Source organism: Eubalaena glacialis, chromosome X (assembly GCF_028564815.1).
Source record: "Eubalaena glacialis isolate mEubGla1 chromosome X, mEubGla1.1.hap2.+ XY, whole genome shotgun sequence".
Lineage (NCBI taxonomy): Eukaryota > Metazoa > Chordata > Mammalia > Artiodactyla > Balaenidae > Eubalaena > Eubalaena glacialis.
Genome location: NC_083736.1, coordinates 40,166,146 through 40,303,115, shown reverse-complemented (window position 1 = coordinate 40,303,115; position 136,970 = coordinate 40,166,146). Strand labels below are relative to the sequence as shown.

The following is a 136,970-nucleotide window of genomic DNA, read 5'->3' as shown; positions in this document are numbered from 1 at the left end:
TCACAGAGGGAGCTCTAGGCATTGCTGGTCATTCCCCAATGGCCGTCTCTTTTTGAGCCACAAGTTAGGACAGAAGGTTGGGTATTCTGGAGTTATGTGGGAGCAGTGAGAAGGAGACCACCAGCTGTTACAGAAAAGACTTAGAGCTAGCCTGGACCCTAAGCCCCTAAGTACTTACTCAATCTTCATCCTTCCACTTCCTTCCTAATAGAATCTTGATTTTGTTTAGCTATTCACCCACCACTATGCCTCAGGGTAAGCAGGCTGGCCACATCCTCAGTCCTAAAAGATGGGCACTGGTTAGTCTAAGCTGATCGTGGTGGGCCTGTTTCCTTTGTCAATGGTTACCTTAAGCCTGGGTATGTTATGTAATTCTGGCTAAGGGCAAAAAAGAATTCTTCTTGGGGGGTGTGGGGGGGGGTGGGCTGGAGCTTCTGGAAAAGAGTCCGTCACTCTTAAAAACAGACCCATGAAAGAAAAAGTCCCATCCCATCCTTTCTCTGGACATCATAAGTGTCTGGATGTGACACTTGTAATGGCTGCAGCCATCTAACTTTCAAGCTAAGGATGAGGCCCATACACAGAAAAGGTCAGGGCCAAAAGAGTCACAAAAAACCGAGTTGTAGCCCTGATGCACCCTGCTTACAGCCTACCCTGTCTCGGGAGTGCTGGTCATATGAGAAATAAATTCAACAAGTCTGCATACAGATTTTCTGGTATTTACAGTCCGAAGCATCCTAAAAGATACACCTGACTTGACAAAAATTAATACCTTCTTCTAAGGCTATCTTTGGATAATAATCATGCTTATTGTTAATTATAATAACAGCTCCTTTCATTAAACATGTATTATATAGAAGACACTGTACATTATCTCATTTTATCATGAAATCACCCCCACCTACATTTGACAGATGAGGAGTCTGAGTCTGAGAGATGCTGTGAGGCTAAGGTCTCATAATCAGTAAGTAGTGGACGTGGCTTCAAACCTACCTGGGAATTGTTCTTAACCTATGAGTGTTTTCTTCCCTGTCTACACTCCCTGAGCCAGCCTTATAAGATCACTTATCCAGAATACTTAGGACCTGAGCTTCTTTTTCTTTTTTTGCATATACCTTTTTTAAAAAATATCTTTATTGGAGTATAATTGCTTTACAATGGTGTGTCAGTTTCTGCTGTACAACAAAGTGAATCAGCTATACGTGTACATATATCCCCATATCTCCTCCCTCTTGCGTCTCCCTCCCACCCTCCCTATCCCACCCCTCTAGGTGGTGACAAAGCACCGAGCTGATCTCCCTGTGCTATGCGACTGCTTCCCACTAGCTACCTATTTTATGTTTGGTAATGTATATATGTCCATGCCACTCTCTCACTCGTCCCAACTTACCCTTCCCCCTCCCCGTGTCCTCAAGTCCATTCTCTACATCTGCGTCTTTATGCCTGTCCTGCCCCTAGGTTCTTCAGAACCTTTTTTTTTTTTTAGATTCCATATATATGTGCTAGAAGACCTGACCTTTTTGAATCACTAGTATTTCCAAAGCTTAGACATTTTTATTTTCGAAAGAGCTTTTTCTTGCTCTCTTACCACACAATCTAGTCCCAACATCTTCTTGATAATGTTCTTTTGCCTTTTCCACGATGTGGATCAAAGAATGAAAATCATTCAACAATAACTCAACAAATATATATTGAATACTCTCTCTATTCCAGGTCTTTTTCTAGGTGCTGGGAATAGAGTCGTGAACCAAAGTGGGAAAGACTCTTCCCTCATGGAATGTAAAATCTAATAGGTAGACAGTAAATAAGTAAGTAAGTAAATAAATAAATGCTGTCATATATTCTGTCAGTGGAGAGACGTGTTATCAAGAAAATGTAAGCAAGGTGAGGGGGTGGGCAGAGAGTGATGTGGCAGTGAGGGATGGCTATAGGAAATTTGGTGGTCAGGTTAGGCTTCGCTGAGAAAGTGACTTTTAAACAGTGGTCTAAATGAAGGGAATGAAGCATGGTGCTGTTTGGAAGAAGAGCATTCCAGGCAAGAGAAACAGGAAGCACAAGGCCCAGAAGGGAGAGGGGATGGTTGGAGTAATAAAGGAAGAGAAAAGGGGCCAGGGTGACAGGAGGAACAGTAGCAGAAAACTAGTGGCAGGAAGTGAGGTTGGAGAGTTAGATAGGGGCCAGATCAGGTAGGGAGTCTTAGGCTATACATAGTAAAGGCTTTGGCTTTTATTCTAAATGTGAAGACAATCCACTGGGGGATTTCTAGTAGGGGAGTAGGTCTGACAGATGTTTACTAGAATCACTCTGTGGTGGATACTGTGGTGCTCTGCCCACATCCTAGCTTCAGGACTGCTGCCGCCCTCATTCTCCCAGCTGCTGGAAGCTGGGAGGCTGACAACTCATGGCTGTGTCCCTTTCTGTGGGCTGAAGAAAGCCCCCAGGCCCAAAGATATGCCCCTTCCTAGGGGGAGCCCACATCCAATGACTGGGCAATGAGGGCGTACAAAGGACCATCCCAGCTTCACAGCTTCCATGGGATCAGCTGATGCCTCTGTTGCAATTGCATCAGAGTTCAACTTCACTTTCTGCCCCGTTTTGCTTCCTTCACTCCCTCCCAGGTGTTGATCCCAAGGGCACCCTCCAATAAACTTCGTGCATGCAAATCTCCATCTCAGTTTTGGCTTCTTGGGGAATCCGGTCTGTGACACACTTTGCAATGTGGAGTAATGTACAGGAAGAGGGGAAGCAGGAGGCTAGTTCAGAGGCCAGGGCAGTTGTCCAAGCCAGAGACTCTGGTGGCTTGGTCTAGTGTAGTAGACTGAAGTTATCTATTAGATATCCGTGGACATCCAAGTGGCAATGTTGGGTAGTCTGTTCACTATATCTGTTACAGTTTAGGGGAGAGGTTGGGGCTGGTGATATAATTTGGGGAGCCATGGGATTGAGTATAGAGAAATGTCTCCTTTCAGCATTTCTGTTATATATTTCTGGAGTTCACACACCTGGTTAAACAATCTGCTGCTATATTTAGGTATTTATTGTCTGCTGCCTCCCAAAGAATTTGAGACAACATCCAGTACATGTAAATATAAAGTTAATAAAACAAAAACAGTAAATCAAGACTCATGCCAAAAGGAGATGGTAGGTGAGCAGTAAATGGGTGAGGAGAATGTGGATGAACAGCTGGACACGGGGAAGGCCAACTGCTACGTAGGTGGGGAATCTGAGGAACTTAGCAGGGACACATTGACCCAGGCCTGAAATGTAACTATTTCATGTTGTCGCACTGGTGAAATATTACATCAGAAATCCTCTTGGATTGGGGTTTCTCAAAATGCACATTCAACTCACCAAGTGGATTCCTGGCACATCTCACCCTAGTGTGAATAAGCTTCATCAAATTGTAGTCAACCAGGAATAAAATCTACTCTGAAAATGAATTTCTGGGCAGCGTCAGCCTAAGGTGACTGCAGGATGTTGGGAGACCCAATGATTCCTCCTTCCCCATGACTTCCTGGGCTCCTCTTTCTGCCCTTCTCCTCCATGTCAGCTTTTCCTCGTGTCTCTCCTTGGCCTCCTCCTGGAGCCCTTTCAGTTGGTGACTTCCTCCTTTCCCAAGATCCTGCTGATGCCCAGAAAATAAGCCCACGCACCCATGGTCAACTAATCTACAGCAAGATTGGCAAGAATATACGATGGAGAAAAGACCGTCTCTTCAGTAAGTGGTGCTGGGAAAACTGGACAGCTCCATGTAAAAGAATGAAATTAGAACATTCTCTAACGCCATACACAAAAATAAACTCAAATGTGGATTAAAGACCTAGATGTAAGACCGGATACTATAAAACTCTTAGAGGAAAACATAGGAAGGACACGCTTTGACATAAATTGCACCAAGATCCTGCTGATGGAGGGAAGAGGGTCCCGTGTGCGTCCAGTGCTTCCCAGGGGCCAGCAGGGGGATGCTAAAAGATACTTCATGGCTCGGCCTCAGAAAGATGGGTTCCCTATTTGAAAGAGTTACATGAAAAAGTGGATGGGTAAGAGAACTAAAATAAAGATAGGTGAGGGGGGGGGAAGGCTGCAATGAGTTTGCTTGGCTTTTTGTCTACCCAGCTGACTGTGACCTGAGAACCTTCCTCTGGGACTTGTACCTGTGGGCAGTACTATCTCCTCTCCCTTGGGCATCCTTCCCTATTGTCAGCCTGGAGAATGTCTACATTTTGTCTTCAGCCACTCAGCTCCAGAATATCTTTCTTCAGGAAACCAAGGAGAGGAGAGTCATCTGGGTCCAGTGAGGGTTTTCCCCCCAGGGGCAACCCATCAAGGCTCTCAGTGCCAATCACACTAGAACACCTGGCTTGGTAGGGTGACCCAGACAGGTGAGCAGGGCAGAGCGCAGGATCCCAGGTCGGGCAGGCAGGTGATTTAGTCGAGGTTCCATGGAGACTAGTGCAGGTGGATTCAGGGGCCCAGACCTCAGCAGGGGTATGAAAAGTCATATTCAGCAGGGGGGTGGGGAGGGTAGGAGATGGGCGGTACCTGGGTTCCAGCTTTATCCCTGCTTCCTAGGGAGACATGGTGAGGACATGGTAGTTAAGGTGCACAGTGCAGACCACTGGCCTAGGACTGGCTCTCAGGTCCCATATTCTCACAAAGGGTCTGCCTGAGGGGACAAGACAGAGGCTCCATGCCCAGTAGCCATCAGCAGTCCCCTAGGAATTCTGTGGGAGGCCCAGCCTTTGCTTCTTGTGTGTGTGTGTGTGTGTGTGTGGGTCCTCCTGCCTGAACTTGAAAGTGTGCCCTGCCCTGGATTAAGATTTGCTGCTGTTATTCTCTGCCAACCTCCCGAGAAACCTAGACTGAGGATGGCTGGACACTTGCATGGCAAGCCCATCTTTTCCCCTGAACAGTCCCTGACCACCAAGACTGTCGTTTCCCTTTGCTTACCCTGGCCATGCCCCTATGTTGCCTCTGCCTCAGGAGATGGAATTGTGCCAGGCACAGGCTCCTTCTTTCTGTCTCAGGGGGACTGGCCATGCAGATGCAGTTTTCTTAGACATTGATCCATGAAGGATGTTATCTGCCAAGCGCTTGAAAGCACCCACCTGATGCTAAACAACCCTCATAGTGTCCCAATACTGTCTTCTCTCTTTACCTAACTAGGAATATCTACTTCGGACAGATTCATGTGTGTGCCTGGGTCTGGGGGTGCAGAGGGTGGAAAAGAAGGTTGGCCTGACTTTGAGAAGCCAGGGGCTGCCCTTCCCGGGTGTGCCCTGTGTCAGTCCTGGCCCTTGAAGTGAGCTGAGGTGAGACTGGATTTGTTCCTTTCTGTGCTTGTTAATTTTAATTTGTTAATTTTGTATTTCAGCCAGATCCCCAGCTTCCCCTCAAGACTGGGCATGTCATAAATGATTGAGTGAAATAAATAATGAATAAATGCTTCTCTCTTGGATTCCAATTTAAATCCAGGGAGCCCTGGTGAGATCTGAGGACTGGTCTTGTCAATTATTTCTTCCAGACTAACCTCCGGTTACTAATTGGCTCATTTAAATTCCTTCTTTTGAGGACATGTTACAATGGAAGTAAAATAATTAAAGACCAGCAAACTTGAATTTGTGGTTGGATACGTTTGAAGCTCTGTCATTACCATTCTGATACTGGGCACCATATGAAATTGTGGTCCAGGGAAACAACAGTCAGTTTTAATTTTTCTCCTGCAAATGATGTTTCATAGTAAAATCTGAATATTAGCGGTGATCCTTGATTCTTACTTGCTTATATCTCTATGTGTACCCAAAATACTAGCTTTAAGGCAGTGCTTTCCAAACTTTTTCACATCAAATCACATAGGAAAAAAAAATGACTGTATTTGGATGGCATATTTTGTAAATGGATAAGGTTACTCCATGCCTGGAAGTGAGGAGCTTGAGGGCTCCAGGCACGCGAGACAACATCCCTGTGCCCAGAGGGCTGATGGCCTCCAGATCTCTGCACACGTATAACCCATTTGGGGTGGGACTTATCATCTGGGGAGACATCAAACATCATTTAAACAAATATGTAATTTTAAATCTTTATGGAGGGAAAGTAAAGATAAGGAATTATGATGGTAAATTAATTGTGAGGAAGGGATTGTCAGGAAAGGCATCTCTGAGGAAGTGATATGTCATCGGTGACCTGAAGGATTTAGCCAAGTAAAGAATGGAGAAAAGAACCTTCCAGAGAAAGGCAACTGAGACAGAAAAGGACTGGCTATGTCTGAGGATTTATAAGCAGAACTAGATGGCTAGAAGGTTCTGAGGGAGAGAGGAAGGATAGGCGAGGATAGGGAAGCAGGCAGGGGATAGAGCAGGCGAGGCCTTGGGAACCATGATCCGTCACATCCAAAGTGCAACAACAGCTATTGAAGGGATATCGTCTCTGACTGAGGATCAGATTTGCACTTTTAAAGAGATCACTCAGGCCACTGAGTGGTGTGGTTTAAAAAAAAAAAAAAGAAAAGAAAGAAACCAGGGCATTTTGATAGAAGACTAACGAGAGACATGATAGTAGAGGAGAGAAGTACTTCAAGATGTATTTTTAGAAGTAGTAGTAATAACAGACCACAAACTGCTATTGCATCTTCATTTTTTTAAATTAGTTTTTATTTTATATTGGAGAATAGTTGATTTACGATGTTGTGTTAGTTTCATGTGTACAGCTAAGTGATTCAGTTATACATATACATATATCCATTCTTTTTCAGATTCTTTTCCCATATAGGTTATTACAGAATATTGAGTAGGGTTCCCTGTGCTATACAGTAGGTCCTTGTTGGTTATCTATTTTATATATAGTGGTGTGTATATGTTCATCCCAAACTCCTAATTTATCCCTCCCACCCATTCATTTTTGGTTTTGAGGCTATCATTTACTGTTACTAACAGCGTCACCTGCCTTATCCTATTCAATGCTCAGAACAAGAGAAGAGCTCCACTTAACAGGTGAGAAAATCTACACTCAATACCAAGATTCAAACCGAGGCCTAGCTGGCTCCAGAAATCTGAGCTCTTCACACTTATGCTCTCCTACCAAGGATTTAACCAAGAATCTGTTTCCAAAGAAAATTCTTAGGGCCAACAAATCAAAATGTACATGTAAGAATAATAAGTATTCTCAGTTCTGTGTCAAATCTAAGAACTGAAACCAACATACTTTCCTGTCCCTGAGCTAAACAATATGAGAACTAATCAAAAATAACTTGGCTACTTGTCCCAGGAAGTACTTGCTCCTTGTATACAAAACTTTGAACCAACAAAAATAGACTATTTATTGAGATGAACAGCTTGCTCATCAAGACTCACTTCAAGACCCCCGCTTCAGTATGCCTACTAATCCTAAGCTATTATGTCATAGACTCTGCCAATCCAAACCAGTTTTCTGCCTTTCAAGACTGGCCTTAAAAATCACCCACCCCCAAACTGACACTTATAAACCCTATAAACCTATAAACTCTGTAAACCTATAAACCCTGCCCTAATTTCTCCACTTTGAGACACTGCTAAGACCCTGTCAATGTGATATTCGCCCTTACAGCAGTGAGTCTAATAAACTTGGCTTTGCTTGATCGATATGTTTCCTGGTGGTCTTTTGGGAGGTCAACGGTTGACAAGTGTCAGGTAGGAAGCTCTGTTACCTAAAGGGAGACCTGAGAAGAAGGTTCTCATAAGAGCACAGTATTCGGTTGTGTGCAGAATCTGAAAGAATTTGGATTAGAGAATAGAAATTTATTTGGATTGGAGAATAGAAATTTCTGTTCTCTAGTTTATTAAAGGTGCAAAATTGGAGTCTAGTTTTGTGCTTATGTAAGACAAATACACTTCTCAGGACCACAGATTCCGATCTTTTTGTATCTAAAAAGCAAAACTGGGAAATGGCTATATTCAGGTGTGTGGTGGGGCAGGGGATGGGGCATTGGTGGGAGCAGAGGACAGCCCATGTGGTTTTAAATCATTCAAAGTTCTACTTAATGCTCCAAATTCAGGTGCCTGAAATAGCAGGAATTTGACGACAGGCCAATACTGGCATTTAACTCTCCGTTTTCAAGAACATCAAGGCCCACGTGGTAGGCTGAATAATGGCCCTGACAAAGATGTTCACACCCTAACCCCAGAACCTTATGTGGGAAAAGGGATTTTGCAGATGTGGTAAGTTAAGGATAGTAAAATAGGGAGATTATCCTGGGTTATCCAAGTGGGCCCAGTGTAGTCATAAGTGTCCCATAAGAGGGAGGCAGGAGGGTCAAAGTGAAGAGGAGGTGATGCATTCATGGTAGCAAGAGATTGGGGTGATGTGGCCATGAGCTAAGGAATGCTGGCAACCTCTAGAAGCTGGAAGAGGCAAGGAATGGATTCTCCTCTGGAGCCTCCAGAAGGAACCAGCTTTGTTGACACCTTGATTTTAGCCCTGTAAGACCCATTTCAAACGTTTGACCTCTAGAACTGTAAGATAATACATTTGTGTTGTTTTAAGCCACTAAGTTTGTGGTAATTTGCTACAAGAGCAATAGGAAACTAATGCAGCCCATAAAATTGAATGGCTGACATAGCAAAGGTATTCATGATGATTGTGAGAGAAGCTGATCTGCTCTCACTCCCTTTGGCCCACTTCCCAGTGAACTTGACTTCAGGATGCACATTATGGCCTGCTCTGCACAGTTCAACACCAGCAGATGGGCCCCCATCTGCATGCATCTCCTGTGTTCCCTGGTTGATGCTGATACATTGACCCACGGGAGCTGGCTGAAGACACTTACAGGGCAAGCAGAACTCCTTTACTCATTTTCTTAATAAAATCGAATTCACTGCTAGACCTATTTGATGTCTATTTAGTCTGGGGTGCACGGTTTACCAGCTTAGATGTCAGTCTTTTCAGGGTAGAGTGGCTGAGGTGCTTTATGTTTAGCTCCACTGAGATCCCATAAATGGAACCTACAGGACTCTTAGGCATCGTTCAACATGTCAGGCACTATTGACCATATATTTTTTGAATTCATATAGCCCAGAATAATATAGGCTGTTTGGGGGACCTCCAAGTTAATCCCAGTACAATATAATGTGTAATCACAATTTTGACTCCCAGTGCTTAAAGAGTAGTTGCAGAAGTTTATTGCACCAAACGACTCCAAGTCAAACTTCCTGAAAACCCTCCTTACATTCTGTCTCACTAGGCTGTCAAGGCAGCTTTTGAAAACCCCTCCTTCTCTCCACCTGCACTCCATAGCCCCAAGTTGATTTTCTGAAATTTTCTCTTCTTCTCCCCACTTCCCTTCTCTTGCTTTTTCCAGATTAGTTCCCTACCCGATTTAAGGTAAAAGCCATTCCACCTCTCTCAGCTCACACCAATGTTCTTCCTTACCCATTACCGAGATGGACACAACAGAGGCTGAAGAACCAAGCAGTTCTAACAAAAAAATCTTACTGGGAGATTAGGGCAGTGGAAAGGCTGTAGATACTAGACATTAATATTTTTGATCCATGTCGCAACCGGAAAGTAAGAGAACCACAGGTAGATGTGTTTGGAGGAAATTCTGGAGGTGACGCCTCTTTAGTTTAGCGAAGGATGAAATTGTCTTGAACACTTTAGGTTTTCCGTTGGAAGGAAACAGCAGTGTTTGGCCAGAAGATGGCACTCTTTTAAAACAAATTTAGGCAGCCCTTTAGCACAGGGGGTTGGGAGACAGTGAGTCTTAGTTGATAAAGATCTCAGAGTGCAGAGAAGGGCCAGGTAGAAGGGAACAGATGACTGTAGGGGTGAAAAATAGTCAGTGGAGCAAAAGGGATTTAACATTCAGCACTTACTGATGCTTGTTGTGGTTTTCTTTAACATTTAGCCATGCCATCTGCTATGGTCTGAATGTTTGTATCCTCCCAAAATTCATGTTGAAATTCTAACCCCGAAGTCGATGGTATTCGGAGCTGGGGCCTTTGGGAGGTGATTAGGTCATGAGGGTGGAACCTTCATGAACGGGATTAGTGCTCTTACAAAGAGGCCCAGCAGAGATCCTTTGCCCCTTCCACCATGTGAGGACACAGCTAGAAGTCTATGAACCAGAAAGCAGGCCCTTCTCAGACGTCGAATCTGCCAGTGCCTTGATCTTGGACTTCCCAGCCTCCAGAACTGTGAGAAATAAATTATTGCTGTTTAAAAGCCACCCAGTTTATGACGTTTTTGTTATAGCAGCCCGAACAGACTAAGATACCATCTCATTGTTTTTTATTTCCTTTCTCTGCCCTATGTAGTGTTCTTACTGACTTGCTCCACAGTGATGCTTACAGAGGTTTGAGGACAGATCCTCAAAACCTTCCCTGAAATCTCATGTCCTTCTGGAAACTCCCCCTGCATTCATAGTATCTCAGGCTTTCCTGCCATAGCCACAGTGAATGTGTTGGTGTCTACAGTAGGCTATGTTCTCCACGAGGTAGGCTCTATCTGTCTTGTTCACTGCTGAATCAGGGAACAGAGCCCTAAGTTCTGATAGAGGAGAAGAAATTCTTACTGTTACCCAACACCTTCCTTTGTTTCCATCCTGGTCCTCCAATGTCTCAGCCAGCTTCTCCTGGCTAAGGGCTATGTCTTGCATTTTTACCACAATCTCGGTGTAAAGCGGACAGTGTGGTTTTAAAAAGTTAATCCATTCAATATTGATGTGCTGCTTACTAGAATGATATCATAGTCAGCAGACATTAAATGCTGACAAAAGAGCTACGATTTCTATCTTATATAGTGAGGGTGCAGTTTTTCTAATAAACTTTGGCACTGCTCTTATCATCATGGCATTGACACAGCAGAAGATAAGAATTGTCTTGGGATGGGCTGCTGGAAGGGTTATTTCTTGAGGGGAATTTCTGGTCTAAGAGGGCTTTTTTCTAACTTTTTCGCCCCTATCTTTTTGCCCTTAACCAGGTCTTTCTTACCCATTCCCGGTAGTTTTACAAAATGGTTGCTGGTCTTGGTACTCATTTTTCAGAAAATCAAAGGCATCCAAAAAAGAATTTGTCATTCACATGATGTAAAAACCAAACCTTGCATTTATTTATTAGAGACCTGAGAACAATTTGGACCTGTGAGTAAAGCCTTCATATGTTTTGCTCGGTTAGGAATCTTTTAAAGGAATTTGAATATAAACATTCTTCTGAGGGGCAGATACTTCCCAGGTCAACCACAGTCCCTACTACTCCCTAATGTCTCATGCCTGCTGCTGTTCATTTTTAGCTGCCAGACTCCTGAAGACATTGGATTTTGGACTCCTGCTTATAAATGCACATTCCCCACACCTCCACCTTTAATCTTTCTATTAGTAACCTGTAGAGGGGGCTCCTTCGTTGAGACAGAGTTTGAATCATTTCCAGAGTACCTTCCAATTTTGATTTTTGATTTTTCTTCCACATAAATAGTGCAGAATACAATCTCCTATAATACAAAAATAGTGCAGAAATACAATCTTCTAAATGCAACTCTCTTACCTAATAGGGATAGGTTCACAGAGAGAGCTCCATTCTATCTGTAAAATCAAAGCTCAAGTCCACAATATCTTTTACCTGACAAAGGGCAACTCTCTCTATTTTTGGAGGGTGTAAAGTGGATACTGTGGGTGCCCCTCTCTGGATTCCCCAGCTGCAGGGATTCCAGGCGGAGCTCAGTTCACAGCTGCAGTTCCTCACCCAAGGTAACACCCCTTCCTAGAGGGTGGCTAATGAAGGGATACAGAGGCCAGACCCCTTTGCCTCAATGGGAGATGATTCTGAAGGGCCACCCCAGCTCCCCTTTAGGATCTGCTGAGGCCCCGGCTGCAACTGCTTTGTAGGTCAACTCCTGCCCAATCCTGCCTTCCTCACCCCCTTATGTGTATTTCCTGAGAGCCATCCCCAATAAACTTTCTAACCTGACTCTGCATGTCAGAGTCTGTTTCTAGAAAACCCAACCTAAGACAAGCAGTGCACCGAGATACAGAAAGGCTGAGTGACTTGCCCCTGCCATACTGATAGGCAAACATAGATAGAATTCTGGCAACAAATGCATAAATCACATAATGTTGCCGTGAAAAGAATCCTTGGAAGCTATCAAAGGCAACCCACCCTTTTCCAGACGGGAAGACTGAGGCAGAGAACCAAAGCATTTGTTCAAGGAATCATAAGCTAATTAGGTGAGAAAGCTCTGATCAAACTCCACATTTTCCGTGGCCCAGTCGGGCAGAAAATATTCTAGCATTTAATCAGCTCCCAGGAAACCTTGAAAAAAATACAAGTCAAACTGAACTTTGAGAATTTGGAGTCACTACCAGGTGGCTTTTTAAGCCCATCCTCCATGGACGTCTCACTGTGACCTCCTGCTATATGAAGCCATTTAACCTTCAAACCATCACCTAAATAGAGGAGCCAGGTCTGAATCAGAGGTGATAGTGCACTTTATTAACAAACAAAACAGTACCACACAGGCAAAATCGTACTTCAGTGGCAACACATACACACATGTGTACTCCCACGTGTAGCACTGGGGCACGTTTCAGACAGAACATTAGGCGCCAAGTTCACAAACTAAACACAGTTCACAATCCTTCGATATTTTGTCTTCAGGCTAATATAAGTCCTTATTTAACAGCTGTGACAAAAAGGTTAACTTTTCAAATCTCATTCTCAACCTTACTATGGAGTGAGGCTGACTCAGCCTTCAGAACTGTGAAGCAGCTGACTTAACAGGGCCAGGCTCGATCAGCTGCCTAAACTGACTTGAGTATCTCTGGGTGGAAGAGAAGACCTATGGCATCTTGGTGCTGGACCACCTCATGTATGTTGGGAGTTCTCAGCTCCAATTTCATGCCTAGGCACGCCTGGGCTGGCATTTATTTTTGATAATCTGTAGCTTAATGGTGCTGATCTAATTAGGAGGAATTAATTGGTTTGCTAAAAAGTTTGAGAAGAGGGTAAATCACATACTCTGGAGTCCTTCAACATTCGAGACTTAGATATGTTAACAAGCTGATGACTGTTAAAACCATTGCCAGTTAAGCTGAAGTCAGCATTTCCCAAAAGGTGTGTCAGAACCGAGTTAATCAGTAAGCAAACAGAAACAACTGAAATAGATCAGGGATGTGATTTCTCAAAGCAGTTTGGTATAAAATGCAGCAAGTCCTTATGTATTGGAGCATATCCAAGACAATACCATAACTCCCAAGTTAGCTAAAACACTTTTCAATTGCAAGGTAAAGAGTGGCAGAAAAATCCTCCACTTTGCTTTGAGGACATAATTTTGGATTTACAATAAGGTTAATTATGTAATAAACTTGGGTTGGTTCCTCTGGCAATGTTTAATTCCCAGTCAATAAAAAATAGCCAGCGGATTAGATTGCATTATGGGGAGATAATGGAGATAAAAAGGATATGAAACAAAATACTGAATATGGGAGAAGATAGAAGCAGTAGACTCACCAGCTATAAAACAACTGTGTGACATTTAGTACAGGGGCAAAGACAAGGGTATCACTATTAAAAATGGTATCATTCTACTATAAACTGTATACTCTATTATAAAAGTATAAAATAATCCAGATGCAGAATGATTGACCTGATTAATTTTTAAAAAGGAATTTGAATCTAGCTTATATAATAAATGTGTGGAAGCAGGTCCATCAAAATTTTAATTGATTTAAAAATTTTGGCACATAAAGAATAAGCTTCAGCTAGCTAGAAACTTCATTTAAAATGAAAGCCCTCATTCATCAATGATGCAGGATAAGGTATTACTGGGTATCTACCACCTGGGTAGCTGAGTCCACAGAATCTTCTCAACGGCTTTATTTGATCACATCTGTGTTGATTTTTCTCAGATATTTATATTAAAAAAAAGATACTTTATGGCTGAAACCTTTGGAAGGGGTTTTTAAAAATCTGACAGTCTTTTTTTTTTTGGCTGCACCTCAGGGCTTGCGGGATCTTAGTTCCCCGACCAGGGATCGAACCCAGGGTCCCCGGCAGTGAAAGCACCGAGTCCTAAGCACGGGACTGCCAGGGAACTCCCCTGACAGTTTTTAAAATGCGAAAGATAAGAGGTGAGCACTGTTCTGAGCCCACATTTCTCCTAAGACAGAGAACTTAGCCTTCATATATAAAATCACTCAATTTCATGTCTTTTATAAATCTTAATAACTAAGGCAAGTGGGGTTATAGTAAGAGCCCTCATTTCCTTTCTGTATTTGATAGTCTCGAGAAACAACAATCACTCTCGGCGCCCCCTTGATGCTCTTAGCTGAGTGTCCCGCGGAGCCCAAAGCATTTACTTTGAAAAAATTAGAGTGTTCAAAGCAGGCCCGAAAAAAAAAAAAAGAAATAACAATCAGAAATTTGTATTTCAGTACTAATTTGAGAGAAATTGGCATGATGGTATTTACTCAAAGGTGACCATGTCAAAGATATATTTAAGTTAACAGATCTGCCTAATTTTACTATGGCTGTAGGAAAAAAGAAAAGATATATGCCACTAGGGGCCTTCAGAAGGCCAGGGTGTACCCGAAAAAAGGAAACTACTGCTTCCCTGGAATTGGCAGAGAATGTTATCGACAACAAGCCAAGTGACGTCTAGCCACCTTCCAGGAGGACGAGAAGAAGCCTATTGCAGTCGGTTTCACGCAGAGCGAATCAGGGAGGCCTCCTGGGGGACACTTGCCACTATTTGACTCTGCTCACCTGGGGAGCTACAGACAAGTCACAGCAAGTCAGTTTATGCATTCTACCTTGGTAAACACTGTCCTTTTTAAGAAGAAAAAGAGGAAAAATACAAACAAACCAGCACGAAGGCTAGATGTCTAGAAACTTCACAGCACGAAGGCTAGATGTCTAGAAACTTCACAGAAATTAGAAGATTCCTGAGGCAGCCGCCCACAAGATGTTGTCCCCTCACTGGTCTGAGGGCCTGAATCCTACTTCCACTGCTTTCCCTCATCCAAAGTGGGAGCTGCTCACCCCAGGAAGCTGTGAGTCTCTGGGCTTTAGGCCTACACTTCACCTTTGCTAAGGACTTCAAAGGACAGTCACAGGCTGGGCCTTAACCTACTCGGCCTCTACAGAGAGAAAGTTAAATGCTTCATTTCTGCGTTCATCAGACGTTTTGTGTTAAAGGGGAGAAAAACAGGACACAGAAACTGTTTCTTATGAGCATGTCAACTTTAACTTCTTGAAATTAAGAAATTGATCACAAGGTTATTTTCTACCAATCAATACGAGCTGGTCTACAGACAAATCACAAGATGGAGTTTGATCTTACGGAAATTAAGGAGGTGATACACTGAGATTAAACTGAGGGGTTAAATCAGTGTACTTAAAGATGATCCGATGACACAGCCTTTCAATTTGTCAACATTTTGCTTTTGATGATGCTGGGAAAGAGTAAGCAGAAAGCATGAAGCTGAAACTTCAGCATCGGGTCAGCAGCCTGAATTTGCACACCGCAAACCACAGGGCAGTTATCGATGTGGAAAATCCGATGATCTTCAGCAGGCCTGTCACGGAAGGCAGGTTCCTCTCCCAGAAGGTGTGGGTGATTTCTACAGCTGGAACATCCTAGATGAACGAACATAGATCTTTAGCAGAAAACTCTTACACGGACAAGGAGGGGCAAAACATATCAGTAAAATCAGTGTGTGGATCTGCCCTGGAGAGTGGCATCTACAATGACATCAGAGGCTAGAAGATGAGAGATTTTTACATGCAATTCCTGGTCTATGGAGACGGAGCTGCCAAACTTACCTCTGATTCAGGTTCTTGGATCCATATGTCTTTCTTTGCCACCTTCCCCAAAGCATTCAAGACCTGAAAGAAAGTGGCCATGGTATTATGAAATGAGGTTCTGTAGCTTCGACAGATTCAAGGCCCTGCTGGCCACAGATGAGCCTCGTGCGTGGAGTGAGGGGCAGAGAAGTGGACATATAGACCATCAGTGGTAAGATCTGGAAAGACCAGATGCCAGCTATGTTGCTGGACTCAGGAGGGAGAGCGACTCGGCTTCCTGTCTTACCTCTCTAGCTGCCCGTTCTCCGGCCTCTACTGCTCCTTCCATGTAACCGCTCCACTGTGTGGCCGTCTCCGTGCCAGCAAAGTAAATCCTGCCCACGGGCTGGCGGATCACCCTTCAAGGGAACAGAGAGGTCACACAGAGTTACCTGCGAAGGTGCTGAGGATCAATGAGCCAATCACTGCCCTCATCTACCCCGCAGAAGACAAGGAAACTCAGATTGTTTCCAAAACTCCCATGCAACTCAGCCAAAGGTGAAAGGTTCCTCCTTGTTTCCTGGGCCTGCACCAAAGGATCTGAGCTTTCAAGCCAGAGAGAATCAGGCCATCAGTTCATCAATCACTAAAGGTGATGATGACCTTTTTCTAGCCAGCCAGAATTAGAAATATAAGAATGTGCATTAAGACCACACTCAGATCTATGTGCTGCATGTTTCCTGTTTGCAGTCCATTCTGCTACCTACAGTAAGGGGTGAGTTCTTCATGAGATCACATCTGACTGCAGACCCCAGCCATGCAGATACTCCCAGGGTGCCGGGAGGAACCATGGTGGCGAGTGGGAAGACAGGGAGAGAAACTGATTTCTAGCAAAGGAGAGACCCGAAGGATTATATGTCCGAAGGATTATATGTCTATCTCCTTAAAAAACAACCTCTGGGAGTTTGGGGTTAGTAGACGCAAACTATTACATATAGAATGGATGGACGACAAGGTCCTACTGTAGAGCACAGGGAACTACAGTATATTCAATGTCCTGGGACAAACCATAATGGAAAAGAATATAAAAAAGAATGTGTATAAGTGCATAACTGAGTCACTTTGCTGTACAGCAGAAATTAACACAACATTGTAAATCAATTATACTTCAATTAAAAAAAACCTTCTGTACAGTTAGTTTCTATGGATTTATCTAGAGACTGCCTGAGGGTAGCAAAATGGGCCTTCTCTTATGAAGAGGTCCTAGTGAAGAGACCCACGGAAAGGTTGGGCTGAATGAGCAACTGTCCCCTCCTACCTTGTCAGCTTTGACTCCTGCCACGTCTGCAGCCACTTTCATGAAATCTCCTAAACCGCTACCTCCACCCCAAAGGCCTTCACCTCAACCCACTGGCACGCCTTTTTCCAACTCAGGAATCCCTAGCTTCATCTATTCCTGATCCTAATCCCATCTTCTAGACTCCAGAGGCACTCCAGTTCATCAATACAGTTATCACTAACAAAGGCTATTCATTCTCAGCTTGAGATTTGACACAAATAGCCAACATTAACTGCCCTTTGGAAAAGGAATTGTAAAAAGCACCCAAGACCTAAGTAGATTTTTCCATGAATCATTTAATCTTTCATCAGATATTGATGACTTTCACTGAAATACTGCACAAGTCTAAAATGATTGATTCTGGCACAAACCTAAAATTGAACTAAAATCATTGCTTATTTAATAATTCAATCAAGAAAAAACAAACAAAAAGCTCATGTAAGGTAAGGGTTAACAAACCCTTCTTCCTCCTCTGTGGACACACGTGACCTTGAGTTAACTTTCTAGTTCTGTTCCTCTAGAAACCTGATGAAGGTATAATGCCATGTATGTTGCCAGGCAGCACTGCTTGTGGTAAAAATGGCTCTCTTGCATCCCCACATTGGTAAATTGTATCTGGGATGGGAAAACTGTCATGAATTGTAAATATCTGGGAAGAGTCTATAACTTTGGGCTTTCTTGAGTGTGGTACATCTTGTAACTGGGCATGTCCCTTGCGGGGACCCTGGATACTGACTACGAGGCTGTTATAAGAGACCATGGCTCCTGTGATGCGTGGGGCTTCTAAGCTAAGGTGAACTCTCCCATCTTGCACACATGTCAACTCCCCGTGAGTGAGGATGCTTCCCCGTGAAGAGGAATGTCTGATGCTGCTCTGCCGGCAAGACACGTTTAGCCCATGTCCTTCTATGTAGACTGGTGTCCAGGAGCCTAGAGTAGTTGTGCACGACTAAATGTTTAGTTGAGCTCAAGAAGGCCCCTTGGAGGACACTGCAGCTTGCAGAATTCTCACACGTAGTGCTGACATCTGAAATCCTCACCAGTGTCCTGTGATTATTTTATGTGCTGTCGGCTACTGTCCTATGTACGGACATACTTCTTTTCCTATGGACATCCAGAAATACACAAACTATCTGGGACATTAGAAATAAGAATGCTGATTCCTATTTTTTAAATTCCCATTGAGCTTTGCTTCTCTATTTTTACGTTTGGCTCACGCCTTGTATCAACTGGTATAGGGTCTGGGTAGTACCTTCCGTACTGAGTCATGATCCCAGGGGGGAAGTAGGCCGTGTAGCAGCCCCCGGAGTACTGCTCCTCGCACCAGTTCTTCTCTTCATAGTGCACCGGCTGCAGTCAAATGGGGAGAAAATTTCAAAGGGAAGACAAAGCTGAAAGGCCACCAGTCAACAATAAAGGCTCTCATGTGCTTTACTTTAACAAAAAGTTTACATGAAAAAAAAAAAAAGCAGCACTGTTCCTGCTCCTGGGCTCTGCGACCACGTGTGCTAGAATATTTAGTCCCCTTCTCACAGCCACCTCTTCCTGTCTCTCATTTACAGATTCAAGGCATGTGTATGTCTCCTTGTTAGAATCTGCACTGCTTAGGAATCTTGAGAGATGAATCTTCTCTACCTCAAGAAAGAGGGACTTTAAATATGGGAAGTTAATAAAATATAAGGAAAGTATTCAGATGTTGGATAGCTACAGATGATTAAAATCCATGAGGATGAAGATTTTAAGTGTTCTGTGAGAAATAAAATTATAGTCTGTACCAAAAAAAAAAAAAAAGCAGCGCTGTTTTTCTAACTTAAGGGGAAACACGACAGTACCAAGTAATGGCCTTTTGTGAGGTACCAACTGACAAAACGTGTATACTTTGACTTTCTCAACCTCTTGCCCAGGAGGGACGTGAAGTATTCCAATATCTGGAAGACAGGGCATCTCCATGCAGTTTCTGAAGTCTTTAGGACCCCATCAACAATCAGGTTCTGGAAAGGTCTGCTCCAATCTCCGCATTCTCTAAATAACAGACTTTACTTCCCCATCTACCAAGGCATTACTGCCGAAAAAAAAGGGTGGGAGGGAGAAGGTAGAAGAAAAGCACAGTGTCTAAGAAAAAGGCTTTTTTCAGAACCCCTTCTCTCAGCTGGAAACGTGAATGATGGGAATCCTGCTAAAAAGGGAACAATTAAAGATGAAAAATGTTTCCCAAGGGACATGAGAGAACCTTCTCTGATTTCCCTAACACATTCTGCAAGTTTATTCTTTGAACAGTTCAGAGATAATCCCCTGAAAGAGCCCCCAGCTATCTGGTAGGGCCTTTAAAAAGAATTCCATTCTCATAATTGCTTTCAATGGTGGATTGAAAGCACTGAAATTTCTAAATGAAGTGTGAATTGAGTCTGCAGATAGAAAAACAAATTAGTATGACTTTGACCTGGGCAGAGAGTCCAGATTCAGTCTATCTCATCAAGTATATACTACTGTGTCTTCACCAACAAATGACGATACAGCTGGGATTTTATTTTGCAGCTGTCATTTGACATTGACAAGAGGGCAGGACCTCTGTTCTGGGAACTGATCTCAATCACCCTGGAGATAATACCTGTAGCTCCTGCCTCTCATTACAACTGGCTGCCAGTTATCCAGTGAACATTTAAACAGCCCAGGAAACTGCTGCATCAGAAATTGCATACACTGACAGCAGCTTTTAATGGTGTTTTGTGATTGCTGAAGTTAAACCTCCAGTAAGCATATTCCTTCTCTTCATAAGACTGTCAGGAAACCAGAATCTGCTTTGCTTTACCACTTAGAGCAAACAGAGCAGAACCTGCTAGGGATTAAAGCTGGGGATTTCTTACTTGTAAAGCTTCTTGGGATCCTAGCACTTTGGCGTACAGCTCACAGATTTTCCTCTTCCTATAAAAAAGAACCAAAAAATGTTAAGGAAGTAATGACTGATGAGTATAGAATAAACACAATGAGTTCCAGGGCTCTTGCCAATGAACTAGATTTATTAAGGGAAAATTTAAAATCAATGGCCTTCTGTATGAACAGTTCCATGAATCTCTGCACTCAGATTAACTCTTTTCCTGAATACAGTCATGTGCTTTGAAGATGCAACAGAATTTTTCTTCTCTTTTACATTTTTGCCTCTTTCACTACCTAATACCATATCTATTCAGTTAAAATGGGGAAAATGAGATTAAATTCAGTTTTAGGAATTGATTCTAAGTCACTTTTCTGGAATATGTAAAATTCTAAAATAATCTCTTTTACAAGTCTATAGTAAGTATGATGGTGTCTTTTAACTATCCTATATTTATGTTTTAAAGATCTATGAACATATAAAGCTCATTTAATCTTTTTTTTTTTTTTTTGCGGCACCGCATGGCACGTGGGATCTTAGTTCCCCAACCAGGGATCGAACCGCACCCCCTGCAGTGGAAGCGCAGAGCCTTAACCACTGGACGGCCAGGGAAGTCCCCATTTAATCTTTTAAACATAACATAAAATATGCTATATCAGGAGAGGCCTACGGTTATTCCAAGCTAATAACCTGTCACTTGACAGAATGGTCTGTGGACACAGTACTGGGTCCAAAGGGCATCTGGGGCGGGGGTTGGGCATGATGCGCTATGTGATGTTACCTCAAACAGTCTTTGGTCACCCGCATAATTCATTATGTAAATGACCAGCACAGAACAAGGCACATCTTATATATTAAAAATCAGTAGCTTAATTTATCTAAGCACTTCTTGAAACAGATACATTTTAAACTCACAACCACTCTTGGTGAAATTAAAAAGTTCTAATTTACTAAAATCACCCATTTTAGAAATGAATGGTTCTATTTCGGGAATTGTTTGAACAGGTTCCCACTGATCCAGTTATATACTTTAGGTGTTTACCTTCTTTAGTCTTTATATAGTTTAAATACTGAAAATGCTCCAATATAATAAGGAGCTACTGTATAGCACAGGGAACTCTACCCAAAAGTCTGTAATGACCTATATGGGAAAAGAATCTAAAAAAGAGTGGATATACACCTGAAACTAACACAACATTGTAAATCAACTATACCCCAATAAAACTTTTTTAAAAAGTGCTCCAAAATATTTTTTACAGGCTAATAAGCAACTGTAAAAAAATATGGCAAAGGGTTTAATTCAAATCTGTAAGACAAGCATTATAAGCTAAAGAGACAAACGGTAAAACAATGTTGAGCTGGGAAGAAAGGGGGGAAGGGAAGGTTATAGTTATTAGTAATAAACAGATTTTAAAAGACGCCAATTTCGGAATTCCCTGGCGGTCCAGTGGTTAGGACTCTGCACTTTCACTGCAGGTGGCCCGGGTTTGATCCCTGGTCGGGGAACTAAGATCCCACAAGCCATGCAGCACAGCCAAAAAAAAAAAAAAGACGCCAATTTAATGTTGCCAAGTTACATTAGAAAATATTTTTTAAATGTGTCCCCAATCTCTCTGAATAATGTGGGACAAAATGTAACTTTATAGATTTATCCAAATGCTCACACTTACACCAGTTATACAGCTCCTTCAAGGAGCTGTTCATACTACAGATCAATAATGATAAAGGAAAGGCAGAACTGGAAGAAGTCTCAAGACTACTGTCCACCTGACTGTCTCTCTCTGTCTAATCCAAGCCCCTCATTTCGGACGTGAGGAGGCTGAGGCTCAGTGCACTGAAGAGACTGGCTCAACATCACTCAGCTAATTAATGGCAGGGTCGAGGGTCTACTCTCCTGAGCATCCCTCCTGTAGTAAGTGCTCAATAAAAATTTACTGAATCAAAATCCATCCTCAGCCAAGTATGGTACCCTCTTTCCTATGCTATGATAAGATAGGTGACTGATTCTTACCTACTTCACATGAGTGTTACAAGAAATAATTCTGACATTTTGAGTCAATTAGAAAACAAAAGTATTGACAATCATTATTCTGAAAAACTTAATAATGCTTAACTTATTTTCAGTATATAAAAAATAATAAAATCTTTGTTACAACAGAGTGAACCTTAAAATCTAATCAACCTACTTCGTAGGCAATTTTTCATTCATGAATAATAAACTAGTAATAATAGAAATATAAGTCATTATTTACTATACTTCACATTATTAAATGAGTCAAGGATTAGTTCATACAAACACATCAGGAAATTATCTTCTCCATCCCTTCCTCTCATTAATATAAAAATTTTTTAGAAAAGTTATATAAGATAAGGATGTTGGAGCAATGCATTGATTGATTAGCTGGACTCTAAAAATAACACAACATACTTTACTATTTTTTTAAAATTAATTAATTAATTAATTTTTGGCTGCGTTGGGTCTTCGTTGCTGCGCGTGGGCTTTCTCTAGTTGCAGCGAGCAGGGGCTACTCTTCGTTGCAGTGCACGGGCTTCTCATTGCAGTGGCTTCTCTTGTTGTAGAGCACAGGCTCCAGGCGCACGGGCTTCAGTAGTTGCAGCACGCAGGCTCAGTAGTTGTGACTTGTGGGCTCTAGAGCGCAGGCTCAGTAGTTGTGGCGCACGGGCTTAGTTGCTCCGCGGCATGTGGGAACTTCCCAGACCAGGGCTTGAACCCGTGTCCCCTGCATTGGCAGGCAGATTCTTAACCACTGCGCCACTAGGGAAGTCCCAACAGAATGTACTTTAAATGATGGCCAAAAGAGGTCACTGTGCAAGTTGAATTTACCCACTGGTTTCTAAATCTGGCTGCTCTTCATAATCACTCAAAAGGCTTGTTAAAAAATACAAGTACTCGGGCCCCATCCCTAACCTACCAAATCATAATCTATCAGCCTCAGAAAAATTTTCCAAACATTCTTTGGGAAATGTTGATGCAGTTGGTCCTGAGAACCATTACTTCAGTCAATGACACTCGGAGTTCTAAGGGTTTTTGCCTTATAAAAATTTTGAGAAGTTTAGCCACTATGTGGAATCATAACCAAATGTCTACATCCAGGCTGGTATTTATTTTACTATTAATAAGGAGGGAAAGCAGGAAATCCAAAAGAAAATGTCAAGCTTAGTGTGACGTAATGAAAAAAAGTACATATTAGATGCTATTTCTGACTTTGTCAGAAACTAGCTGTGGAGCCTAGAACAAATCATTCCCCATCACTGGACCCCCAAATTCTTCTTCTATTGAGTGAGTAGGTGAACAATAAAATAGTTCCCTTCCTGACATCAAATCTCATGGCTGCTCAAATAAACAAATCCGTGTGCAAACACGGGAACTTCTGCGGCCTTTCCCTGACTTGCAAAGTCATCAAAGTAACTCTCAAAGCAAGGGCTGCTAGTGGATTTGCTGCTTAATTTTTAAATCAAATGCAGAGAGAAGTATACATTTGCATGCGTATTGGCCCTCTTCAAAAGCTAACAAAGGATTTAGGGTTACCCTAAAGAAGGGAAGCCCAGAAATGTCCAGAGGCAGCCCCCCAACAGCCTAATGAGTGTTTCCAGGTAAGAGTTCCAGGTAAGATTTTACTTGAACAAAGGATTCCAGTGTAAAACAAAGCAAAACAAATACAACAAAACAGAAAGAGAGAAAGGGAGAAAAAAAGAAAAAAGCCATTGTCCTAAAATAATTGTTTTCTACTAGGAAGCTCTTGGGAGAAGGGAACATCAGAGCTGTATCCCAGATAATCAAAGGAGCATACTTTTATGTATACAAGTTGGAATAGGTTGGAAGACCTATGTATGGATTTGCTTTTCAGAAAAAGTACCTGTCAGAGAAACTTGGAGAAGGGCTAATGGTCTGGCAAGGTGATTGGGACTTGGCCTCTTAAGCTTTATTCACAGCTAACTTTTTTATGATTTTTCTCCATCCACTTACTGGGAAAGCCTACCTCTCAACCACTGTAAAACGAACACAAAGATGTGAAACTAAATTGATATACACATATGGACAAGGACTGAGTCAAGGGGGCATAGCGAAATACAAAAAGGTTGATTTGTTGGGATTTTGAGATTAATGAATTATTGCGTTTTTCATAATGCTGTTATCCTGTTGTTAGTGCAACAAGCACAATATAAAGCTAACCTTTTATACGTTTCAGGTGTAAATTCTTACCTTAGTTCTTTATGGACTTTAGCAAGGCGGTCAGCTTTTCGAGCAAGGATGAAGCTGGAGAGAGAGGTTACATTTGAACGATTAGGCGACAGTGGTTTATCTTAAGAGTTGTCTCTTTAAAGTGTTCTTGCCTCCACCTACTCAGCATTAATAAACTCTCCCACACCCTCCCATTATTTCCCTCTACTAGAGCAAATGCCAGACTGTCTTCATCTGCCTCTCTGTCCAAAACCCCTGCTAGGCTGTGGGATCCTAAACGACAGGTCGCCTCCTACTCAATATTTTACCCCCAAAGTTTAGCACAGTCCTTGGCATACAGTAGGAAATCGACTGTTAGATGAATTAATGTTGCGTTAAATGATTATCCTGGCAATGACTGTTGCTGTCTGCCAAGTACTTGATAAAAGCTGGAAAAACAAATATCAATAAGTGCTTGTTGGGAATTCCCTGGCGGTCCAGTGGTTAGGACTCTGGGCCTCCACTGCAGGGGGCATGGGTTCGATCCTTGGTCGGGGAGCAATAAGATCCCGTATGCCGCGAGGTGTGGCCCCCCCAAAAAAAGTGCCTGTAGTGGCTGCCATGGTGGGCCACCCAGATCCCTCTTCAGGGCCAAATGCTCATTACCCTCAGCTCACAACCAAACCCCTCCCTAGCAATTGCATTCTGTAGCAGAGAACTGCCTGGCGCAAGGTCCCATCCCTTCCCAGAATGACTGGCTCCGGAGTGTGGTGGGTACCAAAGCCCAGCCCCTCGCCTCAGTGCAGACACCTCTGAAGGGCCATCCCTGCTCCAGAGCTTCCCAAGGGATGGCTTTGGCCTCTGTTGGGGCAACACTGGAGCCCAGCCTCTCCCTCTGCGCAATCCCGATTCCTTCCCTTCCCCCCAGGTAGCGCTCCCCATAGCAGTTCCTGAAGAACCTCCTGCACCCAAATCTCCATCTCCGAGTTGGTTTCCTGGAAAACTGGCCTAGCACAGTCCTCAAATTCAGTGACTCAGTAAAACTCAGTTATAATCTCTCTGCTTCCCTTTAATCAAATAGATTCTATTTATTATACTGATATTACTAATTGCATGTACATTTTAAAGAATTGAATTGTGACAAGAAATCCTTAGTTATACTATTATTAGAAAGCTTTCAAAAAATCCAAATGAGCTAAAGGACAATGAAATTATTTCTCCATTTAAAAAAAGTTTTAAAATTGTATTTTTTTGTTCTAGACCGAAAAGACAAGTAGATCAAGACTGAAAATGCGAGGGCTGAAAACAGGTATTTCATCCTCTCCCTCAAGCCCCCCTCCCAATTAAACTGTTCCTCAATTTGATTGGCAATTCCTTTAGAGTTGTTATCGAGATCATTCTAGGACGCAAAGATACAAAGCTGTGGACTGTTTAAGGAATTTGAACCTTTGAACTTCTGGGGACATAGTCATGATTTTGGTTGATTTAACTAACACTTTATGTTGTGGCTTGCTGGTAATGATTCTAGTTAAATTTTAGGTTTCTGCAAGAATCAATCATTTTAGACTTATGCAGTATTTCAATGAAAATCACCAACATCTGATAAAAGATTAAATGATTTATCTGAAAACCCTTTTAGATCTTGGGTGCTTTTTACAGTTTCTTTTCTAAAGAGCAGTTAGGGTTGGCTATATCTGTCAAATCTCAAGTCATGAATGAAATAACCTCTTTGATCTAATTGTAACAATGGACAGCTATCATTGAACTTTCTTTGGTGTTTTATTGGGGAAATTAAACATCCTGGCTTTGGGCTGGGAACATTTCACAGCTCTAAAGTACAAGGTCCTTTCTAGTTTCCAAAAGGCACTAGTTATCACAAACAGTGCTGGGCAATTATACCACCCCTGTCTTCAAGGCTTTCATTGCCTAGAGCAAAGAGCAGGGTAGAGGCAATATAGCTTCAAGGCAAGAACAGGGTGGAAGCAATTGTCCAGACAAAACAGATCAGAGTATCACTTTCTAGGAACTGCCTAAATAAGCCCATTACCATCTAGAAGGCTTCTGCAATACATGTCCTTGTTAATAAACGTAAAGAAACCCCAGAAGAGCAGATGCCGCAATATTTAATACCCAGGGCAAGAAGAACATCAATATTCTTTCATCTACAGTTGGATTGATCTTGACTGACAAGTCTCCTGAAACCTCTACCTCAACCTCCTGCATTTCTTTGGCACATAGAAGGCTACGGCAAACTGCCCAAACAACCTATGTATTTTCTTGACCAGGGGGGTCAGAGACGAACAGGGTGCAATGTTCCTATAGTCTTTACATTGTGAGCACCTGCGTTTACCAGGGAGGCTGGTGCTATTTCTTATATTTTACAGCCAGAGAAGTGGTTATAAAATGTCTTGTTGGCAGTCCAGTAGCATAGCCTTTTTCTAAGTCCCTAGGGTCATGGGTCTGCTCCTTTTGATTTTGTAATTTCCCTTCAGTGATGCAATGCACATGAGCTCAACTCTCCTCGAGGTGAAGGGGAAAACCACTGGTTTCTAAAAGTCACTGACTGCTATAGAAGCTGTGCTCTTTTATTGCAATGTGGTAGAATAAATAGCCCTTTTGTTTGTATTGCTTTGAGGAGGACTAAAAGACATGGCAACTGGGAGGCTACGGCACTCCTTAGAAATTTCTCTGTGGGAGCTCTGATTCCCTCTCTGGACCCGTAGTCTCCAGAGGGCAGAGCAGCTGTGTGAGGGGTTGGTAGGAGAGAAAAAGAGCTCTCCTCTTCCAGACACAGAACCTTGCCCTGGACCATCCCTGGTGAAGTAGCCATGGAGTGACCTACTGGATAAAGTGCCCTACACTCAAGGCCTGGCTCTCCTTTGAACTGCACTTCCTCATTAGTCATCCATCTTATCTCCCAGGGTAACAATTAACATATTTTTCTTCACTTTCTTTTTTTTTTTTTTTTTGGCTGTGCCACACAGCTTGTGGGATCTTAGTTCCTCGACCAGGGATCAAATCCGGGCCCTCAGCGGTGAAAAAGCGGAGTCCTAACCACTGGATTACCAGGGAATTCCAGCAATTAACATATTGACATTTGCTATGTAGTGATGTCTAGAATGGAGAAAGGAATAAAGCCCAGAAAACATAGCTTTGGAAGGTTTTACAGGATAAAACAGTTCTCATTCCAGAATGGTTGTCAACATCCTGTAGGCAAGGTGGTTTACCATCCCGCCTGTCTAGCTGCATTTTTCACTCTGTCCTCCACATGTAAGTTTACGGGGGAAAGAAACATATGGGCACAAGTTCAAAGTGGTGTTAATTTTAGTAAAGTTTCTCAGTGTTCTTGTGCCACATACTCTATTACTCTAATATTTTCATACATGGAAACATGACATAAATTGTCTGTAGGGTTATTTAGCATTGCTTGAGCTCTGGTCCAAAACAACATGTTCTGCCAGCACACACACCAATACACCAACAGAGTTTGAAAAATGCAGAACACCCAGCTCTAACTTACCCCATGATGGCGGGCAGCGATCCATCTGGCTTGGTGTCATCCAGGGTTATTGAAATGGGAGCTTCCTCATCTTCGATGATCATACAGCCACAGTAATCTTAACCAGAAGAAAATCGATAGGAGATTGAGTAACCTCACCAGAGATTTAAGAGGGATATATATATATATAAAACTCTTTTGCTAAGAGGAAGGCAAATCTTAAACTATTGGTCTTTGCCCCAACTCTGGAAGTTATTTCCTATTAAATACGCACACTGACTATACAAGGATGTTTGGTCGGTCACCCAGACACATTAGAAAATGACCCATCTCGATGACCTTTACCTAAAGGTCAGGTATGATCAGTGCATGAGTAAAATGGAGATGGCCCTGGAGTCCTGGAACACATGGGAAAGAGGGGCGTGTGTTAGAGGGAATCATCCCTGTGAAACCATGGAAGAAGTGGCAGGAAGGAATCCTTTGAGTATGAGCTGAAGGCTTAGCAACAACAGGCACCATATCTGCCCAGACTCTGCCTCATTTTATCCTCACAACACCCCAACAGCAGGTCTCATTGTTACCATTTTACACAGAGGCTGAGGCTGAGAGAGGCGAAGTGTCACTTGAGGCCACACAGCTAGTAAGCAAGTGGAGCCCAGGGATGTGGAACTTCAAAGGAGTGCTCTTTCCATGGTGCTCCTTTGTCTCTGCTCATGAAGGGTAAGTGGCGAGACATATGCCAGGGGTCTGGGCAATGTGGTCCCGCGACCAGAGGGACCTCTTCCTTGCCCCTCACTGCCAGCAAGCGCTCTTGGGGTCATTTTGTGTTGCCCGGGGCTATGAGGAGTGGACAGACTGAGATTTCTGATCCTTTCTCTACCAACTGGAAACACTTATCATTTTTTCTGTTCAGTGTGTAGTATAAAATGTTCCTAAAAGAGCATGGTCTTCGCCTAATACAATTTAAACATGAATAAGTGCAACCTACCCTTTTTCTTCCAAAAGGCCTCCTTGTAATACATCATGCACTTAATGATAGCCCCCATTGGAAGACGCTGAATTAACTGGTTTCTCTCTGAAGGAAGCTCTGGTCTGAAGTGTATCTTGGCAGTCAAAGTTGGAGGGACGGCACTAATTACGTATCGGCACTGAAACACACAGACACAAAATACCATCTCAAACGTGAGTCGCGATCTTTGCAGGGAGCGTGAAACATCACATTTACCATTTTGAATGACAGTGAGCGGTAACAGTGTACAGTATGAGGCCACTGTGAGGCAACAAAACAGAATAAGGCAGTCAACTAAGGCTGGTAATTTGGAAGACTGAGTCAGAAATATGCCAGCGTTAATTACGCCATTGCTTGGATTATATTTGGTTAGAAGCTGCAGAAGACAGGAGACCTATTTAATATAAGCTTCTCTTTTTTTTTTCGGCCTTGATGTGTGGCATGCAGGATCTTAGTTCCCCCACCAGGGATCGAACCTGTGCCTCCTGCTGTGCAAGCGGGAAGTCCTAACCAATGGACCACCAGGGAAGTCCCATAATATACGCTTTTTTTTTTTTTTTTTAATATGAGGGCTCAACTTTGTTGACTCAGAAAATGTTGAGTTTCTTTAGGAGTTTTTTTTGTTTAAATTCCTCTACTTTTTTTTTTAAATTTTTTTATTTATTATTTATGGGTGTGTGTTGGGTCTTCGTTTCTGTGCGAGGGCTTTCTCTAGTTGTGGCAAGCGGGGGCCACTCTTCATCGCGGTGCACGGGCCTCTCACTATCGCGGCCTCTCTTGTTGCGGAGCACAGGCTCCAGACGCGCAGGCTCAGTAATTGTGGCTCACGGGCCCAGCTGCTCCGCGGCATGTGGGATCTTCCCAGACCGGGGCTCGAACCCGTGTCCCCTAGCATTGGCAGGCAGATTCTCAACCACTGTGCCACCAGGGAAGCCCAGTATACGCTCTTTTTGACGAAACTAAATTACCTCATAAAGTTGATGATTCAACGTCTCTATCATGATGTTGTCACCTGACTGGTCAACATAGGTGACAGGACACCTCAGCTTCACTCTGTCCCCGAGGACGTGCATTATCCGCTCGCTTACTTGACCAGATCCACCTACAAACTTCCGTTCCTACAGGAGAAGGCAGGCAGGAAAGGAAATGTTATAAAAGCCCAAGGAAGGAAGATCATATTTACCACTGATCAGAAACCTCCAGAAAGTCACAGGCCATACCCCCACCCTCTGCACCCTTAACTATTGGAAGAACTCATTAGGACAGAGGCAGTCTACCAAGATATCTCAATCATCATGCTCTACACAGCATCTGGTGACGAAAAGCTGTTACCAGCTTATAAAATCACAGAATGGCGGGGGAGGGATAAATTGGGAGATTGGGATTGACACATACACACTACTATATATAAAATAGATAACTAATAAGGACCTACTGTGTAGCACAGGGAACTCTACTCAATACTCTGCAATGGCCTATGTGGGGAAAGAACCTAAAAAAGAGTGGACATATGCATATGTATAACTGATTCACTTTGCTGTACACCGGAAACTAACACAACATTGCAAGTCAACTATACCCCAATAAAAATTTAAAATAAAATCACAGAATCAGAAGGAAGGTTCCCCTATACCACTGGCACCTTGACCGAATGCAAATAACAGCAAGTCCGTGGGCTTCAAGTGCCCAAGAGTGCAGTGCATGGAGGGAACCCTGGGACGGGCAGGATGCTGCGCTTCTCCCAGGGGATGCGGTTTCTTTCTTTCTTTCTTTCTTTTTTTGATATTTTTAATAATTTAATAGTGAAAAAGTAAAATATATAAACCACTTATATGGTATAATCTTAATGAGGAAATACATTAAAATGTTAACAGTAGACGGGGTGAGATTATGTGTGAAGCTTTTGTCTTTATTCTTTATGTTCCAAGTATAAACACAAACGATAATGACCTTCTCTTTGCTAAAAACTGTTCAACTCAAGACAACAACCCTTGATTGATCTCCTTCAATGGGCAAGGCCCTGGCATTAGGCTCATTAGAAGACACAAACAATACAGCAGACATGAAGTTGCGTGATTTTGGAACCAAAAAGGCCCACATGTGACCCAGCAGCCGATGGGTAGGGGGGCCTTGGCTTCATAGTCTGTATGGGAATCTAAACTTTCAGAAGGTTTCTTTTTTTTTTTTTTAATTTATTTTATTTATTTACTTTTGGCTGCGTTGGGTCTTTGTTGCTGCGAGCGGGTTTTTCTCTAGTTGTGGCGAGCGGGGGCTACTCTTCGTTGCGCACGGGCTTCTCATTGCGGTGGCTTCTCTTGTTGCAGAGCACGGGCTCTAGGCGCGCGGGCTTCAGTAGTTGTGGCATGCAGGCTCAGTAGTTGTGGCTCGTGGGCTCTAGAGCGCAGGCTCAGTAGTTGTGGCGCACGGGCTTAGTTGCTCCGCGGCATGTGGGATCTTCTCGGACCAGGGCTCGAACCCGTGTTCCCTGCATTGGCAGGTGGATTCTTAACCACTGTGCCACCAGGGAAGTCCCAGCTTTCTTTTTTTTTTAATTAATTATTTTTTTCTAGTTTCACTGAGATGGGGATGCGGTTTCTAACTCCCCTCGGTTTCTTAAAGTCCCAGCCCAGGGTTGTCTAGGCAGAACAGGCTCTGGTGCTCACAAGGATCACCTGGTCATCACCAAATGATGTTCTAAGAATCCAAACCTCAGCTCTTGAGAACTTTTTGCCAAAATGCCTGGAAGTTTCACTGCGGGGGCCGAAGGGTGAAGGCTAAGCATCTGCCTATTCCTCCAGACACTGTGAAACAGTTCCCCTGAGCAGCTCTGTAAGACCACAGGTGCTCTGCCCTACCGCCATCTGCTACACTCACCATGGTCACGCTTCCAGCTTAATCTAAGGTCAGCCCTTAATACAGTGCATTTTGTAAGAACCAGGGGGAATGTTTTTAGCCTGCTGTAGAAGATTCTTTGAATGGTTAGAAATACATGTAGGTAGACCGAAGAACAGCCCAACATTTGACAATCATCTTCTTCCAGAAAGCCTGTGTCAATCACAGAATGATTCTTACACTTGAATAACTGGCTATTGTTCTAATGACACAACCACAGTTCTTTATAAAAATATTCCCACAGCAGTTTAGCCCTAAATTCATGATCCATCCTTCCTCACAAAACTGGGACCATTTAATTTATAATTTGACTTCTGTTTTCCAAGAGTTACTTTGAATGTTAGTATAGTGGAAAGACCATGAACTATTTCCATTTGTGTTCACTACCCACTCCTTCACGTCTAGTATTTCTTGAACTAAACTATTAAAGGATAAGTCTAAGTTCTTTGTAAAGATACTGGGATAATGGTCTGAGATTCATAATGTGAACTGTGCCCTCCAAAAGGTCATGTGGAGTTTGCCTAGAAGTATCTTGGCTCCTCTGAATGAGGGATATAAATATAAAATACGAGTCACGATATCTCAGAAAGTAAAATATAGGTTAAAAAGAGTAATGTGGGATTTCTAAGTGTAAAAACACTTAAAAAATGCAACTGCCTTAAGTTTGCTAAAGCTAAGGGTCAAATGGGCAATAACTCTTGGGACCACAAGAACAACTTGGGGACTTCTGGAGATCTCCCAAGGAGAGGAACATTTCACTCAGTTGACAAGGACTCTACACCTCACACTATGAAACAGAACATAAGTTAGAAGTAAACTGATCCTAATTAAACCTTATCCCATCGAGGCATAACATTCCTAGAAAAGAGATATCCGTTTTCTTCCGATAAAGGATAGTCTTGAAACAAAGAATCTCAGAATCTGGAAAATCAGGGAATTAAGATTCTGGTTTCACCACTGGTTTGCTGTGTGTCCAGCCAGTGAGTCAAATGAGTTCATTCATCAGTAATGGAAGTAGTATGGAAGCTGGGCAAATGCTAGTGGGCAGCAAAAATTTAGAAGCCAAAATGTAGAATCTACTATTGAAAGAGTGACCAATAAATCACTTCCATTCTATAACAGTTAACATAAAATAATAACTCCGAGACACAGAATGGGACAAAAAAGCCTCATGTCTGGAACAGAGATGACTTTAAGTACAATTTTACAAGTACTAGAAATTTTTGTTAATTAGTTGATTTTAGTAATTTAGCTCCTCCTACATAAATAGTCTAATTTTACCTACTTCCAAAAGGAAGAAACTGAATTCCTCAAACCTAATTAATTCAAAATGAAACATTCTTTAGTTGTGAACTTATTTTCAGGAACGAGAAAAGGAAATGAGAAATTTTGTTTTCAGAAAAGTTTTTTGGAGATCGTTTCAAAAATCCATGTTTCAAATTCACTCATGTTTCAAAATATAGAAGCAAGTATTAAGCTACTGCACTCGATGAGGGCAAAATCACAAATGAAGTTTAGTGTGAGAATGGACACTCCATACCTGGCCCCCATTGGTAATGGAGAATATCCGAGTGGTGCCTCCACACTGCTTCACATACCACAAGAACCACAGGGCAGACACCTCGTGGGGTTCAGAGGTCACATTGATATTCACAAAGAGAGATGCAAACTGCCTAGCAGTCCTGGTCACAGAACAAGAGCGGAAGTCAGGAGTAAATACGTACATGCTTCACAGGACATTATCTTTTTAAAACACAATTTAGCATGGCTAGAAAACAGTTCTATTGCTTTTGAAAAAAAAAAACCTCATGGACTCAATTTCTGAAGGAATGCAGATTTTAACCCTTGGGGAAAATAAACTTTTCCCTTACTTTTAGGAAATTATGGGTTAGTCCAAACATGCTAATCCCAATGCAATCTAAAGGGTTAATATGCTTGTCAGAGTTCATTAAGGATATTGTTTGCATTTATTTGAACAAACTTTCTCTCCTTAACACCCCCCCTGCCCCCACCCTGGTCCAGGCTACCACTGTCCCTCACCTGGGTTAAAACAATGGTGGCTGCTCCTGGGCATCCCTACCTAGTCATATGACTACAGCCCCTCATGATCCTTCTCTACATTACAGCCAATTAAGTCTTTTAACAGTCCAAAACTTAAAAAAACAAACAAACAAACAAAAAACACCCCACTCTGCTTAAAATCCTTCAATGACATTCACAGCAAAAGGCAAAGTCTTGAATATGGCCAATATATCTTGCACCATCAGCCTGTCAACAAGTTCTCCAAACTCTCATTCCATCACTTCCTCATGGCATCTTTATGGTCCAGGTATACTGTCCACTCATTGTTAAAACATGTCAATCTCCCCATCTCAGGGCCTTCATAAGCTGTTCCCTGTTCCCTATACTGGGGGGGGGGGAGCATTTCCCACACTATCCAACCTTCACATTTCCCGCCATTATTTATGGCTAATAACTGGAAAATACCATGCCTCAACCATTTATCCTTCCATCCATCCCATCCACTATGATTCATTCCTGAAAGAAACCATCCCTTCCCTTCATTATTTTTCCCCATCTACTAAGGCTCGCTACTGGAACATCATCCCCCTCACTAACCATATCTCCTGTCTCCTCCATCCACTATGGCTTATTCCTGAAAGATACCATTCACTACATCATCCATCTTTCCTGTCTTCCCCCATCACTGTGGCTCACTCCTGTGAGATACCAACACCCCACACCATCTATTGGTCCTGTTTTATCCAATTCATTGTGACTCATTTCTGGAACATATATCCTCCCCATACCCACATGTCTGATCTCCACTCATCCACTGTGCTCATTTGTGGAAGATATATCATCCCCCAACACCATCCATCCTTCAGTCCTGTATCCCCCATCAATTGGCTCATTCCTTTGAGATACCATTCACTCTTCCTGTCTCTCTCAATAACTGATACATCATTGGAGGAAAGCATCCCCCTCACCATCTATCCTTCCTGACAGTCCCCCACCATTAATTGCAGGTCATTCCTGGAAGATACCATCCTCCTACATCATCCATCTTTCCTGTATCCCCCATACACTGTGATTCATTCCTGGAAGATACCATTCTTCACACCCAGCATGCACCAACCTGTCCCCCACCCCCATCCACAGTGGCTCATTCCTGAAAGATACCATCCCCCACATCACTCATCTATCGTGTGTACAGCCCATCCAGTATGGCTCATCCCTTCTTGATACCTTGCACCCAGAACATTCACCCTACCTGTCTCCCCTCACAATCACTGTGGTTCATGCCTCATGATACCACCCTTTCACACCATCCACTCTTCCTGTAGCATTCCCCCACCAAGCGCTGTGGTTCCTTCCTGGAAGATGCCATCACTCCAATGGCTTCCTGTCTCCTCCTAACCACTGTATCTCATCTTGGAAGATACCAGTTCCCTCACTATATTACTCCTGCTATATCCCCCATCATTGTGGCTCATTCCTGGAAGATACCATCTCCTCACACAACCATACCACCTAATCTTCCTGTAGACAACCCCCCCCCCACACATAACTGGTGCATTCCTGGAAGATGCCACCCTTCCCCCCCAAACACACACCATTCTTCATTCCTGTCTCCCCTCATGCACTGTGGTTCATTCCTGGGAGATACCATATCCTCACTCCATCCACTATTCCTGTCTCTCCCATCAACTGGCTCATTCTTGAAAGATATCACCTCAACATATAATCAACCCTTCTGTTTCCCCCCATTTTACTATGGTTCATTCCTGGACCACACCATCTCCTCACACCATCACTCTTCCAGTCTCCCCCCCATTTTACTATGATTCATTCCTGGACCACACCATCTCCTCACACCATCACTCTTCCAGTCTCCCCCCCATTTTACTATGATTCATTCCTGGACCACACCATCTCCTCACACCATCACTCTTCCAGTCTCCCCCCCACATACTATGGCTCATTCCAGGCACATACCATCCAAACATCATCCATCTTTCCTGTCTTCCCCATCTACAGTCACTGATTCCTGGAAGATACCATCCCCCCATGCCATCCACTCTTCCTATCCTTTCCATACACTATGGTTTAATCCTAGGCATACCATCCCCCCACGTCATCCATCCTTCCCCTCTTCCCCTACCCACTGTGGCTCATTCCTGGAAGATGTGGTGAATGGTATCTTCCTGGAATGAGCCACAGTGATGGGGGGGGGAGAAAGGAAGAGGGGATGGTGTGGCCCAGGAATGAATCACAGTAGAAAGGGGGGAGACAGAAGTGTTCATTGTATGTTAATATGGTATCTCCCAGGAATGAGCCAGTTGATGGGGGAGAAAGGAATAGTGGATGGTGTGAGGACGTGGTATCTTCCTGGAATTAGTCACAGCAGGTAGGGGGAGACAGAAAGGTGGATGGGTGGGGGGAATGGTATCTTCCAGGAATGAGCCATAGTAGATGGGGGAAGACAGGAAGAGTATGAGGAGATGGTATCATCCAGGAATGAGCTACAGTGACTGTGAGGGGAGATAAGCAGGGTGGAAGATGTGGGGACATGGTATCTTGCCCCCCCATCACTGTGGCTCACTCCTAGAAGATACCAACATCCTACACCATCCATTCTTCCTCTTTCACCCCATACACTGTAACTCATTCCTGGAACATATAATCCACCCCACAACTACATGTCCTGTCTCCACCCATCAGCTGGCTCATTCCAGTAGATACCATCTACTCTGCCTCTCCCAACAGTGGTTCATCACTGGAAGAAAACATTCACCTCACCATCCATCCTTCCTGACTCCCTCCGATTAACCGATATTCCTGGAAGATACCATTCCCCCACACCATCCATCTTTCCTGTCTCCCCGTCCACAGTGACTCGTTCCTGGAAGATACTATCACATCACGTAACCACACCATCTAACTTTCCTGTTGACACTCTCTCTTTCCCATTACCCTGATTCATTCCTGGAAGATACCATTCTCCCCACCCACCATGCACCCACCTGTCTACCCTCAATCACTGCAGTTCATTCCTGGATGGTACCTCGTTCATTCCTAGAAGATACCATCCCCCCACCCATCCCCCCTTCCCATCTCACCCTACCTACTTGGTGCATTCCAGGAAAATATCATTCCCTTACTATATTTACTCTTCCTATATATCCCCCATCAACTGCTGTATTCCTGCAAGATACTATTCCCATCTTTCCTGTTTCCTCCATCCACAGTGGCTCATACCTGGAAGATACCATATTTCCACATTATCCACCCTTTTCGTCTCCTCCCTACCACTATGGTTGACTCCTGGAACATACCATTCCCCTATACTGTGCACCCTTCCTGTATCCCTCCCCCCCAATCCACTATGGCTCATTCCTGGAAATTCCCATCCAACCACACACATCCTATCTCCCCCACTCACTGTTCATTCCTGGAAGATACCATCCTCCCACACCATGCACTTTTTCCTGTCTACTGCCATCTACTGTGACTCATTCCTGGAAGATGGCATCTCACACCATCCATCATTCCTGTCTTCCCCCATCACTTGTCTCATTCCTGGAAGATACCATGCTCCCACATCATCCACCCTTCCTCTCCCCCCACCTCAGTCACTGTCACTCATTCCTGGATGACACCATCCACTTACAGCACTCACTTTTCCTGTCTTTCCCATTCACAATGGCTCATACCTGGAAGATACCATGTTCTCACACCATCCACCTTTTTGCCCCCCCCCCCACCGCCATCAGCTATGGCTGACTCCTGGAACATACCATCCTCCCACACCATCCATCTTTTCTGTTTCCCACATCCACAGTCGGACATTCCTGGTAGATACCATCTTCCCACACCATCCATCCTTCCTGTAACCCACCATCCACTATGGTTTAATCCTGGCATATACCATCCCCTCACACCATCTACCCCCTTACTGTCTTCCCCTATCCACTGTGGTTCATTCCTGGAAGATACCATCCTCCCACACCATATATTTTCCCATATAACCACAATCCACTGTGGCCCATTCTTGGAAGATGGAGTCTCTCACACCACACATCATTCCTATCTCCCCCAACACTTGTCTCAGTTCTAGAAGATACCTTGCCCCCACCTCATCCACCCTTCCTGTTTCCCCCTACAGTCACTGTAGCTCATTCCTGAAAGATACCCTCCCCTCAAACCATCTAGCTTTCCTGTTGGCCCCTGCCCCCCCCCAACTCACTCTCCTTCATTGTTAGAAGATACCATGGAAACTTCTAGTCTCTTCCCAAAACTGACTCATTACTGGAAGACAACATCTTCCCACACCATCTACCCTTGCTGTCTGCCCCCATTAATTGCATCTCATTCCAGGAACATAAATCCCCCTATCTCATCCATCCTTACCATCTCCCCCTATGCTCTGTGGCTCATTCCTGGAATATACCATTCCTCCACACCATGCACCCTTCCTCCCCAACCCCCATCCTCTATGTCTCACTCCTAGAACAACCATCCTCCCACACCATCCATCTTTTCTGTCTCCCACATCCACAGTGGCTCATTCTTGATAGATACCATACACTCATCCTGTCCCCACCATCAACTATGGGTTAATCCTGGAACGTAATGTAACAGGGAAGAGCTAAATCGGACTCCACTTTGGACCTGTTTCTTTGACTTTAACCTTTGCTTTTCGTTGCTTTTGTTATTCTAATCATACATAATGGCCTGCCTCAGGGAACCCTGCCCCTCTGCTGTTCAGCTCACAGGGAGACAATCTGACCCCGCCCACCTGTGAATGGCTGCAAGAAAGAAGAAACTAACACATCCCCTCACAGAGGCTGGTCATTCCAGGAGATGTTTTGCAAGACTGATGGCCTTTTTACTTTACTTCCTCACCGCCTCTCCCTCTCGGATTCTATAAAAGAAACTGGCATCCAGACTCCGAGAAGATGGTTTTTCAGAGACACTAGTCTGCCATCTTCTCGGTCTGCCGGCTTTCTGAATAAAGTCATATTCCTTGCCTCAACATCTCGTCTCCGATTCACTGGCCTGTCGTGTGGCGAGCAAAGGGAGCTTGGACTTGGTAACAATAACATCCCCCACAGGATCCATCCTTCCTGTCTCTCCCCTTGCACTATGGCTCTTTCCTGGAAGATATCATTCCACCAAACCATCCATCTTTCATGTCTCCCTCCATGCACTGTGGCTTATTCCTGGAAGACACCATCCTCTTACACCACCCACTCCTCCTTTCTCTCCCATCAACTGGCTCATTCCTGGAAGATACCATAACACCACACTGTCCATCCTTTCCCTTTTCCCCATGCACTGTGGTTCATTCCTGGTGACACCATCACACCAAACAAACCACCCTTACTGTCTCCCTTATGCACTATGGCTTATTTCTGGAAGATACCATCCTGTCACATCATCCACCTTTCTCCATCTATGCCCATCCACTGTGGCTTATTCCAGAAAGATATCATCATTCACATCATCCATCCTTACTTTCTCCACCATCCACTGTTGCTCATTCCTTGATGATACCATCTCCTCACACCATACTCTTCCTGTCTCACCCATCAGCTGACTTTATTCGTGGAAGATATCATCTCCCACAGCATCCACTCTTCCTGTCTCCTCCATCAACCGACTTATTCTTGGAAGTTACCATCTACACATACCATCCCTCTTTCCTCTCTCCCCCCATCCTCTGTGACTCATTCCTGAAAGATACCATCATCTCACATAATATATCTCTTATATCCTCCACCAACTGGTGCATTCCCCAAAGATACTATCCCCACACCACACACCCTCCCCCCGTCTACTGTGGCTTATCCTGGAAGACACCATCCCACCACACCATCTATCCTTCCTGTCTCCACCCACGCACTATGGCTCATTCCTGGCACATACCATCTTCCCACACCATCCATCTTTCCTGTTTCCCCTGTCAACAGTGGCTCACTCTCAGAAGAAACCATTCTGCCACACCATCCACTGTTCCTGTCCCCTGCATACAATATGGTTTATTCCTGAATGTACCAACCCCACACACTATCCACCCTTCCTGTCCCCCTCCATGGTTAATGGCTCACTCCTGGAAGATATCATCCTACTGCACTATACATCCTTTCTGTCTCCCCTCATGCACTATAGCTCATTCCTGGAAGATACAATCCGACCCGTCCACCCTCCTATCTCCCCATCCACTGTTGCTCATTCCTGAAGATACCATCACCTCACACCATCCACTCTTCCTTTCTTTCCCATCAACTGGCTCATTCTTGGAAGATACCATCTGCACACACCACCCATCTTTCCTGTCTCCTTCCATCCAGCGTGGCTCATTCCTGCAAGATACCATCCCCTCACAACATCCATTTTCTTGTTTCCCTCATCTACTAGATCATTCCTGGAATATACCACCTCTGCACACCATCCACTCTTCCTAACTCCCCCATCCACTGTTACTCATCCTGCAAAATAACACTTCCCCACACTAAACACCCTTCCTGTCTTCCCCCATCCACTATGGCACCTTCCATGAAGATTCTTAATTCCCACAGCATCCACCCTTCCTGTCTCCCCCCATCTATTATGGCTCATTCATGGAAGATACCATCCTCTCACACCATCTATCTTTCCTGTTTTCCACATCCATTAGGGCGCATTCCTGGAAGATTCTTTGCCCCGACACCATCCATCCTTCCCTGTCCCTTCCCATCCTCTGTGGTTCATTCTTAGTTGATGTACTAACTCATTGGTTTCTGTTTAAAGATTGCTTCAACAAGGAATCTGTCCTTTGCCATCAGACAGGTCAGGTTCCCAGTTTCAGTCTCTCCTAGAATTATGTAATATGTGTATAATGACAGTCTCTCCTGCTAAAAATATATCAACTCCGTGAGGTTAGGGGCCATGCCTAACAAGTTCACCATCATTCCTCAGTGCTTCATACTGTGCCTTCACATAGCAGCCCCAAAATGCTGGCTGAATGATCTGTAAGTAACTCAGTTAATAACACAGATTCTCAGTGAAAACATACAGTTTATATTTTTCATTAATATAGACTAGCTTCCCTCCAGTTCTTCTATATTTATATGAAATTACTTTAATATCTTTCCAAATTGCTTCTGTAGCTGACCTCTATATTATCTGAAAACACAATTACTTCTTTTATTGCAAAGCACACAACCGTTTCATTAAAAAAAAGTTCAGCTTCCTTCACCTACTTTTCTTCCTATGTTTTAGATTCATTTTATGTTCAGTCCTGCTCTGAGTGTCTAAAGGGCCCCCAAAGTTGCTACTGATGGAAAGGTCATTAAGTTTCCTCTTAACTTTTTTCCTATAACTTATGAAGAAAAACACTGCAGTTCAAGATAGGATAGGAACGATCTGAAGGGAAGATAAAAAAAAATGTTTTAAATAGTCAAGGTTACTTTGTCCAGCAGATTTTTTCGATGAGATCTTTCATGGTCATCTTATCCCATTCCTCCGCATGTGGTGCCTCCCACGGTGCATCAGCTGGAATCTGCAGAGAAAGAAGGGCCCACATTTAGGTCTGATGGTTACTGCCCACTGCCCTGCCAAGAGGCCCTCAGGAGAACCTCTGAAAACTGGTTTCTTTGTCTATGTTGGAATGTGTGATTGGCATAGAATTCTATGTATAGATAGTGGTGGGTTTGGGATGGATAGCTCTTTGGATTCTATGCTTTAATGCTGTTGCCAAAATAATAATAATAATACATAAATATATGTATAAATTAATATGTAATTATGATGGTCAACATCATAATTATTATTGAAGGCTAACACCCATTTTAAAACTTTGGGGAAACGAATCCTTCTCTCCTTTACTATCTCAAGTGGCATGACGTATGGATAAGATCACTGTAAGTAGGACTCCCGGCAAAAATATGTCACATAAATTCTCAGTGGCATAGGTTGAAAACACAGGCACACACATTAGTATCAGAGACATGTGGGTTTGAATCCTGTCCCTTGTTGTGTGGTCTTGGGGAAATTATGTAACCCCTTGGCACTGATTTTCTTCATTTGTAAAGTAGAAACACTACCAGCTTGGCAGAGTTGTTGGGTACACTGGAAATGATATGCATCAACGTCCAGAGCAATGTTCCCTGCACTGTGGAAGGATGGATACTAAACATTTGCTATTGATATTTCAGTAACAGGTCATGTGCAAGCTGCACACACACTTTACCTCCTTTCCCATGTTATCCATTGTCCGCCACAGATTGTTGTAATCCAGATAGGCAATGGGATTCCACACTGGAGGGAAGGCACCCCGAAATGGATAAGTTCTCCCCTGTAACATTTAAAAGCAAAGGATAATACCTTAAATTAGGATGACATTCAAAAAACCCCAAACCAACCAGCCTAAGAGCCATTTTCAAGGAAACAGGATCCTCTACTGTGTCAGAAACATCACCTTTGATGGACAGTAAATATATCTGACCTATACAGGCCCCAAATTTCAATTAGATTAGCAAGATTTCCCTGGTGTTATATTACCCGTTTTTAATTTACAGGAAATAATAGCCTTGAACTTGTTTCTACTTACACAGAGTAAACAAACAAACAAATAAATAAAGGTAGCTCATATTGATGCCACAATATCCTCAGCTCCTGAGTTCCTATCTAATCTCTTTGAAAGGATGTCCCCACTCAGATGAGAGCAGGATGATCACATGCAGGACTGTCTTTGGACCACATGGAGGACTGTCTTTGGACCACATGAAGGACTGCCTTTGGACCACATGGAGGACTGTCTTTGGACCACATGGAGGACTGTCTTTGGACCACATACAGGACTGGAATAACGAAGTGGAATATCTCAAACTATGTCTTAAGGTTCACACAGGCTAAATAAAGACTGACTAGACTATGGACCATGCCCAAAGTCAAGAATCAAAATATTAGAAATGTGGAATAATGGGCATTTGCCATTTTGGGTTGTCCAGCATCTGTTCCCCTTTCCTAGTAAGCACTTTGGTTTCTTCTTGGGAAACTGAATCTTCTCCTCTGTGAATAGATGTGTAGAAAGGACAGTCCTGGGTACCATCTCCCATTACAGAAGGCGATGGGTTAGATTCTTTCTCCCGCCTCGGCCAGGCTGTGAGGCTGTGATATGAGTTTGGCCAATCACACACTCTCAGAGGACTCTGACCCTGCAATGGGTCACCCAAGGACAGAAGAAAGTTGACTCTGGGTTCTCCTTCCCCATGGCAGCGTGCTGAGCAGATGCTTCCTGCTATAAAGACCATGGTTGTGGTTCCTGCCCCTAAATTGCTAGAGTTTCCCTGGCCTCTGCCCATTCTCAAGTGTGGCCCTTTAGCCTCCCATTGATTTTGTGGGCCCTCTGATATCCTTTCAGTAAATCCTCTCTTTTGAGCCTGAGTTCAAAAGAGTTGGTGAGCCTGAGTTGGTTTCTATTGCTTGGTACCAAAACCTCCAACACAAAGACAGCTAATTATTAGCCGCCATTTACTTCATTTCAGTTGTGTGACAGGCACTGTGCTACTGTGAGAGGAGGGTGAATCCTTAGGAAAACAGAGCATGTCTAGATAGTTTCTAAGACTTTATTTCCCTTTTTTTTTTTTTGGTCGCACTGCACAGCTTGCAGGATCTTAGCTCTCCGACCAGGGATTGAACCTGTGCCCTCTGCAATGGAAGCACAGAGTCCTAACCACTGGACTGCTAGGGAATTCCCTTTATTTCCTAATTTAATTCCTTTTTCTTTAAAACATCTTGTAAACCTTCATAAGGTGAAAACATTGTCTATTAATACAATTTTGCACGAGATTTTGATTTTATCAAATAGAAACATATTCAATATTTGTAGAAAGCCTACTGTGTGCACTGAACAATATTAAGAGCTGGATTTTAAAAAAACGGCTAAAGCAAAACTCCTGACCATCAAGGCAGGGACATGAGACATAAGAGCATTTGCATTCATGTGCGCACACTCATACACACACACTCCAACTGAGTAAGAATATATGGCAGATATTAAGTGACAAAGAAGTAATTTTCCCTTCCACAGTAGCAAATTCAAATAACCTTGGCAGATTATGTGACCTGATTTCTTATCTGAAAATGCTATGCTGCAGTGCTCCAATATAACTTTTTAAGACTCCAAATCCTTTATCATCATCACTACCACCATCACCGCCATGATTACTAACATTTATTGAGATCTTTTTCCATGCCTGGTACTGGCCTAAGCTCTTCATGTGCGTTATCTCATGTAATGCTCACCCCAACTCTCTGGAGGCAAGAACTATTAATATTCCCATTTTATAAATGAGGAAACTAAAGCCCAGGGATATTAGCTAGAAAACAGTGGGACAGAAATTTCCTGCTCCCAAAACCCTTGTTTATAAACCTTGAGATTTCCAGCTTCCTATATGGTTGATGGAATGTTGAGATAGTTTTGTCCTAGAGACATCTTAAACTTCCTGTTTAAAAGAAAGAGAACTTTGAAATGTGAAACTTATAAATCTTCCACACATCTTTTATGTTTCTAAGGAATAAACAAGGAAACTAAGAAGCTCTGGGGTAACAGGGTCAACTTTGGAAAATGCGAAGCATGTTCTGAGAGAAACAGGCAGACACAAAAATAACTATGGAGAGGAGAGAGACTGGGTTAAGTAATAGATCACGGGCAGCTTTCAGAACAGTTGGTTCTTGTTATAATTCTTCCCTTAATTGAAATCGGGAAAAATCTATATGTTCCTTATGTTCAAGTAATAGTCTCATACCAAACTGATCTTCGCTTTGAAAAAAATTGTTTTAAAAAACCCTTCAATATGCTTAATCATCTGGGGACATTAAGTACTATAAATAAAATTCAACAAAATGTGTCCCACATTCCCAATGAACTTCTTCACGGGATGATACCAACCAGAATATGATTTCACACAAGGTCCTAAAGACCCCATGATCTGAGCTTTGATAAACAAAGAGAGGTGGCAGGAGAGGTGAAGAGTTCAGGGAAAGAGAAGGGTCTAGCCTGGCAATCATTTTTAGAAATGGGAGCCATGGAATATTTTAAAAGAAGATCATAAAGGCCCACCATGACGTTAATTTTTATCCTGTTGACAGAGGCACCAAGTTGATAGAAGGATTTCATGAGTGTTTCACTCTTAGCAGTTTTTGGCTTTTCTCTTTTTTTTTTTTTTTTGGGCTACTTTGGGTCTTTGTTGCTGCGTGCGGGCTTTCTCTAGTTGCGGCGAGTGGGGGCTACTCTTCGTTGAGGTGCATGGGCTTCTCACTGCGGTGGCTTCTTTTGTTGAGGAGCACGGGCTCTAGGCGCACGGGCTCAGTAGTTGTGGCTCGCAGGCTCTAGAGCGCAGGCTCAGTAGTTGTGGCGCACGGGCTTAGTTGCTCCGCGGCATGTGGGATCTTCCCGGACCAGGGCTCAAGCCCGTGTCCCCTGCATTGGCAGGCGGATTCTTAACCACTGCACCACCAGGGAAGCCCTGGCTTCTCTACTCTTATTCCACAGAAAAATCTAAATTTGCTAAAGAAATGCATGTATGTGGGAACAGGCACGTACCTCTTCCTTTCTCACAATCCCCTGGAAGGCTTATTTCCTCCATGGCCTGCGTCTAAACTAAACAACTCAAGACTACTTTTTGCATGTGTAAATCTCTAAAGTAGGGCAATGGGAGGGCCTGGAGACGGCTCTTGGTTGGGTGAGAACTGCCTGCGAACAGACCTTCTCAGTATCTTAAATGTGATTCTATAGTTTTCTCACAAAAGTGTCAGCTGTTTCGCAATCCTAAACCACTTCTCGGCAAGAAATGCCTTTAAGACCTAAGAGTGTGAGGCAGGATCTCCTGGACTACTTCTACATGGCTACTGCTCTTTAAAAATAAAAATTAAAAAAAATCTTGGGTAAAAGTCAAGTTCCATTTTGTGCCTATACTATGAAACCTTCCTACCCTTACTAAGTGGCCTTTAATCTCTAAAATGTCTCTGACACAGCAGAAGTTGATGTCGAGTAGAATACAGTGTCCCTGGAATTGTGCCCCAAATACTTAAGTTCCTTTGAGAGACCACACCTTCAATCTACCAGTGTTCATAATAAACGGAGACTATTGCCAGGAGAGGACAGTTGTTTTTTTTTTTAATTTAATTTTTTTTATTTTTTGGATGCCCGCCCAATTAGCGCAGGGGGAGGGCGTTCTTTACACACTGATGCTACTGAGCAGGCTATTTTATGTTATTAACATTTTATTATGAAATATGCCATATATGATAAAAATAGATAGCTTAAAGAGGAATAATAGAAATGAACAACCAGGCGCACACCATCCAATTTGAGAAGCGTGATATCACCAGAAATTTAGAAGTACACCATGTGCTTCTCCCCATCACGTCCAGCTCCCTCTGCCCAAAAGGGAGCCACTGTAGTGAATTTTGTGTTTACCAGTCCTTTTCTTTTCTTCCATCTGCCCTGTATACATACGTAGATGATACACTGTTTTGTTTTGCCTATTTTTGAGCTTTATATAAACGGACTAAGACACACACGAATGTCCATTGTGGAGCAGTGAAAATGAATAAACTGAACAACACCAATCAACATGGATGTATTGATATCTTTAAAATATGTTGGTGCCGGAATTCCCTGGCAGTCCAGTGGTTAGGACTCGGCTCTGTCACTGACGGGGCCCCAGGTTCAATCCCTGGCTGGGGACTAAGATCCCACGAGCCATGCAGCGTGGCAAAAAAAAAAAAAAAATGTTGGTGAAAGAAGCAAGTCAAAGAATACATGGAGTATGAGTCCATTTATATAAAGCTCAAAAATAAAGAGGACAGTTTGTGGCTCCCACATCATTCTTTATTGTTGGTCCTATAAGATAAGCCAGCAAGTAGCATTTACCGATTGGCATGTTGGAGAATTTCAGCTCTCTGTACTTTTATAGTTTAGTTAAACAAAAGGAAATGAGTGTTGGGACTTCCCTGGTGGCACAGTGGTTAAGAATCCACCTGCCAATGCAGGGAACATGGGGTCGAGCCCTGGTCCGGGAATATCCCACATGCCGTGGAGCAACGAAGCCCACGTGCCACAACTACTGAGCCTGCGCTCTACAGCCCACGAGCCACAACTACTGAAGCCCGTGTGCCTAGAGCCTGTGCTCCGCAACAAGAGAAGCCACCGCAATGAGAAGCCCAAGCACCGCAACGAAGAGTAGCCCCCGCTCGCCGCAACTAGAGAAAGCCTATGCGCAGCAACGAAGACCCAACGCAGCCAAAAATAAATAAATAAATAAATAAATTTATTTTAAAAAAAAAGGAAATGAGTGGTATTAAAGAATATCATAGGCCAGGGAGGAAAGCTGCCAAATATTTTTCTTTAATCATCTTGAAAATAAACAGATATGTTCTGCACTGATTTAGGAACATGTCTGCCCAACCCATATGAATTCCTTGGCACCATTCTCGTCCCACTGTTTTGTGACAGGCCTGTAAGAGAAATCTTTTGGTGGTTTATTTTCTATAGTTCATAACAATGCTTTAAATAAAGAAATCATCTAAAAAGAGACCCATTAAATAAGATCGTGTTGTATTAGTAGTTAAAAAAATCATCTTCTTCCTCTTTCCATATGTAGGTAGACAAACTCTTTTCAAACATTACACATAGTGCTACTTTACCTAGAAAAAGCCATCATAATCGACATGGAAACATCTATCCTATCTTTTTTTCTTTTTTTTTTGGCCATGTCATGAGGCTTGTGGGATCTCAGTTCCCCAGGGGCCAGGGATTGAACCTGGGCCCTCCGCAGTGAGAGTGCCGGAGTCCTAACCACTGGACTACCAGGGAATTCCCATATCCTATCTTAATGTATTGGTTCTCCCAAATGGCCATCTGGTTCCTCTGTTCTTCTTTGTGAGACCCTTTCTTCTCTCATCTACTGACTCCCCCGGGGTCTGATCCTCAGCCTCCCTTGGCCCACCCATTTCCCTGGTGAACTCATCCATCGTCTGGATTTATTATTATTATATTTGCACAGTCTCATGGTTTGCATTTTTCATGCCTCTGCTCCCTCTACCTCTCACACAACTTCAAGGGCTAGCAGCACATTCCTAAGTTCATGACCTGATTTTCATCTTATGCTCAGTCCCCTCTCTTAGGACTTGTACAGCTAAAACAACGGGCATTTGAGTTGTGCAATCTCATCCCTGGAAAAAGAGAACCATTACACTCAGGTATAAATAATGCCATAACATCAAGAATAAAAGGTTTCAAATGCATTGCTATGCCATCTTTCCCAAGGGACTCTAGGTATGTACAGACATTACAAACAAACCATTTAATATAGAAATAATATGAGTTCTTCTGGATGCTCTTGGGTAAGTAAAGATAACTGAGAGGGCATTGAAAAAAATATTTTTCCTCTTTCACAAATGCCATTAACTCAGAACTAGGCAGTTAGAAAAAAGATGAAAATGTTACACTGTGAGGATGAGCGGCTGTTTTTCTTTAACAGCTTTATTAAGATATCATTCACATACTCTATAATCCATCCATTTGAAGTGTACAATGCAATGCTTTTTAGTATATTCACAGAGTTGTGAAACCATCACCACAGCTAATTTTAGAACATTTTCATCACCCCAAGAAGGAACCCTTACTCGTTAAAAGTCACTCTCCATTCTCTCCTACCCCATTTCGAAGAACTGCCAAACTATTTTGCAAAGCAGCTGCCACCCTTTTACATTCCCACCAGCAATGCATGAAGGTTCCAATCTCTCCATATCCTTGTCGACACTTGTTATTGTCTGTCTTTCTGATTCCAGTCATCCTGGTGGATGCAAAGTGGTATCTCATTGTGGTTTGGACTTGCATTTCCCTGATGACTAATGATAGCCAAAAGTCAAATCTGGCTTGGTGAGTGGAAGGTCATATTGTTGAGCCCATACATTGTCTCCGTCCTTGATGCCACGGCCACTTTGTATGTGGGCCCACTGAGCAAGTGATAGTGGAAAGAGATGGTGTGATGGCTTTGTACTGTGTCAACTTGTTCAGGCTGAACTGGATTTCCCAGAGTTTTCTTTCCTATATATTTCTGGTTAGGGTCACAAGAGAGATTCTTATGGGAAATTTAGAGAGTAAAAGTGAAGCAGCTACTCATTTTGTAGTTCATACACATTATTGCTGATTTTCATGGCATGAGATAGCGTCTGGGCCTGCAACTACTCCACCCTTCTGGGATCCTCCTTCAGCTTCTACAACTCCTAGGCCTGGTGTATGTATTTAGCTCTATGATGAAGGGTCCTGGCTTCTGCAAGACACCCACAGTGTCAAGATCAGAGGCAACAAAGACTGATCTGGACTCCAGCTCACGCTTGTGGGTTCCAGCTTGTTCTTGCTTTCCTCCATCATACATCTATCTTCCCTTCCTGACTGCCTGCCCTTCAAGCTCCAGCATCAGATGCAAAGACAAGAGCCTTACAAAGACTCCCACAATTAGGTAAGGCCAAATCCCTATAATAAATCCTTTAATAGTTTTGCTTATCTCACTGAACTTTGACTGATTATCCTAAGGATGGATCATCTTGCACCTGATTATTAAAGCTTACTCTGCAGCAACCCCAGCCAGTGAGGGACATGGATAAATTATCTCAGCTTCTCTGTTCTTCATGGGGCAATTCTTTGGCACATTCCACACAGTTCCTCAGGGAGAACTAGGGGGAATCGAGCCTCAGTTGCCCACAGCTGTAACAACTCATTAACCCTTTATTGGCATTTATTCCTTTCCCTCCTATAACACTGTCTTCAGGCTCTATATCTGGAGGTTGGTCAAGTGCTATATTGAGATCCCTTGGATATTCTGAGTGATATACACTCCTATAGAGAGTCTGGGGGGAAATGTGTCTTATACCAAAGTCTACGTAAGTTGATATTGGTGTTTGATGTGTCTAGTACTTGACTGGAATAGCTGAGACATTAGAAGATAGGTGGACAGACCCTTTTGAGAACTTTTTCTTTGGGGACCTAGAGTTTTTAGGGAAAGGTACTCTTCACTGTTACCAGATTTGATCTAGAAAGATCAGTATCACTATCTCTAGTGAGAATGAAGGGGCTTTGGTCCCGGTAGAGTAGTGGTTCTCAACCAGGAGTGATTTTGCTCCCCAGGTTATATTTGGCAATGCCTGGAGAAAGTTTGCGTTGTCACAACTGGATGGGGGATGCTGCTAGATATCCTACAATGCACAGGACAGCCCCATTACAACAAAGAATTATCCAGTTCCAAAAGTCAATAGTGCCCTGGTTGAGAAACCCTGCTGTAGAGTAACATATAAATGTGAGTGAGTATCACTAACTTTTCTGGAATCCAACCCTTTCCATTCGCAAGATTCCTGGATTTGTAGCAGAAGTTGCCTCAGAATAACTCAGGGTGCAGGGTATAGGGATCCTGCCGTCAGGCCTACTAAATTAGGGGTGTGTGGCCAGGCAATCTATGTTTTTAACAAATCCCAGGTAATCCTAATGTTCACTAAAGCTTGGGTCTTATCACATTATAGTGTTTGTAAAAAATTCCTCTTATTCATTTAGCTATGCATGTTGTCAAATTATTTGAATGAAGAAAAGTAAAAATAAAAATACCTACACCATTTCTTTTTAATCCTTATCTTTATTAAGCTTCAAAAAAGACTAAAGGAAATGGGGACTTCCCTGATGGTCCAGTGGTTAAGACACCGCACTCCCAATGCAGGAGGCCCGGGTTCAGTCCTACGGACATGCAGAACTACGGCCTGCATGCTGCAACTTACGGAGCCCACATGCCGCAACTAAAGGAGCCCACATGCCGCAACTAAGACACAGCGCAGCCAAATAAATAAATAAATATTTTTTTAAAACTTTAAAAAAAAGACTAAAGGAAATGATGATTTCTGTTATGGTTGTCCATTTTCATCATTAATATTTATTTCCTCTTAAATCTTTTTCTTAAAAAATCATTTAGTTACTTTACTCTTCTTCCTTACATTTTTGATTTTACTATGCCTGGATTCCATGTCTGATTTCTCTTGCTTTTCACTGCTCCAAGGTAAAATCTTGTGATCATAATAAGTGAGATGCATCACAGGGTGGTACATTTGGACAGCTTTTGATAAATTTATCAAGTTCACTATGTCTTTGAAGATATTCAGAGGTCCACATTATATATGTATTAAGTTTTTAATATATATGTAGGTGTACAGTAGGCATACCTTTGTTTTATTATGCTTCACTTTATTGCACTTCACAGATGCTGTGTGTTTTGTTTTTTTTTTTACAAATTGAAGGTTTATGGCAATCCTGTGTTGTCAGATGATGGTTAGCACTTTTTAGCAAAAAAAATTTTTAAATTAAAGTACGTACTTTTTTTTATACATAATGCTCTTGCACACTTAATAGACTACAGTATAGTGTAAACATAACTCTTATATGCACTGGGAAACAAATTTGTGTGGCTCACTTTATTGTGATATTCACTTTATTGCAGTGGTCTAGAACCGAACCTGCAATATCTCTGAGGTATGCCTGTGTGTGTGTGTGTGTGTGTGTGTGTGTGTGTGTGTGTGTGTGTGTATAATTTGTTTAAACCCAGCTGGTACCTGGCAGAGGCAGAGTTCATGTCTCCATGCTTTTGGTTCAGGCTCCCCCGGCCCCTACCTCTGTGCCTCAGTCTCCATGTTAGAAAGATTGGACCTGCAGTGCCACTGAGCTGGATCCTCCATCGAGAGCCTATTAGGATGTGCTTCTAGGCCTGGAGGTTGTAGGCATGAGTGAATATTGATCTGAGGGAGACATGGTCCCAAAGATCTCACCTCACTGCCTATGTCGGAAACCACTTCAGCTTCCTCTGATGCACTAGAGCACTTTGTTCATTGCTCATGGCACTTTGCCGTTTTCTACAATGTATTAAACAGAATTAAGTACATGTCTTACCTTCTGGACTAGTCTCAACACACCTGAGGAGAAGGACTACGCCTCATTTCCTACATTGCCTTGTAAATACCAAGGTTCTAAGAAATGCTTATTAAATGAAGGAATAAGAAGAAGAGTGGAATTCTTGCTTTTTTATAGCCCATCTCGTATCACATCTAGTTCCCCCAGGCCCCAGAAAGGGTCCACTCTCTTTCTACACAAATGACCCCCTCTTTTCCCGCCTCAGACAAGACCTTCGAACGAATGCCAATTTTGCACTGATTTTTCCTTATCAATTCACAGGCATACCTTTTCTAAAATAGCCATAATCAATATTGCCATCAAATTTACTAGAATGCACTATGTGTAAGGTGTGAAGGGAAGAGAAAGATGGGAGACTCACTTTCATAGGGAACCTAAATCCCTAAAAACATTTTCTATGTTTGCATTTCTCACTCTGATCTTTCTGGGTGCTATATGAAAATGAGTTCCATGGTCATAAATCTGGGGAATCCTGGTTTATAGTTAAACAGCTTTTTTTTTTTAATTGCTGGTCCTCATAAGACTCCTAATTTGCTAATGGACATCTTGGCTCTCAAAGATAGGGTTAGAATATGGAGCACTTCCAAAATTTATCTGACCAACAAACCTCCTCTTTTGCAAAGCACTTTTGGGATTAATATTGCTTGGAAAATATTCCCTTAGGCATGCTTTCTTCATATTCTGGCTAGCATTGGTAGGGGCCTGAGAGAACACAGGAAAACATAGGCTAGAAAGAAGACCTACAATAACCAGAATATTTTCCAAATGCTACAAATTGGAGTAAATTCTCACACATACCTCTCCTGCACAAAAGGGTACATCATCCCACAATACTGAGTCAAATAGGAGAAGTCAAATGAAGTTGTTAGGGGAACCACTGACCAAAACCGCCCGCCCTGGCCAGGCACCATAGTAACCACTTGCATGAGTTATCTTACAGCAGGAGGTCCTGGTAAGGAATGCAGAACTAACAAGCTACCACCAACTAGAAGAATTCGGGAAGGGTCAAAAGGAGAGAGGAAATGCCAGTCCACATGGCCTACCATCTTCCCAGAATCCTTCTCGCTGGAATCCATCTTGGCTGAGCGATGCACGCGCCACCAGGAAGGACCCTGAGTCAGAATGATTAGCCAGAGACAACCGGAAGCTAAACCCATTACCATAAAACCCGAGACTGCGAGCCACGTGGCAGAGCAGTTCTCCTGGGTTCCCTTACCCTCCTGCTCTCCTCCCAGGCGACCCTCCCCAATAAAGTCTCTTGCTTTGTCAGCACGTGTGTCTCCTTGGACAATTCATTTCCGAGTGTTAGACAAGAGCTCACTCTCGGGCCCTGGAAGGAGTCCCCCTTCCTGCAACAAAATCACTTGTACATCTAGCTAAAACTGCAAGTGCTTTGTGCTGAGTCTCAGGTCTGGGCTCTGCCCCCTTGGAACAGGGCAGTACAGAGGAAAAGTACATCAGAGCAGGTGGAGAGGGTCCAGGGCAAAGCAGAACTTCTTGCCAGAGAGGCTGTTAACTGAGAGCATTCACTTTGTGTATCCCAGTGACCGGGTAGATGCAGCCCTGCCCCTCTACTGGATGGAGTTACCTCAGTGATGGCTCATGCGATCACGATGGTAGAGATGTGATAAGGGCTTGCACTGGGAGGGAGGGTGGACCATAAGATTCTTAGCACAATCTTCCCAACATTTGGACATCAGAAAAGTATTTTTTAATACGCTACAGATTGGGGGAAAGTCACAGATACTCAGGACTTCTTGGGTGGGTGCCCAAATAATTATGTAGATTAGCGAGTGACTGCACCCATGTCTGTGTCTCAGGGTTTCCTTTTATCACCTGCTGCTGGTCAGGAAGTGCGAGCCAGTAGTGATTTTCTCCCATGTCTCTAAAGCCTGATGTTTTTTTCAGAGACAATTATCTGTTGGATATGGCTGTGGAAACTAGGCCACTGGGTACTTTGGCAAACACACAAAATTAAATCTCAGCCTGAGGTTCACTGTGTATCGTTTGAGTCTGACAAATTACATGAGAGCTATGGGAATGAAAGCAAATGGACTAATAGTTCGGTAATTATTTTCTTTGTGTGAAAAACCTGATATGAGCAAAGTCTTTTAAATGAAAAGGACCCAGTTCAACAGCTTTTGGGATCAAAGTGTTGATTACATTTAACTATAATTAACACTCAAATTTTCTGTGATTCCACCTAGAATTTTCTTCTTCTAGTTGCACTAAACCCAAGCACAAGGCAAAAAATAAAATGAAGTGCTATGAAAACAATACTGGGCTGTTCAGATATAAAGTATCAACATTATTTCCATTATTTGTCTCTTTTCAGTTCCAAGTTCTGTGTCTGCTAAGGTTAATTATCAACTAGGCTTTCACATCTGTCTGTCGTCTGTCTGTCTGTCTCTGTCTCTTTCTCACTCACTTCTGTAGGACCTTGAACCAAATACTTGCATTCTTACAACTTTCTCCTATCTCTAAAGTAAGAATAACTGTCACTTACTAAAACTCTGAGATCCACTAGGTTTTCAAAAGGTATTCGTTCATTGAGTTTGATACACAAGTGAAAAAGCTTGGAGTCCACACCTGAGACAGAAGGCTATATAGTAGCATCGATCTTGTTAAGTGGCAGGACAGGGCAATGACAGGAAAGACTTTTTGGCAGGGTCAGTGGGACAAGAGAACTTCCCTTCTTCAGGAGGCCCAGAATGGACAAGATATGGGATTTGAAACTGAGCAGGACCCTGTGGGGGTCCTCCCTGTAACAAATCCTTTCCATGGCCCCATTTCTACTTCGTAGGAAATAGGCTTCATTCAGCCTCCTAGACCTTCCCTAAGTTCCAAAGGGCAGATTCAAACAGTTGCTAATGAGGGAGGGAAGGGGGATGCAGAAACAAAGGAGGAGCAGTCAAGAAACAATAGTGCATACTGAGCCTGTGCTCTAGAGCACGCGAGCCACAACTACTGAGCCTGTGTGCCACAACTACTGAAGCCTGTGCGCCCAGAGCCCGTGCTCTGCAACAAGAGAAGCCACTGCAATGAGAAGACTGCGCACCACAACGAAGAGTAGCCCCCGCATGCTGCAACTAGAGAAAGCCCCCATGCAGCAACAAAGACCCAATGCAGCCAAAAATAAAATAAATGAATAAATAAATTATATATATGTTAAAAAAAAGAAACAATAGTGCAGCGATGAAAGCAGGGTCCTGGTTCCTGCTCAAGGAATATACATAACAATATCTTTGAGTGCTTCTGCAGGAACTAAGGTCCCCACCCAGGTGGAAGATGGTAACTTCAGGCTAAGCATGAGATTCCTGGAGCACCGCCCTGTTACCTCACCACCCACCAATCAGGAGAAAGTCACACACCCTGCAGCCCTCACTGTAAATTTTGCCTATAAAAGCTTCTACCCGAAAACCACTGGGGAGTTCGGGATTTTTGAGCACGAGCCACCGTTCTCCTTGTTTGGCCCTGCCATCAACCTTTCTCTGCCCCAAACTCCGACATTTCAGTTTGTTTGGTCTCACCGTGCATTGGGCCCTGGAACTTGCGTTTGGTAACAGATTCATAGGACATTAGAGGGTTTTTAAAGGTTTCAACTATTAGAAGGCTACTCTGCAAAAGTTTATGATTAAGCCTTTTGGTTGGGGTATTTGGGTGTGTGTTCTGAGGTGGGAGTAGGGGCTACAGAGGGAGGAAGTAGAAAGCAAGGACAGGGGAGGCTGGGGGAGATATGAACCTCAAACTGGCAACTACATTCTAACCTGAAAGGTCAGAACCTCTAGGAGTTGCGTAATCACAGAGACTTAGAGCAGTTTCTCTTGAGGAAGCTGCTTTTATGTTTCATTCTATTCACAAGGTTCTTTTTGCCATTAACCAAAATGCCAGGGCCCCACTTGAGGAGGTGATCGAAAAGTTCCACAGCCTCAGTGAGAGAAATGCTTTGTGTCTGACCTAATCCCCTTTCTATGCTGCCAGTGAAGGCCAGTCCAAGGCAGGAGGGTGACTTTAGACTACTTCTCAATGAATGGCTAGAAAATGCCTTCTGTAGTGAATTACTTCCTATTAAAAATGAATGAAAGGAAGATGAAAAGCATTCTGTGGATGGTAGCACAACAATATGAATGTACTTAATGTCGCTGAATTGTCCACTAAGTATGGTTAAGATGGTAACTTTTATGTCTATTTTATCACAATTTAAAAAAAAAATAAATGAAAGGGGAAAATCGAATCATTAACCTGACTTTGCTATATATTGGGCTGTCACTTCAACTGAGTAGAAACTTCATTCTCTAGAAACTAAATCTGAGATTTACTCCTGAAAGTTTATAGGAAAAAGAAAGGAGCCTTTGAGAGAAAATGGCTAATGCTGACCTAGCTTTCTAAACAGTACAAGGCTTTAAGAGTAATTTCTGTCATTAAGCTCTCCTATGATCCACAGGAAGTAAATGAAGTCTTTTAAAATGGAGAGGAAAAAAAGAATGGAAGTTACTAGCAACTGTTTTTTACAAGCTATGTCTATATATCTTTATACTGAATACTTGATAGATTAGAGTGAAAATATGTAAACATTTTGAGTCTCTCTGCTTTTAAAATCCTAGGTATAATTATAGTTTAGAGAAAAAAAATCCCTTTTGTATTACTTCATTTCTATGATCAACAAAGAATTTTTTATCATGAACACAGGCCCATTACCACTTGGCTGTCCTTACCTAATTGTCTTTCTTCACCTTCTACTCTGACTTATACAAATTACTTTAAATCCTCTTTTTTCTTTTTTAAACCAGGCAGAGTATAATGGCATAAAATAAAATACTCTTATCTAGATCATACTTTGCTAATTAAGTTTACATAAGTCACTTATGAAAAAGAATATACAGCCAACAATTCCAAGCCATGCCCCAGACCTCTAGCCTTAGTATTTTAACACAATAATAGAATCCGGCTTCTTCAGCCTGCTGAGCCTAACTGGGCTGGCCTCGGGGTTTCTCAGGAGTCAAGCGCTCACTGAAGGCCAGAGGGGGACCAGATCTATGGCTCAGGCTACAAGAGAAGAGGCCACTCTGGTGAACAGTACCACATATGACTCCTAGGCACACCCACTCCCCTCCAACCGCTGGAGTCCACAGGAGCCCTTACAGCCAAAGTGGCATCTTAGGACTCCAAAGCCTGTTGGGGTAAGGTGATTTTTGTCATATCTTGGAGCAGTTTATTAAAGGGGTTCACAAGTTAACTCTGCTCACAGAATAAGGAACGATGTGATATAACTCACAGAACCTGGGCTCAAGAGATGGAAAGCCTCACGTTGGCTCCTAATCTCTCTGAGACTCAGTTTTCTCATTTGTAAGATGGGAGAAATAATGCTTATTACCTCAAAGGATCATTGGGAAGCTCAAATGAGGTAACACAGGTATAGGCACATTACAGATGGAAGGCAACACCAATGCATAGAGCCAGGAGGGATGAAGTTAGGTGATTAAAAGAAAGACACGACAATCAACATCCCTACAAGAGCCTAACACCTTTGGCTTCTTGAGGTTCCTACTGAGAGGGGTTGAAAGTGAAAGTATAATTTTCTTTGACAAAAGAAAAGAGTTCTATGAGTTGGTATGGAAAGGTGTTAAAAGCAGCTTAAAAATATATTGTCCCCAATCCAAAGGAAACACCCTATTAGAAGCAAGAGGTCAAAGATGCAGTTATATCTGGCAAGCATTAAGACAAACTGATAAAAAATACATCCTCTGCTTTCAATACAGCCTACTGGCTAAAACAAAGTTCACCTCTTAGCAACAACAAAAAAAATTACTTAGTATTCCAGAACACACACATTCTGAAAAGCCTGTGATTTCAGTCGTTGGCATAGAAACATGGAGTAAATGGCTGTGGGAAGAACAGAACCAATACTCGGAAAAATTGCTTGCTAAGCTGTTACTATCAGGAAAGCCTATGTCGTTTTAAATAAATCTTTATCACACCATTCTCTAAAAACAAATGTGTGGTCTATATTTATAGTCTTGATTTTTATTTAGAGAGGATGTGAAAAGCAGGGAGAACGTGAGAATGCATGAAAATGTCAATGTCTCCTTTAAAGTAGTTCCTGCAAAATGCCTTGCTCCATCTCTGGCAGTGTTCTCCCTCTTGACACCCTACCTGCATTATTATGATCTGGAGGAACCCATGGAAAGAAAAAAAAAAAAAAAGAGGAATCAAGTATTTCTTTCTTCTTCTCCAAGACCTGGCACTGCTAAATTTAAGTCTCCACAACTCAATGAAACTAACTCATAAAACGATCGTAATGATGGTGCATCTTCTTTACCAATGCAAGTAATCAATCAATCGATCCAAGAGGCATTCAAGTCCACCTGCTTCCTTTACACCTTCCAAAAGAAAAGAATCCATAGAGAACATTTTAAACATATCTAGCTGACACCACTTCAAAGCCACCTTTTAGGTGAAAGATATGATTAATTTATATTAATTTCACAAATCAGATGTAGTCTCCGAAATAAAGCCGTATTGAATTCACAACATTCATAAAACCTGCTCACCGTAGGAACCAGTCAAGAACCCTATTACATGAGAATCAGGATCTACTAAACCAGAATTAGAATAGAGATTCTATTCACAAGATCCATGAAGGATAAAGGCAGAAATGTTAGCGAATATTATTTATTTACTTATCTCCTCCCTTGAGATGGCAAGCTCCATGTGAGCAGAAACTTGGATCATGTATCCACCACTGTATTTCCAGCCTACAACAATATCTGGTACAGAGTTGATTGTCCAGTAATGACTTACTGAAACAGTGAATGAATTTAGCATAACCATATGAACCTTCTAAAAATGAAGCAGATAGACTTAGTCTCTGGGGGACGGGACAGGTTGGAAACCACCACCTAACATCTGTCCCCAGTGCTTCTGAGGCTCAGGCTTGGAATTCCACATAGTCATGTCAAAACTTGCACTGTAAACACAATCTAGCAAAGGTCAAGAATAGTTCTCTGGTGGACACTAAAAATCATCCTAGAGTAGGTTGAAACTGGATGCACTACAGTCAGCTGACAGAAGAAACAATGGAGGCATTCTTTAAGGCTGCACATCAGGAAAATTTAAGAGCTGAAGCAATCTGGATCATAAAGAATATGGCTTGGTGTAACTAGACAGTGGCAATCTTCCAGTGATTCACCCACTTCATTTCAGTGTTATTTACAGAAAAGAATACACTGTATTAGATTACAGACGCTGGGGTTGTCACGAGAACTGATGCAGAAAGTGTCACCAAGACAATTTGCATTATTAACCCAATCTACTATCATGTCGGGGGGGGAAAAAGTCCATTTTTTCCCTAGAAGCGAACAGAACAGTGAGAGTTGAGATATTCTTAAATAAGTGGAATTATTTTTTGCTATACAGTTTATTATCAGTCTTACCTGGAATAGTTAGATGAATATCTTTCTGCTTTTTCCCTAATCTGGCCTCCTCACTTTCTAGTTTCCTGGTCATTATAAAAATATCCACTACCGTGAGTATTTCTCATTGCAGAAATGATATGATTTATTAGAAACACTAGCAGAAAGGCACTTATTCAGATAAAATAAATTAACCTCTAACTGATGCACTAGTTTTTTACCTTAACTTTGCTATCTACCTTGGGTGAAAATATGTGTTCCTTGGCAGGGTAAAGTATGTGAGAGGACGGTTTAATGGTAAGTATTTATTTATTTGCTGCACTGCGCGGCTTGTGGGATCTTAGTTCTGCAACCAGGGATCCAACCTGGGCCACGGCAGTGAAACCACCAAGTCCTAACCACTGGACCGCCAGGGAATTCCCTAATAGTATTTCTATTCTCCATCTTTTTATTAGATGAGATTGTCTTAAATGAAAAGAACAGTGTTCAGCATCTTAAATATGTGCTTATTTGTAAGTAAATCCTAAAATTCATGAAGAGCATGTGCTCGGGGGTAGGCAGACCATTACTAGTTTTATACCTTTGTTCAAGTCACTTTACCTCACTGAACCTCAGTTTTCTCCTCTGTAAAGTACAGCATAAGTTTGCTCAGATTCCAGGATAATCATCAGACTCATATGCTTCCCAGTTGGACTAGACAGTGAATTTATACAACTGTTTAATTAGCAGTTGAGTGCAAAGGATTTGGTTTCTCTCCCTACATTAAATATGATAATACAGGTAAAAGTGCTCCATAAAGGTTAGTTGCTATTTCTCTTACCTTTGTTATCACTTACTAGTCCGGGTAAACAACATGCCGTGCAGAGATGACAAAGTGGGGAAGCAAAGGAGTTCTTCCTTTTTGATCATGGCCTATTGAAGCCAGCATTCATAAACACTTTGTATAATTCTTTTGTAGTTTCTTCATTTCTCCCTTGACCTCTGAACCTAGTTTTTCTAAAGGCTACTGGTTTGTTTTTTCATGTGTCTCACTGCCAGACTCTCCCAAGCATCCCAAACCAACCCAGACCAGCTATCAGAGTTTCCCAAGATTCCTGACCTCCCTGATTGCACATCGGTGTGCATATACTTCAAGTATCCTTCATTCCCTGCTCTGAAAGGCCCTGAAGATGCCAGACCCACATGATTGCTGGGGTGGAGTGGAGGCTTAAATGTGTCTGTTGAGAAGTGATGTGGTTACTGGTGTGGGAATCCTGGCATTAGAATGAGTAAATAACCCCAGTCCTGACGACTCTAGTTCCAGGAAATGGGCTACAATGTCAGATCGGAAACTTGATTTCTCAAGGCACATTTCCAGACCCCAGCTGCTCCACGTTTGGCTTCAGTAAGAAAGAATAACACGGGCAACAGCTGCTGTTTCTTGAGTGGATATCAGAACTTAGAGTTTAAACAATCTCTTGTTTAAACAGTAGGAAACTGCACAATTGAGCTAGACTTCCCAAGAGTCATGGCTAGGTGCAGAGAAAATTATCAAAGTGTGCAAAGAAATGGATGCAAAGGATGAGGATGAATGACCCATTCAAAGTCTTAAGAAGTGGCCTCAAACTGCTGTGTTCCTTGGGGCCTTAGAACTGCCTCATAGGTGCCTCAGGGGCTGCCTGGGCTCTGTGTGTGTGTGTGTGTGTGTGTGTGTCTATTTCTGGTGCCTCCCCCACCTCCAGAGGGAGGGGAAGGAAGGAGCCTTCCACTCCTACTCCAGTTGGACTAGAGGTGGGGCTGTAGCCTTCAAGGGCCACAGTGGGTGAGGTGAAGGAGAACCAAGCTGAAGCATGACCACTTGCAGGGATTCCAGGAGTCCGCAGGGATTTTTTAAAAAGAAGAAGAAAAGAAAGGCAGAGTACTACTTGAAAGCTGAGAACCTACTTTTATGATTGCTTTGAGAAAAAACAACTAAAAGCAAAACCAAATGCTTTCCCAAATAAAATGCTCCCCTATTGGTCAGTTGAGAAAAACATCAGGCTTACCTTGACATATTGAACAAGACGCTCATTTACGTTCACTTTGTAAGTTTCTAAACCCAGTTCCTTAGATAACCGTAAGATCCTGTTCTGCGTTGGTCCCACATAAGCCCCGCCAACGTCTACGTAATCAACATGTTGGTTCTGTAGAAACAGAAAAAGTGTCCATAAGACTTTAGTTAGAACTCTAAAACAAATGTTTCTATGTCTTATAAAAAAAACCCTGTTTATTTTTTACAATTTAAATGTGCCTTACATCTCTCTTATAAAGTGCCACTGAAAATAGCAAATCTTTCTCCTCTACTCCAACCCTATAGTACACTCATCATTAAGCAATCCCATTTGTCGAGTTATCGGTGAGGCTGATTCAGCAATAACACGCATAAAGAATAAAGAACACTGTAGTACGCCCTGTCGATCTAGATCCTTTTCAAAGCATTTAGCTTTATTATCTATGCTTTTCTTTGGGGTTGTTGCTGGAGGGGTCACCCAGAGTTTTATTAGGCCTAATTCTCTGATTTCCAGCAGATGAAATCTTCAATCAGCCCACACTGGTGGGCTCCTGATCCTATTTTAAAACACTTGCAGGGAAGAATGCATCATAGGAAAAGAGTACCAAAAGGTATGAAAAGATTCATATACCTAAAAAATATTTTATAAATATGCAAACCTTCCTCCATAAACCGAAATTTACTTTCCTCTTCTTAAATGCACTTTTCCATTTTCCCCAGCTTTTTTAGTAACACATTTCCCCATGACTTAATCAATAAATTGTAAAAAAAAATTAAGAAATAAAATAAAATAAAATTGTGCATTGATGAGTAATAATTCCTCCATGTGTTTGTAATAACTTCTTATGGGTCTGTTTCTATTTTGTTGTTTATACCAGTTCTAATTCATGTTGCCGTTTCTCCTTGTTTGCCTGATTATTTTTTATTGCGTCCCACTGATTGAATTTGAGAAAATATAGAAATTATCTGAATCCTGGGAGGATTATATCTTTCTCAGAGAGGATTTATGTCTCCTTCTGCCCAGCACCTGGGGACGCTAACAATACTAAATAACTTTATTGCATTTTCTGTGCCTGAGACAATTTGAAGGCAGGTTGAAATGCAACGTGGCCTAGTCCTTTTGCTGTTCACCCTTAGCGCTAGGATGCAGTCCAACCCAAAGCACAAGGAGTTTACCAACACATCCCTCCATATACACACTCTTTGGTGGGCTCTGGACCTGACCTTCAGTTGCCCTAGCTTTGTAAGACTTTTGAAAAGTACTTCTCAGTCTCTCACTTGCTTCTTCAGTGGTCAGCAAACTCCCACCTCTCCACCCCCAGGGGAAAAAGCAGGTCAATGTTTTCTGGATGTTGGTCTAGTGATTCTTCGCTATCTTGTTAGCTCTCTGATGCTTTGAAGGTGTGTGTGTGTGTGTGTGTGTGTACACAGTGCAATTTGTCTAGTCTCCTTATATGTAGTGGGAGGGTTGGGATAATTTACCTAATCTGTTATTTCCAGAAAATCGATTGTCTAGAATTATGCAACCTTGCCTTCCTGGCGTAATATAACCTGATATTATCTTTCCATTGCAAGATATGCTTTGCTAACATTTTGTTTAGAACTTTTATATCTGCGTTTATAAGTGAGACTGAGATTGCCCCATGAGTCTCCTTTCTTCTCCAGCCCTTGTCTGTTTTCTTGTACTACAGTACTGTTAATCTCATGAGTTAGAAATCATACTTTCTTCTATTCTCTAGAAGGCATTCGTATATAAATAGAATAATCTCTTCTTTGAACATTAGGTAGAACACACCTGTAGAGCTATCTAGGCTTAGTGTTTTCATTGTGGGAAAAATTTAAATTACAGATTCAATTTATTTTGCGGTTAAAGCACTACTCACATTTTCTATTTCTTAAATCAGTGTTATTTTTTATAAATTATATTTTCTCATCATATATACATTTCATATGTTTCAAAACTATTGCTTTAAAGTTCATGACCTCTTCTTTTCATTTATTTATTGCTTATTGTATCAGTAGTTATATCTTCATTTTCATCTCTTTTATTGTTTAGAGATGTCTCTTTTTCCTTTTCCTTGAAAAATCTTATCAGACACTTGTCTAGTTTTAATAGGACTCTTCAAAGAATCAACCTTTGTTTCATTGATCATCTTTATTGAGTATTTTCTATACCATTGATTTATGCTCTTTTTTCCTCTTTTTTGGATTTTTTATACTCTTAATTTTCTAATTCCTTGCATGCTTAGCTTATTCATATTGAGCCTTTTGTTCTTTTCTAATAGAAAAATTTAGGCTATGAATCTTCCTCTAATATGGTTTTAGCTACACCCACAACTTTATTTTAGTATTTCCATTATTGTGCGGTTTTAAGTATTTTCAAATTTCCATTACAATTTCTGTCTAGATCTATGTTTCTAAAAGTTTTGTCATGTTTTAATTTCTACAACTGGAATTTTTTTAGTTATCTTTCTGTCATAACTGAATTGTGGTCAAAGAATATGGATTATATGATATCAATCCTTGAGGCTTACTTTATGACCTAGCACATGGTTGATTTTCAAAGATTTTCCATTTCTGCATGAAAAGAACATAGTCTTCTGTTAAGTAATATGCATGTTTTATACATGTCCATTAGAAAAAGATTAATTGTGCTCAGCCTTTGTTTGCTTCATTTATTATTAACTTAGAAAAGTATGTTAAAACCCCCCTACACTATTGGGCATTTAGCTTTGATTCCTGTCAATTTTTGCTTTATATTTTGAGGCTACATTATTCAGTATATACAAGTTCAGAATTGTTTGGTCTTCTGGGTCTTTTATCACTATGTATTGAAACTTAATTCAATGAAACATTTTTTTGTTTAAACCTTATTTTGTCTGATATTAATATAGTTAAAATAGCTTAGATTAGTATTTGTATACTATCTCTTTTTCCATCTTTCAGTTAGAGCTTTCTTTATTCTGACATTTCCCCCCTTTTAACTGAGAAGTTTAGCCCATTTATATTATTATTTCTTTTAAAATGTCTTAACTTTACTTATTTTATTATGGCTTTCCATTTGTCCCACTTTAACAGTTTCCTGCCTGATTTCTTTTCTCCTTTTGGATTAAGGGTTTTCTTCCTTTTGTTTTAAGTTTTTCTTCTACTTGTTTGGAAGTTATACTGTCAGGCCTATTTTTTTTCTAGCTATATTAACATGCATACTTAATATATTCTAAAGCTTATCAATATATTATCTTTCTACGGAAAAATACAAAACCTTCATGCATCAACTGTGATCACCCTTCTTCTAATCTGTAAACCATAAAAGTACCTTGCTTCAGGTTTATGTGTCTCCCAACAAATTTGACATTATTTTATTTTATTCTGTTGATGTTGCTGAATTTTATTTAAATATTTACCAGTATCTTTGCTCATTGTCTCCTCTTAAATTTCAGACCTTTTATTTGTTATCATTTTCCGTCTTCTTAAAACACAGCCTTTATAATTTCCTCTAATCTGGGTCCTAAACTCTCTATTTTTGTCAGTCTGATAAAAAGATAGTTCTAGCAAGCAACAAATTCTGGTTATTTTCTCTTTCTCTCTCTCTCAGAACAGTGAAGATATTGTTTATCTTCTGGCATCTATTTTTGCTGTTGAAGGGTCACTAATAAGTCTAATTATTGATTTTTTTCAGAGTATGCATAATTTGTCTTTCTCTTTTCTAAAAAAAAATTACTTTTAGACTTAAAATAATTTTTTTAAGATCTCTTTTCTTTGGTATACTGCAGCTTCTGTGTCCGGGTAAGAATTTCTTTTCCTTTTTCATGCTGTGGACCTGTTAGGTTTCCTGGTATCTTCCAACAATGCTGGAAAATCCTCAGTCATTATTTTTTCATACCATCATAACACTATCTTTCATGTCTTAGCTGCTCCTGCCATTGCCCCACATAACGTATTTTCCAATCTTTATCTCTGAACTGCATTATAGATAATTCCTTCTGATCTAGTTCACTCATTCACTTCAGCTGTGTCTAATACACTGTTTAATCTGTCCCTGAGTTTTTTCATTTTAATCAGTACATTTTCATTTCTAGAAATTATTTTTAAACTACTTGATCATTTTTTTTAAGTTTCTTTTCCCTGCTGCTAATTTTAAGCATATCTTTTCTTTAAAACATGCTACAGTAATTTTTTATTCTGTGTATACTTCAACTATTGCAAAATCTTTCTGGATCATTTTTTCTATTTATTTTCCTTCAGTGCCTTGTTTCCTTGTATGCTGTCACTTTTGACAATGAGTTGCTGATTTTCCTTAGAACTTTTTCTGTGTAAGTTATTTGAGGCCTGGGTGGAAACGATTTGAGTCTATTTCTGCCAGCCACCTTGGCACTTTAAATATTCTGTCCAAGGTTTTTCACACCATATAGGTAGTATAAATTTAGATTGAAGCCATGGATGAAGGCAAGCTTTATTTTTCTCCCTTTTAGAATGGTAAGGTTTATTTCTCTTTCACTTTCATGTACAGAGTATAGCACACGGGATCCCAGTTTGGAGTATTTCCTATTAAATTCCCTACCTTCAACAGGTTCTGGATTTTATTTCCTGTTCCTTGCATGCCATACAGCCATCACAGTGGAATTGCAGAGTCTTCAGGGTTCAGTAGACATTCAAGGTGAAAGTCAAATTTTGAGCTCATTTAATCCCTAGGCTTCATGTTTTTACTTTGCTTTGGGGATTCATTAGTTCATTCAACAACTATATCTTGAGTGCCTACAAGGTGCCAGGTACTGTTCAAGAAACTTCTGTTACATCAGTGAACAAAATAAAAATCCCTGCTCTCAAGGGGCTTTCATTTAGTAGGAAGAGACAGAAAATGAACCACAAACATAATAAATATCTTAGAAGTTGATAACAACAGTAAAAAAAAAAACAACTAGAGAAGGACAAGGCAGATTGAAACTGCAGAGGAAAGAAGGAAAGATTTCAGCTTCAAATACAAGGGACATGTAGGCCTCTGAGAAAAGGTGACATTTGCGTAAAAGGCTTGAAGGAGGTGTGGGAGTTATCCATGTGCATATTTGGGACAAGAGCATTCCTGGCAGAAGAAAGAGCCACTGCAAAGATTCTAAGGGAGAAATCTGCCTGGTGTGTTCAAAAAACACAGGCCAATGTGTCTGGAACAGAGTGAGCAAGGAAAAGAGAACTGGAGATGAGAGTAGAGAAGTTGCAGGGCGGGGGTTGGGGGGAAGGGGGCAGATCATGGTATGTGTCACAAGACATTGAAAGGACACTGGCTTTTACTCTGAGTGAGAAGGGCAGCCTTTAGAAGGTTTTGAGCACAGAAATGCCAAGATCTGACTTAGGTTTGAAAGGCTCATTCTGGCTGTCGCACTAAGGCTAGATTATAAGGGGCAAGGGTAAAAAGCAGGGAAATTACTTAAGAGGCTATTGCAATAATCTGCCCTAGAGGTCATGGTGGCTCCCACAGGTGGGCACCACGGAAGCGGAGGGAAGGGTTGAATTCTGGGTACATTTTGAAGGCAGAGCCAAAAGAATTTCCTGACAGAATGAATGTGGGGTCTCACAGTGTTGAACATGACTCCCAGTTTTTTTGGGAGTTGCCATCCTCCTTTATGGGGAAGGCTGCTGGAATAGTGTTCTTTTTTTTTTTTTAATCAGTTTATTGGTTTTGTTTGTTTCTTTTTTTAATATAAATTTATTTATTTGTTTGTTTGTTTATTTTTGGCTGTGTTGGGTCTTCGTTGCTGCATGCGGGCTTTCTCTAGTTGCGGCGAGCGGGGACTACTCTTCGTTGTGGTGCGTGGGCTTCTCATTGCAGTGGCTTCTCTTGTTGCAGAACACGGGCTCTAGGCACGCAGGCTCAGTAGTTGTGGCTCGCAAGCTCTAGAGCGCAGGCTCAGTAGTTGTGGCACACAGGCATAGCTGCTCTGCGCGGCATGTGGGATCTTCCCGGGCCAGGGCTCGAACCCATGTTTCCTGCAATGGCAGGCAGATTCTTAACCACTGCGCCACCAGGGAAGCCCCTGTTTCTTTTGTTTTATTTTGCTATTGAGTTGTATGAGTTCCTTATAATTTGTTATTAACCTCTTATCAGATAGATGGTTTCCAAATATTATCTACCATACTGGTTGGCTGCCTTTCATTTTGTTCATGGTTTCTTGTGCTGGGGATAAGCTTTTAATTTTTATTTTATTTATTTATTTATTTATTTAGGTCATGCCACACGGCATGCGGGATCTTAGTTCCCCGACCAGGGATCAAACCCGGGCCCCCTGCAGTGGAAGTGCAGAGTCTTAACCACTGGACCGCCAGGGAAGTCCCTAGAATAGTGTTCTCGATGAAGAAGAAAAGAAATTCAGTTTGGATGTGTTAAGTCTGAGATGTCTGTTCAACATCCAGGAGGTCTGCAAACTTCTAACTTCAGGGCAGCACAGTATATTTTATTCAGCATTTTATTTTAAGAGGGAGAGTCAATCAGGCTTCCACTCTGCCATAATACCAGAAGTGATGTGTTCCTTTGACTTCTTTCATCTGTCCCTCATATAATCCTAACTTTCCCTTTTACTAACTATTGGTGTTGTGCTCCAAACCTTCTCTAGTCTCCAACATCCTTTTCAAGACAGGAAGCACAAAACTGAAGTCAGTATTCCAATAAAATTTAACAAAGACAGTAATAGAACTCTTGGGAGTTTCCAAAAAAGATGTCTTTAGAACACAGACACTATTTAAAGTAAATAATCCTAAGTGAAGTAGTAAAAAGCGTGAGGCATTTTCTTTACAAAGTCGAAACATTTGAAAGGAGGTGCCCCAGATTCAGCATGAAGATACTGGAACTGTAATACCATATTCTGCTATGCTGCCCCTCAGTCTTTAGGAGCTTGCGTTTGATCTCATTATTCAGCCTTTGAAGAGGCCACAAACACGCAACTATATTAGGAAACAAATACACCAACCCTGTGGTAGCCCTGAAGGCATTTCAACTTAATTAATTTGGTCCTGAAGAATTATGGGGGAATCACACTAGGAAAAATTGGGAAGTTCTGAACAAATAGAAGATCTATCTGAACAGTTGCCAAGTGACAATATCAAATTTGACATTTCGATACTTAAAGATCCAGAGTAATTTTTATGGCATCTCCTCCCCAAATCCTAATTGATTATGCTAGTAGAAGCAACTGTAACAATATTAAATTCAGTTTCTGGTTAAATACCATTTCTGTCCCTGCTTTGTAAAGCACCCCCCCGCTTTTTCCCTTCTATTTATTTGAAATCTTATAGATGTCAAGTCCTACTTTCTAAGCATTTCAGAGTTCCTCTCTCACATACCTAAAGGGAATTTTAATATGATGCCTAATACGCAATAGCTCCTGTATGGTGCTGACATATATAAATGATGTAGCATGAAAAAGCAGCCTGGGACAATAGCATAGATGGGGATAAGCATGTTGGAATTCTCATTTCCCTTGTACAAAGAAACTTGTTCTTAACTGAAAAATCCGCAACACGACGGATGCTCCTATTTAATAACCAAAAGGTTTTAGAGATAAGAAAAGTAGGGCAAAGGGACAACTTAATACCTATCTCAACATAAAGGAACGTTTTTCAGAAAATGACAGGAGAATCATATCTAACAAGCTGGTACAGGCAGAATATGCAATCTTTCTTTTGCACTACAACACATTGCCTTCCATTAGAACTTGAAGTTGGAGGGAGCTTCAAGTACATTTAGATTATATCTCACTGCCCAGATGAGAAAAGTGACATGTAAAGTGCTAAGAGTACTTACCCAAGGTATGACAGTGTGTCGGGCCAGTACAGGGGCCAGAATCCCAGTCTCCTTCACTCCCAGACCAATAGCCTCCCAGAGGACTACATCTGAGGAGGTACTCAAATTCTCCAAATGCAATTAATCTGGATTCACATTAATTTAAAGCAAGCGAGCATCCACCAAAGAGCAGCACTTCTGTAGCATCCCCTATGGATCTTATCAAAATGCAGAGTCAGATCCAGCAGGTCTGGGGCAGGGCCTGAGATTCTGCATTTCTATCAAGTTCCAGGGTGATTCCGAGGCTGCTGGCCCACAGGTTACTTTGAGTAGCAAGGCTGTAGGGTACTCTTAGAGCTGAGCAAGGTAAAAATAGGCTTATGATACATCCCTGTACATCTAAAAAGGCAGAAAGTGAATGACAGAAGGGGAGCTTGGCTTGGTGTGACTGAAACGGCTGGTACCATATCCTAGTTCAGATGTTGGTTGGCTATTTCATATCCATTTATATTCCCCCTTTCCCATGCCTGCTTCTATTATGCAGCCCGGAAATGTTAAAGACTTGCTTTCCCAGGCTCCGTAGGAGCTCAGGGTAGCTGTGTGTCCCAAACCTAGCCAATGAGACTAAAGCAAATGTCTGCTGGGGTCTTCTGGTAAAAGAAAGGCTTTGTTGCAGATAAGACTGGGGCCGCCTCTTCACGCTCTTTCCTGCCTTGAATGAGGACTTGATGCTGACAGATGCTGCAGCCATCTGGTTGCCATTAGGCAATAAGCCAACAGGAAAAGAATGGCTGAGCAGAAAGACAGAAAGAGCCTAAAGATTCGATGACAAAGCTGAACCCCTGCACCAGCCTGGACTACCTACCACCAGACTTCTTCTTATGTAAAATAACTGAATGTTTGTATTGCTTAACCCATTGTTATTATCACTGCATAAGCCATTCTGTTATAAATCTGACACGTCTTCTAATTAGATAGATGCTTCCTCTCCTTCCAGTCACTTCAACAGTCTGGTTTTGTCCTTACTGCCAATCCCCAGCCTTTAACGCTCTGTTTCTGTGCTCTAGCAAAGGGGCTCATTAGTGACCTTCTAAATGCCAAACACAAGGGCCCCTACTCAGCCTTCATCCTGTGTCAAATGCCCCTGGCATCTGATTCGATTTATCATCCCTTCTCTTTCCTCTGCTGATTTTCATGGCACCGTCCTAATCTGGTCTTCCTCCCCAGCCTCCACTGCTTCTCTCTGGCTCCTCTGCCTCTGCACCCCCTTTAAATCTGCATGTTCCCCAAACTTCCATCTTTGTCCGTATTTCCTTTCTACCTTACATCCTTCCCTGTGTATCAGTTCCAGATTTCAACATCCTGCAACCATTTCTTCAAATAGTAGTAAACACCAGTTAGCATGCATTTTTCCAAAATGGTGATGTAAGCCCAAGCACAAAAAGGCAGTGATGTAGCAAAAACTGGGCTTCCTTCTCATGTCTAGCTGACCCCACCTGAGAAGCACACCTCTTAGGGAACAAGGACTAAGGAAAAAGCTACACAGAAATATGCTACATTTGCCTCTGCTTACTGTGGTCACACTTCTTTTAAGTTGTGTATTCTTGGATAAATAAATAAGGAACCTATACTGTGTGTGTATGTCTCTCTCTCTGTGTGTGTGTGTGTGTGTGTGTGTGTGTGGTGAATGTACAGTCACTTCAAGTCCAGCCAAACCGTAACCTCACCTGAGACGCTATCTACTCTATTTAGGTCTCTAGTATGGAAATGATGACGCTGTATTGAAGTTATTTGTTCACGTTTGTTTTCTTCACTAGAATGTAAGTTACTGAAGGTCAGAAGCTGTCACTCTTTGGTGGGTGCTTGTTGAAAAGAACAGATACTTATTTAATGCAGTAGTTTAGGGTTATGGAGGACCAACGGCTTAACTGCAGAAACTCTTGAGATTTCCTCCAGCTCTGTGACTTCCAGTGACCCCCATCTCTAGTTTGTGTGAGATTTTATATGTAAGTATTAAAATCATTTACCCTCACTGTGTATGTTCTTCCTCCAACTCTGTCCCGGGCTTCTAAAACCAAAACATTAACTTCATGTTCTGCTAAGAGTTTGGCGGCAGATAATCCTAAAAGGAAAAAAAGGAAAACAAAGTCAAGGAACATATTAACACCTACATGTGAAACATTCAACATTTAAACAGGTCTACATATAATATAAATGCAGGTATCAGACACAATTCATTGACTGTGCTATCTAATAAATTCTGAGCACATTGTGATGAACTGAGCCACCAATTTTATAATCTAGCATATATTACATTATCTATCATAAGTTAATTTTATTATCTATCATAAGGTTGGTTGAAAAAATGTAATAATTTAAAAAATATATTTTGGGGGTTTTGGTGATAATCATATGTAAGGGAATTTGTTGAATCCCTAAATCAACCCTTATCACACCACTCTTCTAGAAATCCTGATTGTATAAATAGAAGTATGTTTTCCTGGAAATTCCCCCTGGCTTACACCAGCCCCCAGTATCTCTGTGCTTTTCTCAATTTAAAACCCCCCTATAATGACCTCCTATCATTTATACCTGGATTACATGCTTGCTAGATCATGTTTTCCCCGCTAGATTAAAAGTTACCAAAGGCAGGAACCATGTTTCATACTTTATTTATTGGCTCAAAGCTGAGTACAGGCTTTCACTCATAAACAAAAACCTTCATAAAAGATAGATTTTTAAACCCAGTATAGTAAGGGAATCCCCTGGCAGTCCAGTAGTTAGGACTTGGTTCTTTCACTGCCGTGGCCCTGATTCAATCCCTGGTCAGGGAACTAAGATCCCGCAAGCCACACGGTACAGCCAAAAAAAAAAAAAAGCAAAAAACAAACAAAAAAAAGTATAGTAATACCAGAAAAGTAGAGGAAAATGTTGTGGATTAACATTATATCAAGGGTGCATGCTATCAACATGACTTATCACTGATGTTAATCTTGCTCACCTGGCTGAGGTAATGTTGGCCAGGTTTCTCCACTGTAAAGTTATTCTTTTTTTCCCCGTCCATGCTATATTCTTTGGAAGGAAGTCTATGTACAGCCTGCACTTAAGAAGTAGGGAGGTATGTCCTACTTCCTTGAGGGTGGAGTATTGACATAAATGATTTGAAATTCATCTGCACAGGAGATTTGCCTCTTCTCTCCCATTTATTTATTTACTTAACCACTGACTTATATCCCTATGGAGTCATACATAGTTGTTTTATACTTTGGGTTATAGTTCAATACTATGTTATTTATTTTGTTGCTCAAATTGTTTCAGCTTTGGTCACTGGGAGGCTCTTGTGTCCCTTTGACGTGCCTTCATCATTTTGTGTGTATGCGTGTGTTTGAGCACTTCCTTACTTTCTGGCATTAAGAGATGTTCCAGGCTCATCTTGTCTTTCTCTGCCCAGCCCTACAGTCAGCTATTTCTTCAGTGAGCCTTGGTTCCTTTTATTGGAGAACAGTATTAGAAATCAAGATCTGGGCTCTAGGTGTGCCCATCACTACTGGGCTATCATTGCTTCTGGGACTGCTCAGCTCACAGAGTAAGGAAATAAATGTCTGTATACACATTTTTAAATCTATCAATACATTTTTGCACTTCAAATGCTATCTTATACCTAGTTATCTTTATCCTCCTATTACAAAAAATACGAAGCAGACTTCACAGATAAACATACTTCAAGGAGAAAAAAAAATGTTAGAATATTAGGGTGAAAGAGAAAGAAGAATGACACCAGGGATAAGATTAGTAAAGTGATACAAATGATACCTAAATATGTATACCAGGGGTTGAGGAGAGGAACTATTCTTAGTGATTTTAAAACTCAGTAACTTGACAGTTCTAATGGTATATATCCTAAAGACAAAAAAGAGCTGCAAACATTTTGTTCAGTAATCATTTTGTGGGTGCTAGGATTAGAACTATTATTTTGAGGCCATTATGTATGTAATGCGGAATAAAGCAAATGAGTAATCAGGCTGCTGTCACTGAGATCCAGGGTTTTGGGCCTGGAGATCAGGAAATTTAGATGAAAGAACAATGAAATTAAGTGCAAATTTAAGGCAGGAAATGTACAAGATGGGTCTGGAACCTCAAGCCACCAGAAAGCAAGGAGGCTAACAGAGACCACGAGGAGTGTGACAAAAAGCCTCAGAAACCTACCTAGGTGAACTCCCACTGGCAGAGATGGAACAATTTGAGTATCAAGTAAAAATAACCGGGGCTTCCCTGGTGGCACAGTGGTTAAGAATCCGCCTACCAATGCAGGGGATTCGGGTTTGAGCCCTGGTCCGGGAAGATCCCACATGCCGCTAAGCAACTAAGCCTGTGTGCCACAACTCCTGAGCCTGCACTCTAGAGCCCACGAGCCACAACTACTGAGCCCGTGTGCCACAGCTACTGAAGCCCGTGTGCCTAGAGTCCGTGCTCCGCAGCAAGAGAAGCCACCACAATGAGAATCCCGTGCACCGCAACAAAGAGTAGCCCCCACTGGCTGCAACTAGAGAAAGCCCGCTCTCAGCAAGGAAGACCAAACGCAGCCAAAAATAAATAAATAAATAAATAAAAAATAACAAAGGCAATGGCTTAAATCCACTCATAATAATACTAAACAAACAAACAAAACCTCTCATTGGTCACCTTTGGAGAATGCTAAGGAACCAACTTATCATTAAAAAAACAAAAAAGAATTTGGCATTCATCCTACCCTCCTTATTTGCACCAAACCTCGAAGCAACCAAATAGCTAACAAAGGGAGGTTTCGCTGTATAAAAGTATGCTAGCTAATAGGTGAAGACAGGAATAATTAGAACATCAGCATTTTGCAACCCCTAATGAATTAATAGATCTGGTGCAATGATTGTCAACAGCTGCTAACATGACAAAAAAAAAAAAAAGAGAGATAACCAGATGTTACCTGCCTCTTAATGGAAGCACATACCACCATGTATGAAGTAGTTAGAAAGAAGGAAGGAAGGAAGGAAGGAAGGGAGGGAGGGTGGGGAGAAAGGGAAGGAGCAAACAAACTAAATTCTAATGTGATCCAGCCTCTAGATCTGATACTTAGGGGCCAGAAAAACATGTTAAATAATATCACTGGGATGCAATCAACAAAATCTAGATTATAGGAAATTATACAGGAGTACCCTGGGTTTTTCTGTTTGTTTGTTTTTTTAAAACAACTTGCCTCCTCCTGCTCTCTCTCCCCTTTATTCTTCACCAGCTTTTCCTACAATAAACCTCTTACATGGCTAGTTATGTCTTGATGTCTGCTCTCAGAGGAGCCAGACTGACAACAGTATTTTGTTCATACACAGAATGGTATGAAATATACATAGCCAGAGTCAAGGATGAGTTTGGGTCTGTAAGATCTAAAATGCAGGGAGGCTAAACCATAATATCCAGCACTGCTGTCTGCTAATGTTTGTATGCATTTTTGACTCCTTCAAGTACAGTGTACCCTTACATTGCTGACACCCACCCAAGATTTAGGTGTGCAACGAATATTTGGAATCTGCTTACAAAGAAAGGCATCCCATGACAGTTTAAATAAATGCAAACTAATGTCTGCAAACCTTGGTGCAATGTGTTTTCTGGGACACAGCCAAAGGCTTATTCTGCTGACCATCATAAAAAAAAAGGATGAAGGTGTGATGAAAAACATGTTTATGCATAAATCTTTGTTGTTATGTCTGACTACTTCTGTAGGATTAAGTCTTAGAACGGAGATTACTAGGTCAAAAGATATGAATAATTTTTAGGCTCAAAGTACCACTCTATATTTAAAAGCAGAGAAACTCAAGATGCAAAAAGTTGAATTTCTTCCCAGTTCCCCTTAGTCAATCTAACCATAAACCAATTAGATAGATAAAATCACCCTTGGGTTTGCTAGAATTACTCGAGTAGCTCCTCTTCTAAAGAGAAGCAGAGGTGGCTCTGAATTCCAGCAGCAGTGGGACCTGCAGCTGTCCAGCCCCCAGAGGCAGCCTGGCAGTTGGTGTAGCACTTTACATCCTACAGATCAATTTCAGGTGCCTTTCCTGTTGCCTCTCACAACCATTCTTCAGAATAGATTTCATTACCCCATATTCCAGATAAGGATACCAAGTGCCTGATATGCCCACAGCAAAGTCTCCTGAAAAGTGAAAATTTTTACTTCTTACACCCTCACTTATAAGGCTGCAGCCTTAATAAAATTGAATCTAATGTGTAATTCTAAACAAGTTTGGTGAGTGGGGTTCAGTGCCAATAGTAAATAAACACTACTCCAGAGGCTAAAGGAGGAGAGGGAAGCAGGGCTAGCTGAGCCAGGACAAATGAGCACACCAGTGACAAAGGTCATTTCGCACTTTGGCATTTAAGGATATAAACAAAATTAAAAAGGTGGATGGACCTAGAGTCTGTCATACAGAGTGAAGTAAGTCAGAAAGAGGAAAACAAATACCGTATGCTAACACATATATATGGAATCTAAAAAAAAAAAAAAGGTTCTGAAGAACCTAGAGGCAGGACAGGAATAAAGACACAGACGTAGAGAATGGACTTGAGGATACGGGGAAGGGGGAAGGGTAAGCTGGGACGAAGTGAGAGAATGGCATGGACATATATACACTACCAAATGTAAAATAGATAGTTAGTGGGAAGCAGCCGCATAGCACAGGGAGATCAGCTCGGTGTTTTGTGACCACCTAGAGGGGTGGGATAGGGAAGGTGGGAGGGACACGCAAGAGTGAGGGGATATGGGGATATATGTATATGTATAACTGATTCACTTTGTTATACGGCAGAAACTAACAACACACCATTGTAAAGCAATTATACTCCAATAAAGATGTTGAAAAAAAAATTCCCAAAATAACAAACAAACAAAAAAAAAGCTGAAAAAAAAATGGCTGTCTCTGCATTATAGGAAAATGATTGGCCCTATCTTGGCAAGGAAAGTTTAAGCTCTTAGTTTGAGAAATAAGGAACATGTTTAAAACATTTAAAAGGGATTCCAGAAAAATGGTTTCCAAAAGGTCTTGGAATTTGAAAGGGGAAGATTTAAGTCATTTAGAAAAATATTTTTTCTAAGATGTTGAATAAATTGGGGGGGGGCTAATGTTTCAGTTTGCATGTTTATTGTGAAGAAGACTGATAAGGAACTTCCATGATAATTTAAAGCTAGAAAATACAGAATATGGAAATACAATCAAGATGCCATTAGAAAAAGTTATTTTTGTTTTTTTTTTTTTTTTTTTTTTAAATTTTATTATTTATTTATTATTTTTTTTGGCTGTGTTGGGTCTTTGTTTCTGTGTGAGGGCTTTCCCTAGTTGCGGCAAGCGGGGGCCACTCTTCATCGCGATGTGCGGGCCTCTCACTATCGCGGCCTCTCTTGTTGCGGAGCACAGGCTCCAGACGCACAGGCTCAGTAGTTGTGGCTCACGGGCCTAGTCGCTCCACGGCATGTGGGATCTTCCCAGACCAGGGCTCGAACCTGTGTCCCCTGCATTGGCAGGCAGATTCTCGACCACTGCGCCACCAGGGAAGCCCTTATTTTTGAATAATAACTAATAACTAATTTTGAATAAATAACTCAGTAAGTCATAAATAAAGCACAGGCAAACACTTGCAGTCCAGAAAGGCTTTTTCTAATATATCGACTGTGGCTGTCTGTTGATTCGAATGGAAAAAAAAAACTAAGATAATGTCTGCTTACATCTTGAAGCAGGCATCTTGAATTATATTCCTCAATTCTTTTTTGTTATTATTCTGTGTATCACTATGCATTCTACCCTCCCCTCACTACAAAATTCAGTAATCACTTATAGAAAAAAAATCGTATGTCAACTCCACAGATTAGTTTAAGGGCTTTTGACATAAATTTCAAAATAAATAAATAAAAGCCTGTCTTTTTTTTTTTTTGGTAAATGGGATAAAATTGTCAGAAAAGAAAAGGTTTTTAAGTCTGAAGGTAAGTCACCAAATACAATGTAGCTACTAAAAAACAGATTTTATAATCAAATATTTTTTTACTTTCAAATCAAATATTTGTTATGAAAAGAGAAAATCTCATATTAAACCTATTTCATCTTGTTCCAAAGACATATAGATTAGCCAAAGCTGAGAGCATTGTGCCTTATACCTCTTCCTGTCATTCATTTTCTATCATTTAATGGCCACATAGAACCTAGGACAATAGAAGAAGCCTGCTTCCCACTCACCTCTCTTGGCACCCCTCCCCACCTCCAAGACAGGGAAAGGGTTTAGCACAGGGGCATGCTGGTAAATGGTTAACAACCATCCCTGGCCTCAGAGGATGGAGGGGACTCCTGATTTGCAGCATTTGGATTTCCATGGTGTATATACACTCTCAGCATGGCTGATTCAAAATCACCAGTGTGATTACTACCAATGTGATATCATTGACCGCGAAACTGGGAAGAGAAGTGTACAGTCAGGATCAGTCCTTTCTTGACAGTAGAAGCTGGCTCCAACACACACTGTCAGATCTATAGACTCCTGGCCTCAGGTAAGAGAGGGGAAGGGTAAACAAGTCTGGGAGAGAGTCTATTAGATCGGCAAGTGTATGAGATTCATTGGTGTCCTAGACTCTCAAGTGTCCTAGTGTCTAGCCTGTGAATCTCCCATGGGTGTGTTTGAAGGAAGAGGTCTAAGTGGGCACTGGCAAAATATCCCTGCACCTGCACCAAGAGCTCTTCCTCTCCCAAATCATGGCAAACTGAGCCCATTAGGAGGAAAAGAGCCCCGAACTCCCAAATGTCCTGTGGTTTTCTGTGACAGTAGAGAGCCTGGAGAAGCTAAATGCAGAGTTTGTTAAAGCCTTATTATGTATATAAGGATCTGATCACTTTCAAAATGCAAAAACCTGAAAAAGGGAAAATAGCAGATTATGGCACAAGAGAAACTTTAATCACTTTGCAATTAAGTATTTTAAATAGGGATGATGAGTTTAAAACAATATGGGCTTCCCTGGTGGCGCAGTGGTTAAGAATCCGCCTGCCAGTGCAGGGGACACGGGTTCAAGCCCTGGTCCGGGAAGATCCCACATGCCGCGGAGCAACTAATCCCGTGCGCCACAACTACTGAGCCTGCACTCGAGATCCCGCGAGCCACAACTACTGAAGCCCTCGCCTAGAGCCTGTGCTCTGTGACAAGAGAAGCCACCAGAATGAGAAGCCCACGCACCGCAACAAAGAGTAGCCCCCGCTCTCTGCAACTAGAGAAAGCCCACACCCAGCAACAAAGACCCAATGCAGCCAAAAATAAATAAATAAAATAAATAAATTTATTTTAAAAAACAACAATATAATTCCTCTTCTGGTTTCTCTCTCTTCAACCATTTGGGTTTTAGAGAAACCAACATAAAATACGTTAATGGATTTATTAGAGAGGCTTAAAAAAAAAAAAAACCAAGTCTGCTAAAAGCACACCTCATATGAGAGTTCAGGCAATTGTTAATCCTGGTTATTAGATCAGGAGAGCCTGGGTGAGATGATGTATCCAGCCAGCAGTGCTGTTGCCATGGCAACCTCAAACCAAGCTCCAGCTTCTTAAAGCCACTGCCCATGGAACCTGTGTTTCCACAGATTCTGCAGTGCTTCCAATGTCCTGAGATGGTTACATCCCCACAGAAATGGGATAGGAAATGATTTAAGCCACACAGCACACCTGGAGAAGGAATTAATATCAGCAACGAAGGCTTTGACGAAATGGTGCTTTGCTTCCTGGGCTATAAATCTGTACCCCTGGGCTTCCCTGGTGGCACAGTGGTTGAGAATCTGCCTGCCAATGCAGGGGACACGGGTTCGAGCCCTGGTCTGGGAAGATCCCACATGCCGCGGAGCAACTAAGCCCGTGAGCCACAACTGCTGAGCCTGCGCGTCTGGAGCCTGTGCTCCGCAACAAGAGAGGCCACGATAGTGAGAGGCCCGCGCACCGCGATGAAGAGTGGCCCCCACTTGCCGCAACTAGAGAAAGCCCTCGCACAGAAACGAAGACCCAACACAGCCAAAAATGAATAAATAAATAAATTAATTAATTAAAAAAAAAAAAAAATCTGTACCCCTGCCTTCTCTACCTCACCAAGGGCTCTTTCCTTTACCTTACTTCTTCAAGTACATTCACATTATGAAAAAAGAGAAATTTGTCCACTTGACTCGTGCTACCCTTTCCAGTTCAATTATTGATTTTCCTTCTACAACAAATGATTAGAACAAACCTTGAAATGTAGCATATTCCTCATGAAAAATGTCCAGTGACCCCACTTTCAATACAGACAAGTGATATAATCATCTGTCACAAGCTGCTGTATTTTTCTTCTTAGCACACATCACCACCTGGCACTCTATATACATCTGCTGCTTCCAACCACTGCAATCTTAGCCACTCTTGTCCAAACCATTGTGGCCTTTTACCCTTGTCCAAGGCAACATGACCCCTTGCCCAGAGATCTGCCTCTTAACTAGTGTGTTATATGTGTTAGACACCTTTGCATCCTTAGAATAGAGCCTACCGTGCTGCAGGTGCTCAAACACTCATTGCAATGAACAGAGGAACCACATACCAAGAAAAGAAAACCATGCTCACCTGGATGAGGGCAACGGGGAAGTTTCTAATGCTACTTAGATTATATTTATCTCAAGCAACTAAGAAAGACTGACAAGGACAGGGTGCCTGGTCATTTAAACCTTTATGCCCAAGTAAATTCGCAGATTCTTAATACTACTAGTACATTTTCTGGTCTTTGAACCAGTATTACGCTTTTTTAGCAAAAGAGAATGGAGAATATCAATGTGCACAGAAACTTGTCCCCGATACATACATACATACAATACAGCCATTCTTATTATCTATCATCTATCTATCCACCTACCTATATCTATATCCATCTGTATTTTGTGCTTCCTTTCAGAGAAATAATTACCTGCTTTTGAAAATGCCAAATCTTCTGATCCCTTTGATAAGCTAAAAAGACAGAACTGTCTCAAATGATAAATAGATAAAAGCTAACAATTAACTTCAATTTGCCCTGAATTCAACAGACTCGTTGTCTAGACAGTCCTAATTTATTTGATTATTGTTCAGCATTCATCTTCACTTTAGATAAATGGATCTCACACAACTTAGGGAATGCAATTACTCCTTAATTCATTATTTGCCCCATTCTTTCACTGAAACTGAAAATACACCAAGGGCACTCCACACTGCTATCCTCAGATGCTGCACACTAGGATGCACTGTGGTTAGGAAGCAATTTCCAAAATGTTTTATGGAATACTAGTCCTCAAGATGCTCTGGGGAAAAGTATCAATGTTCATGGAAGTTGGGACATATGCTGTTTCCCCTTCTGGGAAGTTTATGGTGCACACTGGCATATTAAAGGATCTGATAAGTCCTGCAGTGAAGAGATTCGTTTAACTTAGCATTTCTCCACCTTTTGCCTTAAAAAAAATTACATCTCAAAAAATACACTTTGGGAAAGCTTGTTTCAGCTCTTAAAATACTGTCAAATATTTACAGTAATAAACTCACCTGGGCAGGGTCCCAAGTGAACAATGCCTAGAGCACAAGCTAAGTGTTGAAGCAAAGCCTTAGTGTAGCTATGGCTTATGTTCTGCTGGCTCTCCTAGTTCTTCCTGTTTATTTCTTAAAGTGGTATTTTTCTTCAACTTTGACGTTCATCACCACCTATGAATGTGTATACTGTACATCACATATTAAATATTTTAAGTTAATTTTCTATTATTCAGTGAAGTGATCTCTGACCAACAGAATTCTTATATAACTGCACATTTGGACTATTGGACTGAATACTCCAAGGAAAATTAAAAGTACAGTCAAACAATGGTTCATACTAAAGTTTTAGAAGCAATGTTCCCAAAGAAGGAAAAAAGCAAAACCCATAAATTTTGCTCAAATCACATAATGAGTGCTCGATCAATATTTATTGAATGAATAAATAAATGAATGAATGAAGAATACATGCAGACATGCAAGAAAAAAGTCTTTCACTTAAGCCACAGCTCACAGCTAACTCATTTAATCTGAAAAAAAAAAAAGTCACCTGAAAGGTCATCCTTGTTACATTTCAGAATTTATCCAAAATCCACAGCACTTCTGTGGAATCCACTTCTGTGGATTCAAGCATTATTTCCTCCACGAAACCCTTTCCTGTCTGTCATTTCCTTCTCCCTTTTTGTGCCACCACTGAAGCCCTGAACCAACCTCAAACACCAAGGGCACTTCAGGTTCATGGTTGTAACCCCTGCTACATAGAGGGGTCCTATGCCTCACACGGTCACTGGAGAGACAAATGGACTAACATAAATTAAGAGAACTTAACTCCTCCATTTGGGTCTGAATTTTGTCAGATGCCTTCAATGACCAATGACCTTTATAAAGTAATTACAAATGCATATTAAATTGAAATGTGTATTTAATATCGATGGCTTCAATTCAATAAGTAAAATCTGTAAACACCAATCTTAGAAAACTATTTAAAACTCACATCGACCACCACAGCCTTCCATTTTCTTCACCAATATTGTCTCCCCAAATTCTTTCTTTTCAAAACATGGCAAGTTCACTGTTATATTTATCATGGTCTTAAGGCAGGAAATGCAGGTGCCTTATTTTTCAGCCTAGATGTCTTGACTGTTTTTATTATTGTCTATTTACATATTCATTACTGGTAACTGTCTAATGACCTAATAAATCCTTTGAATTCTTATTTTTCACCACTTCTGTGAGTCTCAGTATCAGCCCTAAATCTTTATATTATAGGAACAGTGACAATTAAGAGACTTCCATAATATCAGATGTTGGCCTGGTGCAGGGAAAAAAAAGTCTATGCATAAAAATATGCTTTGATTTTTGGTGAAAAGGTCCAATAGCTTTCATCAGATATTCAAAGGGACATTTGCTCCAAAAGGTTAAGAACCACTGATCTAAACTATTCAAATAATTGCTATACATTGTCCTAAAAACACCAGGAATGGACTTTCCAAAAAGGAAATAAATCCTTCATATAAAAGTCATCCATCCTAATAGGGTGCCTAATATTTTTAAATTTAAATGTTCATGAAGCAGGGGAATTTCCTGGTGGTCCAGTGGTTAGGACTCCGTGCTTCCACTGCAGGGTCACAGGTTCTATCCCTGGTCGGGGAACTACGGTTCTGCAAGCCAGGGGGCCAAAAAAATAAATAAATAAATGTTCATGAAGCAGTAACATGCGATGTAATATAGTCTAAAATATGAATTACTGTGAAACAACAGCCACTAGTTTTTAGAGCATCAAGCCTCAAAGTAAAACAATAATAAAAGTTTACTGCAGTTCTATGAATGAGCCTATAAAGCAAGCCTAAGTGAGGCAGGGTATATTCCAAGGTCAAGTTATGCCACTAAGAATTTTGTGGCATTTGGTAATTCATTTGACCCTCCTGAGCCTCCGTTTTGGTCCCTTTGAGCTATTATAAGCTGCAATTCTGTGACCCTTGAACATGGTGAATATGTAATTAACTCAACTCTCAAAGCTTATCACCTGGTTTTTATGTTCTTATTGACAGTCTTACCTAATAAATCAACTGAATATTGCTGTAAAGTGGGATTTCTTTCCTTTGGCCTGGCAACAACTAGAAAAGGGCTTTTAAACTAAGGCTCAGAGGAGCCATGGAAAAGGTGTGAATGAGCACCTGTAAGGCAGACCCAGATCCTGATTTAAGTTAGTGTAGGATGTCAGTATGATGGATGATGAAAACCATTTCCAGAATACAACATGGAAGGAAAAAGTGTTGGGGAGAGGGTCCAAAAGAGAAAGCTGAAGAGATAGACCTTCAGGAAGCCAACTATACTGAAAAAGATACTGGAAGATATATCATACATAACTTAATCCAACCTCTAATTTTACAGATGACAGAACTGTGGTTCAAAGATTTGAAGCTGCCTTAATTCATAAGACTAGATGACAACATAATAAAGAACAGATTATCCAAAGGAAAACAAAAATTGCTGGTAAACTGTAAAACATTTTTCAAATAAAAGGAGAAAGCAGTCCTAACAATCAAATTGTCTCAAACACTTACAACATTTAAAAATGTAACTGACTTCTTATGATTCATTTTGTGCAGTTCTAATCACTCAAATTTAAAATGAAAAGTAACTGTCATTATGAAATCTACCTCATACATGCAAATGTAGTCTTCAAACCAGGGCTCATTGGATGTCTACACTCTTGCAAACCCCTGTATGTGACATGAAACTACAATATTACCTCAGTCTTTCTGGGTATACCTGCATCCAAATACTGGCAAGATTTATCATATGTAAAATATGTGTATGTCACACCTGTACAAAGATCGTATGACCCAATATTTGCCAATAACAGACCTCCACATTTCCTTTTCTTAATTATTGGTCTCTATGATCCAATTATACTATAGTTATACTATACTTATATAATTATACTATACTTAGATCTATTGGGTTTTGTTTTGTTTTCCTTTTTTGGCCGTACCACGCGGCCTGCGGGATCTTAGTTCCCTGACCAGGGATAGAACCCATGCCCCCTGCAGTGGAAGCACGGAGTCTTAACCACTGGACTGCCAGAGAAGTCCCTAGATCTATTGTTAAATATATTTTTCACATTAGCTGAGTATTATGTATAGATTCATATCAATTAGTATTGGCCAAATGCTAAAACTGCCCATTAAATGTCAGATAAACCCCAAAGCTCATTCAACTATGAAGATATCAAAGAATCAGAACCCAAATAAATGTAATTCTTGTATTGTTTCTTCAACATTAAAAGTTAATAGAGTAAAAGAATCCTCGCTTATTTTTGAGAAAACAAAATTAGGGCCAAGAAGTGTTCTGAAAGACAGAAAATTCATGCTTAGCTGGCAGTGAACCTCAGAGTACCTAAATAACCAAGGCACTGAAACCAAGTGGCATATTTTTTAATGTAAGCTTTCCTTAATCACTACAAAACTGTACAGTATGTGTTGCCAAGTTCTGAGTTAAAATGCCTAAAACACTCCTAGCAGAAATGATTCTTCAGGGTGATGTATTTCAGCAAAAAGGGAAACTGTGGTATGTTGTGGACTCGCTGGCAGGATTCAGAACATTAGTCAATCTTCTTGCGAAATGGCTTTTCTGTCTCCGATGATGAGAAAGATTCCATCCCAGCTGCTCTTACACAGCACAGTGTTCTGGGCGGCTATGCTCTCAGTTCTTTTAGTGGAGCTCAGCTCGTGGATACAAATATAGGGAGGTTCTATTGCTTAGTCACTATTTGGAAAAAGCTCTCTCTCCAAGACACTTGGAATTTAATTTCAAAAAAACGTGGAAAAATTCTAATCACCCAGGACTATCCAGTGTTATGATGAAAGTGTTTTCACTGTGCCCTGGCTAACTGTGGGGCAGATGTGGCACACTGGGGTAATCTCAGTAACTACCAGGATCACATCGCTAGAGGCACAGTAGGCAACTGTTTTCCTCCAGTAGAACTCTTGTCATGGGTTTAAATTAAACACTACTCATGTATGGCTTAGGGCCTCCTGACTCCGTATCTGTGCTCCTCCATACTCTCATTTGGTGTGTCTTTTTTCCACCCTCTTATCTCTACCTGTTAAAATCATACTTATCTCTCAAGGTCCTGGCATTTTCTTCAGATTCATAATATTAATATTTCTCTCATTCTATGCATGTCAATTATTTTCTCACTTGATTACTTCTTGCAAGAGGATGGGGCACCTTGTGGGCAAGGACACTTCTTACTCATTATATACCTCTTGCCCCGTGATCTAGCTACTGCCTGGCATACGGTAGAGGCTCCCAAAATGCTTGAACGAGTCCAGGCCCCAGGGCCACCCCTACCCATAATGAGCTGCTTTGAGGGGTACAGAATTCCCTTTCCCTAGATGTGTTCAAAGCTACAACCAGATAATTACTAAGGAGATGCCGTCGAGAGGATTAAAATCTTACATGATTGGACTAGACTGTCTTTTAAAAACTCCTTTGGCCCAAAGACTCTGAAGTATGCACTGTCCCCCGGAGGTGGGCGTTTTCCCCCTCTCTTTTCCTTTTATCCTCTCTCCCTAAAGAGAGCTAATTCAGAAATTCTCAGCTAGGAGCAGACTTTAAAATCTTATACCACTGGGTTTCTGTCACTTGTTGTATCTGTATCAGCTTATAAGTAAGAAGTAGCATGTAAAGTCAGTGGCTCAACTGCTATATTTAAAATAACATCCAGAAATAGGACATAAAATAAGTTCAAATGGTCAGATATAGATTACAAGCTCCACAAGAGGAGAGAAAAATCAAGAGAACCAGAACGATCAAGGAAAAGAACGTTAACTGGGTATTGAAGAATGGATAGGATGTAAATGTTCAGAGAGAAGCACTTCCGTGTTAGGAAAAAAACAAAAACAGGGAAGGAATGGAGGGACAAAATAAACATGGTGTAGCACTGAAGACAAGAGAGCAGTGTGACTAAAGCTATGTTAGGGATGGTGGGAAATGCTACTGGTCCAACAAGGTGGGACTAGATATGTGGAGGGGTGGGTGGAGCTTGAGAGGCTGGCAATAGACTATTGAACATCCTGAGCAGAACAAGGTGATGAAAGAAGTGTTTAAAAAAAATCAAGTCTGGGATGGACATGAAGGGAGAGGCCAAAGTGTGGCCACTGGGAAGATGGTCATAACCTGGTGAGTTGAAGGGGTTAAGGGTCTGTCCGGGGGATGGGGGAGACACAAGAGAGGAAACAGCCAAAGGAGGAGTTAGAAGGATCTGTTGACTGGATGTAGAAGATAAAACAGAAGGATGTGTCAAAAATGATGGAAAGGATGGTGGTCCCAAGAACAGAGTCAAGGAAGTGAGGAAGAGAAGCTAGGTTGGAGGGCAAGGAGGCTTTTGAACATGTTGAATATGAAGTAAGAATAAGACAGTCAAGTGTGAAATACCCAAGAGCAGATAAGCTATGGGACAGGAGTTGGGAGAAAGTAAAGGATTCAAACTAGAGATTTAAGAGCTTCCTATAGATAAAGGGAAAGGTGAGGCCCTAGAACGAAAAAGAGAGGGAGAGAGTGCATAAGAGCCCCAAAGTGATGAATAGCTGAACCTCGAGGCCATTTCAAAAGTAGAAGGTCGCAAGAATATGGGCACAATGAAAGGAACAGAAAAGGAGCAATCAGTGTGGGATAAAAATTCAGGATCCAATAGTGTCACAGAAGGCATGAAAGAAGTTCCAAAAAGGACTTGGTGATAGATGATGGATGATGGATAAGGGCCAGAGCATGTTGAAGACACCATTATACTACTTACAAATGAGTGCGGGGTGGGGGCTTCCCTTCTCAATTACTAATAGAGTACATAAAATTACTTAATTGGTGAGTGGGAGGAAAAAGGGATTTCGTGGCTGTAAGACATGCTGTTCCATGATTTTTAATGACAAAAGGGAGATACATTAAGATGCTGCTATTCTTTGTGCAGAGATAGTTATAAAAAAATGAAAGATAATTCTGTTCGTATGGACGGCTTTTGAGGAATTGAGGATTTGTACGCTTCTGGGAGCTATTTTGTTATATAATAGGAATAACACTGCAGATGCAAAGTATTGGCCATATATTATAAGTATGTAGGTAACATATTAAAATGTGCCAGTTCTGACAGAAGAAATATCCAAAAGCATTTAAAACTGGTATGGGGACTATTAAGTAATTCATGGGATACTGCTAAGCACACACAAACATGAGGTGTTTCTGAGCTCGAGAACCCTTGGGAAGTAATGCCTCTCACCTGCTCGTGAAACACCCAGTCTGTGTCCAGGGTTTATCCTAAGCCAGACTTGCATCTACTTTCATTTTAGTTGTGAACCATCTGGCAAGACACCACAGCCAGGGAGCAATGTTTCTGGTCAGTTTGGGTGTTAAAATCAAATCTGACTGATAAGAGATGACATTAAAGGAATCCCAGTGCCTTTTCCACTGTCACTGATGAAGTGGAAGTTGGGTTCTGGAATAGGAGTGTGAACTACTGTGCAAGAAATGCTCTCTTCTTCCCCCAAGGGGAAATGAACAAATTAATAATTAATAGTGACCGTGGAAAGATCCAGGTTTTGAGGAGCCTGAAGCTTATATAATTCGGGTGCCTTCTTCAAGAAAAAAAAAAAAGAATGCAAAAAGACAAATACAAGATTCAGTATGAAACTGGTTATTTATTTAGAATGAGAACCAGAAGGGACCTGCAGTTGTAAGGCCATACAGCATAAGCATCATCAGCTACATGGTAAATCCAATTCTGCTCACGACCAACTACTTGGAGGAAAGTGTGGAAAGGGAGAAAGAGCCAGTCATCAGGCAGAGAAAAAGTAACAGACAAAATGCTCCTTAAGGAATACTGGAACACAGAACAAGAAAAAGACAAGAATAAAATCCCAGAAAGAACCCTGAATTGTGAAATATGAATGGTATAGAGATGGGAATAGAGACAGAACTCCTAATCAATTTACACAACACATTATCATCATGTTTATTTTCCAGTGATGAACAATCACATTGCGTCTAGGAGGCTCGCATACAAGAACTAGGCTTTTAGAAACACCAGTTCACTTCATTGCAGGCAGTCAACAAGTGTTTGTTGAATGAATAAATAAGCTAATAAATGAATGAAGGGAAACAAGAGAAATACTTCTTTTTCGTACTCTCCACCAGGCTCTGCTTTCCTGATGCTCCCACATACATGCATGTTTTTGTTGGCACTGGCTGGAGTTGTCAAAGCAACAGCTCATGCCAATCTCTTCTCTGGTGATTAAGACCGTTATCCAAAACAGGCCAAGTCAAAAGCTATCTTCACCCAAAAGAGTCTCCTCAAAAGGATTATACATAAAAATGGCTACTTTGGGGCACTCTACTTACTCTCTCCCACCTTATTTTTCCCTCTTTCTAAATTAGATCCTGCAGGTATATTTCAGAAATGATTAACATTCTCCCAGGTTGTGGACAGACTAGTGTGGGACTCTAGCTAGAGCTGAAACACAATTCCTAAATTTCAGACATTTTACCAATTATGACAACATAAGTGACAAATTTAATATATCAATCATGATGAGGTTTCCAGGAAGATCTGGGAAAGCCTTATGCATCACTCAGCTGGTCAGCTACAAACCCAAGCCAGGACCAGAGGAACCCAGGCTTGCCAGCTGGCTCATCACAGGGCAAGCTTCAGGCAGTGTGGAAAGACACAAACAGGACATTCCCTTATCTGCCCTCAGCCCCTGCTTCACAGAGAGATTCCCTTTGGATAATAAATGCACTACACTTTATGCAAGTTCTAAAAAAAACGGCTGGAGTAGGTTAAAACTAAGAGCTCACCCCTCTCCCCCCGCCCCCACGTTTGGTTTTTTTTTTTAAAAAACCTTTTCCTAAAAGATTCTTCCTCCTTCCTCTCCAGTTACCAAATTTTCTAAGGAAAAGCGCTTTGAGAAGAGCAGGACGGGAATAACACTCAATACTACCAAAATCCGTAGACTGATGTTCTGTTTAGGGCAAAGGGCGTGAAATCAGTAAGGCAAAGCAGCTACCTCAGGAATTAGGAGTGAGGGTCTTAAATGGGAGAAAATCATTGCCACTTCCCCGGTTAGGTGGTTTGACATCTGCAGAGTTACCTCCGTTTCTAGGTTTTGTAAAATAGGGACGAATAAAGTACCCACCTTACAGGACAGCTGAGGATTGAGAAAATCCACGTAAACTGCTAAATATAACTGCACGGCAAGAGCTAATTAAATGTTAGTATTTCATAGTAGTAGTAAAATTATTGTGCCTGCCTCCCCCAGTTCACACCACCAGCAAACCCGGCTCAACCCCACCCCCTCCTCGCAGGATCCGGGGCCCGGCCACCGTTGCACTCTCGCATGCACAAGGGAGACCCCCACCAAACGCCACCTTGCGGCTGCAAGTCCCTCACCCCAGGCCGGCCAGGGTCCCTCAGGCTAGCGCTACGGTCCACACTGACCTGAGATGCCGCCTCCTATCACGACTACGTCGAACATGTGTCCCGCTCTATTCGCCTTCTCCTGACTCTCCATGCTCCGGTCGAGGCTCTCCCGGGTCGTGGGTAGAGGAGTGGGGCTGGCCAAGGGCGGAGCGGACTTTTCTACCGACTCTAGGGGGGAGCCCGAGGGCGGAGCCGATTCCTCCACCGATACCCGGGCGGAGCCGGGCACTGAGGGCGGAGCGGACCCTGGTACTGGTACTCCCGGGGAACCCGGGGGCGGAGCCGATTTTTCCACCGATGTTCGGGGGTAACCTAGCTCTGAGAGCTGGATGGACTCTTGTGTCGACACTCGGGAGGAGTCCGAAAGCGGGATAGATCCTCGTACCGACCTCTCGGGTGGGCTGAGAACCGAGGTCGGGGCAGACCCTTGTACCGATTCTCGGGAAGAGTCCAAGAGGGGGGCAGATCTTGGTGCAGATAGCCGGGGGGAGTCGGGCATGGAGACCTGGCTGGACTCTTGTACTGACAGTTGGGGGGAGCTACTGGGTGTAGGAGGTCCTTGTACCGAACCCCAGGGGAAGCCGGATACTGAGGGCGGGGTGAACCCAAGTAGTGACACTTGGGGAGTGTTACTGGGTTGTGGAGGTGCCCGTATTTTGAGGAAGCTGGGCATCGAGGGCGAGACGGATTCTTGTACCGACCCTCGCAGGGAGTTCTTGGTTGTAGAAGTTCCTGGTATTGATACCCGGGTGGAGTCGGGTACTGAGGGTGGGGCGGACTGACGTCGGGACAATCGGGGGGATACTGAGGGCGGGACAGATCCTTGTATAGATGCCCGGGGGTTGCTGGTGTCCGAGTTAGAGGCTGGGGCGGCTCCGTCCGAGGTGGTCGAGTGGGTTGCAGGCATAGGGATCCGGTCGGTCTGGAGGCGGGCGCCAAAGCCCCAGAGGCCAACCTTGGTGTCTGTGTCAGTTCCTAGGCCAGGAGCGTGGCTGAGTTGGGAGGGCGCGCTGTGTCTCCGGGAGCACCCCGCGTCCGCTGCGGACGCGTTCGACAGGGGGTTGGAAAACTGACGGGAGACGGTCCGCCACTCTGAATGGATGCTCCACATGGGCGTAGGGGACGAGGCCGCGCACAAGGCGGAGGCCGGGTTCGAGATCGGCGCAGCGGGGTCCTCGACTCTGGGAGCGCGCTGTGCCTCGCGCCCGCTCCCGCCGCCGCCACTGCCGAAGGAGGCCGCTGAGTTGTGTGCGCTCATTGTTCTGGAGCGCGCGCGGGGGGCGGGCCTGGGGGGCGATGTTCTGCTCTCCTCCGCCCCTCCCTCACGGGCGCGCGTCTCTCCCGCCCAAGCTGGCCCGGATCCTCACCCTCGGAGACCCGCCCCGAGAGCCGGGCCCACTGCGGGGTGGGAAGACGAGGCGCTGAAGCGGCCTGGCTCCGCTTTCCCCGCCTGTATGCGGCGCGCGCGCGCGCGGGGAACCCTCCCGCCAGGTGTGGCCTGGCGACGCCACCGAAATAGGGGGTGTGGCCTGACGAGAGTGTGGGCGTGGCCACATGGGGGTTTCAACCTGGTGCTTTTATTCTTACGCTTTAACTAAAAGGGGAGGACTGAGCGGGGGTAGGGGGGTGGGCTTAGGGAAGCGGGTACTGAAGGAAGCGGACCTAGAAGAAGTGGTCGCAGGGCCTCCCCCCCCCACCTGGTTTGGCTCTTTTGTGACGTCACAAGGAGCCTGTGAGGTCTGCGCAGTCGCACTCCCTCCCTCGGGAGGGGGTTGGGGTGGGAACTGCCCCCGGGGGAGACTTTGCAGTTATTGGTTCTCTATGGGGTTTTTCAAGCTGAAGTTCTTAACCAAAATCGAAGCAAGTAGGCGAGAAAATTAAGAACTCAGCTATCACAGATTAAGTGGGACCTGCAGTTTAAAAGCGAAGGTCAATGGATGACTAAGGTGCAGAACCAAATAAACACGTGTTTCCCCATCCTACTGAAAAGAGGACTATTTAGTGCGTATATTTTATTGTGCAGTCAGCCTCTTGTCTTGCTAGTTTTATCCCTTCCTTAAATTTCCACCTTATCCTCCTAGAGCTGAATTTGTCATCACTAGAGCCCTCAAAAAGATGTAATTTTGACATGAATTCAGAGTAAGTGTTGAGAACTCTAGGAAGTTAACTAGTATCCATTCCCACTTACAAACATTTCTCTTGCTCATCTGCCCACCTCACCCCTCCATTTGTATCAAATAGTATCTTGTTGAAGAAACTGTAAAGAAATACAGATTTAGTTTTTTCTTTATCCAGTTTTAATAGCTTTTACTTTCTAGCAAAGGAGTTGAGACTTATGACTAAATTGTCTTAGACTTTGAAGCAAAGAAAGAGGAAATAATAAAGAATTCAGCCCTTTCTAATGTGATTCTGTCCAACTTTTTCATTAGTCCCATTGCTTTATTTTCATTCAAATATTTGATTTCATACTACGTGCTAGGCACAGGGCAAGGTACTTGGGATACACATGTGACACAAGACAGCTGGAGACCTTCAGTGACATACAGCCTACTAGAGGAGCTGTAGAGGAAATAAACCACGTGCTTGGTGTGTCAATTCAAACTCTGATAAATATTATTTTGGAAAGGTCCATAGTGATAAAGTGTTCGGGCGTCTAGACCATTCTGGAAGTTAACTTTGGGAGGGGGGGTATGTAAAAATGTCCTAGAAAGAGAGAACAATGTGGATGGAGGCCCTGTGGTAGAAAGAAACATAGTTCATTGGAGCAGCTGAAAGGCAACCCATGGAGCTATGGCAAGGGGACAAGCGCGGGAGGCAAAGCTGCTGAGATCAGCTGGGCCAAAGTGAGATCCTCAGTCTGTATTCTAAAGCAGTAGGAGTTCAGCTAGAGATAAAAATGTGGGAATCTTATTAAATAAATAATGGATGGAATAGATGGGCAGAAATGTGAGTATTTTCTCTCTTCATTTTACTTGTTTGTATTGTATATTTTATCTTTTGTAATAAAAACAGTACAAGTTATTTTAAGATAGATATATAAATAATTGTGACATATCCTACAAGTATTATTTCCTCCCTTTGAGACCTTGCGCAAATTACTTAACTTCTCTGTGCCTATCTCCTCAACCGTAGAATCTCTTAAGTTGTTGTATCAGTCAAGGTTCCAGCAGAAAATGGCACACCTCATTTGAAGAGAATAGCACAAAGGAAGTATTTTAAAAGATGTGGGAAGGGAATTCCCTTGCAGTCCAGTGGTTAGGACTCCGAGATTTCACTGCCGAGGGCCCGGGTTCAATCCCTGGTTGGGGAACTAAGATCCCACAAGTGGCACAGTGTGGCCAAAAAATAAATAAATAAAAATAAAAAGATGTGGGAAGATGGAGAGAAACCGCAAGGAATCATGCAGTACCCGCAGGCTGGTGACAGCAAGAAGGCATGACTATAAAGGGGTAGAGGGAGAGAGCAGTAATCAGAACCTGGTGGCAGAGGTGTTTAGAAAGGGCTACCTGACACTAGCTGTGGCCTTTAGTTCAGAAAGGCAGTCAGTCCACAGGAAACCCAGAGAGAGGGAACCAGGACATATAAACACCCAACCTGCCTCTCCTCCCTCCCTCCAACAATCTCCTGCTAGTCCTCTCCATTGACCCAAGCCAATCAGAAGCTAGAAGGCAAGGAAGCCTGTTGATGCAGTCCATACAGGTCAGCCTTCAGGGAACATAACAGGTTAGAGAAAAGTGGTGGGTACACCTGGAAGGGCCAAGAGAATCTCTATAGTGAGGTTTCAATGAGCAAATGAATATAAAATACTTGGATAATTACTCAATACTTGCCCACATTTTAATTTCTAAAAACTACACTATATTCATGTCACGGACTGTTATTTACTTAACCATTATCCTCTTACATTAAGCATTTAGTACGTTCCATTTTTTATATAATACATAACATGGGGTTGAACATTTTTGTGCATAAAATATTGTACATATTTCTTAGAATTTCCTTGAGATAGAATCCTAAAAGTGGAATTACGGGTAAGAGAGTGGTGGCATCTTTAAAGCTCTTTGATTGAAATTACCAAATTTCTTGCCCAAGAGATTGTCCAGATTTATACCTCATCAGCAATGTCGAAGAATGGCTGTCTTCTTACCGCCTCAACTCCAACATTAAGCAAGTTAACTTTTTAACCTCTAACTTGAAAGCTGAAAGTCAACATGGTATCGCTATTCTAATCAGTGTTTCTTTGGTTATTAATAAAACACTTTCTTCACATATTTAATAGCCATTTCAATTTCTTCTGTAGTAGATGATCAACTCCTGTCTTTCTGTAGTTGATTTCTGTAAGTGCTTTATATAATAACGTATTAACCACTTGCTTGGTATTTTCACTGCAGATAGCTTTTACAACTTATATTTTAGTATTGTTTATGGCATTTTACATATGCAAAAATTTTAAATGTATGTGAGTCTATCTATTCTTTAGTGACTTCTTCCGTTGCTTTTAAACAAGTTTTTAAAATTTATTTTTATTTATTTATTTATTTATTTATTTATTTATTTATTTTTGGCTACGCCACTGGCTTGCAGGATCTCAGTTCCCCAACCCGGAATTGAACCCCAGCCATGACAGTGAAAGTGTTGAATGCTAACCACTAGACCACCAGGGAACTCCCTTCCGTTGCTTTTATACTTAGAGAGCTGAAGGGATAAAATCTATGTTTTCTTTGGTTTTTTGATGGTTTGATATTTTAAAACTGAATTATTTAATCCTAATCTATTGGTGTGTATTTTGTTATGTGCTGTAAGGTGAGGTTCTAAATAACACCCCTTCCCCCCCCAAACACACAAATAGTTAATCAATCATAAAAAAACTATCTGTTGAAGAATCCTTGCATTCTCCACTGATTTGTTTTACCTCATATAACACATATACTGAGATCTGGTTTTGAACTCTTTCTTTTGTTATATTGACCTGCTTATTTTGCCACATTGCCATCAATGCCACATTGATTTACTTATTGTTGCTTTATAGTAGGTTTTACCAGAAGGAAGGATTAATCCCTTCCCAATGCTCTTCCTTACAAATTATTTACTATATTCTTATATATTCTTTCTATTAATATATTCTTATATATTTAAATGAATTTTAGAATCGTTTCATCAATTAAAAACTCTTTTGGTGGGACTTCCCTGGTGGCACAGGGGTTGAGACTCCATGCTCCCAATGCAGGGGGCCCGGGTTCAATCCCTGGTCAGGGAACTAGATCCCTCATGCATGCCGCAACTAAGAGTTTGCATGCCACAACTAAGGAGCCCACCTGCTGCAACTAAGACCCGGTGCAACCAAATAAATAAATAAATACTAAAAAAAAAAATATCTCTTTTGGTTAATTTAATTGGGATGATGATTATTCCTAAACGTGGATCTAGGAAATTTATATTTGGCAGTCTCTTTTAACATCTTTTTAAAAGATGTCTTTATTTTCAGAATACTTATAGGAAATTGTTTTATTTATCTCTGAAATTAAACAATTTTGTGAGAATAATATGAGTCTGAGTGTGTGAGTGTGCGTGCGCATATGTGTGTGGTATCATAAATACTTTCAATCTGTGGATTTTTAATTTTGGGTTTTTATTAATCCCCATGCTAGGACAGTTATTCTTCTACTCTAACTTGGATTACTGCATCTGTTTTAAGTGGTTTCTTCCTGAGAAACACCTGTAATTATGTTATTAGAGCATCCTTCTATGTCCTTTATCATTATTGTCATCTCTTTGTCCGCTTCCTCTGAATTCTGAGAGAGCTAATCATATGTATCCTTCATATTACTCATTTAATTTTCTGCAGTTCTAATTCATTCTTTACTGTTTCTACTGTAGATTTTGACTATGCCATTTCAGTTAGGTTTTTTAAAAAAATTTAAGTTCTTATTTCATCCAACTCACTTTCTATTTGCCATGTATATCTCAGTAGTTTTTTTCTTTTGACTTCCTAATTTTGTTTCACAGAGATCTAGTTTTATGCATTCATCATCAACTGTTTTTGAAAAAGCTCTTCTCTGTCTGCAGACATGGATTGCACTCTCATACACTGCTAGTTCAAGTGCAAAATGGTACAACCCCTGTAGAGAAGAATTTGGTAATATCTAACAAAATCACTTATGCATTCACCCTTTGAACCATCAGTCCTAAATCTAGGTATTTACCATAATGATACACTTCCACAAATAGGAAAAAACATAATTTATTGTGGAATTACTTTTAACAGCAAAATATTCAAAACAATTTACATGCCCATATGTAGGAAACTGGTTGCATAAACTTTGATATGTCTACACAATGAAACACTATGCAGCCATTTAAAAAAAGAATGAAGATGGTCTCTAGGAACTGATATGAGTGATTTTCAGAATATAAGTGATAAAATCAAAGTATGAAAAAATACATATCTTTATGTGTATATATATGTGTGTGTGTGTGTATGTGTGTATTTGTACCTTCATGTAAGAAAAACATTAACTTATATTTGCAAAAAGAAACACAGGATGGATAAATCATAAATGGAGAAATGTATGAGAATGCAGTGGAGGGGGTAGGGATGGAGTAAGATTTCTCTGAGTATTCTTTTTTAGTGCAACTTCCATTAGGGGTCTTCATGGCTTCAACTAAAACCTTCAGACTCACAAAACTACCATGGGCCAAGTTTGGCATCTCACACATAACTTTTGGGAGAGTGGATTGGTACTCAGAACAACTATACACACAAGAAGCAAATGCATAGTAATATGTCACAAATATGCCAGTGGAGATCATGCAGTCTTCAAACATTAGGTTTACAAGGAATTTTTTCATGGCATATGAAAATTATTATGATATTACATTGAGTGAGAAAAGCATGATAAAAATGTAAATGGCATGTGGTCTCAATTGTATAAAGCAAAATGTATAGGGTGGAGAATCACTGAAACATTAAGCTAAAAATTTTAGTTTTATTTTGAAATAATTATAGACTCACAGGAAGTTGCAAAAATAGTGCAGAGGTCCAGTCTACCCTTTTTTCAGCTTCCCCCAACGGTAACATCTTATGTAACCATAGTACATTATCAAAACCAGGAAATGCATTTACAAAGGTTGGTACAAAAAAAAAAAAAAAAAAAAAAAAGGTTGGTACATGCTCACCAGCAGCACTGAAGTTATTTCTGAATGATATTCCTCATAAGCCCTTAGCAATAATACTTGATTTATATACATACCACTATTGAAGTGCTAACACTTTAATTTTTTTAATATTTATTTATTTATTTGGCTGCGCCGGGTCTTCGTTGCTGCACTCAGGATCTTCTTTGCGGCATGCGAACTCTTAGTTGTGGCATGTGGGATCTAGTTTCCTGACCAGGGATCAAACCCGGGCCCCCTGCATTGGGAGCGTGGAGTCTTAGCCACTGGACCACTAGGGAAGTCTCTAACACTTGAATTTTTAAAATACTGTTATTAGGTAAAGTCTGAGTAAGATAGGTAGTCTAGTTAATTGTATTGTCAATGTCAATTTCCTGGTTTGGCCCTCCACTCTCCTCTCCACTCTCCCTCCGCATCCCCAACTCCCAACACACACACACATTCTATGCACCAGCAAGAGTAGAACAATGATTCATAATTTTTTTTTTTTTACTGTGCTGCTTCTTGGGCTTCATTCTCCCTCTATATGAATTTTTGCCTGGATATTCTCTATCCATTCTTCTAGACCAAATCCCAAATGAGGCTGCCACAGGTTGTGTTCTCTGCGAAGCAAATACTTAGTTGGAGCTAGGAATGCAAAAGGTTTATTAGAAAAGGAAAAGGGCAGAAGCAGGATAGGGCAGGAGCCAGCAGGCAGCAGTGCAGCTCTAACAGTCTCTGCCGGCTTAGCGGGAGCTCCAAGCAAAGGGTGCCCACTAGAGGAGCCCCACATTGGGTGGGAATGGCCAGTCCGGAGTACCAGCACCTTGCTCAGTCATCACTGGGAGTTGCCCTAAGAAGACTGCTTTTCCTTAATTATTGGCTTGCACTTCCCCAAGAATATTGTCAAGGAGGCTCTAAAGTTGAGGCAGATCCTGAAGAAAATCACACCTAGAGCCCATTAGCTAACCACACTCCTCACTTCTGGGCAGAGGGTCCTTTCTTTTTTTTTTCTTTCTGTCAATTAAAAAAATTTTTTTTATTGAGGTACAGTTAATTTATAAGGTTGTGTTAGCTTCAGTTGTACAGCCAGGTGATTCTATTATATATATATATATATATTCTTTTTCAGATTCTTTTCCGTTATAGGTTATTACAAGATATTGAGTATAGTTCCCTGTGCTATACAGTAGAACCTTGTTATTTATAGAGGGTCCTTTCTTGAAGGGGAAAATGAGTGGCACACGTCTGCCACAGCACCCAGGGCTGGATTCCTGGGCGTGTGACCTGGTCAGAAGGGCCCTGCCATTGTTTTAATGTCCTGCTGTCACTGTCTTGAAACTTAATAATTTTATCTTTGAACTTGTGTTTTGTAAATGAAGCCCAAGGAGACAATGGCGCATGCACATGAACTGAGGAGATAAGCACAAAATGCATGTTCTCTGTTCTTTATCGCCGCATTTGCATGTAGTATTAGTGATGCCCTTTTTGAACAAGGGGCTTTGCATTTTCATTTTGCACTGGGCCATGCGAATTATGAAACTAGCTCTGACAACAGCCCTCCCTGACCAGGCTCCAATCTTGAATAAATGTCTATCTTCTGATCCTACTGTGAGTATTACATCTTCTACTGCATGTAGTATAAATGTATTAAAATATATATCTGTTGCCACATTATGGGTTCTGATTTTTTTTTTGACTGTACTCCACTCTTAAAAAGAATAAATGCCAAGAATTTATGCATTGTTTCTGTTACTTTATCTGTGTTTCTCCCTCTAATTTTCTTTTTTTTTTTCTTTTTTTTTTCTTTTTACAAGAGATAAATAGACTGACACCAAGCATTGTACATGGATGACCACAACAAAAGCAACAATGATTGCAATTACCAAACATGAAACACACTCATACTATGTCATAATATTGACATTCAGTCCAGTAATCCTCCACTGTAACGGCTCCTTTACTTTGCAGTGAAAATTGATTTGTATATTCTTTGCCTCTGAGTCCTTGTGGGATTTTTTCTTTTTTTTAAATTCAAACAGAAAGTCACAAAAATTATACTCATCCTCATCAGTTCACTCAGTCCCATGTAATTAATTTTTTTCCCTCTAATTTTCTACCCATCTCTTATTCCATTGTAAATTGTTACAAAACAAAATTCAACTGAGTAAATTTTTAAGATCTTATTGGCTTTATTCAATGATTCATGAATCAGGCAGCATCCAATCTAGCAAATAGAAAGGATCTCCAAGGTGCTGTACAAAATTAAAGATTTTTATAGGCAGAAGGGAACAGGAAAAAGAAAGTTATACTAGGCAAAAAAACTTAATGGTGATTGCAAGGTTACTTTCCCTTAGGGGATGACAGGGGTCTATCTAGCTAACCTAACTAGTGCTTATCAGGCAATTTCTGATTGACTAGTTTAAGATTCCATTTCTAGGAGAGCTGAAATTGTAATTAAGTCTCAGTATGATGACATGGGGCTTAGCATAAGTGATCCCATTTGGGACTTGTTGTCTTGTTTTTAACAAAATGAAAGAAGATCACTGTGATTATCTTTGTGGAAGGACAGTTAGTTATCCCCCAATATCTGTTTTCCATTTCTTCCTTAGAAATAGAACCTACAGTTTTTGCTGCCCAGAATGAAGACTATAATTTCCCAGCCTCCCTTGTAGCTAAGTGTGACTAAGTTCTGGCAAATAGATATAATTGGAAATATCATGTGAAACTCCCAGGACGTTTTCTTAAAGGGAGGGATTGTTCTCTCATCTTTCCTTCCTGTTACCTGGAATATAGACATGAAGGCTGGAATTCACATTGTTATCTGGGACCATGAGATAAAAGGAGGCTGGCAGAGTAGTAAGATGTAAGGAGTATGTACATTTCTAGACTTTTTTAAAATATAAATTTACTTTATTTATTTATTTTTGGCTGCATTGGGTCTTCGTTGCTGCACATGGGCTTTCTCTAGTTGCGGCGAGTGGGGGCTACTCTTCATTGCGGTGCACGGGCTTCTCATGGCAGTGGCTTCTCTTGTTGCGGAGCATGGGCTCTAGGCGCACGGGCTTCAGTAGATGTGGCTTGTGGGCTCTAGAGCATAGGCTCAGTAGTTGTGGTGCAAGGGCTTAGTTGCTCCACAGCATGTAGGATCTTCCTGGACCAGGGCTTGAACCCGTGTCCCCTGCATTGGCAGGAGGATTCTTAACCGCTGTGCCACCAGGGAAGTCCCTTCCAGACTTCTTTACATGAGAGATACACTTCTTTTTGTTTAAGCCATTATTATTTAGAGTTTTCAGTCACAAGCAGCTGAGTTTAATCCTTCTGATATAGTTCTTTAAATGAATGCGGAACAGTAAATATGTGTCTACTGTTGCCCTGCTCAAAAAGGATACTCCCAACTGTTTCTGTTTAGGTCCACCTTACCAGGGGCAAAGATTCTCCTTTCTTGCCCCCCATCCCCACCTTTTGATCAAGGATGGGGTGGAAAAGGAAACTTATAAACGTCCAATATTGTTGAAAGTCGTTTGTCCGGAGGTTATCAGTTGGCAAGGCGAGGGGGAGGGGGATCCCTTTTACTCAGCACTCTGGTTATTGTGGCAGAAAATTCATTCCTCCCATTCTTCAGTCCTTCTTCCATTTGAGCCTCTACTTTGCCATCTCTTTCCACTTTGCCTAAACTCTGTCTCATCTAATCTCTGGGAGAGGAAAAGCTGGCACACACATTTCTGAGACTCTTCATTGACACAAAAGTTAGAAGTTTCTTTGAATATTGTTTTAAAAATATTTTATTTATTTATTTATTTTTGGCTGCATCGGGTCTTAGTTGCGTCACTCGGGATCTTCTTTCGGCAGGCGGGCTCTTCGTTGGGGCATGCGGGCTCCAGAACGCGTGGGCTCTGTAGTTTGTGGCACATGGGCTTAGTTGCCCCAAGGTATGTGGGATCTTAGTTCCCCGACCAGGGATCAAACTCATGTCCCCTGCATTGGAAGGCGGATTCTTAACCACTGGACAACCAGGGAAGTTCTGAATATTTTTAGTGTATCTTTTTTTGTTTTGTTTTGTTTTTTGTTTTGTTTATTTATTTGGCTGTGTTGGGTCTTAGTTGCGGCACAAGGGCTCTTGGTTGAGGCATCTTTCATTGCAGCATGCGAGCTTCTCTCTAGTTGTGGCACGTGGGTTTTTCTCTCTCTAGTTGTGGTGCGCGGGCTCCAGAGCACGTGGGCTCTGTAGTTTGTGGCACACGGGCTCTCTTGTTGAGGCGCGTGGGCTTAGTTGCCCCGCGGCATGTGGGATTTTAGTTCCCCCACCAGGAATCAAACCCGCGTCCCCTGCATTGGTAGGCGGATTCTATACCACTGGACCACCAGGGAAGTCCCTTAATGTATCTTTATTTCATCTGTAGTGTAGACTGGAGGAGTGAAATTGGCCCTGAGTGTATCAGTGAGAGCAGAGGGGGCAGGGAAAATCATAGAACACAATCAGAATAATACTTTGAGATATAGCCCCACTGTGGGAAGGAACCACACTGATTATCATGGTAATAACCAGAGACGGTATCACTGAGATAGGACATATGTGGACCGAATGAAATTCTCAGAAGAGTGTACCACATACAAGAAGAAATAGAAACGTTTGTGGTTGAGTTTCTTAATAAGTGACAGGTGACTTAAGTTCAGAGTGGGGCATTGAATGTAGAGCTGTGAGATAGGAACTAACTATGTCATCTCAGCTGGTCAAGGGCTGAAGTTAAGTTTCTATACTCAGACCACAAGAGCTGCTGGCCCCTTTAAAGAGGTTCTTGTGTGCAGTGACAGAGGATCAGGGAAAGGTAAGTCTTTCCAAGCACATCAACATCAGTTCTTTCCCAGACTTCTGGTCAGCAATGATATTGAATCAAGCCCTTTGGATAATTTTTTTAATGCCGTCTCTGGCTGTCTGCATCAATAGCCCCTAGAGGGGCCGTGTCTGACATTTATAAACGTGTTTACTCTTCCCTTCACCTAAATAGACGAAGAGTCAGAGAACCCTCTGAATCACGTGGCTCTAGGCAATTTGAAGTCCAGGCTCTTTAAATCATTCCTTTAACTTTCAATATTTCAAGACAGAATTTGAACAAGATGATTAAAACAACAACAACAACAACAAACAACCAGGCAGTGCTCTCCTTTGAGCAGATGAACAATGAAGCTCAAATCAGCCTCACTTAAGAGATGCAGCTCCAGGCATTCCCACTGACTGGGACCAGGAAGGCAATGTAAAATGGTAAGGTAAACAAACAATTATCTCTACAATTTGATCAATATGGAAATGGAACGACAGGCAAACAAGACGTTCCTTAGAAGCATCATCTTAAGAGGGACTTGAATTATAAACCATATAACTGCTTTCCATTTCCTCAACTTGTTCTTTTGTATAAATACTGTTCAAAAAAGCTGAGACCATGTGCTGGTTGTTCTCCATTTCTCCCTTCTCCACTGTGATTTTCCACCCTTCTCTGCCCTGCTCTGATTCCCATGGAATACAGGGCCTGGGCACCCCTGCCTTTTAGCTTCTGGTTGGGTTGGGCCATAGGAGTGGGGGTTGCCAGGAGAGTGAAGGGCAGGAGAGAAAGTTCAGGGTGTTTATTCCATCAACATCAACATCTCTGCCCCCCCACCCCCCACCCCCACCCCCGGCAAGTTGTGTGAGGTCATGGCCATGGTTGCCTCCCTCTAACTCCTTCTGTCCTGCCATCTTTTTTTTTTTTTAATGTATTTGTTTTCCTAGTTTATTTTTATAAGAAAATTTACTAAACTCAAGCATCAAAAGCAGCTGGGATTTTACTTATTTATGGGAAATATATTTGTACAAGGGAAAAAAATTAACCCAGTGGTCTAATTATCATGATTTCCCATGAGAACATTACTTATGACTTTGTGTGATGACTTTGAGTCTGGGCAGAGTGGGACTAAGGAACTGATTCTCCAGTGACAACATTAACAACCCTACCATCAATCTGCCTCATAAACCCGGCCCCAGTAACAGACTTTAATCCATACATTAAACAGATTTGCCAGCATGTCAAAAAGAACCTCTATTCTGTTTATAACAGCCTCTTACGCTCTCATGCTTTCTTGCCAGATGCCTTTAGAGCAGGTGCTTTCTGGGCTGGAGCTTTCTGACCCTTCTGAGCCTTTGGAGGAGGTGCTGCCTTCTGGCCTGCAGCTTTCTGGGCAGGAACCTTCTGGGCTGGAGCCTTCTTACCCGTAGCGGTCATCTTTTTTTGCTGGAACCTTCGCAGCAGCGGCCGTAGCTGCCCCCTTAGCAGCAAGTGCTTTCTTGGGAGAAGCCTTCAGGAGAGCTGCCTTTTGAAGTTTCTTAACTTCAAGCTTGATTAGTCTGTTCCTCATTTTCCTTGCCTTCATGACTTTATAACGATCAAAATCTGTCATCTTGGCTTTCTTTTCTCTGGCTTCAATCTTCTTGGCCCACCTTGTGGCTGCCCACTTTGCATTGATATCTGCCTTCTCCCAGGCTTCTCGGACATACTTCTGGCGGGCACCGTGTGGGAACTTGAGGATGAAGTCAGTGAGCTGCATGCATTTGAAAGGCATAGCCTGCCTCCTTACTTGAGTGCAAGGTCCATCCACCAAAGCCCTGTTCTGATCAATAACATCTACAATCGCAACCAGCCTCCCGGCATGAGGCCCAAGGGAGACGTAGGCCACCTGGCCAACCTCCACGAAGCGCCTGAACACCATATTGGCGGCGTTTGGCGAAAAGCTGTCCTGCCATCTTTCACAGCTCCAGCTCTCAGCTGGGATCCCTTAACACTGTTTCTTCCCCATGCCCATTCAGGCCAAGTAATGGCTCTCCATCATTGCTAGTCCCTGCGTGCTTTAGCATCCCTTGTTGGGTCCCTTAATCCAGCCCATACTTTTGTAAATGCTCCCTTCTTAAAAAGTCTATTCAAAAATCCCATCTGAATTTGTCATGTGTTTCTGATCAGGATCCTGATTAATAGTCAACTGCATCAATGACTCTCTGATAAGCAAGACTTTGGAGCTATGTTTACTTCTATGTTCTATTTGTGAACGAGTGCCTTAAAATATTTCAAAAATGAGGTTGTAATCCCAGTGCATATGCATGGTGAGTATACCATTCTAAATTTGCTGAGCTGGAAAGGAATGTTTAAAAAGAGAAGGTGTGACCTGATATCTGTTATCAGTCACCACGATCCTATGTGTGGAGGTGAAAGTTCTTTAGAACAGTTTGGATTGATAAGTATGAGCATGAGTCAGCCTCATTATTTTCAATTGCTTCATGTTCCAAATTAAAAAAAAAAAACTGGAGTTAACAGCTCTTGCTACAAGTACAGAGCACCTGTGTCCACGGAAATCCTTTCAGTTTACATCTGTGATACATTAAGATAAATTTTTTAAAAAATTTTAATTTTAATTTTAAATTTTTAAAAAATTTAAAAAATTTCCTGAGGGAACTAAAATCTGAAATGGTGATTATTATAATAATTTTTTTAAAAAAAAGATGAGAGTTACATAGGGCCATCAGAGACAGGCAAGCTGAGAGAGTTATGGATAAAAAGTTGTGAACACAAACTATGCAAATAGCAGAGTTGCCAGACACTGCACAGTCTTTGGACCACTTCTCTATGATTTGAAGAGGGGAGGGGTCTAGAAAGCCTTGGGTATTGTCTCTAAGCATGTAGTTTGGTACATAATGGGGATTTTTCTCAGTGCACACTAGCAGACCCAGTGCGGGGCGGGTACAAGAAGACCACAGATTTTTAGGACGGGGTTCTTAACTGAGGGTCAACTAATAGAATTCAGGAAGATCTGTAATCTTGAGAAGGGAAAATCTTACATCTTCACTTTTGATGCCGAAAACTAGGCCTCTGTACACCAGTGCCACATCGAATCTTGGAGACACAGTTTTGGGTGAAGTAGACAAGAATAGCTTTATTGCTTTGCCAAGCAAAGGGGGACACAGTGGGTTCTTGCCCTCGAAAATGTGTGTCCCAACCCGGGAGGATTTGATGAGGAGTTTTATAGCAATAGTTCAAGGATGGAGTTGCTGATAAGGATCAGGGTATGCGCAGGGCCTGCACTCCTTTAATCTGGACTCAGGTAGTCTCTTTTTTGTTTTATTTTATTTATTTATTTTTGGCTGCACTGGGTCTTCATTGCTGCGCACGGGCTTTCTCTAGTTGCGGAGAGCAGGGGCTACTCTTCATTGTGGTGCGTGGGCTTCTCATTGTGGTGGCTTCTCTTGTTGCGGAGCACGGGCTCTAGGCACACGGGCTTCAGTAGTTGCGGCACGCAGGCTCAGTAGTTGTGATGCACGGGCTTAGTTGCTCCAAGGCATGTGGGATCTTCCCAGACCAGGGCTCGAACCCGTGTCCCCTGCATTGGCAGGTGGATTCTTAACCACTGTGCCACCAGGGAAGCCCTCAGGTAGTCTCTTGATGAGCTTCTCTGGTTCCTTTAATCTGGCCTCAGGAAGATGCTAACATCTTCCATTTGTTGGGGGTTTTAGTTCTGTAAAGAGCTCAAAGATATAGTTATGTGTATCACTTGAGGCGGAAACCATGACCTTGACCCAAGGCTGCACTATTTTCTTTTTCTTTCCTTTTCTTTTTTTTTTTTTTTGGCCACACCGTGTGGCATGTGGGATCTTGGTTCCCCGACCAGGGATGGATCCCATGCCCCCTGCATTAGGAGCACGGAGTCTTAACCACTGGACTGCCAGGGAATTCCCAAGGCTGCACTATTTTCTTGGTGCTCCTCAGTTTTCTCTGCATCCCCTCCCTTCCTTGATTATCAACTGTTTGAAAGGCTTAGGTGCCCAGGAGCCCCACAGGGTCCTGCTCGGTTTCACTTTCACTAACCTCTAACTGAAATTAGCATTTTTTTCAATTTTGAATGTGGGTAACACACAATAGAAGTATTAGCAATACCTGTGACTTTGTCACCAACAAGAATCACAAACATTGCTATATCATATAGTAGTTCTTGCAGCTATCTTGTAAATCCTTTATATTAATTACAATACTTCAAAATTAGTCACAAAGTCCACTGCTAGACCTTGCTATTTAATGCACTAATAACTGCACGTATTATTGTATTATAAAAATTTTAATACTTTGATAACTGTGTTTTGATGTAATTGGTTTCCTTTGTAATCTTAGATCTTTCACTTTATTAATTTAGAAAGATTATTATCCAGACTGCCAAAAGGTCCATGACACAAAAATCTTTATGATCACCTGCCTTAGTCAATAGCTCTGACTTAGAAGTCATTGAAAGTTTTCTAGTCTCTATTGATTTTTAGGTCCCAACGATCATTTCAGTCATTACCTTTTTTTAAAAAATAAATTTATTTATTTTTGGCTGCGTTAGGTCTTTGTTGCTGTGCGCGGGCTTTCTCTAGTTTCAGCGAGCGGGGGCTACTCTTTGTTGCTGTGCGCGGGCTTCTCATTGCGGTGGCTTCTCCTGTTGCGGAGCACGGGCTCAGTAGTTGTGCTGCGCAGGCTCAGTAGTTGTGCTGCACGGGCTTAGTTGCTCCGTGGCATGTGGGATCCTCCCAGACCAGGGATTGAACCCGTGTCCCCTGCATTGGCAGGTGGATTCTTAACCACTATGCCACCAGGGAAGCCCCTCAGTCATTACTTTTTGAATGATCAGAACAGATGTTTGGCTTCTGCTGAGTCTAGGAGGGAGTAAATTCCATGGATAATGCTCCCAGGAACACTGTCCCTGGGGACAGAGAAATCCATTCTCTATTACTTTTCCTGTTCCCATCAAAGGGTAACAGAATATGCCACACCAAAATGTCACTTTGGCATAAAGATTATTTTGATCTGGAGGCAAATGGGAATCAACAGAAGCAAAATGAAGCCTTCCAGAGCTTTCCCTATCTAAATAAAAGCAGACACTTCTGAGAAATGAGGACTGCCATAAATCCCCTCTCCCAGGAGAGTTTTATGGCCATGAAGAAGATGGAAAGTCAGCACCAAAATGGAACCCCCACAAATAACCCTTACCTTCCATTAGTTTCTGCCCTGTATTTACCTTCCAACAGCTTGCTACCCTGGGAAGCCTAAAACCCTGTTTCTTTGTCTTGTCAAATCTCTGCAAATTTATTGTTCTGTTCTTAAGGGACTATATAAGCCCAAGTTTTAACCACTCCTTGAGTTTCTCATTGCTGAGTGCTCCCATGTGCATGCATGATGCACATGTTAATAAATTCTGCTTGTTTTTTCTTATTCATCTGTCTTAGTCTATTTTATAGGGCCTCATCTGGAGAACCCAAGGTGGGTAGAGGAAAAAGAGTCTTTTCTTTCCCTACACCATTTTGGAAACCTCACTTGCCTGCAATCGAGGAGCAAAGGACAAAACTACCACGTTTGATAGGTCAAAGTCATGGTTTGCTTATAAATACCTGATGTCCCAGCAGAAACAGCAAGCAGCCCTTTGAACACTTAGACTAAAATTTTTTTCTGCCCTATTATCTTTGGGCTACATGGAGTTACCACTGCAGGCAAGTTTCCAGTTGTTCCAACAGGACTGCTTCCACCTTGAACTCTTATCAACAACTTAGATTGTGTATTCATTTCTATTTGCATTGTTCAGCTTCCCAAGGGGATTGCATACTTCCATATGACAGGAGCTGTCTGAGTTTCATGCCAGTAATCATACTTACATAGGTTGGCACATGCTCACCATCATCACTGAAGTTATTTCTGAATGATAGTCCACGCAAGCCATTAGCAATCATCCTTGACTTATATACATATCACTATTGAAATGTTAACACTTCAATTTTTAAAATACTGGTATTTGGTGAATTCCAAACAAGATCAGTAGTCTAGTTAATCATATTGCCAATGTCAATTTCCTGTTTGGCCCTCCACTCACCTGCCCCACTCTCCACCTCCTACACATACATTCTATGTACCAGCAAGAGCAGCACAATGTTTCATAATGTCACCCCTTTATTTGTGCTGCAACCTGGGCTCCATTCTCCGTCTGTATAAATTTCTGCCTGGATGATCTCATTTGTTCTTTTAGGCTGAATTAATCATTCTCTCCTTATGAAGCTGTATCTATCAATAAATGTTGTAGAGTCCCATTTGCTTCAAGGGTCTGCCTTTCTAGGCAATCCAGTATCCTTTCTTTTCCCCTACCCCCAAATAATCAAACTTAGGGTTTTTCTTCCCTTCCTCTCATTTCTTTTTGTATTGTTTGTCTTTCTCATCATCTTCTTGCCTGTTTCACGCTTGCCACTGTCCATGTCAGAACTTTTAGGTGTGAACCTATTCTTTCTGTTTTGTCATTATAAACAAGAGCCAAAGCTCATTCTCGTCATGTTATCTCAAAGCCATTTTCCAAAAGGATCCAGAGAATATTTAGGGTGAAACAACAGTTCCAAAGCAGCCTCAGAGGGAAGATATATTCAGTAGGATTAATCCCTTGCTTCGAGGAAGAAGACAGATCCAATATTCCTAACTTGTTTAGGATATCTGCTTCCTTGGCTGGCACATTAAATCAGGGATAGCAGACCCCCAGGCTTCTGGCCTTTCTTTGCTATCACTCTCTCTCTCTCATTCTTTCTCTCTCTCTACTTGGCTCTTACCCAAGTGAAATGTAAAATCTTTCAATTGGGTTTAAGTTTTAAATACTAATGGATGCTTGGGGAAATTGGCCATGGGTGGAGTTTTATGAAAAGAAGAGATTCTGCAGGATGATATGTGTCCTCACATTCACTTCCTAGCCACCTTTCCTTGCCTACAGAATAGGCTGCAATTTGTTAGGTGAGTGCCTGCTGCGTGTTCTAGGGGCCTTTTAATTTTTTATATCCCTCTTTCTTGGATGGAGGAAGTTTAGATTATATTGGAGCCGGGATTTTATTTGCTCAGTATTCTACTTTGCTCTCCCCAAACCTCTGAGGGAGAGATTGTTATTGTTGATATTTTAATAGAATATCTCTATCTCTCCCAGGGGTATTATTACATAGCTGATGACCCAGTGACTAGAAAGTCACTAAGTAACTGTCCCTTCCAGAAGATTCTTCCAGCTCTGCTGCTGGTCCTAATGTAGCTTTCCAAGCAATTCTTTAAAAGACAGGATGTATAAATTTTATATCCCTTTTTAAAGAAATTCAGTCATCATATCTTATTGTTTTTTTACAACCTTTGTTCTACTGAATATTATTCCTTTTTGTTATTTATTTATTTATTTATTTATTTTTATTTGTTTTTGGCTGCACTGTGCTGCTTGCAGGATCTGGGGCCACGTCAGTGAAAGCACCAAGTCCTAACCACTGGACCACCAGGGAACTCCCAATTTTTAAGGGCTTTATTGAGGTATTATTGACATACAACAAACTGCATGGATTTAAAGAGTATAATTTCATACGTTTTCACATATGTAAACACACCTGAAACCATCACCACACTTAAGAAAATGAACATATCCATCAGCCCCCAAAGTTTCCTTGAGCCACTTTGTCATCCTTCTCTCCTGCCCCTGCCAACTCCTAATTCCTAGGCAACCATCGATCTGCCTTCTGTCACTGTAGATTAGTTTGCATTTTCTAGAATGTTGGATACACGGACTCAAAATAGAATGTATTCTTTTTTATCTGGCTTCATTCAGCGTATTATTTTGAAATCCATCCATGTTATTATGTGTATCAACAGTTCATTCTTTATTGCTCATAGGGGGTATCTGTAGATATTGGACAATTGTAGATGTACCACAATTTCCTTATCCACTCACCTCCTGATGGACATTTGGGTTGATTCTAGTTTTTGGTTATTACAGATGGAGCTGCTATGAACATTCATGTACAAGACTTTGTATAGTTTTATACTTTCATTTCTCTTGGATAAAACCTTCAGGTGGAATGGCTGTATTGTACAGTGGGAATATGTTCAACTTTTTAAGAAACTGTCAAACAGTTTTCCAAGTGGTTGTACTATTTTACATCCCTACCAGCAATGTACAAGAGTTCCAGTTCCTCCACATCTTTGCTATATTCTGTTGAATACTGAGTGTTGTCTTGACAAAATGGACTTGCTCTAATTATACCTAAGGAGAAAGTCGGGTTTTTTTTTTTTTTTTTTTTGGCTGTGCTGCGCACCTTGTGGGATCCCACCTCCCCGACCAGGGACTGAACCCAGCCCCTCCTTGGCAATGAAAGTGCAGAGTCCTAACCACTGGACCACTAGGGAATTCCCTTTGTTTTCATTTTCGGTATAGGAGTGCATGTAAATCTGTGGTTGAGACAAATAATCATACTGTTATAACAAATGTTATCTGCTCTTAAAATCCAGGTTGCTATTACCTTCTTATAGAAAATCATATCCCACTGAGAAGAAATAAGACAATAAAATTCAAGTATTAAAAAATAAGAAAACCATTGACTTCATATTTCATAGCCAAGGTATTTTAACACATATTAGGAATAATTTTTGCAAATTTATATGGCAGGAGGATAGATGATACATTTCTCATCACATTTTTTGGGTTTGAAATGTAAAATTAAACAGTCAGATTGTTTGATGATGAACGCTTTATTTTTTTCTTTTTTTTGATAATACATAAGTGATTTGCCAAGTACTGCTCTGGTAAAGGAATAGACTTATATGTATTAAACTCATCCAGGGCAGTGATGCTAAGGAATTAAGTCACAGACCAAGCTATCTGATGAGCATTTCCTCCCTCAAGAATTATTGTTTGAAAAATGCAGACAAATGCAATAGAAGTTTGTCTGCGTTTCTAGTCCCTCACCGTAGATTTTGCTCTGGAATGTTTGTACAAAACATAAAGCCATTACTATCACTTCTGGCTGTACACCACTCAAATAACACAGGGACTAACTAGTTAATGATGAAGCAACTCTTCCTGCCAGAGCTAACACCAGCAGGATGCAGTCTTGCTGCTAGAAAGTCCTTGGGCTCTACTGTTGATGGCTTTATGGGTTGAGTCACCTTGAGGCAAATTCCCTTTGGTAGTTCAGTAAATAAAATCTTTTCACTGCATTTGCTAGAGCAAATACAGTTAGGGCAATGATCCAGGGTTTTGGACTATTTAAAAACCCTAAAATTCTTGAAGTCATCCCACAGTGGTACAGTGTTTTAACCTTCTATTGTATTGTGTTCCAATCGAAGTTTCAGTGAACCATTCTGTCTGATTGTTAGAGACGACAGATGTGAATGACGCCATGTCCAAGACAACAGGGATCACCTTAAAATTAAGTAAAACTGAGATACACAATATCTTTTCAGTATCTTAAATTGTTGAGAAAAAAATATTTTAAATGAGGGATATAATTGTTCAAAAGCGGTATCAGGTGGAAGAGAAATTTTCCACTCAAGAGCAGAGAGGAAATACAGAATGTATGTATCTTTTTAAATTTCACTTAGCATTAAGTTATGGGCATTTTCCGAATTTTTATGAACTCTTTGTAATCATTTATGATTGCGTAACAGCCCATCAAATGTATATATAGACTTAATGTCTCACATTTGTTTTCATGTTTTTGCAAATTGAATTAATGTTGTGATAAAAAAATATGTAGAACAAAGCTTTTTCCATATTTGGAAATGTTTCTTGAGGATAGAGTCCAAGAAATGGAATTACTTTAACAAAGGATATTAATCTCTTAGTTTTACTATCAAACGTTAAAGTACTTCCCAAAAAGATTGTGCCAATTTGCACCCCACTGGCAGTAAGAACTTGTTGCATTGAAACCTCACCAGGGTTCGGCGTTTTATAATTTTTTAATATATGCTAATTTAATAGAGAAAATATTGCTTTGTTTTAATTGTATTTTAAATTACTAGAGATTGTTTGTTCTTAATATTTGCTTGCTTCTGAGTTATCTACTCATACCATTAAACATTTATATCTTTTGAAGTATCCATGCTTTTATTTATTGATGTATATGAGCTTCTTAGACATTAAAAATATCAACCCTTGGTCTATCCATGCACAATTTACCACAAACGAAAAATCAGCACTTCTGCCTGGGTCTCCAGTTCTAAAATAGCCGTAGGTTGAAACATCCCTCAAACTAAAACTAAGTCTAAGCTAAATCTTTTTTTTTAATTGCAGTTTTGTTACCGACCCTCCAGAGTTGGTCCCCAACAAGGGTCCTTCTGCCTGGCGTCCTTGGAGCCAATGGAAGGAGACAGAGTTCAGTTCAGAAGCAAAAGGAAGCTTTTATTCTTGAACAAAGAGGGGCAGGAGGTGCTCGCACATGCGCTCCGCTACTGGCCAAGCTGTGGGCGGGGCTGCTTTGTCGAGATCTGTATAGCGGGAGCGGGGTGGAGTTCTCGCGAGGCGGCGCCGGCGTGTTGCTCACAGCCCAGATCGCAGGGCGGGGCGCAGCATCTCTGCGCACGACCCGCCGCCACCATCTTGAATCCCCGTGTCGGTGCTGCTGTTTCGCACGAGGAGCTCCGGTCTTAAGTGCTGGGTGCAAGGACTCTGCACGCGGCACCCTCTGAGCAAGCGGAACTAGACAAAGCACAAAGGAAAAGAAAAAGGTTAGACTTTATTACCCAGATTCTATTTGTATTTCCCCGGCATTGTTAATGGGCTTTGCCAGTGACGGTTTCACGTTGACCTCCTTTCATAGTGTCTCAGTTTACCGCTGCCAAAACAATATTCCAAGGAAGATATTTTCCGCTGCGTTCGTATTTTAGCTGTTTGCACTCATGGTCTTTCTGTTTCCCAAACTTATAATACCTTCTGTATTTTGTAACAGTTTGTTTGAACCCTGTTCCCAGAAAACTGAGCCAGAGCTTAGTGTATAGCTTATTGTATAGGAAGTAAATTCAGGATCATTCTCAGGTGATCACAATCTGCGGGGAAGTGAAGGAAGCAGGACCAGGTGGGGGTATACTGTGCTGCAGACACAGCAGAGGCCTTAGCTGATTTCCCAGGGAGCTCTGAAGCTGGGATGGCCCTTCAGAGTTGTTATCCTGCCCTGAGATAATGGGACTAGGCTTTCCACCCCAACCTTAACTGGTCATTGGATGAAGTTTGCTCCTAGAGAGGGAGTGTGACCTTGTGGCAGTTGGCTGTTTTTTTTTTTTTTTGGCTTTTGGCAATTCCTGGCCACGGGGATAATGAATGTCTCAGTCCTCAAGGTGGAATTTGGGCTGATGGATCACAGCATCTGCTACAGGGTTGAAAACACTGGCAAGACTTGCAGTTCTTTGGGTCGACTGACTTTTTCTCTGACATATCTGGTCTTCTATAGGCCTGAGAAGTTGAGTATGGCTTTGTTAAACCTAATCTGGTCTCAAGTCCAAACAATTCTGGGTCTTATCTAGTGCTTTATCTTAGAACTTTGGATCAAGTTCATGCTTTTCCTGGGACATAGAACTGCCATTTCTGTGTGGCTATGTAGGTTTTATCTGAATTACACATACCTTATTGGCCCAAGGAGAGGCCTGCACCAAGCCCTCCAGATCTGATAGGATTCTGGGAAAACTGGACTTCCTGAGACCATTATATACCAAAGTGGGTCTCACTTCTTCCTTTTCCTCTAATGTCCCACATTCTCATTCAATCTGGACTTGATAGTCCTTGATTGGTTCATAAATCAGTCTTGAACTTAGATGTTGACAGAGTGGTTACCCAGGCATTGGCTTGAATGCTTAAATCAGCTTTGAGGTGAAATTTGTAGACCCCAACAGAGGATATTCATTTTGCAGGGTCATTTCTCTTTAAATATATATTACTGTCTACAACTGGGGAACAGATGTGCAGAGGCCCCTAGAAATAAAAGATGGCTGTGCTCAGAACCTAGCTATATCTCTGGTAAGGCACGGTGAATGCCTAATGAAGAATCATAGTTTCATTGCTCAAAAAAATGCCAGTGCCACTCAAAGCAGGTGAGGAGGAGTCAAGGGAGATGTTAAGGGGAGTCTTGAAGATTGGCAGCACTCAACAGAGCATCTTCTTATCAGACCCTTCTCCCTGAGATGGCCCAGCCCCTTTGGCTCTGCCTCTTCTTTTCCAGATTACCATGTACTCATACAAAGAGTAGTGAGAAGCATAATTTACTGCTCCTGGAGTCAGAGGAACTTGACTCTAGGCTTTCTGCATGTGCGACTATAAAGAAATCAGGTAACTACCCTGAGCCTCAGTGTTCTCCTCTGTAAAATGGGGGCAGTAGTCCTGGCCTGGTTCTTGGCGGTTGTTCTAATGACATTAATGTATTAATACTTTATTTCTTGAGCATCATGGAAGTACAAGGTGTTCCACTTAAGTAAATTTTTTCAGATAATAGACCCAACTCGGTGGCATAATATTAACTATTTTTAGCGGAAATCTTTTAAAAACTATGTTATACACTTGAAGTTTTGGAAAGTAGTTCACAATAAACATAACTTAATCTTTTTGATCACTTAGGCCACCATTATGAACATCATTTGTACCTTGATGTCATATGGTCCATATAAGCTGTTTTTCCTCAATTTTAACTTTTTTTTTGAAATATAGTATACATCCAGAAAAGTGCACAAACTGAACACAACTGGGTAATTAGCACTCAAATAAAGAAACAGAACCTGCACCCCTCCAAGAGAAAGCATCATCCTGACTTCTAGTAGCATAGATTAGTTTTGCCTTAAACACTATCTCACTGTAATTATATTTATTTAACAAGGAGAATTTATCATCTTTTCTTATATGCTCTCACAAATTTTATCTTACGTGTGATTCAGTATACTTTCATTCTGCCTTGTTTATTGGTTAGTTTTTGAGCAATTCATTTATTCAAGGTACGTTTTTGAATATTTGCTATATGCCAGGCACTGTTCTAGGAATTGGGGACAAGACACACATAGTCCCTGCCCTCATGGAATTTACATTCTAGTGGGAAATACAAACAGCAAAAGTAAACACATAAAATTACTACAGATTGTCTTTAGTGTTATGATGGGAATCATTAAAGTGCTATGATAGGTGGTAAAGTGAAACACTTTTAGTGAAATTATCAAGGAAGGTCTTTTTCAGGAGTGACGCTGAGGTTGAGTAAGAGCCAGTCATGCAAAAGCCAGGGGAAGCATGCTCTAGGCAGAGGAACAGCAAGTTCAAAGCCCCCAAGTTGAAAAAGAGTTTAGCATATTCTAGGAACTAAGATGGGGCCTATGTCCCTGTCCCTGTGTGGAGGAGGTGGTTTTTTTTTTTTTTAAGGTTTTGATAACTTCTTTTTTTTGGAGGAGGTGTTTTGAATGAGGGAAGTGTGGAAAGATGGTCAGGAAAACATGTAAGGTCTTTCAGGGCGTGGTGACAATTTTGGATTTTATTTTCTGAGCAGTTGGAAACCATTAGAAGGTTTTACATAGGCGAGTATAATGATCTGATCTACATTCTAGCTGCTGGATATCCGGAGGAGACAAGTTAGAAGGTGTTAAAGACTAGACAAAAGGCTCAAAATGGAGTCGCTTATGCTAAGCCCCACATTACCAAACTGAAATGTAATTTAATTACAGTTTCGGCTCTCCCAGTAATAGAATCTTAAACCAGCCAATCAGGTATCTCCTGATCAGCACTAGTTAGGTAATCTGACTGATAAACCCCTGCCATCCCCTAAAGGAAAGTAATCTTGCAATAATCAATCTGCTTTTTTGCTTAGTCCAACTTCCTGGTTTATGGTTCCTTCTGTCTATAAAATCTCTTACCTTGTATGACTCCTCAGAGCTCCTTTCTATCCTGCTGGGTTGGATGCTGCCCAATTCATGAATTGCTGAATAAAGCCAATAAGATTTTAAAAATTTAGTTAAAGTTTTATTCTTTAATAGAGGCTACTGCAGTAGTCTAGCTGAAAGATGCTAGTGGTTTGGATCAAGATTGAGGCAGTGGAGATGGAAATACCAGTCAAATTCCAGATCTGTTTTGGAAATAGAATTGACACGGCTTCCCAGTGAGTTGGATATGGGGTGTGTGTGTGTCTGTGTGTGTGTGTGTGTATGCACGCGCGGAGGGTAGGTGAAGGAAAGGAAGGAGTTCATGTTGACTCCTGGGTTCCTCCTCCAAGCAACTAGATGAGTGGTGGAATGGTGGGGTCACTATTTACTGAGGGGGGGAGCTTGTTTTTTTTCACCGATTCGTAAAATTAAGACAATGTTTTTTTCATCGAAGTACTCTCATAAAACCTATTATAGTAGTAGGTGAATGTTTGTTAAATAAATGAATTGAATATCCTTTAAGATCAACTGTTACTTTCATAATGGTCAATGTACTTGCCCCTAATAAGTTCACATCTTTTAATTTCTTATTTTTAATCTTATGCGGCCTGGAAACCCGATAATAAAATCCTCTCAACTTTCTGCAGTTACATCTACAGATCTTTCTCAGCATTCGCACCAGTCTTTTCCTCATTCCTTCCAGTTGCAGTAGAAACTGTGCTCTGAATTCTCTCTCCTTAGTATTCTCATTATTTCTGGCCATTGTCATTCCTTCTCTTCCTCTTCATCTCCATCTTCCTCCTCCACTTTTATTTTTAACCCTTTCTTTTCTACACTCTCTTTCCCATCAAAATGTAAATCTGCAAATAGCTCCCATTCAAAAGACAAAGGAAAAAAAGCTCTCTCTTTTTAAAAATTGAAGTATAGTTGATTTACAATACTGTGTTAGTTTCACAGACAGAGAAAACAACTTATGGTTACCAAAGGGGAGAGAGAGGGGGGAAAGACAGAAAAGTTTCTTTTTGTCTCATCTGCTTCACCTATTGCTTATTCAATCCATTCTCATTTTCTTGCCCACTCACTGTCCAAGCTCTCTCAATTCCCTTGCACAGCCAAACTTCTAGAATGAATTGTCTATACTTGATGTTTCTCCTAATTCAGCTCCCACTCTAGCAATCTGTATTCCGTCTCTACCACTCTGCTCAAACTGGTTTTGCCAAGTTTATCAGTAAGTGTTTTGTCACTAATCTAATTAACATTCCGCAGTTGTCATTTTATTTGGCACTCAACGTTCCCTCTCTCCCTGAGGCACTCTTTTCCCTTTCCTTCTGGAGCAGTACACTCTTGGATTTCTATTTACTTTTCTGGTAGCTCTCTCTCCGACTCTTTTTCTTCTACCTCTTTCTGGATGTTTTTGTCTTTCGTTATATTGCCCTAGGCATCCTCTCTTCCATTCCATGTCCTCTGACTGGGTGAGCTCATTTACCCCTGTGGCTTCCTTTACCAGCCATACGGTGGAGACTCCCAAGTCAGATGTCTCTTGTGAGCTCCAGACAAGATTCATCCAGCTGCCACCAAAATATCATAACTTGTGTGTAGGCACCGTAAGCTCACTCAACAGGCCTAAAATAAAATTCTTCATTTCCCCTGCCATCACTACTCTCCCTCCTCTATTATCTTAATGAATGACATCATCTTTTACCTGGCTGGAAAGTCAGCCTTCCCTGATTGCCTTCAGTAGTTTAGGTCTCCCTGCCACGTGTTCCCTTAATTCTCCTCCAATAATGACACTACATTTTAAAATTTGTTTTATAATACTACATATTTTATTAGAATCATTTGTTTCATTATCTATACCCCCCCATACAATGCAAGATTCATGAGGGCAGGAACTGTTTCTATTTTGTTGTCGTAATCCCAACAACTAGCATAAGGAGCTGACCTATGGTAGGTGTTCAATATTTGTTTAATGAATGAATGAAATATGTTAGAATTGTGAATTAACTCAGAATGATAGTTTGGGGCTGTCTAGTATGAATAAGTTACATGGGATTTAGTGCATGAACTTTCTTTTAGGTGATTAAAGGGAAGGTGAAGAAAAGGCATAGATGTTTCCTGTGTATTGTTAGACATTTCTTCAGCACTCTTCCTCTGATACTCATTAAAAAAAATGTTCCAGGCCTGAAGTCAAGTAAATGATATCCTGGTTTAAACCATCACTGCCTACCAAAGTAGTTAAGCATTAAACAGACAACCTAAATTTCGTGGAAAAATATGCTGTTCTTTTAATAAGCAATTCTGCTAATTGTTCTAGCCAGTTCTTCCATTTTCAAAACCTAGTCTCGTAATCAAAAGTGAATTTGACAGTCCTCCTGTGTTTAGAGAGTTTTAAGTTATTAAAGTCAGTTTTTATTACGATATTTTCCTATAGTTGTTTACATGTATTTTTATTTGCTTCTGTCTCTTAGTGTGAAGTAATAGAAAAAATATATATTGGCCTCTTCCCCCAGTTCCTGGCACAGAGCTCTTAAAACCCTTGTAATTTCCTAAGTGATAAGAGTACTAGGAGCATCTTTTGTTCTAATGAAGCAATGCTTGGTGGGCTCCTGGATGGGGACTGGTCACCAGAAAGACCAAGCTATGACTAGGAGCTTGGAACGTTCAGGCTCATCCCCCATCTTCCAGGAAGGGGAGGTGGGCTGGAAATTGAGTTAATGATGAATCTTGCCTAAATGATGAAGCCTCCATAAAAATTCCAGTGGTATGGGGCTCAGGGAGCTTCTAGGTTGATGAACACATGGAGGTGCTGGGAGAGGTCCTGGAAGCTCTGTGCCCTTTCCTACATACCTTGCCCTATGCATCCCTTCTATCTGGATGCTCATCTGTACCCTTTATCTTATCCTTTTTATAATAAACTGGTAAGTAGTGTTTCCCTGAGTTCTGTGTCATTCTAGCAGATTATCCAACCCAAGGAGGGGGTTGTGGGAACTCAATTTATAGCCGGTTGGTCAGAAGTATAGGTGATAACCTGGGACTTGTAATTGGCATCTGAAGTTGGGGTGGGGCAGTCTTGTGGGACTGAACTCTGACCTTGTAGGATCTGATGCTAACTCTAGGTAGATAGTGTCAAAATTAAATTGGATTGAATTATAGGACACCCAGCTTGTGTCTCAGAGAATTGCTTGGTGGGGGAAACCCCCCCCACATTTGGTGGCTAGAAGTGAAGTGTTCTGTGTGAGTAATAAAGAAGAGACAGACAAGACAAGTGAGTTTTTCCTACTCACTTAGCAAGTCATAGAGTTGAAGTGAGAAAATAAATACTAAAAAAATCAATACTAAGTGAGCATTGCATAATATTGGTGGACTATCACATGAGGAGCGTTGTAATCTAAGACTACTAATTCCTTTAGAGCTCAACAATGTAGGCTTCATTTCATCTTCTTCATTTTCTATATTTTTAAAATCCTTAGACATGTATGAAAGATTCATTGCAATATGAAATCTCTGTTTAAAAGCTACAAAAGCAGCTCTTATGTAACACATTTTTTTCATGCAGAAATCCTTGCACCATTATCTAAATACCACAGCTGTCACTGCTTTCATGGAATATATTTCCTAAATATAGAACAGTGATTAATCACATGATGGGTGCACATACTGTGCAAATGTCTGGAAGAGGAAAATGAGACCAACATACATATTTGACATTATAAATATATCGCAACTTGGCATATCGACATAGTCCCTTAAAAACATAGAGCAAGAAAAGAATCTCAGGTTTAAGACTAATCCTGAAGTTACATAGCCTTGGCCTTTCTCAGTGATTTGTAACTTATAGTAAGGCAGTTCTGCATACACACATGCATAACACAATGTTAATAATTGCACATTTCATCTAGGGTTAGGTATCTTGGTATATCAGGATATGAGTTATTCACTTATGAAAACTTCCCAGGAAAGCCTAATCACTGACAAACAAATCCATCTTTTGTTTTCCTTTGACTTCAGGATTCTCAGATTTGCCAAATTCTGGAGTTAGTCCTAGACCCATGGAAACCTGTCTTTCTCTTCTGAGAATGTCTTGTTCACTGCCAAGTTTACTCCATGGTACTGTTAGTCACGGAGAGAGACTAGAACAAACACCATTTATTATACTCCAAAACTGTAATGCTTTCCACCTAACCTGAACATGATTGAATTAGGATATGTCTGTAATAAGTGCTTATGCTTTACTTACAACAGATCTGAATACAGATCAACTAATTTTAGATTAATGATCACCTACCAGTAGTATATTAGTTATGTAATGCTGCATTACAAATCACCCCAGAAGTTAGCACCTGAAAGCAACAAACATTTATTACCTCCCAGTTTCTGTGGGTCAGGAATCTGGGTGCTCCTTAGCTGGGTCTTCTGGCTTAGGGTCTCTCACGAGACTGCAATCAAGGCCTTGGCTGGGGCCACAGTCATCTCAAGGCTCAGCTGGAGGAGGACCCACTTCCCACCTCATTCATGTGGTTGTTGGCAGGATTCAGTTCCTTGTGGGCTGTTTGGACTGGGGGCCTCAGTTCCTCCCTGGCTGTTGGCTGGAGGCCATTCTCAGTTTCCTGTCACGCGAGCCTCTCCTTAGGGCAGCTCACAACATGACAGCTGGCTTCATCAGGGCAAGCAAGCAAGAAAAGCCAGAGAGAAAGTGAGCAAGGCAGAAGTCACAATCTTTTTGCTCTAATTTCTGGGAGATTTCCTCATCTATATTTTCCAAACCATCTATTGAATTTTAAAATTTTTGCTATCTTGTTTTTGAGTTCTAATAACTTCTTTTGACTGTTTTCTTTTTTTTTAAACATCTTTATTGGAGTATAATTGCTTTAAAATGGTGTGCTAGTTTCTGCTTTATAACGAAGTGAATCAGTTATACATATGTCCCCATATCTCTTCCCTCTTGTGTCTCCTTCCCCCCCCACCCTCCCTATCCCACTCCTCTAGGTGGTCACAAAGCACCGAGCTGATCTCCCTGTGCTATGTGGCTGCTTCCCACTAGCTATCTATTTTACATTTGGTAGTGTATATATGTCCATGCCACTCTCTCACTTCATCCCACCTTACCCTTCCCCCGCCCCATGTCCTCAAGTCCATTCTCTAGTAGGTCTGCGTCTTTATTCCCGGCTTGCCTCTAGGTTCTTCATGACCATTTTTTTTTTTTTAGATTCCATATATATGTGTTAGCATAAAGTATTTGTTTTTCTCTTTCTGACTTACTTCACTCTGTATGACAGACTCTAGGTCCATCCACCTCACTACAAATAACTCAATTTCGTTTCTTTTTATGGCTGAGTAATATTCCATTGTATATATGTGCCACATCTTCTTTATCCATTCATCTGTCGATGGACACTTAGGTTGCTTCCATGTCCTGGCTATTGTAAATAGAGCTGCAATGAACATTTTGGTACATGACTCTTTTTGAATTATGGTTTTCTCAGGGTATATGCCCAGTAGTGGGATTGCTGGGTCATATGGTAGTTCTATTTATAGTTTTTTAAGGAACCTCCATACTGTTCTCCATAGTGGCTGTATCCATTTACATTCCCACCAACAGTGCAAGAGGGTTCCGTTTTCTCCACACCCTCTCCAGCATTTATTGTTTCTAGATTTTTTGATGATGGCCATTCTGACTGGTGTGAGATGATATCTCATTGTAGTTTTGATTTGCATTTCTCTAATGATTAATGATGTTGAGCATTCTTTCATGTGTCTGTAGGCAATCTGTATATCTTCTTTGGAGAAATGTCTATTTAGGTCTTCTGCCCATTTTTGGGTTGGGTTGTTTGTTTTTTTGATATTGAGCTGCATGAGCTGCTTGTATATTTTGGAGATGAATCCTTTGTCAGTTGCTTCATTTGCAAATATTTTCTCCCATTCTGAGGTTTGTCGTTTCGTCCTGTTTATGGTTTTCTTTGCTGTGCAAAAGCTTTTAAGTTTCATTAGGTCCCATTTGTTTATTTTTGTTTTTATTTCCATTTCTCTAGGAGGTGGGTCAAAAAGGATCTTGCTGTGATTTATGTCATAGAGTGTTCTACCTATGTTTTCCTCTAAGAGTTTGGTGGTGTCCAGCCTTACATTTAGGTCTTTAATCCATTTTGAGTTTATTTTTGTGTATAGTGTTAGGGAGTGTTCTAATTTCATTCTTTGACATGTAGCTGTCCAGTTTTCCCAGCACCACTTATTGAAGAGGCTGTCTTTTCTCCACTGTATATTCTTGCCTCCTTTATCAAAGATAAGGTGACCATATGTGCGTGGGCTTATCTCTGGGCTTTCTATCCTGTTCCATTGATCTATATTTCTGTTTTTGTGCCAGTACCATACTGTCTTGATTGCTGTAGCTTTGTAGTATAGTCTGAAGTCAGGGAGCCTGATTCCTCCAGCTCCGTTTTTCTTTCTCAGGATTGCTTTGGCTATTCGGGGTCTTTTGTGTTTCTATACAAATTGTGAAATTTTTTGTTCTAGTTCTGTGAAAAATGCCAGTGGTAGTTTGATAGGGATTGCATTGAATCTGTAGATTGCTTTGGGTAGTAGAGTCATTTTCACAATGTTGATTCTTCCAATCCAAGAACATGGTATGTCTCTCCATCTATTTGTATCAACTTTAATTTCTTTCATCAGTGTCTTATAATTTTCTGTATACAGGTCTTTTGTCTCCTTAGGTAGGTTTATTCCTATTTTATTCTTTTTGTTGCAGTCGTAAATGGGAGTGTTTTCTTAATTTCACTTTCAGGTTTTTCATCATTAGTGTATAGGAATGCAAGAGATTTCTGTGCATTAATTTTGTATCCTGCTACTTTACCAAATTCACTGATTAGCTCTAGTAGTTTTCTGGTAGCATATTTAGGATTCTCTATGTGTAGTATCATGTCATCTGCAAACAGTGACAACTTTACTTCTTCTTTTCCAATTTGGATTCCTTTTATTTCTTTTTCTTCTCTGATTGCTGTGGCTAAAACTTCCAAAACTATGTTGAATAATAGTGGTGAGAGTGGGCAACCTTGTCTTGTTCCTGATCTTAGTGGAAATGGTTTCAGTTTTTCACCATTGAGGACAATGTTGGCTGTGGATTTGTCATATATGGCCTTTATTATGTTGAGGAAAGTTCCCTCTATGCCACTTTCTGGAGGGTTTTTATCATAAATGGGTGTTGAATTTTCTCAAAAGCTTTTTCTGCATATATTGAGATAATCATATGGTATTTCTCCTTCAATTTGTTAATATGGTGTATCACATTGATTGATTTGTGTATATTGAAGAATTCTTGCATTCCTGGGAGAAACCCCACTTGATCATGGTGTATGATCCTTTTAACGTGCTGTTGGATTCTGTTTGCTAGTATTTTGTTGAGGATTTTTGCATCTATGTTCATCAGTGATATTGGCCTGTAGTTTTCTTTCTTTGTGACATCTTTGTCTGGTTTCGGTATCAGAGTGGTGGTGGCCTCGTAGAATGAGTTTGGGAGTGATCCTCCCTCTGCTATATTTTGGAAGAGTTTGAGAAGGATCGGTGTTAGCTCTTCTCTAAATGTTTGATAGAATTCTCCTGTGAAGCCATCTGGTCCTGGGCTTTTATTTGTTGGAAGATTTTTAATCACAGGTTCAATTTCAGTGCTCGTGATTGGTCTGTTCATTTTTTCTATTTCTTCCTGGTTCAGTCTCAGAAGGTTGTGCATTTCTAAGAATTTGTGCATTTCATCCAGGTTGTCCAGTTTATTGGCATATAGTTGCTTGTAGTAATCTCTCATGATCCTTTGTATTTCTGCAGTGTCAGTTATTACTTCTCCTTTTTCATTTCTAATTCTATTGATTTGAGTCGTCTCCCTTTTTTTCTTGATAAGTCTGGCCAATGGTTTATCAATTTTGTTTATCTTCTCAAAGAACCAGCTTTTAGTTTTATTGATCTTTGCTATCGTTTCCTTCATTTCTTTTTCATTTATTTCTGATCTGATCTTTATGATTTCTTTCCTTCTGCTAACTTTGGAGTTCTTTTGTTTTTCTTTCTCTAATTGCTTTAGTTGAAAGGTTTGGTTGTTTATTTGAGATGTTTCTTGTTTCTTAAGGTAGGGTTGTATTGCTATAAACTTCCCTCTTAGAACTGCTTTTGCTGCATCCCATAGGTTTTGGGTCGTCGTGTTTTCATTGTCATTTGTTTCTAGTATTTTTTGATTTCCTCTTTGATTTTTTCAGTGATCTCTTGGTTTTTAAGTAGTGTGTTGTTTAGCCTCCATGTGTTTGTATTTCTTACAGATTTTTTCCTGTAATTGATATCTAGTCTCACAGCGTTGTGGTCGGAAAAGATACTTGATATGATTTCAATTTTCTTAAATTTACCAAGGCTTGATTTGTGACCCAAGATATGGTCTATCCTGGAGAATGTTCCATGAGCATTTGAGAAGAATGTGTGTTCTGTTGTTTTTGGATGGAATGTCCTATAAATATCAATTAAGTCCATCTTGTTTAATGTGTCATTTAAAGCTTATGTTTCCTTATTTATTTTCATTTTGGATGATCTGTCCATTGGTGTAAGTGAGGTGTTAAAGACCCCCACTATTATTGTGTTACTGTTGATTTCCTGTTTTAAAGCTGTTACCAGTTGCCTTATGTATTGAGGTGCTCCTATGTTGGGTGCATATATATTTATAATTGTTATATCTTCTTCTTGGATTGATCCCTTGATTATTATGTAGTGTCCTTCCTTGTCTCTTGTAACATTCTTTATTTTAAAGTCTATTTTATCTTCACCCCACTGCCCACCCCTGTCTCCGCCCGTGAAGGGGCTTCCTAGTGTGTGGAAACCTTTCCTCCTTCACAGCTCCCTCCCACTGGTGCAGGTCCCATCCCTATTCTTTTGTCTCTGTTTTCTCTTTTTTCTTTTGCCCTACCCAGGTACGTGGGGAGTTTCTTGCCTTTTTGGAAGTCTGAGGTCTTCTGCCAGCGTTCAGTAGGTGTTCTGTAGCAGTTGTTCCACATGTAGATGTATTTCTGATGTATTTGTGGGGAGGAAGGTGATCTCTGTGTCTTACTCTTCCGCCATCTTGAAGCTCCTCTCTGATTGTTTTCTGAATGTTCTTTTGTTATAGCATCCTAATGTTTTTTCACAGATGCCGTATTTTCTCTTAACTCCCTGGGGACATTAATAATTAAAAATTTATATCCATTACTGTTCAACTAGAGAGGCAGAGCCACAAGGATGTGTGTGTGTGTGTGTAAATCTATGTGTCTGATGCTAGAATGTGAAGCCCACAGGGCAGGCAATCAGGAAGGAAAGATGGCTGTAAAGTGAGGAAGAGAAAAGGCAGGCTAGAACCCTACAAGGACAGACTGAAATCCATGTTATTTTTTGTTGCCCCTGACCTTAGTGGGTGTGGCTGTGATGCTTCCTCGAAAAGTAAAACACACACCTGCCTTAGGAATTGGAGATGCTGTGGGAGAATCCAGGGAAAGGTAGAACAGTTGCAGGTCCAGCTGCTGCCTCACACCAATGAGTGAGTCAGCAGATCAGCAACAATATGTATGAGCTACAAAATGCCTGCTGCTTCCCTTCTGTGCTCCAAATTTCCCAAGACTCTCCCCTGTCGCTGACCCTAACTGGAAACATACAAGCAAGGGAATTCTGGAAAATGTAGTTCAGCCTAGCCAAGCTGACACATTGTAAAGCCACCACAATTACCAAGCCATTCCTATAGATTGCTAGCTAATCAATTATACCACAGCACTTGAAAATGCATCTCATAGAGATTTACTTAGTCATCCCACATTTATTGAATCCCAGTAGGTACAGTCCGTGCTTTTAAGGAATTCACAGTTCAATGGGAAAAACAGAAAAATCAATGGAGAGCAAGAGTTCAGAGGGAGTTCCAGAACTCTGCATTCTCTGGTTACAATAATCTATTCCTCAGTCTCCGTATCACCATTGACAGGAATGAAAAGGAGACCAGAGCTCTGCACGTTTCTGGCAAAACCTCCATGTCCAAGCCCTCTTCCCCCTTCACTATCTGCCTTGAGAGCACCAGGAATGATCTCACAGTGACGTGAAGCCCATGACAGCTCCCATCTGAGCTCCCATTTGTCTTCCTTGCTTTGTTTTTCTCTCTAGCACTTACAACATTTTGACCCACTATTTATCTTGCTGAATTATTTGTTTGTCTGTCTTTATCCATTAGAATGTAAGCTTTAAATGGGCAGAGAATTCTTCTGTATGATCACTGTTATGTCTTCAGAAGAAACTGCCTCACACATAATATATGTTGAATACATATTTGGAAATAAATCATCTACTCATCTCAAGGAGGCATCCCACGATACCTATCATGGTTTTATTAAACTGAGAAAGAGATGGAATGAATAAAAGGTATTCAGATGCCATATTTATCTATCAGTTTAGATGGCATGAATGTTCTGGAAAAATTCTCTTTATTCATATATTTAGAAGAAATGATCCACAAAAACAGCCTCAATGAGCTACCTAATCTTATCTTCTGAGGAAGAGTGTAGAAGAATGCTTATCTTGCTCCTTGGTGTTTTTGACAGACCACCAGTCCTCTGTTGATTCCGGTTTTCTTAAATTTGGGAAGATTTTTTCTAAAATATTATTTGAACCTGAGCATATTTATATAGTTTTTTATACTCATCATTTTTATACCCCAGCAGTTTCAAGGTTTATAGATAAGCTAAGGCAATAGTCCCTAGATGCCAATTTGTTTCAAAAGTATAATTTAATATCTTCTTCCCAAAAGCAGTTGTTTGGCATTGCTGGTATGCAGTGCCAAATCTGGGATTATTTAGGCCAGATGAAAGTAAGAGTAACTGAGAAGTGGGTTTTAAGGTTCATCAGGATTTTCTGCAGAACCATACTGCCATCTGTTCCTCATTACGTAAGAGGCAATGCTACGTGCTCACCAAATGCCATTTCATTTTCTACTGTCTGGATACACAGGAAGGTTACAATTCCCAAATTCCATTGCCTTGAGGTTGTAGCCGTGACACTGGATTCTGGATAATGAGTTGGCATGTAGAAGTGGGTGGAGAACATGTTTTCTAAATGGCATAGCTTCAAGATGGTGGAGCTTCTATACCTTGGGTGACTGAGTGTATAGCACAGTCTTCCATTGACTGTATTGATTGTATAATGTGAGTGAGAAGTAATCTTTTGTCGGGTTAAGCCACTGAGCTTTTAGGGTTTTTATTGTTTCCTGACTAATCTACCCACCTTTGATAGGAACCTGAGACTGAACTGAAAAATTCAGAATTTAGATTAGAATTATATTCTGGTTCCTAGGCACACATCTCAGAAAAAGCTACTTTACTCCACAACGTTGGAAGTTTCTAAGTAAACTAGGAGTTTGCTGGGATCCCTCCCTTCTTTCTTAAGAGGTGTCATCTGCTTATCTATAACCATAGCCAAAAGGTTTGGTCTTATTTTCTGCATATGTTCTCTCCAGAACATTTCTCTTAGGAGCTTGGTGCTTTCTGCTACCTTTGGCTTAACTGCGGGAAACTTTCCAGGGCCGGAAATCACCACAGTGTTCTCTCAGAGATATGGAGGATTCCCTCTGGCTACCCTGTCCCTAAAGGGATAAAGTGTTTTTAGAAAAGAGGAACAGAGAGTAGAGATATAAATCAAAGTTCTTGTTTCATTTGAGTTTCTTTTCCATCTCCCAAGGGATGCACCCGGAGACATAGGTGTTCCCTTGGAGAAGGCCACCCTTCGCCAGCTCCCCCTAATTCCTAATTGGCTTTTCTCTCCTTAGTTTTGGCCTCTGCTTCCCAAGAATACTATCTTACAAATCTTTCAGTCTGAATAGTCTCTCCTCCCTATCAGGAGAACCACATCCCATCCCACAGAAGAAGATTGGTGTGGCTCTGTATTCAACACAGAGCTGCACCACCCAGCTCTTTCTTCAAGGAAGGATTTGCCTTCAGGGTCTGCCTCATCTGCAGAAAGCAGCCTTGTGGGAGCTCATGCCCTTCCAGGGCAGCCCATATCCAATGACTAAGGGCGGCAGTGGTATAAAGGCCCTGCTGTTTTGTCCTGATAGGCGGCAACTCTGATGAACAATCCTGTCTTCAGAGATCCTCACTGGATTGAACTAGGCTGTATTGGGCCTGCACTGTAGTTCAGCTTCTCCCTCTGCTCCCCTTTCTTTTAAACATATTGATCTCTAATAAGCATCTTGTACCCCAGACTCTATCACAGCATCTGCTTCCAGAGAACTCAGCCTGCAAGAGGTTCTCTGGATCCTGTCCGGTTCCTGAAGTCATCACTAAATCTCCTGCATTTTGCCTGATAGACCTTGATGTTTGTCACCAGTTGTTCTGCAGGCAGTGGTGGGGGAAGGGTGTGTGTATGGGTAGAGATCTACTACTGACCAGGAGAGCTGTCAGCTATGCAGCTCCAGAACTCAGTGACCTACTCACGTCTTTTAAATGCTATCACTCATTTCTTTTAGAGATCATATAATCCAAATACATATTGAGAAAAAATATTCCCTCAATTAGCAAAGAGCTGTCTCTGCTTTTAGATACAGTGTAATATGTCTCTTTTTTTGGTATTATTTTGAGAATAATACAACTGCTATCATTGATATTTCTGCTATAATTCAATAATTCAATTCTGCTATGGAAAAGAAAATTAAATGGGACAGATGAAAGCCATGAGAAGTGTTAAGCATAGATAGTAGTAAGTTAGAAGCTCATAAGATATATGCAAAATTCACAGGATCTGTTAAGTATAGATAATGAGTAAGCATGTAGCTTGTGAGACAGGCAGAACATATAAGAGGTTTTAAATTTAGACAGTAAGTTAGTAACCTAAAAGATATGTTAAAAGATAGGTAGAATAAATGGAGTATAGAATAGAATAGACAAGAGTGTTTTTATGGATAGAAAGTAATGGAAAAACCAAGACCAAATCATGATGATGCTACTTCTGGTTGACAGTTATGTCACCCCTAAACTGGCCACCTATTGGTGGCATCCTGTAGGGTACAATTATGGCTTCACACGTGCTCTTCCCAAACAAAAGAAATGAATCTCATAGCTGTTGTGCAGGCTTATTGGCAGGCTACATCTGTGTCTAGGAGTGCCTGTCTCTGGAACCCACAATACATAGTTTTCTAACTGCATCATCAGTGGGCGAAAGCTGATGGCGCAGAGAAGGAGAGAGAGAGAGGACATTCTAAAGATTCAGGTGTGTGGTTCTTCCACCCTGCTTCTCTTATTTTAAGTGTATTAAACTATCCCATCTTTTCCTTCTTGCTTCTCATTGTGTTTCAAATAGATTTAATAAACTGTATGTTTATTATTTGCTTCATGATTTGATCTGTGAACCTTTCTGTTCTGTAACCTCTGGGATTCTGGAATAGCTTGCCTGATAGCGATGATGGCTACCATTGTATCAAAAGGATTTCCCACATGATACAGTAGGTCACCATTATTTTGTTTTCTTACTAAGAAACTCATCGCTCTTAACAGGCAATCACAACAGAGCACCACTAATATTTAATAGCCACTTTTTCTGTTTCATGGGGAAGCACATTAGTTTTTTACTTCAATGATTATGGTGGTTTTAAAATAAGTTCACAGATTCTTTGATGTTTCTCCTTTCAAGACAAGATGTAGAGTTTAATTTCCTTCTCTTGAAGTGTGCACTAGATTTAAGAGACTCACTTCTAATGAATAGCATATGGCAAAAGTGATGCTATATAATTTCCAAGACTAAGTAAGTCATAATCGCACTGTGGCTTCCTGCTTGCTTTTTTCTGTCTTGGATCATTTCCTCTTAGGGAAACCAACTGCCATGTTTTGAGGACACTCAAGCAGCCCTATGGTATGACCAATCTGGTGAGAAACTAAGGCCTCTGGCGAACAGCCACATGAGTGAGCTTGGAGTTGGATCCCCCCAGCCCCAGGCTTTCCTTCTCTTTGAATGTAGGATGACTTCGGTCCTGGCCAACATTTTGATTATGACCTCACAGCAGACCCTGAATCAGAACCACCCACTAAGCCACTCAAATTTTTGACCCACAGAAAGTGTTTGATAAATATTTGTTGTTTTAAGCGAATTTTGGGGTAAGTTGTTACTCAGCCATAGGTAACTAATGTAATAATCCACTCTGATGGGTAGCTGAGGGTGAGGGCTTCTTACATATGAATATTCATGGGAAAAGGGTCTTTTATTTCCTTCCAAAATTTTGACTTTATCTTGTGACACACAGAGAGCAGTGAAACCAGCAATCTGTAGAGAATGAAAAACAACATCTCAAGGTTTTGTGGAAAGAATTGCAGGAAACTCTGCATTTAAAATTGTTTAATTTTCATGAGTCTGTGCCACCTTCATGATATTAAAAAACTTGGAATAATTTTCTTTGCCCTTTCTGTGTTTGAATGATGAATGACCTCTCTAAGGGAGTCAATGCCTCGTCAGAGGCAAAAACCTCATGTGGATTTCATGCCTTATCATTGCTCCTCAAATTTGTATTTAACCTAAAGTTGTATTTAATGTGTCAAAACCCAGACCTACCCCATGGAAAAAATATGTTTACTTAATTTAGTATTAGGCTTAAGTCAAACTTCAGGGAACCTCGAAGATTCAGTACTTGCAGCAAAACTGATTTGCAGTCCTGCAGCAGATTTACTTCACAACACAATCGAGTTTATGCACTTCTTGTTACCATGGCCTGTCTATCTTGTGGTCGTGCCAAAGTCTTATTGTTTTCTGGTGGACTTGATAAATGGTCCAAAATGTTGGGAGACAGAAATAGTTTGGCTTTTAGCAACTCTTTTACAGTCTTACCTTTCCATCAAGGATTAGCAGGAAAATCTTGAGAGACGACTGTATGCCTTGATTTTCTGTACCAGTACACCCACACAATTGGAATTGTTTTAGAAATTTGTTTCTACATTTTATAGTACTTATAAAACATTGTGGCATAAGTATACATATACATTTTTGTCCTAAGCTTCAAACGCCCTCACTGGTTTGTAAATTCCTTGTGGGCTGTGTGGAACAAAGAAGAAAGCACAGACAGGCTTTAGAACCAGACAGATGTGGGCCTAAATTCTGGCTCTAACTAGCAGCATGACTCAGGCACGGTACATAATGTCCTTGAGCTTTGGTTTCCTCCTCACTAAAATGAACACAAGGATTTTAGTCTCACAGTGGTCTTGTAAGGGCTCAGTGAAGTAATGTATGCTAACAATGTGTCACATGGTAGACACTCTTTCCTTTTCCACCTTTATTCGTCACTCTGAGCCATCCATCACCCATGCCTTCCACCCATGCATGCTCCCGAACATTTCATGGTGCCTACTGCAGTGTTTCTCAGGGGATATTTATTGGATTTAGGTATTATTATTTTATTAATAATATCAATACTTCCTTGCCTCAGCCCATACATCTAATCCACGGGAGAGTCTAGTACTTGCTTCAAGGTATATCCTGCATCTGCCCTCTTGAGTCACTCACCCTTGGCACCATCCTAGTCCAGGTATGGAGCGCTGCAGCGCCTCGAACTGGCTTTCCTTTTCCACTCTTGATCTGCTTTAGTGCCTCCTTCCAAGTAGCAGCAAAAGTAATCTTCTTAAAGTCTGAAACCAATCATGTCACCCCATAGCTCAAAGCTCTTCCTTGGCTTGTCTCTGTACCTGGAACAAAAGCAGACTTTCATCCCATGACCTACAAGGCCCTGCATCACTTGTCCCTGCTCATTTTTCCAACCCAGTAATAGACCACTTGCCCCTGCTTGATGTGCCGCAGCCCCACTCATTTTCACTTGCTCTGACATGCCCGGCTTTCCCACCCCAGGGATTTACATAAGCTCCTGCCATGCTCTTCCCCTCTGATCTTTGGTCTTTGTGGAGCTGCTTCCTTCTTACTTTAGGTCTCAGCTCCGATGTCATCTTCCCAGAGAAGCCTCCCCTGACAGTCCATTCCAAAGTAGATTTCCCTTTCCTTCTACCTTCTTCTCTATATCAGCCCCTTATTTCTCTCCTGCATAGTATCTATGATGACTTATTTTACTGATGTCTATGTTTAATTAATTTTTATCTCTCTCCCCTGCAACCATGTAAGCTGCATGAAGGCAGGGTGCTTGTCTCATTCATCGTTATTTTCCCAGTGCTCCTTGCATCTTATGGTGAATAATACAAAACATTAGCTTGTCCCTCCTTTTTTACTATTCAATAATCTTCATATTGCCTTCCTTCCATCTATAGCTGATGGATAAAGAATGATATAAAGTTTTGGATAAATTGAGAACAAACAGTTGATTGATTTAGTCTGCGTGATTTGCCTTTTCAGTAAAAAGCTTTTACTGAGTCTCCTGGACTGCTCAGTAATGGAGCTTGCAAATAAATACAGCTTAACCAAGAGGCTTTAAAACTCCTTTAAATATTAAGAAAGGCTACAGGATATATTGAGGAAGGGGAGCAGAGAATGTTAGCTTTAATACATCCCAAACTTGAGTCAAGAACCCTATGGTAAAGAGAGGGTAAATAATCTATTGTCTTAAGGAAGTAATTAGCTAAAAAATCATCTAGCACATAATACCCCTACCTAGTAAAATACCCACTAAGGTCTTTTTAAAAATTAAAAAAAATTTAAAAAAATTTTTGGTCACACTGCACGGCATGCGGGATCTTAGTTCCCCGACCAGGTATCGAACCTGTGCCCCCTGGAGTGGAAGCGTGGAGTCTTTCCTGCCTCCTGGACCGCCAGGGAAGTCCCACCACTAAGGTCTTTTACAGGGTTTGTCTCATTAGATTATTATCATGAATCCTTAGCAGGAGTGCTTCAATACAAGGGTGCTAAGGATATTGCTAAGCATCCCCTAGGTCTGCCTGAGCAGAAGCTCCAGTCATCAAAACAGACTGCCAACGTGTGTCAGTGGAGAGCTCTGCCTGCAGATCAACCTGGCAGCGTGTGTCCCACATGCCAGTGGAGTAGCAGATGAGCTTTCCTTCAAGGAGCATTTGTAAGAGGAGAGAAAGTGGTAACAGTCTGTTCCATAGTAAAGGTTTCTGTGACAGTCACATTCCTTCTGTGACCCTCTAGATAACTCCAGAATCCAGTTGATGCTGGAGGGGGGCGGGGGTGAGACAGGCAGTGACGAGTCTCTCAGAATTCTTTGTTGCCTCCCACTGTGGACAGAACTCTGCTCCTAGAAATATCCCTCCTCCTCATCAGAGGAGTCAGTTTCCAGAGCACAAGTGCAGGGTGGGTTGGATGCTCCCTTATATTCCTGAATTGTAGAGGCTGTACAGTTGACAGAGTAAGGGCATATCCAGCTGTTGGCAGTGCCAACCACAGCCTTGTGGAGCACAATGCTGGCATACAGAAGGCTTTTTTGGTTAATAGTTTTTTAAATTTTGAAATAATTTTAGATTTAGAGAAGAGTTGGAAGATAATACAGAGAGTCCCTGTATTCTCTTTGCCTCGCTACCCCTAATGTTAACATCTTACATAACCATGTATAGTTATCAAAACTAAGAAATCAACATTGGTATAATACTAGTAACTAAAGACTTAATATTAGGATTTCATCAGTTTTTCCCACAATAGGCTATTGATGGCTATGATTTCCTAACAGGAATACCTTTGAGTCAAAAGATAAAAGGGGGGGCTTCCCTGGTGGCGCAGTGGTTAAGAATCCGCCTGCTAATGCAGGGGACACGGGTTCGAGCCCTGGTCTGGGAAGATCCCACATGCCGCAGAGCAACTAAGCCCGTGAGCCACAACTACTGAGCCTGCACTCTAGAGCCTGAGAGCCACAACTACTGAAGCCCGCGTTGCCGCAGACCGGCTGCAGAAAGCTGGGAGTTCCTGGCGGTGAGGGGTAAGGAACTGAAAAGCACCAGTATGGGATCAGAAGGGCCAAGACAACTGATGGTTGCAAGGCAAGTTTATTCAAAGAACATGATCACATATATAGGTTAGTTAAGGAACAGAAAGAAGGCAATAAATCAGTAAACCTTGTTTTCCACATGATCCTGTTGCCACCTGACTATGCGTCAGCATGCCCAGTGGGCCATTCTTTGGAGTTACAGACCGTCCCTTCAGGGCAGCACGTCCTTCTTCTGGGGAGCAACCAGGGGCTCTTTAGCCGGAGCAGACTCCTGGGATTAACCAGGGGCTCTTTGGCCAGAGCAGACTCCTGGAACGAAACTGGCCTCCAGCCATTTTCCTTTTTTACGCTCAAAACCACAGAGTCAGGAGTGCATACCAAGAAAGAGACAAGCAGTTCTCCGGAAAGCAGAAAGCTGATTAAGCTTACAGCTTGGGGGCTACCACACCGCGTGCCTAGAGCTGGTGCTCCGCAGCAAGAGAAGCCACCACAATGAGAAGCCCGCACACCACAACGAAGAGTAGCCCCGGCTCGCTGCAACTTGAGAAAGCCCACATGCAGCAACGAAGACCCAATGCAGCCAAAAATAAATAAATAAAATAAATAAATTTATTTAAAAAAAAGATAAAAGGGAGTACATGTTTGATAAAGTCAAAAATGAGACTCAGGTGTTGGTATTCAACTAGCGGGTCAGGAAACCAGTCTAGGTAAAGAGAGCAGCCAAGCATCATTTAAGTTTTCTGAATGTTGTCAGGATACATACTTCTCCCTTCTTAATTATGTTGGTCTTTTCTTTAGGCACTATAGCTCTTTCTCTAGTTAACTCTCTCTGCTGTTTTCTTCTCCTGTCAATCTCTGGTCTTTGGGAATTAGTGGTCCAAGTGAGTAACAAAGTGGTTTGTTAACAATGAATTAGAGCAGAGGGCCAATTTTACTTTGTCCTAGATTAAGATGAAACATGTAAATTTCTAAGTGCAGCCCTGTGTGGGAATTGTAGCAAACAACTGAAAGTCAGTGCTAATAGAATGATTTAATAGAGATAGCACTTAATCCAGGCACTTTTGATTTTTTTTTCCAGCTCTAAACTTCTTATTCTTAAATTAAGTTTCTACATTTAAATCTGGTGTCTGCCATTAAGTTCTAAACTAGAAAGTTCGGCCTGATACTTCATTGCTTGGGACAGATAAGAAACCAGACATTAAAATTTGATTCGAGGTAATTTGTTTTTTAGAGACCGTCACTGCATGGGACAACCATAGATCAGTGATTTGAGACACCTTTTAGGTTCTTGTTCATCTCTCTTTTTTGTTCCTTCACATGTAAATTCTCTTCTGAATACAATTAACTTTCAGTGCTGGAGCTGTGAGTTTAAACAAGAGGATTTCTCAGAAAACCCTCCAACAAATTCTAAAACCGATTTATTACTATGTGTGGATTATCCCTGTCACGGTAGGACTTATCTTGAAATTGGCACTACCAGACTTTCTTCTTGGCATTAAGACTTGCCTCAAATAAATCAGGATCTTGGCCCATCAGCAATAATAACTTTACACTGTGCAGTGCTCTGCAGCTCACAACGCTTTTCTACTTTTGTTCTCATTTTGTCTTTAGGCATCTCAGTGGCATCTGTACTTCATAACTCAAACAACTGAAGCTTTGGATGTGTAGTTGCCCAAGGATACAGAGTTAGTAAGTGACTGAGTTGGGATGAGACTCTAGGTGTATTTCTTTTTCCTAGCCAAGCAAATTCTTGGTCTTAACTCCAAACAAACCGTAGACACTGTAGTGCCGCCCTCCATGCTGCAGGAGTCTTTGTGTGCTTGCTCTTCTCTCACAGTAGAAGTGGCCTCAAATTTCAATAATGTTCAAATGTCAGTGACTTTCAAATGTAATTTGTCTTTGGCTCTGAAATCAGTTGGCCAAAACTAATCTAATAACATGGAGCTTTCTTTGTTTAATCAAATCATAAGAGAGGCAATAATAAAGGGCTTTCTCAAATTGTCAGCAGGGGTTATCTCTTTTTATTACTTTAGCTGTTTCCAGTGGAAGTTTTTGCTGCTATAGAATAACTAGAAAATCTAGTTCTGTTCTAGTGTTACTGACCTTGCCTTTTCTAGACTCTTGCCTTGATAACTCTCCCCTGGTCTAACTTTTGTTCATGTATGAGTTTGCCTTTCTAATATTGTTAGGACTCAAGAGAAAGCTTTTTTATCTTGGGTTTCCTCATTTGCAAAGCACTATGACCTCAGCCTTTCCTGCTCGTAATACCATTAGAACTTTTAAGACCTAATCAGAGTTGGACAAAGACTTAATTTCATGAAAACACTTGGCAGACAAATCATGGGAGATGGATAGGCCCTGCTTGGATATGATACAGTAAAAATTAGCATAGATTGAGAAGGGAAAAATCTGCCTTGCCATTCATCAAGTTGAGATGACAGATTAAGTAAGTTGTAAATTATCAGGAAACATTTCTCTCCAGGTCATCAGAGCTGTAAAGTATCATAAGAACATGCTGTTTTTTCTTAAAGCAAAACATGGACATTACTCCAGTTTCTTTTATGACAGTACCATTAATATGAAAACCTGATGATGATAATATGAAAAGAAGGAAGGAAAGAAGGGAGAGCGGGAGGGAGAAAAGAGGGAGAAATAAAGCTATAGAACGATATCACAACTGAAAATAGGCTCCGGCAACATATCAAAAGAAAGATACAGTATGACTAAGGGACCAGTGTGGCTTGAGATCAGGAAATCTATCAACCCAATCTATTAAAGCAGCAAATTAAAGGAAAAATAATCATATGATTATAACAACATGTTCTAAAAAGGCATTTGATAAAATATAGTCCAAACCTCCTTCTTTGATGACTTCTTTCTTACTCAATGAGAAACTTTGTTCTGTAAAATCATAGACTATCAGAAACTTAACTTTTTGAAATTAGATCAGTAAGATGAAACTCCCCACTCTTGCCTGGAATGTCTGAGTCTCTAAGACAGAGCGAAGCAGTCTGGATTTCCAACCCAGGTGCAGATAAGGGGTTTCAGGATACAACATTCCACATCTATATTAATTTTGTTATCCCTAAGGACACAGCAGCTTGGGACCACATAGCAGTGCAGACCTGATGTTGATGTGTTTACACACGGCCCTGCTTTCCTTTGGAGCCCATCATTTACCTAAGTTCCACTCCCCCACTCCCCCAATCTTGCAAGAACTACCATTTCCTTTGGTGAGAGATGCCCCATGACTCCTTTGTTGTTCATTCTTACTTATTGCAGTGAGTCAACAAACCTGACTCTGTCAGACTACAGGTTTGTCTCTGGTCTTTTGAGGCTGATTGAACTAAAACAGATGGCCAGTGGGTGGTTGGTTTTCTAGGAAAAAATTGTTCGCTCAAAAAGCACCAGGGCAAGACTCTTTCTGAAGGAAAGGGAACTGAGCCTGTCAGATTTTGGCTGTTCGGGGTTGTTTTGTAAGTTGCTTATGGCCAAGATTTTGGCCAAAATGTAGCTTAGCAGGGCCTCAGTGTCATCTGCAAGCAGTTTTACCCCTGGTGTGCAGCCAGTCCCCCTCCCCTATTGCCCTTGCATGACCAGCTCGAACTTACAGTTGAGAATAAGGAAGAAATTCAGATAGCTTTATGCTGGCTTCTAGACAGAAGTTTCTCTTGGAGAATGGCATTCTTCAACAAACTTCTCGGTCTTTGCTACAACCTGGTGAGAATCTTCAGTAACCAAATGAGTTCATCTTCGTAGGGACAACTTCACTTACGAAAAGCAGCCTGGCCTGACTTGAGACTAAACAATCTTTCCTTGGCCAGACATCACTTGCATCTTGTTCCCGTGAATGTTAAAAAGCTAAAGTTAATGGCTGGTAATCCCTTCGGTTTTCTATCTCTGTTATACCTTATTTCTCATCTTAGGTCTGCAAGTGAGGGAAACAAGCTAGAAAATTTACTTACTTTTCTTATTCTCCATTAAGTCTCTGATTCAGACTTTACTTTTTACCCACAAGTGACTTCTTCCACATCTTAAACTCAGATATGTTATTCTAAAATACCTAAGCAGCTAGCTGTGGAGAAAAATTGAGCCTAAAGGCATTAAGTCAAGTCATATCCTTTAAGGTGTTAGGGGCTTGACTTGACCTGCAAGGACCTTGACTCTGCCTCTAACTTTCTTTGTTTACCTTGCGCATGTCTATTTCCTTCTCAGTTTCCTAGTCTGTGAAAGGGTAAGTGGTTTCAGTCCATGTCTATAAACTCTGTTGGACTCAAGAATTTTGCAGAATTTCCTGTTTGGTTGCCAGAAGCCCCTAGGGCTCTGAGTCGGGTTTTGCTTTGCAGAGGTTTGCCCAGCTGCACCACTACTTCTTACCATGTGAGGGCGCTGTGTGGCTGCAGTTGCCTTTGAATCTCTCTAGACATCACAT

At 41.5% G+C, this 136,970-nt stretch overlaps 2 protein-coding genes across 2 annotated transcripts; both read right to left on the bottom strand.

Annotated features, from left to right (window-relative positions):
• Positions 1-15,293: 15,293 nt before the first annotated feature.
• Positions 15,294-88,918, bottom strand: MAOA (monoamine oxidase A). Its single transcript, XM_061179497.1, has 15 exons — positions 88,811-88,918; positions 70,782-70,876; positions 60,979-61,116; positions 41,778-41,882; positions 40,996-41,087; positions 33,081-33,222; positions 29,617-29,766; positions 28,628-28,787; positions 27,661-27,757; positions 24,183-24,236; positions 19,950-20,007; positions 18,338-18,435; positions 16,054-16,165; positions 15,786-15,848; positions 15,294-15,599 (listed from the first exon to the last, which is right to left on the bottom strand). The coding sequence occupies exons 1-15, from the start codon at positions 88,881-88,883 to the stop codon at positions 15,453-15,455; spliced, it is 1,584 nt and encodes a 527-aa protein (XP_061035480.1). The 5' UTR covers positions 88,884-88,918; the 3' UTR covers positions 15,294-15,452.
• A 13,107-nt stretch (positions 88,919-102,025) lies between these two features.
• On the bottom strand, positions 102,026-102,695 carry LOC133082030 (large ribosomal subunit protein eL14-like). The gene is given in 2 exon segments (XM_061178417.1): positions 102,026-102,207; positions 102,209-102,695. Coding segments are annotated over 2 exon segments (636 nt in total). The 5' UTR covers positions 102,686-102,695; the 3' UTR covers positions 102,026-102,048.
• Between the last annotated feature and the right edge of the window lie 34,275 nt (positions 102,696-136,970).

Bases quoted from the DNA above. Each gene is read 5' to 3' on its own strand.
- MAOA (XM_061179497.1), bottom strand. From the start codon at position 88,883: ATGGAGAGTCAGGAGAAGGCGAATAGAGCGGGACACATGTTCGACGTA. The intron at 18,436-19,949 runs GTAAGAAATCCC...ATTTGACTGCAG, and splicing joins GATCCCAAGAAGCTTTACAA to CCGGTGCACTATGAAGAGAA. The intron at 15,849-16,053 runs GTAAGACAGGAA...ACTTTCTTTCAG, and splicing joins GAGAACGGGCAGCTAGAGAG to GTCTTGAATGCTTTGGGGAA.